The 111,079-nt window shown below is 46.8% G+C and overlaps 10 protein-coding genes across 24 annotated transcripts in view; 4 read left to right on the top strand and 6 right to left on the bottom strand.

The window, feature by feature from the left end:
- LOC118502949 (protein serrate) overlaps positions 1-13,738 on the bottom strand; it is a 99,887-nt gene extending 86,149 nt beyond the window's left edge. Inside the window, exon 1 of the mRNA XM_036035701.1 lies at positions 11,837-13,738. Coding sequence (XP_035891594.1) covers positions 11,837-11,902 — 66 coding nt within the window. The 5' untranslated portion in view covers positions 11,903-13,738. The remainder of the gene's footprint in view (positions 1-11,836) is intronic.
- A 45,771-nt stretch (positions 13,739-59,509) lies between these two features.
- Positions 59,510-61,699, top strand: LOC118502974 (synaptic vesicle glycoprotein 2B-like). The gene is made up of 5 exons (XM_036035746.1): positions 59,510-59,931; positions 60,001-60,285; positions 60,347-60,761; positions 60,831-61,256; positions 61,325-61,699. Exons 1-5 carry the CDS (start codon positions 59,649-59,651, stop codon positions 61,488-61,490), a joined length of 1,575 nt encoding a protein of 524 aa, XP_035891639.1. The 5' UTR covers positions 59,510-59,648; the 3' UTR covers positions 61,491-61,699.
- A 55-nt stretch (positions 61,700-61,754) lies between these two features.
- LOC118502973 (putative transporter svop-1) lies at positions 61,755-64,156 on the top strand. Of its 2 annotated transcripts, XR_004905100.1 has the most exons (6): positions 61,755-62,611; positions 62,670-62,954; positions 63,016-63,430; positions 63,497-63,725; positions 63,808-63,901; positions 63,971-64,109. XR_004905100.1 is itself a non-coding variant. In XM_036035744.1 (5 exons), the coding sequence occupies exons 1-5, from the start codon at positions 62,272-62,274 to the stop codon at positions 64,140-64,142; spliced, it is 1,617 nt and encodes a 538-aa protein (XP_035891637.1). In that variant the 5' UTR covers positions 61,755-62,271; the 3' UTR covers positions 64,143-64,156. The 2 variants fall into 2 exon arrangements, 1 of the variants encoding a protein (XP_035891637.1); XM_036035744.1 differs by having other exon boundaries at positions 63,497-63,901; positions 63,971-64,156.
- Positions 64,157-64,585: 429 nt separating this feature from the next.
- On the top strand, positions 64,586-65,897 carry LOC118502976 (uridine diphosphate glucose pyrophosphatase NUDT14-like). Its single transcript, XM_036035748.1, has 2 exons — positions 64,586-64,899; positions 64,978-65,897. Exons 1-2 carry the CDS (start codon positions 64,599-64,601, stop codon positions 65,418-65,420), a joined length of 744 nt encoding a protein of 247 aa, XP_035891641.1. The 5' UTR covers positions 64,586-64,598; the 3' UTR covers positions 65,421-65,897.
- Positions 65,553-70,645, bottom strand: LOC118502975 (NADP-dependent malic enzyme). 2 transcript variants are annotated; one of them, XR_004905101.1, is made up of 5 exons: positions 70,288-70,639; positions 66,862-68,263; positions 66,500-66,794; positions 66,204-66,426; positions 65,553-66,141 (listed from the first exon to the last, which is right to left on the bottom strand). XR_004905101.1 is itself a non-coding variant. In XM_036035747.1 (4 exons), the coding sequence occupies exons 1-4, from the start codon at positions 70,305-70,307 to the stop codon at positions 66,263-66,265; spliced, it is 1,881 nt and encodes a 626-aa protein (XP_035891640.1). In that variant the 5' UTR covers positions 70,308-70,645; the 3' UTR covers positions 65,553-66,262. The 2 variants fall into 2 exon arrangements, 1 of the variants encoding a protein (XP_035891640.1); XM_036035747.1 differs by having other exon boundaries at positions 65,553-66,426; positions 70,288-70,645.
- A 1,460-nt stretch (positions 70,646-72,105) lies between these two features.
- Positions 72,106-92,867, bottom strand: LOC118502992 (suppressor of lurcher protein 1). 9 transcript variants are annotated; one of them, XM_036035800.1, is made up of 9 exons: positions 92,852-92,867; positions 90,168-90,757; positions 76,592-76,740; positions 76,376-76,447; positions 74,843-75,008; positions 74,546-74,663; positions 74,048-74,137; positions 73,613-73,902; positions 72,106-72,953 (listed from the first exon to the last, which is right to left on the bottom strand). In XM_036035800.1, the coding sequence occupies exons 2-9, from the start codon at positions 90,394-90,396 to the stop codon at positions 72,847-72,849; spliced, it is 1,221 nt and encodes a 406-aa protein (XP_035891693.1). In that variant the 5' UTR covers positions 90,397-90,757; positions 92,852-92,867; the 3' UTR covers positions 72,106-72,846. The 9 variants fall into 9 exon arrangements, with proteins under 9 accessions (XP_035891693.1, XP_035891691.1, XP_035891695.1 ...); XM_036035798.1 differs by lacking the exon at positions 92,852-92,867 and adding an exon at positions 92,554-92,832; XM_036035802.1 differs by lacking the exon at positions 92,852-92,867 and adding an exon at positions 92,446-92,832 and having other exon boundaries at positions 90,168-90,570.
- LOC118503008 lies at positions 78,329-84,499 on the top strand. Of its 4 annotated transcripts, none has more exons than XM_036035819.1 (4): positions 78,329-78,423; positions 82,202-82,326; positions 82,411-82,592; positions 83,298-84,499. In XM_036035819.1, exons 2-4 carry the CDS (start codon positions 82,236-82,238, stop codon positions 83,301-83,303), a joined length of 279 nt encoding a protein of 92 aa, XP_035891712.1. In that variant the 5' UTR covers positions 78,329-78,423; positions 82,202-82,235; the 3' UTR covers positions 83,304-84,499. The 4 variants fall into 4 exon arrangements, with proteins under 4 accessions (XP_035891712.1, XP_035891715.1, XP_035891711.1 ...); XM_036035822.1 differs by having other exon boundaries at positions 78,347-78,365; XM_036035818.1 differs by lacking the exon at positions 78,329-78,423 and adding an exon at positions 78,475-78,608.
- Positions 92,868-99,781: 6,914 nt separating the features above from the next.
- LOC118503007 (myosin regulatory light chain 2, smooth muscle minor isoform) lies at positions 99,782-102,339 on the bottom strand. The gene is made up of 3 exons (XM_036035817.1): positions 102,077-102,339; positions 101,211-101,347; positions 99,782-100,829 (listed from the first exon to the last, which is right to left on the bottom strand). Exons 1-3 carry the CDS (start codon positions 102,245-102,247, stop codon positions 100,646-100,648), a joined length of 492 nt encoding a protein of 163 aa, XP_035891710.1. The 5' UTR covers positions 102,248-102,339; the 3' UTR covers positions 99,782-100,645.
- Positions 102,340-102,542: 203 nt separating this feature from the next.
- On the bottom strand, positions 102,543-103,443 carry LOC118502998. The gene has a single exon (XM_036035806.1). It carries the CDS (start codon positions 103,343-103,345, stop codon positions 102,629-102,631), a length of 717 nt encoding a protein of 238 aa, XP_035891699.1. The 5' UTR covers positions 103,346-103,443; the 3' UTR covers positions 102,543-102,628.
- An 830-nt stretch (positions 103,444-104,273) lies between these two features.
- Positions 104,274-108,282, bottom strand: LOC118503001 (glutathione S-transferase D7). Of its 2 annotated transcripts, XM_036035811.1 has the most exons (4): positions 107,428-108,282; positions 106,893-107,102; positions 104,851-104,992; positions 104,274-104,755 (listed from the first exon to the last, which is right to left on the bottom strand). In XM_036035811.1, exons 2-4 carry the CDS (start codon positions 107,090-107,092, stop codon positions 104,441-104,443), a joined length of 657 nt encoding a protein of 218 aa, XP_035891704.1. In that variant the 5' UTR covers positions 107,093-107,102; positions 107,428-108,282; the 3' UTR covers positions 104,274-104,440. The 2 variants fall into 2 exon arrangements, with proteins under 2 accessions (XP_035891704.1, XP_035891705.1); XM_036035812.1 differs by lacking the exons at positions 106,893-107,102; positions 107,428-108,282 and adding an exon at positions 105,056-106,711.
- Positions 108,283-111,079: the final 2,797 nt, after the last annotated feature.

Consider the following 111,079-nt stretch of genomic DNA (forward strand, 5'->3'; position numbering starts at 1 on the left):
GATCCCCAGAAAAAACCGAACAACACGCACGGTAATTTTGGGCGCTGAGGTCGTGAGCTGACGAGATGCGTGTGGCTTCCTGTACATGTTTGGTTTTCAAGTTTCACTTGTTACGATTCGTTTTCCTCCAGAAATTTCAATATCCAAATGTCACCCTGGAATATCCGAAAAAATGTGCATTTACTGCACGTTCTATAGTCGTGCATTCCAAACAGTTTAGCCTTGAGCAGTGGGTTGGGACCGAAATTCCCATCAGGTTTTTTGGGGGGTAAAACGAATAAGAACATCACCGAATCCTTTAAGCTGCCTAAAGTCATACTGTTGCTTGTGCTGCCTACCGTTTAATGTATGTCGCCGAGGCTTACCGGCAAAGTAAGTAGGGTTCAAGTGCGGCAAGATATAATTTAAATGTAAAACGTCCCGTCAACAAGCGACGTCGAGCTGGGACGTGCATCGAGACTAAGACCCGCGTGTGCTCTTCATTCCTTATGCGGTCGAGCGCACCGCAGAACCGGTGTGGAATGTTGCGTACCGAGGTCCAATGTTTCCGTGCGGGTGTTAAGAACGGTCGGGTTTTCACTGAGTTCCGCACAGAATACTAATTAAGCCGTTTTCGTTGCCGAGTTTCTGCGCGAACAGTCTCACCTGGCAAGATTGTCGTGGAGTGTGCGTGCGTTTCTCATCAAGCCGGCCGTACTTCGTCTCCTGTCCCGGATAATCAAGCCATTAGTGTTTATTTATAATGTTATTACCGGGCGATTCATTTGCAATTTCTATAGCCTGCCGTTCGAAGTGTGAAGTTTGTCTGTTTGTTCGTGGAATTCTCGGTTCGGAGCTGTCGCTTTTTGTTGCTGTTGCTGTTGCTTGACATCCTACGGATTGATCGATAGAAGATCGTGATGATGACTACATTAAGGTGGGATGGGAAAGAATTGCAACCACGCAGAGGTGTTTTTCTTGTGCTTTAAATTTCCGTCCCCACTCGTGAACCCATTCCTTCGTCATTACGCATCGACAAGATGCACTCACCCTGAAGTGCTGTTGACCAGGTTGTTGGCGAATTGCATCCACCGTTTTTGCGTATGGCGAAAAAAAAAACACCCCTTGCTGGTGGTGGACCCAACTCATTACTGCGTGTACCGAACGGGAACGGGAACAGTTAAAATTAATTACCACTTTATTTATCGGAGCAATAAAGGGACGCAGCACTGCCTTTCGCTCTGGGTAGGAACTTTCATTCGTGGAACTGTCTGGAAATCGGAGCGCACTGGTGTAACCCTGGACAAAGGTATAAATTGACCCTCTCGCGACCCACGGAATAGACGATCGCATTTTATAGTTGTCGCCCTGGTGTTCGAATGTCGAATAAATGTCTGTAACGATCGCACGAGGTTTGCGATCAGAAACGAAAACGGGATCGTCGAAAGTGAGCTCCACATGCGTTCGAAAGCGCGCACGGAGTTCTGGTTGAGAGCATTAAATCTCAAACCTTGGACCGTAGATATCACTTAAAATCCGTCCCGGTAATGATCCAAATTTTTGAACCTCAAACATCTTAAAACTTTACTCTCAAACGAGAGGTTCAAAGACACATCCGGGTGAGGTCATGAAATCGAGCACCACACAAATCTTCATCCATCCTCAGTTCAGCCTTTTAAACACAAACAGATAAAACGGCCCCTAATCGACGATGTTATTGATTGGTCTCCCGGCGTGTTTTACACGCAGCTGTCATCCAGACCACTATAGGGCGTATGGCGCTCCGTAGTATCTGTCGCGTATCTGTCACATAGAGGCGGGATGCGGACCGCGATAGTAAAACAGAGAAATTAAAATAACACAGCCGATCGTGCTGGCGAGATCGATCGGGATCGAAACGGTTCCAAGAAGTCCCATCCGATCCTCGTCATGAAGAACAAAAGACACCTTCCTTGATTTCATGAAGAACAAAAAGACACCTTATTAAACCTGTATCTAGAACCTGTTCCTGGTGGTGATCTTTGTCCGCACGATTAGTGCCCCGATCCGTTGATGATCCGGGCATGCCGACCGGGAGTGCAGTGTTTTATTTGTACAACAATTAAACGTCAGCTTGAGATTGAGGAAACTAGAAATGACAAACGCGTCTCACGGGGATGCAACTCCTCCGGGCGTGCTTGGTGCGTGCTGAGACGCACTTTTTGTCTCTCGCTCTGGCTGTCCCATTACTTTGCGGTACATTCCACTTTCTGTTCGATTTGTTTTTTGTTTCCCCTCCCTGGTGGATTGTTGCTTTTCACCGATTCCGGTGACGCTAAAGCGGTCCTTATGTCGCGACAGGGACGATCCACGACAGCAAAAAAATGGGAAAACACGCACACGCATGTCCAAGATGCCAGCGTAATTGTGTGTACTGCGGGGACAAGTGTGTACCGTTTGTTTCTCGGTTGCAAGTTGCACTGCCGAGACGCATCTTGGCCGCGGGCGTGAGTGACTTTTCTCGCCCAGCATAATTATCATCGACATATGGTGCCATCGGTTCCGCTGTCTGAGGCTCTCTACTATGTAAGCCAGACAGTGGTAGTAAGTCACTCGCGATCGAAGGCGTCCTTTCACTTCGCGTCTTCGAGATGTCTGGCCTGCAAGTGTGGTTCATCTCGGTCACAAGATTTATTATGTTTTCATCCATATTTCCCAAACCATATCGGAAAGGAAAAGGTGATGACGTATCCGTTTTTGGGATTGGTTTGAAGCGTTTTTCTCTTCCCGTTTTCTTGATCACCTAGGTCCAATACTTCCAGCGACTAGTACTAGGCTCGTTGGGATGGGTCATATTTTCCCCGCCAGATTTTTGTTCGCTTTACATGAGACACAATCACACAAGAGAAAAGAGAAAGAAGCACGGTCAAACCACGGAAACGCGACTAGGAGTTCCCGTTCCGGCAAGGCGGACTGCGCGATGTTTGATGGGAAGTTGTCAATTAATTCTATTAGCTGCCATTTTCGGACCGGACTGCCGATCGGTTGAACCAGTTTTGGACCATTCGTCGCTTCGTTGGCCGGCGAGGTAAATGGACTGGAAATAGACCCGTCTTCCTCACCCCTCCCACCTCTCACCCTCTATCACAACGCCACCGCACAATGATTGGGTTCCGTTTCGCCGTCACTTCGACATCGTAAATCGCTTCGGGTTCAACATTTAATTAGAGTTATGAATAATTCCGCGGTGTTTAGTTGTGTGTTGTGGTCGTCGAGCCGCGCTCGTCACATCTGCCGACCGTGGGATGAGGCATGATAGTAAAAAACCCGCGAGTTAGCCCAAAACTGCCACAATAAAACCAACACAACAAGACCACTTTATGAAGGCCTGAACGGCATCTCATCTTCAGGTTGCCCGTGGTGAACGTCCCGTGTATCTGCAGCCGCGACTCATCGTAAAGCCTCCACCGAAATACGGTGTCCCCACGCTTTTTCCCATGTTTCGGGAGTTTGGTGAGCGAAGTTTTCGGTTGTTTGTTGAAACAGCATGTTGGCGTAATTTTTCAGCACCTCAGTTTTAGTAGCTGTGAATTTCGACTGATTTATATAAACGAACGGGCCGCGCGAATTGCGCGGGTTCTGCTGCTCATGGAAAGATTTACGATTGCCCGCGTCGGTTTGGCTGGCTGCTCGTTGGAATTCTGTACTCGAACCACCCACCCACAGTCGGATAGGCGCTGCACGTGCTGATAAGCGAAGGCACGCGGCTGCAAAGTGTTCGTAGCTCCCGTTTTCGACCATTCGACCGCAGCCATCGACAGCAGCAGCAGAGTTGCCCTTCAAACTCTCCAGGCTGCATTTATCTCGTTGTGTTGACCCCGAAATGTGAACGCTGCTGTTGATATTGTTCACATTCCTTCCCAGATAGACGACGTGGCCCTCTGCTTGCCCCGTCCGTTAACGCATTGCATTTGATTGTCCGGGTCGGAAAATTAATGTCTGTCACCCGAACGCACCACCGCGATCGGAGGGATAACCCATCTAGCCTCATCAATCCGTCCACGACGAGCTGGGACGCGATTTGTGAAAATCGTCCGGTCAAGATGGCATGATTTATTTCCAGCTTCTCATCCTCCACACTGTCGGATGTTGGAACTCCCGCACCTTTCGGGAGAGATCCGCGGGGTTAATTAATTCGGTTATCTTTTGACTATTTTCAGCCTCATTAGAAACGATAATTAATTGCGTTCGGCGACTTGGGCCGAACCGTTTCGGGGTTGTTGCTTTTAACGGTTGTGGATGAAGGAAAGACAACAGCAAAAGCCTAGGGCCCGTCTCGAATCGAGCAGATTCGACCACAGGCATAAATGGGTGTTCGCGCGCCTCAAGCGATCGATCCCCGTGGTTGGCGGGCCGCGTTGGCCGGCAAAGGTTAACTTTTGCCACGGCCTTTGCCAATCGTATCGGAACACAGTACTGCGGAATGTGACGCTCAATGTTTTTTGAAGAAGGAGAAATAGAAACAAAAAACTTCACTCACACAAACACTGTTGAAACTCTCGAACTGTCGGAAAACGGCACAGATCACCATCAATCGGGGTGAAACCTTCCGACTACAACAAAGCAGGTAGAGGATGAAAATAGTGGGGCCCCCGAATGGGGACGCAGGAGATAAAGTTTAGAATTTTAAAAGTAGATGCAAGAAATAAAAATAAAACAAAGCGTTCTGCTTGAACCTAGTGCTTGGGGACGCCGGTTGGCCGAAAGACCTTTAAACGGTGCTCATCTTCAAAGCATTTGCTTAGGATCGAAACCGTAGTATTTTGTGTGTCCACAGTTGCTTTAGTTAAGCTAACAAATTCGCGATTTATTCTGCAGCTACGCCGAATGACACGCTTTAGCCGGAGAGCGCGTTTAGCCGACGACTCTCCCCAATGTGCAACATATTCTGCTGGCGACAGACATAGTTGAAGGAGGCATCGCCATACCAAATCCCGGAGGTTCGGTTTCGATCGGTTCGAGAAATTAGCGCACAACTACTTTGCATATTGATTCTATCAATATTTTCCCTGCGAGCCGGCGCATGGCGGGACCTGGCATTCGCGGTTGCTATAAAATATTCTGCGCCGTGATGTGATCGCTCGGCTATTTGTAGTTTCGCGTTTTCGACAATTTCATTCCGCCGTTCGGCCTGTGAACGAGGAAAAATTGGCCAGGAAAAAAAAGCAAGCAACACAGCCTTTGCCGAGCAATATCTCGGCCGGGGCAATCAAACTGGAGACATCCGCCGCGAGGCCCCGTACACATCATCGATCAGACTGATATCGCTATCCACCTACCATCGAACGCGAAGAGGTGAACGATGTCTTAGGCTGGGATGCATTTTGCATAGAGAAAAAGAACGAACGAACGAAAAAAAAACCTACGAGGAAGACATGGAGAAGAAAAGCAATAAAAAATAGACATGCACAGTTCGGTTTCAACCTTTTTTCCACAGGTTGGCCGCGAGTTATGTTCATGTTTTGCGCATCCTTTCGCCAATGTGATCGCTCCGGCCCGCGCAGCAAACCGACACGCGGTTCAAAATTGCATCTAATTAAATGAAATTTTATATCTTTACAACGCCTATCGGCATCGAGGACCTAGCCGGCCAAGCCCGCGTTGTTTATGCAGCCATAAAACAGCAAACAAACACATCGCAAAAAAGCGCGCACACACACACACACACACGAAATGCAAAAGGAAAACATCGTGAGTCAAGCGATCCTCGGCGATTGATCGATCGACGGGGACCGAGTTCGATGATCAAAGGCGGGATGAATGATCGGCCGGTTTTGTGTGTGATTTATTTTGATAACTAATCACCGGACCGTGCGTGTGCGTTGAGTCACCCTTGGTAGCTTTGGTAGAATTTCGTCACTGATAGAGGGAGATCACCAGGAGTGCTGCACTTGAAATTCGCAGGCACGTTACAGTCGCGCAAATTGAGCTCGATTGTTGGGTGCTTCAAAATCAACAAACGGTGATGAGTGATTGGCAAAAAGACAGAGTTTTGCCTTGATGATTGCTATTGGTTCCGATCCGTTTGCATTAAACAATCATACTCAAGGTTGCAGTCCCAACTTCCATCTTCTTGCGAAGAACGCTCGATCGATTATGGGCCAGCCATACCTGCAAGTTCTTCCACGATTCCACACGAAGCACACACACACACACACACACACCGAATTGAGAAGATTGAGCAAAAAAGTAGAACGAAGATTCTAATTAAGATAAAATTAAACCCAACGCATACACCGAAACATCGAGCATTGGAAGGTATTCTGTGTGAAAGCGAAACCGGCGAGGAATATCGACCATCCGGCCTTCCGGACGACGACCACGAAGGATCACGCAACGCAACGGTGTATTTCTTCACCCCTTTTTTTCGAGGGGGGTTTTCAATCTGGGGTTGGTTGATGCACACGCCGAAAATATCCAATCCTGTCCCTTTCTGCTTGTTCTGTTTTGCGTTTGTTTCCCGTCTTTCCGACGGAAGATACTATAACAACGCGAACAAATTAAATTCGTGGCGCAAAATTCGACCAAAAGTTTTGCGGAAGAAGAAAAAAACCCACCCTTATCGTGTTTGGTGGTGGTGGAACTTTTGGGAAAGGGGAAATATAAACAAAAATTGGGGTTTCAACTTGTTGGAGCATGCTTTGAGTTTGGTTGTTCATTGATTGCCTGAGCTGTTCAGGAGGAGTGGACGCTGTAATGTTTCGTGAGCATAAAACTTCCTTCAAATTTATTTCACATTCCAGCAACGGTCAGGACAACCCCTCAAAACATACACACACGCACGAGCAAAGCTCACACACACACACTTCTATTCGCATGGAACTAGCTTTACTGGGGTAATGAGTCAACAGTTTCTTTTGGGAGTTATGAGATTTAACACACTCTCGACAGAAGAATCGCCTTGATCGCATCGGCAGCGAACATCAGGCCGAAGAAGGAACGAAACATGCTCCGGATTCATCATTCGTGGTGTACTGTGGCGAGGACTGACGGTGAAGCCCTCCGTGCTGCCCTCCGGTACCGGATCAGCCCTCTGCACCCCTAACCCACATTCGGTCGCACGCTCGCGGCTGTTCTTTTTACCGGCACAAACTCGGGCAAAGATGATAATTCACCAATTCAATTAGTGCCGAATAATGAATCAATGGTGTGCGGTGGAGCATGATCTCATTATAAAATTATAATCTTTACACACCACAAACAGCCACCAGCCGATAGGAAGGAAGGAAGGTGAAATAATCATAATATAGAGAACGGTGAGCATTGGCGATCGCAAGAGTTTGGGGCTGATCTCGATCATGCAGTCGATCCGGGTAGTCCGGGCCAGGCGCGCAGAAGATCGCCACGCCACGAACGTTGCGCCTATTTATTTACTTGCGCCTTTTTTTTTGGGGGTAATGTTGAGTGTTGAGCTATCTGTGTAATCAGATCAGGAGCGCGGAAGTGAAGGATCGTCTCGTTACTTAGCACAAAAGAATTAGACGATGCCGCAAGGGTGATAATATTCATGCTGAGCTCTCTATTTTTTGGGGGGGTTCTTTGGCGGACAAAGGAGAAGAAAATGGGAATGAAAACCAAGCCGGAGGAAAAACATAGAAACAAATTTTTGTTTGTGCCAAAAAAACAAAACCTAAACACAACTGATGGCGCGACGGAAGCCTTGAACCGGGTCGGCTCTAAGCTTTTTGTGGCGCATGATTGAACGGGAAGTGCGTAAAGTAACTTTGGCGATGGCGACACTATATCACCGATCTCTCACCGCCGATCCATCGATCACGGTGGCGTTTCGTTCGATCAGCATCCGCGAGCACTATCGCCTGGCCCGATCGCCTGGCGTCGATTACCATCGCAATCAATATTTTACCACTCAACCGGGCCGAAAATAAAATCGTATAACGAGTTAAATAAAGAAACAAAAGAAAATGGTGAGCTTGAACCATTGGAAAGGCGCACCACGGTGCAGAATGTCTTGAAATAGGGGAATCTGAAGGAAGGAAGACCGAGGCGTGCACGATGCGAAGAAACCACTTTGTCCAACAATGTTTCAACCGGCCCGTAAAGATCGACAAAATTTTCGTTTCATTTTCAAGATCACCGCGCGCTGATAAGATATTTAGTGGCCCCCATTCGGTAAACCCGGGGAAGAATCATCACGGTACGGAAGGAGGAGAACGACCGGTAGGATCTTCCTGATGTTGGTGACACGGTTAAGAGGAGGAAAAAAGGCAACAAACGGCTTCAAACCATCAAACAGATGAATCTCTGTGTCGAAAACCACACACAAAAAGCGAACCTTAAACTCTGTAGAAAAACACACGAATCGCGAGTGAAATCGATATCGTTCATCCCGTGCACCTCCTGCTCCAACCTCCTGCCCCCCATTAACCTCCTCCTCCTTCCTTCCTCCCGTATCGTGATGACGCGGGAAAAGACATTTTCAAACTCTTCTTCTCCCAAACGTCGCCAACCGATAGGACGCTATTAATCAATGCCCTCTCTCAAACGGCCCATCAGGTCGGACGGTTGAACCTCCAACCTGCCCGGTCCCGAGTGGATACGGGGTCTTCTGCCAGACCACCATCTCGTTTTGTTTTAAGTTCGTCGCCTGCCAATGGTTGGGATCGGCAGGTTCTGTCCCACCGTACCGAGTAACAGACCTGGATGACACTCTCGCTCTCTCTCTCTCTCTCCTACTCTCGTTCTCGTGGGACAATTAATAGAGCTATTTTATTATTTTATCCATCGAACTTTAGTGTCCTATCATCGGAGGCTTTTCGGTTTGGTGTTGCGAGGGAACCTGACCAGTTAGGTCTGATGTCATTTTCTAGGAAGAATCTGTCCAACTGCTGCCGAATTGGAGTTGCCGAGAACCGTGCGCCGTAAAAGATGCGTGGCTCAATCGGCTGAGTGCAGGAGACAACAGTTCGATCACACAATGCTTATGCCAGAACAGGAAATCATCATCATCATCTTCTCGATACATCCCGGTGAGGAAGGGTCCCGGTGAGGGCGAAGCGCAGGAACGGGACACACCGATAGCCGCACGGCCGACACGCGGTGGTGGTCTGCTTTTAATTGGAAACCCTTCCTTCAAGAAACAAGCCGCAGTCTCGGCTCGAACCAAACGCTCTACCCAGATATTCTTTGGCGCTCCGGATTCGTCCCGACTCGCTCGCAATCGGTGCGCGAACACGGGGCGAAAGCAAGATACGGACCACTAATTAGGAAATTATTCATTATTTATCTGGGCTTGTTTTCGGGGCGGGGGGGGGGGGGGGTAAGGCTTTTGTTTTTGTGTTGGACCCATCGCGATCCATTCCGATCGCGATTTGATCGCTTCGTTTAAGGTGATCCATATTATAGTCTGCAGCTTCGGATGGGGTACTGTATCGGTGTGTGTGTGTGTGTGTGTGTGTGTGTGAACAGCAGAACACGTCTGAACATGATGGTTTGAAAGCGGCTTGGGATGATTGTGCCGTAAGTCATCCTGGTGACAGATCAAGCAATCGGGAAGATCGCCCCTGAAGCGGACTGCAGTTTTAACCGCGCGAAACGAACGAAGGAAAATAACACAGCCTCATGTATGTGTGCGTGTGTGTGTGAGTGTGAGAGTTGTGTGAAGCTTAAGCTAAATTATGAAGATCCAGTCTCCAGTTGCGATTCGAGCATTGAGCCGGTGTTAATTTGATAATCGCTGCATTAGCGTCACCCGGTATCGGGAGCTAATTAATGGCTTGTTTGATACACCTTTAACGAGGTTAAAGATTTGCCAAGCACATGCCGATGCGATGCGAAATGATTTATGCCATCTTCTAAGCGCTAAGCGTTGATGACGTGAGATTTTGCTAAAGGAGTCGAAACAACACACACAAAAAAACACCATGACAATAAAGCAACAAAAACAGACAGACACACGAAACTTGATCCGAAAGCACTTCCTCCATTCGAAGTTAGATGCTTTCGCATGTACCAATCGTTAAATATACATGGACTAGCCTTCGGCCACTATTCGCTGTCGACCGTCGCCGAAGTCCCATCACGATAAATCACCCGGCCAAAATCGTTTGAATCGTTTGAAACGTTTCCACGCCACGACCGTTCAGATGTCGAAGGCTTATTGTTTCTGTGAGGTGTGTGTGTGTGTGCGCCAGTGGACTCTCTCGTCATCTGGTATTTAAAGCCCTCGTAACCTGGTACGACTCCAGCTGGGATTAATTGACCGTTTCCGCGGGAAGAACCGTCGGCGGGGAGGAGACATTAACGATAGAGAGAAGAAAACCCCCCCTAAAAAAAAACTCCAAACAGCCTCGACAATGTCGATGTCATCACATCGTATCAACAAAATGGTCACACGATTGAGGGAAAATGTGTGCTGATTGAAAGGATGAATGGGTGGACTATAATCGTGCAGTTAGTTTAGTGGCCATTTAGTGGGCTTTGGTGACACGAGAGAGAAGACTTTGGTTTGATGTTTTGCAAGACGAAAGCGAAGATTTTCTTGAACAGGGGAGGCCTTTCTGCAGGCGTTTGGCATTAGTATGCAAAACGAGCCAAAAATCATAAATCTCAAACATGCCCGTAAACGGTTCTGGTTGAGATGAGATTTATGAATCCATTTCGGAACATCGGTAAAATAGCTGCTGTCCTAATTGATACAATCTAAAATTAATCAAATTAATTTGCTTCGCTAGACGGCGTTACACTCGGCTGCACGGATTGATCATTATGCACTGCCTTTGAAGGGCAGTTTTTCTGTCTTCAGCTGTGGCATATGATTATGATTAATTTAATGAAACTACTCCCACATCCCCCAGTCATTCCACATACATGATCGCTGCCAGGCGGCTACACCCTGCAGTCTGATTGAAAATTGTCGAACAGAAGCCACTAATTCCATGTAATAGCTGTACAAGTGTTGCTTAACCGTTGCATGACTTGGCTCTCCTTTCTGGCGTGAGTGTGTGGCCGAGGTGACTCCAAGACCCTCGTACCCATTAGCGCAAGGCAGAAATGCTGGGTACCGAAACACCAGTCACTCGCAGGCAGGAACCAATTTTGCGATTATTCGCTCCAAATCACTCTCTCACACTTCATTAATATTCAAATCCGAGGCTGCCCAGCTGTGCCGTACGTACCGATCATCCACGTACGGGAAACCAGTGAACGGGAAATCGGTTGCTGTATCGGAACGTCACTGTCCAAACGTGCCCGATGCGCATTCATCATCGGTCCCGAACGGGTGAAAGAAGGTGTAATACGGCGGATAAAACCTGAATTAAATATTGATAAGATTGGTGGGCCGAAGATCACCCATCGGTGATGGGTGGGCAAGGGAATGGCAGACGGCAAGCGAGAACGTAACTGTTCAACACACCCGGGTTACACACACACGCACGGGACGACACGGGAGCCGATCAGCAATTCCGAGCGGTGTTTGAAAGATTTTACTTTCTTATCCTCGTACCCGTCTACAAAGGGATGGGAAAGGGGTGTGTGTGTGTGTAAGGGGGGTGAAGGGAAACGTGAAAGGGGATTTGTTTAAAAGTATGCGATCGATGTTTTCATTCCCTGCGAACGCGCGCGTACACACACACACACGGAATGAACGAGGTGAAACAAAACGCTAAACACGAACGATGGCACAAGTGACGAACCTGCCCGGTGAGCCCGCTAAGAGCGACCGTGGGACCGACGTTCCCGGGACGTTCGATCGGATCGAAGCTCTAACGGGATGATCGCCGGACATGGATTCGAGTAAAGAGAGAAAAAAAGGGGGACAAAAGTCTTCATACGGTTGGGATTTGTCTTGTTGGCTTACCATTGAGATCAGGGTGAGAATTACGACGGCGACGCTGGTCCACGAGCGGAGGTCGCCGATTCCCATCTTTTCGCCTTTGCTGCGCGGCTCCGCAGGCTGCCGTATGGTTTTGCGCGTGTTTCCTGCGCCACGCTACGTTCGGCGGCCGCTGCTTATCAGGCGCAACTGCAATGTTCGACCGCCTGTGTCGTGCGTGCCTTCGGATCCCTGTCCAGTGGGCGCGTATCACCGGTCGCTATAGTTACGGCTACGAATATGCTTGCAAGGACATGAAGTGTGGCAAGATATTTCATCACTAGCACCCCTAGACACACACACATACACACGCACACCAAAATGCAGCAGAACCTGAACTTCAATTCAATTCACTTTCACACGCAACGCCTCGAGGGCTTCCCGTCATATTTCGGGGGTTTCTTGTGCGAAAACACGATGCGACACACGCGGGATAAAGCTTATGCACTACACTCACTATTTACGCCACAAGAAAACTTGCCTTTCACAATCGGAGTCGTCGCCGAGTGAAACATTCCGGGTCACCGTTTGCTCACCACTAACGCACTCGTCGTCATCATGAATTATTCCACCAGGTATAAGCACGACTGATGAAGATTCTGCTGTTTGTTAGCGCAACAAGTACGGGCCTAGGTAGCTTCTTGCACGGGACAGCACCACACGCACAGGCACACACTACAACCAACTCCAATTACCCAGACGCCCAATGGGTGTGTGTGTAATGACACAAATTCTCCAGCACACCTGATGACGGCGGGTCGGGAAAAATGAACTCGTCAAATAATTAGTTTTCCTCGTTAGCAGGCACGTGAGTGTTTTGCATTAGTATTGAGGCACGTCTAATCACGCCACAGCGGGAGGAAAATTATAATCAACCCCAAAAAAGGGGGAAGGGACCGTGGAAGCCGAGAAACGAATTACAATAAACCTGATTCACGGAAATCGTCGAGATCGTCTCACAAAACTCGGTGCCGGTACGGTTCGGTATCCCCAATTTGCCGTCGGCAAATCTCGCGATGCCCTGCTTTTATGCGTTATCTTTGCTCAGACTGGCAGACTCGGCCCGTAAAAACCGGCAACCAAACAACACACACACGTACACTAAGGAACAAACACACGTACACACGGTTTGGCAGGCTTTTTCTTCCTTCCTGTACAGCCCTCGGCGAAGGAGCTGAAGTTTTTCTTCCGACTGCCGACTGCAGCCCAGCACCGCTTGCTGCGATCGAAGATGTGCGATCAAGCAATTAATCCACTACTTTATCACCTCTCGCGGCTATCACTGGGATTGTATGATTTTATATGAATGCTTGAATTTATAACTCGGCTCTCTTGCTTCACACCACTCGCCGTGGTGGATTTTTTTCTTGAGAAACACTGAACACAATTAGGAAGAATTTTTAGATCCAATCACCACCGAGCTTCTTACTTAAAACACTTAAACTTCACAACGCACTAAAAAGCACTATTTTCCGTAGAATTCACACATTCGGACGCAAATCTTCCAACGCAAACGAGTAACTTCCGATAACACGCTTATTGTCACACGATTTACCTTCGCGAGTCGTAGCTTTCCCACGCTCAACAAAAAAATGCCGGCTCACTGCTGTTGAACCTACTTCTTCACACAATAGTACGATTATTTGCCTCCGCGGACTGGCTCACCTAGCCGGCTTTGAATCTTGTGCTTTGATAGCTTTTTAACTTCACACCAGGCAAAAACATTACTCCCGAGAGCCCATTCCACGCTTTCTGACAACGCACAACTTCAGGCAAGTTAAGCGAGGATCTAGCCCGATGCGATCTTTTGCCGTTTGCACTTGACGCGATATGTTCGACGGAAACGCAACACGCTGGACGCGGAACGCGCACCCTTCTCTTCGACGGAACAACGACAAATGCGGAGCGAAAAACAACCCGCGGCGAAAACTGAACGCTCGGGGCGGTTAGAGTGAGAAAACACCGTGCTGCTGTGAGCAGCAGGTATGTCAAACGTGTGGGCTCTCCGTCTTGCCTGCAGCGATAAAGCAAGCTGTTGTTGGTTGATTCTACTGGTTTGGAAATATAATAGAGTATTGTACTCGGAAAATAGAATACGAAAAAGAACTTATAAATGTTTTTAACTATTTCATTGGAAATGCAATTATTATTTAAAAGACATGTTTAATTTTTTTCATGAATTAAAAGTAGAATAAATTGATCCATAAATTTGATCCTGGCGTTAACTACATAAAAATTCGCGATACAGGTTATACTATTACATGTGACAATCATTAAAAATAGAGACAATATGTCTAGCTTATACACACCGCCTCACACGTTTTTCTGCATTTTCATGGTTTCATTTAAGTTGTAGTCACTGCTCAGCCATATATGATTTATAAAAAAAAGTTGCATAGGATTTGACGGTTGAGGCCGAGTAATCAAACTGTTATTCTGCTTCATCCCTCAAACCTCATACAAGGTTTGTACTACTAGCCGTACACGACTGAGCATGGACTTCAGTTTTAAAGCCCCAGGCCAAGGCCTGACGTTGTTGAAGTAATGCTCTATAAACATATAAATCGTATGTATGTTGAATGCGAAGAATGAAAGATTATTTTCAACGTTAAATTTTCATATTAAAACTTTAATCAAATAAAAGTTAATGATTTAACTTCAGCTCATGAGGCTACATACTACCAACGTAACCAAAAAAGGCAACAAGAACGAGTTTGACGCGCCTGCCAGAGAGCTACGGCTAAGCTCTCGGCGTGTAAGTGTACGCTTGTCTCGCTCTTTCGCTTGCGTTGTCTCGCGCTCTCTCCCTCGTTCATCCATCGCTCCGGACGTTCTCTCGCTCTAGCAAAATGAAAGGACACATTTCTAGGGGGTTGATTTTTCTTCCCGTTGTTTCAAGCCCAAACGTATGGAGGGATGAATTTTCCTTCCCACCGACAATCACGCGCGCTTCCTTTGCCCTGTGGCTTAAAGGGCGAGTTGCGGGAGATTTGTTTTTCCTGACCTACAAACATAAATATATTCCTTCCCTCTTCCCAGAACTTCCTACTACCTTTCCTACCCCGACCTGTCGCTAGCTTAATCTTTTGAACAACCATTACACCACCCTTCGTGGTGATGGATAAGGTCCCTTTTAATCCCTGTGCCGAAATCAATGGTAACTAGATTCGTCGCGGTGATCGCGCGCGGTCAAATGTGCCGGAACATTTTTATTAGCCGCACGTTCCGTTCGTTGCGATGGTGATGGTGCCACGCACCCTCCGTTCCAAAATAAATCCTCTCGGTTGACAACTATGCCGGATGGAAATTATTAGATCATTCATGCATTCTGGTTCCGGTTGGAATCAAGTGCACCGGGGAAACATTTAAACCCCTGTCGCCCGGAATTAAAGGACACAGAAAAGGGAATGTAAATTAGCGATCAAAAGTGTAACAGATTCTGCTCGCACCATTGCACATGTCGATTGTCCGGTTGACGGAAGTGATCCTTGGTGGTAGCTCGATGCGTTTATGATTGACTGTGACACACTAGTCGCACAGATGTTAAGCTCAAACACTCGCTGCCTGTTCACTTTCCCGCCGGAATTGGAATCGATCCGGTAAGCTGCTAAATAAATCTTTACCTTTGTCTGTCTGTCGAGCTTCTTCTTAATCTCCTTGCAGCTAGAAGAGCTCCTGAAGCAGGACAATCCGTTAGAACCACCAACCGGAAGAGGCCGCTTCATTTATAGGGCTAATTTTCAACAGTCGCTGCCTATTGCCTGGGCACCCAGTAGCACCGGTCACGCTATTGCTCGGATTCATTCATGGGTGCGTTTTGGGACAGACATCGATTTGCATGTAATATGCCTCCAACAATTTTCTTTCCCTGTGTGCGTGCGTGTCTGTCTTCAGGTGCGAATACGATTCATTCAGAAAACGTTGCGGAGTTCGCGTCATGTCTGGTGCATTCGGAGGGGGGGTTTTCGAGCGTTTTAATTTGGCCTTCTTACTTTGTCCATCACGTCCCGCTAGCTGTCTAGAGATAATCTGCGCCCAGGGTGGCTAATAATCCTCCACGGAAGCAGTTCGAATGATTTCGGTAGGTTGAAATTAGTGTTGGCCCGTTGGCGAGGACGTTTCCCCAGTCGAAGATCTTGAGTGCATCACCACCGGACCGGGTTCGGGAGTTGCCTGAAGGCATTCGGAAGGCTCTTATGGCTGTTATTAGGTGAGCATATTGATAGGATAGGAGTAGAGCAGGTCTGGCGAAGCATCACCGGCTGGCTCAAACCCAACTGCAGGAGCTGAAACGATCGTTTGTTTTGTTAGTGAGTTAGGTCCTAAGGAAGATCTTCCCGCAAAAAAAAAACCACATCCAACCAACTTCAAATCGCCCAGATCATCCTTCGACGTGCAGAGGAACAGGTTTTGTTTTTTGTTAGTTTGGCGAAACGAAAAGAAAATTATGATTGCGATACGGCACGAAACGTTCGGAAGCGTAGCGCCTACTGGCCGCTCTGCAAGGAAGGTGAAGGGCAGTTTTTCTTTAAAAAAATGAAAAGTAAAAAGAAAACACGTTTAAAAACATCTTCTCGAAATCAAAACGGTGTTTCAAACGTGCTCTTTCCTCCCAAAAACACCACCATCGTCGGAAATCCAGTTTCGGACGCTTGAAAATCGCTTTAGAACGATTCATCATCTTTGCACAAAACTTCCCCTTCGGCCCCCGATACCCCGACCCCGACCCGATGCACTTTTCAAGGCGAAAGGTAAGCATTTAATAAATCGAATCCCTCCTAACAAAAAAAGGCAGGCAGGAAAAACGAACTGCACGCAAATAAAACAGAAAACAAAATTAAACTGCACGAACTCGCACAACCGGCGCTCGGCGAGCAAGAGCGGGCGATAACGCCAAAGCGCACCAAACCTGGGGAAAAAAGGGCCAACCACCAAGATAAACGGCCACACGAAAAAAAAAACAGCAACAAACGCCCGATAACCCTCCCGAAAGGTTTCGGAACGTTTGAAAGCTCTTCGCCAAAGTTGATGTTTTGCTGCTGCTGCTGCTGCTACGGCTGCTGCTGTCCGTGCGAAGATGATCGGTTTTTAAGGGATCTCGCCAAGACAACGCGGGATTGCTTCCCATCAAACGGCATCATCGGCGTCATCGGCGTCCGTCCGGGCCGTCGTCCCTCGTAAACCGTTCCGTCACGAATCCCCGTCCCAGGTTGTTTGGTAGCATCCTTCTGCAAAAGGCATCATGAATGACGACGATTTCCAGCGAAAAATCCTGACCGAAGCGAAATCCAGTTTGGCAAGATTTTTCAAGCACGCTTCACCCATGATGGTTGTTGGATGGTTGGAGTTATGTTAAGCCTTGATCATTGGAGTGTGTGTGTGTGTGTGTGTGTGTGTATGTGTGTGGATATCTTCTGTCGGCGATTCTACTCACCGCTTGTTGGCTTGGGGCTTGGGAAGTGCTCCAGGAATCGCGCGAAGTCAAAATCACGGCAATTGGTAATCTGTGAGTGTATGTAACGGACTAACTGACTTCCTATCCACATTTTCCCCCCAGTTCTACTCCAGAACACACCCGAAAGGGAGTTCTGAGTAAAACGTGTCCTAAGGGAAGGTTACGACGACGGGCTTTTCCTTCGTCTTCTCCGGGACGTTTTGTCCACCAGAACAACAGGTAGGGAACGTGGGACATATCAGAGTTCCAAATTAACAGGGAGAGAGAGAGAGAGAGAGAGAGAGAGAGAGAGAGTGGGCCAAACAAAAGTATAAACAAAACCACGACAAAAAAATGCAAGCCAAACACCATCACCACGCGACGAAAAAATCGATTACTTCATTTACTCTCATTTCGTGCTTTCTTTCGCAGGACTTCACCCTCGGTAGCTTCGTCGCGGTAGACGTCTTTAATGATTTTGCCGTGTTTGTAAGGCGTACAATTCCTTTCGCTGACCCTCGCCGGAGCTCGGAGCTCGGAGATTTGTTTAACTTCGAGCGTGGTATGCTCTGGGTTATTTAAGTTGTGTTGCTGTTCTTTACGTCTTCTGAATCAAACGAGTGGTAGTGATAAAACATTCCCGAATCTTAACTCCAGCTAAAGGCAACTATCTGTTCCATTAGTCATGCTGCAGTACATTGAGACATTTGCATCTGGATTGTGGGGCTCGGGTGGGGCATCAAAGTGGAGCACCAGCAATTATAGCATTACCCCAAAACTAAGAACCAAAACATAAAGACAACATTTTAATACGACGCATTAGCCGGACCACGTGGATCGTTCGATTGCTTTATTTAAATGACGGTTCCACCCATCCAGGGGAATCGATACTTAAAGCGAAATAATTTCGCTTAAAACATGTCGGTTCGCCGGGGTCTGTCTACTTTAGTCGCGTTTTGGGATAAAATCACAACTACTTTCATTTGTACTGCACTCATGGCGGGGTTTTTATTTTTAAGTCACTCCGGTGGGCACCACCACGAATGCCCACGATGGGTGGCTCGTGATTACGTTCGGTTTAATAAATGGAGCTTTTTTTTTTTGTTTTAGTTTCTCTCTCGTGCCAACCACATGTACTGCAACACTGAAAAATCCGCCTTACCCGCGGTTAAAATGTTTCCTTTCGCTTATTTTCGGCAATGCTGTTCAGTACACAGTAAAGGAAAGGGAAAATGAAGCAACAAAAAAATCGGCGTAAGCAGACTCAGGGCAGCCTGGATGCGGCCCGTACCAGGCGACTCGACTTTATACACTTTGAAACAATTTTACGATTATGATTTTATTATGATCTGTGTGATTTTTATTGCAGCGTGAGTCTCGGTAAAGCGGTTGCGAGTGCCGAGGAAGGATTGGCTTCATGTTAAGCGGGCTTTTTATTTCTTACTCTCTTTCCGCCTGACTCTCAAGCTCCATTACGATGTTTGAGTTCTTTATCGTAATTCTTCCAATGACTCCAGTCACTGCGCGGGGAGAGAAAACGGTACAAACGGTTCAATTTCGATTACCCAAAACGCGCCGGGAGCAGTTCCGAGAGGACTTATCATGGGGGGAGTGGGGGGCTGCAGTTTTGTCTGGCTTTTGTCAATTCGGGACGTACTCGCATGTGTGAATTGTGGTCGTGTAATATTCCTGCTCCAAATCGATATTCACAGCTGCGGCACAATGGGGTGAGAGCCAGAGCGAACAGAAACAGGTTCGACTTTTTAATCTATTTTCCCCAAAACCCTGAATGCATTCTCTTAACGTTTATTGGAGGGAGGGCGAAGCGCCGAAAAGGATCGGGGTGAGATGGGTCGCACCAAATCAACCTTCGAATAATACCGGTGCGATCGATCCACGCCACCCATCAGCGCCACATGATCGTTCGCCCGCTGCTCCTCCTGCTCGAACAGCTCATGCTTGCACATGAAGTTCGAAAATAATTTCACCGCGTGTCCGTTAGCAACATTTTAGTAGGACTGAAAGGGAAGGAAAGTGGAGCCCATATACACTGAGTGCTGTGAGAATAGCACCACCATGTTTCTTGGGAAGTATTTTCCAATACCAAATTCCGATCAAATCCAATAACCGATCAAAATCCATTAAAATACATACCATACTCGAAATCTGGGACCTTACACGACTGGCCATGGTCGAGTAAGACTACTTCTAGCATTGAGATACGCCTTCAACGCCTTGTTTAGATTCATGGGATTGAAAGCCTTCCTTGAAATGAAAGCTCATTTCAAAATCGTGTTCTTCACGCAGTTCTTGCCAAAAGTGTCGCCAATTGTTTTAACCATCCAGGAGGAAAATAATTTCATTCACAACAATTCACAAATTTACATTTATTCGCCGAGGAAATACATTTTTCGCTGATATTGAACCGATTCGAGTAATGAAGGTCTGGGAAGCTGATCTGACTGTGACTCCGAGGACGCTCCAAGTGTTCCTCCGTTGCTTGACAGAATATTTCTGTTGAAGAAATGCCTGATCCGCAGAGCTTAAGAAGCAGCATTCGATAGGACTAAATTGCAGGACTTATATGCAAACAGTTCGTCAAAAAATCCATCGATTCGATCCATTCGACGTTATTGTTTCTATTGATCTGTCTTATTTGACGGTTTGACTTAGACTAATTTATTTCTTACAATTATTCAAATTCTTATTCTAATCTTATTCCATTACAGTCTGGAATCAGAGACTTTTTATTCTACAGGCGTCTGGTCGTGTACTCGATCTAATTCCTAATCTTTAACCGTGTTCCGCTGGTTGCCTTCAGTTAGGCGCAAATAGTAATGATTCAAAAAGGTTACTATACTTTAAATTAAAAGAAAATTTTGAATATTTTGCCAAAAGAAAACCCGGTACTGCTATTCTTATATCACGCAGTGTAGTACTGCGTTGTGCACGCTTTGGACGCAATATATTGCAACGGCATGCATGCATGTGAGTTTGAAGTTATTCGTTTTGAATTTCGTCATGGCTGGCAATTTGTGAAAGGTGATGAAAACCGTAGGTGGTAGGTTTTGTGATAAGCGTTTTATTTTTATTGTCTTGTTTCGAAGCGAAGGCACAGCCAAAAAAAACAGGCACCGATTATCTTTGCTACAGATTAAAGAGTGAACCAGGTACAAAAACCCAGGCCAGAAGTCATATTTCACCTCAACCGGGAGTAGCCCGGGAGGTATTCGCTGTTGCTTGCTCGACAATTACTTTTATTTACATTAATACGGGCGGCTTTATTTTTTGTTCGTGGTGGGAGAATGGATCGGATTTCTGTTCCTTTCCCACAAGGACTTGAGCGAAGGGGTTTTTTTTTTATTTCGGTGTAGGTCTTACCGTAACGGAACGAGCACACCGGTCGTTCATCTCACACGTGGACGTAAATGAACCGCTCTAACCGGTAAGTAACACCCGCTCAGAGGGTTTCGGGCCTGAAACGTTCCTCACGAAAGGGTCATTCGCTTAATACGCACGCACGAGGGAGCTGTTGTACGTGGAGTTCGCTGAACCCACGGGTGAGATGTTCCAATGACCCGGATTTTTTTTCGCACTCGATTTTTTTTTCCTTCTGTACATTTATAGTTTACTTTTGTTTCTGCAACCCACCTAAACGCAAACCCAAAGCTTTGGCGTTCCATCAATTAGCATAAGGGAGCCGGGCTGATGGTAAAGTGAAATCTCGCGTGGTAGACGCCGCTCGAACCGGCACGGAACGCGTAAAATTCCTGCCAAACCGATACGACCCAAACCCTTGGCCGTATCAAGAACGCTAGCATTCGTCGCAGAGCGTCGCAGAATGAGGACACGGACTGGGCATAACGCTAGCGGGTGAGGTAGACGATATATTCTACACGTCTACGGTCAATCCGTATCGTCGTTGTACAGTACAATATCCTACGCAAACAGAACTAGTAATAGGGTGACCCTAGAGTTAAGGGTTCTCTCCTGACGACATTTTCACGCTAAGAAAAGCCCTCCAATGGCTCTACTTATAAACCCCTGGCGAGAACCACTTTGACAGTATCGCTTCAATGGGGCCACAGTTTCGCACCTTTTTGGCGTGTGTTTTGCTCGCCAGGCTTAGGATAAGCGGAAATTGATCCCGATACGGTTCCACGTTCGCGGTTCCGTAAGATCGCGACACCTTGAGCTCGTGATCAGCAGTTGCTGCCTTTTCTTCCTCTGTTGTTTGTTTCGCTCGCCACGGCTTTGTGAGAATCTCCCCAGCTAGCGCATGTTAATGTCTCAAACTAACTCGCACTAATCTCGAAACCCCTGGCTGTGTTCACTTTCACGACCCACAAGACGACGACGACAAAGACGACGAATATCGGCCGGCGGTAATCTTAAACACCGTAATTACATTAGTTTTATTTTCGTGCCCATATCGCAGCGTGCTGGTAGTCAAAAGCGCGCCTCGGCCCACCCACGGACCTCCCGCCGAGCGGGCGCGTTTTCCCCCAACAGCCCATTCATTCTGCACGATGCTGGGAATGAACGTCTGAATGAAGCACTCGGGATGTCTGAAGCCCGATAAAGGCAGCGGACGGCGAGAAAACGAAAACACTCGAACGAAGATCTACTGCCTGCGAGTCCTGGTCCCCGGATTCGCAAGACACGATCCGTCGATCGTGTGTTGATCGTGTGGTGGCATCCTTTATCTATTGTGCCAGTTTACAACTAAATATTTGTTATTAATATTCCGTGCCAGTTTTGTATGATTCCCGAGGTCTCTCTCTTTCTCTCGCTCTCTTAAGCTTGACTGATGATGGGAGGGAATGCATGGACAAGTAACGATATTGAATTGGGGATGGGAAATGGGAAGAATCGTGGTCACCATGCGAGATGTGACACAATCTTGTCGTTCGATAAGGGTTAAGAAGATGAACACTTTTTGCCACGACGATGGCAGGAAGGTTGAACGTTGAGGATGAGCATGTAGACAACGGGGCGGGTAGAATCGAGCAGGAAATGTACTTTTTTTTCCTGTGTGTCCTCCAAACAGGAGAGTGTGGTGGATTTTCGTGAGAATTGCTCATACTTCGATATGATTAACTGCATATGAAGAGCCTTAGCAAGTCTAGCGTTATTTTGGGGAATAATTGTTATGTAGAAGCCACATTATAGTGGTATAACGATAAATAAATTATATTAAAGAAATTATTTTTCTAGTGGAAATTTTATGTTGAGGTGAGAATGGTTCGGTAGAATTGCTTAATTAAATTATTTTATTAAAAGCAATTGAATTAAGAATAGCTCTTAAAAGCTTTATTTTGATGTTAATGCACGGTGGGTATTTCAAAGAAATAACAGAATAAAAAACTTTATTTTTTTGGAAATGTTGTAAAATGTTAGAAAAATACTAAATTGTCTTATTTCAGAGCTTCGATGCCACAGGATTTTTACTTAACTAATTGAGGGATCTTTAGTAAAAATTATCAAATGAAATAATAAGTTTACTATTTGCCTAACCATTTTTAACCATCCCACTGTGCCAGTGAAATGGAGCAGAAGGAAAATGTTCGCCGTGTGTAACACGATTCATATCGGATTTTCATCACGATTCACTTGTGACGTTACATGGGGTGAGTTTTGTTCTGTTTGGTGCTTTTTTCTCATTCGTACGATTGTCCTTATACATTTCCTGCCGCACGTCGGAAGACGATACGGCTCGTAACCCTACTCCCAGCACTGGAGTTTGATCTGACCCGGGCGATTTTGGGATCTTCTGCTGCCCGTGCCGAAATTCCACCAACGAATGGTGAATCGGAGCAATCGGAGGACAGCGCAAGGGGTCTCGCGGGGTGGATGACATCGAGCGACTTGAATGTTTCGTTGCACTTGTCTTTCTTATCTCGTGCAGTACAGCGGGCTCGAACGAGCAACGAGCGATCCGGGGCGGGAAGACTTACGGGAGCAACACGTTCCCGTGCGGAAATATCAACAGGCGCCAATAGGTACCATATGGTTTCCGAAAGGTTGCGCTCATTCGGGCTATCGATGGCGTGTTGTCGCGGCCGCAGAAGAAGTGCAGCACCATTGCAATCGGTTACGGACCCGCGGTCGTGCACACACGACCAGCAACGCGATGGTGTCGTAGATCTGCCCCAGCAACGCCAGGCACTGAGCAAAAACGTGATTGAAGCTGTGGCCGATGTTCCGATGCGACCGATCCGTCGGATGGCGGATACTTACCGCCATCCGATATCTCTCGCCCCGTAAACTCCGCATTGGAGAGCAGTTTTGAAATAGAATTGACCGGATGGGTTCGCTGGCACAAGACAAGTTCGATTCGAACATTCCATCCCTTTCTTCCCCGAGGCTCATTTCGCTACATCTCTACAAGTTGACCCGCTTGAAGTTCAGCTAATCAATGAGTTCAAATAGTATGACCGTTGTAAACTCAATCATACTGCAAGAAATCTAGTTTGCCTTTACGATCGGGCTTTGCAATCAGCGCTGGCCGCGAGTAACCGTGGTCAACACTGTTTAGCTCGTTGCAGCTTTCCAGTGGGAAATGCAACCGTGTCTAAAAACCTCTCAACGCTTTTATTATCCTCGCTAAGCCGTGGTGGCAAAGCCCTCGTATTCCGAGAGTGCATCTCACTCGAGAAAGATCAAAACTCACTCGAGAACCTATCGCCCATGGTGCTGGTTGTATGTTCTCTCCTCAGGGCGATCCCTGCACTCCTACATTACCTCAGTTCCAACTGAAATGACCTAGCAAAACAACGTGCCCGTTTTCTTTCCCACTCCTCCCAGCGTCGGCCCTTTCGCGGTGTGATACGGTATAATCGCAATTTATTTCCAATATTAATTGTTTGACCCGTAACCCGCAATTTTCTACCCGGTCGGTCCGGTCAGTGGCTGAGCGCGTTCGTACGGGGTGTTGCGCGAGACCTCGGGACGTGCTCCTACGTTTCGCACAAGATCGCCGAGTTCTTCGGTGTGCTGGTTGCAGTTAAGTTTTCGGTTATCCCAAACCTCGCGAACACCAAGCTAGAGTTACACTCGATTAGCTGGGAACGAAGTCGCCTGGAACCGCTAGTTCGAATGTAGGAGCATTTGGTCATCGATCAAGGATCATCATCATCGGTGCACGCCGATGGGGAGGTGATTTCGTTCTGGTGAGCCTAAAGCTGGTGGATTCGTGTGGTGGTGAATGGCGCGTAGAAGCACTAAAATTAACACTTGCTGCCGTAGTCGGAGATTTTCCATGCCCTAACGTGGATTTTGAGGATCTGAAACTGCTCTAACGCGAATATCCCCAACTTCATCAAGAACCCACAACCAAAAATAAAAAAATCAACCACAACACAAGGAGAGTGAGTTCGCGCACAAGAAACTCTAACAACACAAAGCTTTGAAAAAGGAAATAACGGCCAGCGTACGTCGATACCGGCGTTCTAATGAAATTAAAACCAATAAAAGCCAGGAATCGAAAGCAAAATCATCAATAAGTATAGATTCTCACTCGCGCAGCACCGGCGGGGAGGTCACGTACAACGGGGGAAGAAGGCTTTTAATTCGTTTATAAACCCCTTAATAACAACCCAAAACCCCCCGCTCGCAAACGATGGTTCGAACGATCGTGGTAGAACGAGCCTGAAAGATCGCGATCGCGGGAGAATGAAGGAAACCAAGGAGAACGGAAAAAAGACTCACCCCGTTGTACGACTGATTTCCACATCGAGCTCTGACGTGCGCGAGAGAGAGAAAATCCTCGATATCGATCATGGAGCTTGAGAGAGTAATCTCGTAGGAGATAGAGAGAGAATTCTTTTTCCTGACAGCTTCTTTCTGTGGATCGGTCCTCTTCGATCGTCGCCGAAGGACTTGCTCTCGATCGATCGATTGTTGAAGTTTGAAGCGAGCGTTTGATCAAGTAGTCATTGGAAAAACGCATCACATCAGGATTAGTGGTTTTAGATCAGAGTTTTGCTAATTTTCCTCGACCAGATTCCAGAATCCACGTTACATCAAGCGAACTCCCGTTTAACTATTGCTTCGTGTGCGTCCCATCCGCTGAGTCGTTTTGTTTCTTCCTTTTTTTTCTTTCCACCATGTGTCTTCGAAGCTCGTCTGGCGGGGAGTTTGCTTTAACTCCCGAACTCCACGATCGCGCTGGCTTGCCGCAGATGATCCTCGGGCAGCAGCAGTAGCAGCAGCTGGATGCTCCAGGGTAGGCTTGACGTGGAGCATCAAGAACGAGACAAAACGGAGAGTGTACAAACCGAGATTGAGCTCCCGAGGAAGCATCGCTGCATCCCGCCAACATCAACAGCCAGCGGAGCGGAATTCTGATTCTTATAAAACGGAACAGGCCCCTTCCCGAGGAGCGCACATATTTATGGCCCCGGTGGAAATAATACACCGGCTGCGGCCATAAATACCGGTGTGTGTTTTGTTCACACGCAGACCACTAGGAGAAAACCCGTTTTCCTTGTGCCACCAGCCAGCCGTCCTATGGCTCTCCGCCAAGAACCGCTGGACGATCAGCTCAGTTCAGTGGTGCTTCTTAACCTCGCACCGTTTCCATGCGGTCACTTTTGGGCGCATCCTGGGCGTTTGTTTTTTCTCTCCTGTTTTTCGCTTCGTTCAGCCGGGCGAAGGGCGAACTCTCCAGTGCGGGGCCAAAGTGCATCGGTGGCGATGGCACCACGGGCACCATCCAACGATTGCAGCAATGCGATGCGACTGCATTTTGCACTGATTCCAATCCGCCGGCGCCGATAACGATTTGATAAAGCGGTATGATAAAGAATTTGGCCCCGAAAAAAAAAATCGGTTTCGGGATTCGGATTCTTGGCGTACGTGCATCCTTTACCTCTCACTGCATCTCATTAATTTTGCTTCCGTTTTTTTGTTGTTATTATTCGTTTTGGGGTGATTTTCGCCGTTCCGTTTTTTTTTTGCACGACTTTTAGGGTGTTTTGGGTGTTTGGTTTATGGATGGGCCGCACAGGTTCGGTTCCCTATTAACACGGCGAGAAGGAGTCAGATCTTGGCCGGATGATAAGGCGAAACAGGATCTCGCGGTGGTTGTCCTCGTCAGCGAAAAAGGGCAGGCTAACGAACGTACGAGGTGGGAGACTGTGTGCAATTATGTGCATTCGCGATTCGCAGTTGCTGACGGGCGTGATCGTGGATTCGCACGATCCTTGGTGGGACATTTATCAAAGCGATTAATTACGAGCCCTGTATCGGTATGGTAGTGGTTTCCCGGTTTATCTGGACATTGAGTGGCAGGTGGGGAAGAGCTGGGGCCGAGGGTCGGGGCAGGTGAGTTGATTGAAATAAATAGTTAACGAGCAATCGATGAGTCGTTCCGATCAAGCCTTCGTAGAGATTAACATGGGGAATTAATTCTTCATGTTTTATTGGAGCATATACTTGAAGTTCATTTGAAGAGTACTGTACAATTATTGACTTCATCTTTTAGAATTTCAACCAAAGAGTCCCTCTCACCAAAGAGTCCCTTCTCCCCTTTTTTTGTCCCTTATCTACCGAAAGGCATTGCGATAAGCTCGATTTCACAGGTTCTTCTGCACAGCTTCAGCAAACCCGATAACACTACTCTCCTAGCCCGATCCACGCCGTAATTAATGTGTTGTCAATATGTTTCTGTGTGTTTTGGGTAACGCTCGGGTGAGATTATTCATGCCGGTGCGTCCACGTTGGGTCCTCATCACCGGGCACCAGGGCACTGCCCGATGCTTCGAATGGAACGACGCAAAACGAAGAGATCGGCACACCACACACCACAGGATATCGAAATGCGCAACTGTAGCCAGACGATCGGGTTTTCCACCAGATCACAATCAGATTGATTGTATGTATATGTTGTTAAACGTTGCCGTACTAGCATCGTGCGGCGACCGACGATCGATTGAACTTGAGAGAATGATAAACGAATCCGAACGATGGCGACGGCAATCGCGCGCGCCATCCGTAGAACCTGCCGATGGTGCAGTTGCATTCGCGGGTTCTCAATGCTGCCTACATATGAATGTAACATGGTGTATGAAAACCAAAGAGGGAGAGAGAGAGAGAGCGAGATACGAAACGCGAAAAAAAGGACTTTATCAGTTAACATTCCAACTGCAAATGCCGCAACCCTTCGCGGGGAAGAAAAAGTGGCCACTGCATCCGGTTTTTCTGCCTGCGACGACGATCAAGGATTTTCTCCAGATGGCTAGAAACCAATCCGTGGTGTGTTGTACGTCAATCGGCCTTTTGCGATATCCGCAGCGCAGCCCTTCAATGAAACGGCGTCCACGGCGTCCATTCAATAATTATGTTTTCAAGGTAATCATCCTGATCGGTTTTGAATGGGGGGTCGAAGCGGGCACATCGCGATGCTGTGTCTAGTTTTATTTTTAAAACCCCGCTTTGCGTCTGTTTGCGACACGAGCGAACTTAATGAAAAGTCAGCTCCGTAAGGGCTGACAGTTCTGCCAGCTTTCTTGCGAAGACTTTAAACTGATGAATGTGTTTATTAGGGATGATTTGTCTTGCCAAACTGCTTCTATTCTTAAAGAAACCCCAGTGAAACGACCGCTACAAACAGTTTAAAAATAACGCTCAATTAATCTTAAAACCAAAAACAACCCATTTGATCGATTGTGAAGGATTGTTTCGGTATTGTTTTATTCCAGAATCCAAAAACGCTACAGTGCTACAATGTTGTTAGAATGGGGTGCACTTACTTTGCAACGTTCCGACATGACTGATGATCGCGTTATTAATTTTCGCCTGTAATCAGTCGAAATTTCTTACTCTACGGCTTGGAGCAGCCTCCGATGAGAAAGGGTTCTGCAACTGCCCACAGTAAATGCACATCCTTCGAATCGTGAGCGTTAACGAATAAAAAAAAGCAGACCAGTTAAATGAAGAAGGTGTAGAACGCGCGCGTTTTTTTTGCCGTCTCTTTTCTGCACTCTGCTTCTACTGTTTTTCGTTTTCGAACCGATCAATGATCCATGATCCTTCGTATCGCACCCTGCCCAAAAACCGAGAGCCAAAGCAAGCGCAGACACTCGCAGCGGTGAGCTGGTTCTAAAATAAATTAAAATCATAAACGCTATAAAAGCTCATCAGAAGCGATGATGATTCTAAAATACGCTCTCGGAACACGGGGAGGAGGTGTCCATCGGAAATGGGATTTTTCTGTACCGTTTCCTTCCTTTTTGGCCATTTTGTTGGTTGCCGGCGATGCAGTTACATTCGGTCGATGCGATGCCGGTACACGTCTCGGCCGAAAACATGCTGCCCGACGCCTCACTCGCTCGGGAAGAAGCCGACGCACAACCGTTGGAAGAAGTGCCGCCGACCACCGGTTATGCTTGAACCCTCGTTCGAGGGGAGGATTATTTCCTCGCCGGGGTGTGTTTTTATGCAATATTTTGATCCGTTTTCTGTGCTGGATGTCGATATTCTCGCGCCCGTTTTTTTTGCGAAACGTTCGGCGAAAGCAATAACATGCAAACAGTGTAAGAGAGTAACCAAACAACATAGTAACTTCATCGCGCCGGTGCCAAGGTGGGCAGAATCATAATTGCGACCGGGAATCGATCGATGCCGCTCGCGCGGTTGATTGTAAAATATTGCTCAACATTTCAGTAATAATCCGCGGGCATGCGGTGCATCATCTTCCTGCGCGGAGGCATCCATCGTTTTGAAGTTATTTATTTAACCCTTCTTTTCCTCGCTTGTTCAGTTAAAGATAAGTCCCTGCACATAGAACTCGAACGAGATAGTTGACCGGTAAGTTCACACGCATCACATGTGACAATCGATCGAGCGATAGCTATTACGCAATAGAGAACATTGTCATTGTGCTAAATTCCACAACCGACCGCAGTGACTGCAGCAGCAACAGCAGCCGCAGCAGCATGAATGGCAGCCAGTGAATTCCTGCATTATATTCATCCGTAAATCCAACCACCTCAACTAGCACTGACCGACGCAGGCAGGCTCCGAGGGTCCGAGCCTGACAGCGGGCAACTTTTTCCTTGCGGCAACGAACGTGCCCCGGTCGCTACACCTTCTACGCGATTCTTGTGAACCAGGCTTCACTGTGGCCACCACCATCTGCGATCGCGATGATTCGTAGCGATGCTGCGTGCGTACGGTGGAAAACTGGCCTACCTTGCCGGCAGCGTTCTTGTTGCGTGTTGTTGATTTTTTTTCTCTCTCTCTCTCTCTCTCTCTCTCTGCGGTTTCCTTTTCTTGCTGTTGTGGCTGTCGGGGGACTGGACCTAACCTGTTGCGAGTATGTGATGCAGTTTTTTTTTTGTGCAGTTGTGCACGATTGCTCTTTTTTTACGCGTTGTGCTGTGTTTTGTTTCGTTGCCGGTTGCTTGGTTGGCTTTGATTTGCGTTGCGGATGTTGCAGTTGCAATCGTTGTCGTCACTGTCTGCGCTGATGCTCGTCTGCACAACTGGTTCAGTTTTGTTACGGCGGCCAGATCGTTTAGCTCAGCTTGAATAGACACCTGTAAAGTGGTTGTTTCTTTGGTGCGGACGTGAGATTTGTTATGCGTGCCTTGTAGGATTGGAAGAGCTGGTTACATATTTTAGTCCTTGTTGGTAAGATATGATACAGAAAATTGAGTGAATCTTTGTTAGGTAAATAGTTTTAAAATTAAAAGGTCATATACCTTTATGCAGGAGTCTCACTATCATTTGAAACGCTTCGTCGCGTTCTTAATGGATGACGCAACCTGATACACAGAACAGGGAACAAATCAGTATTCGCCCGACCAAGCATCCGGTCCTGGCCCTGAACAGGTTCCATCCCGTGCATTCTGCAACGAGGAAGATGCATCCGGAACCTCCATCTTCTCCGTCCCTCCTCTCATTCGCATCTTCCACTGGAGCTTCGTTCTACGCTACCTTCCAAGCACGCAGCAAAACTCGCTTGCAGCAAAACTCGAATCCCGATGCATGATGCTCCAAACGCACGAGACACCCTGATGCAGCTTAGATGCAGCGGACGAGCGTAAACACATCACGCAGAGTGAAAGAGAACATTTGAAAAGGTGCAGTTCATTTTTCGTACCGAAAACCCTTTTATAAAGGCTGTACATTAAAAGGAGGATACATTTACATTCGTGACGCCACGTGACTTGAGCCTTCCCTCAATCCCTGGACGAGTCCTGCCTGGAAGACGGGCGCGCACCACACGCTGCACCAAATTAAACGCGGTGCTATCGGATTGCTATTAAATGATTATTATTAACCATATTAAAGAGACATTAATGATTTTCCTGCAATCGAATTAATTAACATACATTTGCGAGTGTGCGTCTGCCGCCATTTGCTTCCATCCCGGGGACGCCAGGATGCCAGAACCACTGACGGGACGGGAAGCACATGTTCTGCCAGAACACACGGGGAATCGGAATCGAAATGATTGATCGAAGATCGTTATCATCAGCCCTTACCCTCTCGGGCGGTTTGGCAGGTCACATTCGCATTGCAAACGTTGCGAGTTTCGGATTGGCATCTGTGCCGTGATACGGACTTCGATTTTTCTCCTGCTTTGTTTTTTTTTATGCATTCCGTTGCATTTCCGGCTTCGATTGGTGGGGATCGGGAAAAAAAAGGTAAAATCTAGAGAAGAAAACTCCAGCCTTCGAGTGAAAATCGAACACGACAGTTTCGGGAAGGAATGTGTGGCGCGACCGATCGATCCATCGCTGCACCTAATTAGTATTTTGTGTCGATGCCGCCTTATCGCACCGATACCACGAGCGCCGCTTCTAACTGCCACGATGCATCGACCGCGCTTCTTCCGAAGGCGCTGCACCTGACGTACCAGCGCTAAGCAGGCAGCTGGTAGGAAACCTGAAGAGAAGAGATGTTTGCGTCCGCCCGTTACACGGTGCAGCAGGACACGCACGCACGCACACACTCGCGCCCAGACCGGCGCGACAGGATGCCAACTGCATTACATTAATTGTGGAATTAATGAATTTGTTTCTACGCTGGCTGGGCTGGCCATCGCGAGCCGTGGTGCACCGTACGTCACCGTGGTCGTGATCGGTGAATGATAAGCGTGCCGATCACTGCGGGAAACCGGCTCATTACGTGGCGCGGCGTCCAGGGAGGTTCTCCCTCTGCCTTCAACTGGAGCAAATCGAAGGGAAAGGAATTGGTAATAATAATAATACAACGGCTCGTAAGTTGGTCCGAAAACTGAAACCCTATAACAAATGCACCAGGAGGCCCAGAAAGCGAATAAAAAAACGAGCTGCTCTTTCGACTGGTCACCACCACGACCACGGCGATCCACCAGACGATCGGGATTTATAATCCTCATTTGGCCACTGACCTTCCGCATGGTGGCCCATCCACACCTACCCGTGGCCAAACCCGTCCAGCTGCGTGGAAGCAGCCTTTACATGTGTGGGGTCGTTCTGCATCGAGAATCCTTCCCGAGGGTGGGGTTTCTCAGCCGGACTGGCTCAATTTGCATTCGCCGCTAATAACTTTGGTTCTGGTGTACCTCGCTGGCTAGCAGCGGGGGTGAAGGTTTTCAAGTGCACATTAAGCAGCAACAAAAAATGAGGCTTAAACGGCCTGTTTTCCACATTTTAACGACTCCACCAAGCACCCTTGGCGTGGTATTGAGTTTTGAACTTGCAAGGTGACGTGCATACATTTCGGCATCGGTTTTTTCATCGGATGTTTCGGATGGACGTTTTTTTATGGATTTCTGGTTCTCAACTCGAAAGGACCTACGGAGAAGCTTGCAATAAAAACTGGGAACACCCTCTGAGAGCGGGTTTTCTTTCGGTACAATAAAAGTTGCGATTACGATCCGGTATTGCCTGTTTCCGAAAGTAGAAAATCCGGGCCGAACTTTCCGTTTTAATTTTATCGACTTTTTTTGAGGAGGGGATTTGATAGTGTGCGGGTTCGTTGGGCTTTATATCCATGAAGGACTGTCTTATCGGCGAGGTATTATCATGAACGCGGAGAGAGATAGCGCGAGAGAGAGAGAGGGAGGGCCAAACCTCATCCTGACAGAGATGTGTGAAAGTAAAAGCTCCGTGTGTCCTGCAGCTATCATCGTTGAGGCCAACTTTTGGGGTACATTCTGGAGCAGATTTTTTCTGTGTCAATACGCTTGAAAGCTTCAACTCCGTTCGATCTCGTTGAAAGTGAAAGGTCCAAATCTTCGAGCCCAACCCGTGTCAGCGAGAGATTGCAAACAAGGCGTTGGGTTGGGTCTTTTGCTTGTTCATCTCGTTCATCGCATTGCAGGATGTCACTGGCTGGAAGCAGTACGGTTCCAGCACTACAATAAAGACTTCGGCTCGGTACCTTGGTAGTGTGGACGTGAATCGTGCAAACCCATCATCATTGGAGCGGTCCTCCTTCCCCTGCTCGATCTGGTTGACCCAACAGGGGTGAACGTGCTGTGCACGAGAGCGTACACACCCGGCCGAAATTGGCAAACGGGAAAACAGTTCACTTTTTACGTGATATTTCATTAGTTCTGTCTCGCGCGGTTTGAAGAACAAGTCGAGAAGCAGCATGGGAGAGCGAACAACAACAAAAACAAAACCTGGTAGAATTACACTTAGCAAAACGAATGCCAGAGGAAAAAAAAGTGCAGCCACTCTTTGCCCTCGCGCAAAGAGATCATAAATAACAGAACTAGACCTCTTCTCAGCAACAACATCATCAAACCGTGGCACCAGCGGCACCAAACGGCAGCAGGCAACAGCAGCAGCAACAGTGAACAGTAATGGAATCGATCGAACAAGATTCCAATGACTCCGAATGTGTCGGTGCCCGATGCATTTCTAGTAAAGGTCCCGCCGTCCGGTGGTGTGAGCCTGGTGTGCAAGTTGCACCCAGGTGCCGGATTCGAGCCGGAGCAGGGCCGTTGCTCATACACACGTACAACCCAGGGGTAAAAGGCCGAAATGGTATGCCCGGAGCAAAAATAGGATGCTTCCTGCGCACGGTGGGATAGCGCAGCACAGATGATCGGATAATCGTAATTTTTTGTAACAATTTTGGATGTTTGAAAAATAAAATCTAAATAAAAATCGGTCTCCAAATGTACGTAAAATTTTAAACATATTTTCTAAACAGTTAAACAGTAATCAATGTCTCAAAATTCAACACGATACCTCACAAATTAGCAGTGCGCCGTCATAATTCTATATTCTAGAACTTTCAGATTTTTCTATAGAGGGCCCACAAAGCCTCGGGGATGGATGAATGAGGATAAGAAACTCACTGATTCCTTCCTGGCTGTTCTTTACTTTTGCATTCGTGTCCATATTATGATAACAAATTTTATAGTTTGCCTAACAAGAGAAAAAATCAATCTAATGGTTAAAGATGGCGAGGGACCTTCAAATATTTACCCATCATCTTTCTGGGCACTAAAACCACGAAAAGGTTTCGATCTACTATTTCTAGCTTCCTGTGATTTAATTTTACCCATAGCTCGATAGTCAGTCCTGCGTGCGGTCTTCATAGGATTTGATGCCTGACCCAGCTGTGTGAAGATAGACTGAATCACCTGACCGACCTAAAGCCTTTACTTACTTACTTACTTATCAGGCGCTACAACCGCTTTGCGGTCTTGGCCTGCTGCAACAATCCTCGATACCGCTCACGGTTCAGCGCCGTCGTCTGCCAATCCGTTATCCCGGCCGTTCTGGCGGACGCATCAACGCCATCACTCCATCTCAATTTGGGCCTACCACGCCTCCTCTGTCCTTGTGGACGGCCTAAAAGGACTTTACGGGCTGGGTCGTCCAGTGTCATTCTCATGACGTGACCAGCCCACCGGAGCCTGGCGAGTCTAATGCGCTGTACGATAGTGAGATCATCATACAGCTCGTAGAGCTCGTCGTTGTAGCGGCTCCTCCATTGTCCTTCCACACATACGGGGCCAAAAATCCCTCTGAGCATCTTCCTCTCGAACGCGGCTAAGAGGGCTTCGTCAGTTTTGGACAGAGTCCATGTCTCAGAGGCGTATGTGAGTACTGGGACTATAAAAGTTCTGTACAGTCCCAGCTTCGTCCGTCGCGACAGGTATTTAGAGTGGAGAAGTTTCCTCAGGCTGTAGTATGACCGGTTGGCAGCCAGCACCCGTGCGCGTAACTCAACATTAATGTTGTTGTCGGTGCTGACTTTTGACCCCAGATAGGTGAAGTTTTGGACGACTTCGAAGGTGCGGTCACCTATCTGTACATCACCCCTGCGTAAATCAGTGTTTGTTAGCAGGGCCGCTGGTGGTGCCACCATCATTTGCCACCATGCCACCTAAAGCCTTTACCAATACGTAAAATAAATCCTCCCAGACGGAAACTCTCTAACGATGATGATCTCGTAATCATCTTGAATGGTTACCTACAATTTAACATAAAACCCAAATCACGTACCTCGATGGATCGCGGTATTGTCTGAAAAAACGACATATAAACCAGTTGAGTTTAACCATTGGTCTCTTCTTCTAGAAAACGATTAAGCTATTGAAATATATAACTTATTTCATCGTACTAATGCGTCGATGGTTTTTTTCCCTATGTCCACTCTACGTCCCACCGTGCACCGCAGCCGTAAAACCGATGCAGTACAGAGATCCAGAGCGGTCAGTTTACGATCGTTTGGGTGGTGTCAAACGATGTACGGCGAACAACACAACAAAAAACCAACCCCTGGCAGCGGCGGCAGGAAGGCTCCCTGGATCACCCGGTAGATTGTGAGGGTGCAGAACTGCAACCTTTAGCTTGGGGTTGCACGCGAGAAAGCGTGCGGTTGCGAGAATCAGGGTAGAAGCGATCACGAAGCAGCACCGCGTCGAAGTATGATTATTATATTTTAATCGGATTATTGAAAGATTTCATTTGTACCAAGCAGATCCTCGTGCGGGTTGGCTGGCAGGACGGGTAAGAGCATGGGTGTCGCTTCTTGTTTCTCGCTCTTGCCTCTACCATCTTAGAGTTCGGATTGGCGCAAGGAATGAGAGCCTGAATCCAACCAGGAATGGCAGAACGAAAACAAAATAACTCCCTCTTCCGTGAGCCTTCAAACGATCGATCGACTCGCGAGCGTTCATTATGATGCGATCTGGCTGGCCGAGCTGAGAGCCAGAGAGGGTGCAAAACTTCGCGTGCGCCTCACTCTAAAACGAATCGCTGTGGACCCTTCTGCGCTGAAAATGCATCCACTGAACGTATAATTTTAATAATAACTCTACCAGCACACGGGTGAACCTTCCGACTGGCCAGCAGAGGCTCGGTTGGTGCTGAACCCATAAGCTAACCCAACTCGGCCAGCCAGCCAGCCAGCCAGGTCGATCTCGATCTCGGTCGCAATCCAGCAACCTGCACTGCACCGGTGCACTCGCTGCATGTGTGCACAAAAACACGAGCATGGGAGAAACGGCAGAAACGGTAGATAACAAGCAATTACACTTTTCCTTCGGGAGTGTATAAAAATTTGTGTAATAAAGTTTTTACATACATCACTCCCGGCACACATATGTACAAACGTACCCTCGTGAAAGGGTGAAGACGGGAAAGAAGACACGATGACTTCAACAACAACAGTGGTTGGGGTCAGTTCGGTAGGAACGGTGCCGTTTCCGGGACCAAACGAGCTGGACTTCACCTTTGCGTGGCGTCCGTTTCTCATCTACGGTGGCATTGCACCGTATGAGCTTTTCGTGCTCGGCTATCCTGGAATGCACCCAAAAAAGAAATACACTTGAACACGTTAACGTTGGGCTCCAAGAGCACAACGAAACCCCTCGCCGTTGAGCACCTTTGGACCACGGGAGAAACGTGTTTCATTTTCGAGATTAGGATCAAAACAATTGTCAAATTTCACCCGGCCACGGCGGGAAGGAATGGCACAAAATTAACGTCTCCGGCAGGATATCCTACTGCATCTCGTACCGGCTTTGATGAGGAACGCAGTGTTTGTAGAACGAAAATTAATGACCATATCCCAACACGTCACGTACAAACGAACAAAACGATCGGGCGACCGTTCCGGTGGAAAATAATGAGTTGCGGACAAATTTCGTGGAAATCGAGTCCCTTTCCGTGTGTTCGGGTGTGTGTGTCCCTTCGGACGGGGTTGGTGTCGGAGGGACTTCTTCGGGGGTCTGTAACAGTACCCGTTTTTTCGTTGTTGTTGCTGTTTTGGGGTGGTGTTGCTTTTTTTAATGCTGCATCGCCCATGTTGGCGCATTTTGGTCGGTTCTGCTTTGTGCGTTCTGTGCGGTTAAGCACACTAATTAATTGCAGTGCCCGAGTGCAGTTCGCGTAATGCACCACCTATGGGGTGAATTTTGGAGAGCGCGGGATGATGATGATGATGATGTTGATCGCCCGTGCATGGATCAGTGCCACGGAGCCCCGTGGCAGAGGACTGTCAACATTCTTAAGTTCTTTTAGGTATATTTTGTTTCATTAAAAGAATGGTAGAAGGGTTAGGGATTGGTGAAAGGTGTTGGCCAGGATTTATATCAAACGAAGCGAAGATATTTAAGTACAGTGCTCGGATTTCAAAGAGATATTAAGGGATTTTTTTTGTTTTTTGTGTAGCCATGAATGATGATGATCATTTTCTACGTGCTTAAGGTATGTTCAATGAGTCATGAGTCTCGATGCTGGCGATGTTGTGATGAAAAGATGAGTGTTTCATCCACTTTTTTTCTATCCATCAATTTATGGAATTAGTTGGTAATAATTGTTGAACATATAAAATAAATTAGAATAACTAACTCCCATGGCAATTGTCAATCCCTTTGTCTGCCAATCTATTATCTCGATCGCTCTAACGGACGCATCAACACTATCACTCCATCTCAACATGGGCCTACTGCGCCTCTTCTGTCCATGGGGATGGCCAAAAATTACTTTATGGGCTGAGACGTCCGGTGTGATTCTCATGACATGAACAGTACAGCTCGTAGATCTCTTCATTGTAACGGCTTCGCCATTGTTCTCTCATCGCTCCAAAAAACCTTCTGGCCATCTTCTTCTCGAATGCGGCTAAGAGGGTTTTCTCAGTTTTGAAAATAATCATTGTCTCAGAGGCGTATGTGAGTAGTGGGACTATATATGTTCTATCTAGTTAAAGCTTCGTGAAAATGTTTTCTAAGGCTGTAGTTTGACCTGTTACCATCCAGCATCCTAGCGCGTAACTCAACGTCAATGTTATTGTCGGTGTTGAGTTGAGTTTCCCCATATAGGACCATCTGAACATACTTACTGTCTCCCGTATAGCTCTCCTTTGCTGCGAGAAACTACTCATCTACTTCAGTAGAATAATTATAATCCTATCACTATGCCTCTTAGAACAGGACTTGCAAATGCTGACGATGTCTTGTTGGCCATTATCGAAAGAAAATATTATCATGAGCTTTAAAGCGGAGAATAAGGATTAAGGAGAGTAAAGACATGAAGTGTACAATGAACTTTATATTGGGCTAAGATTAAGTCTAGACATGCTATGTTAAGCTTATCATGTCCTGAGAATGGCATCGATCATCTCGTCCGTAAAGTCTATCTGTTGGGCCATCGACACTGACAATAAGTAGGTTGATATCTTAACAGGAATTGAGACACTGCCTAACATGTTGGTGCTTCACATCGTTCTAAAATTGCAACCAAGGTTTCTACTGTCGGCCACAGTTTTCCCAAAGTATCGATCGTTTCCTACACAAAGGACCCACAAAAAGCTCCACCCGTTTGCCAACTGTCGCCCGAAAGCCCCATTGCCTAACCGAATTTAAATCCTACAAATCACTCAACCCACCACCTCTGCAAGACTCACCTCTTGCGACTGTGAACTTTATGCAGCTGTGCCGTGCTTCTAATTATCGCCCGCCAAAGTCGATTACCCACGCCGTTCTAAGCATGGGTCATTGCAGCATCTAACCAGCACAGCATCTCAAAGCAACGCCTGACGGTAATCGAAGCGATCGAAGCACCACCAAAACAGGGCACCAAATGGCAGTACCGGAAACCGGTACGGCTTGATCATACGACCGAATGGCAATCATTACGTCCGCCGCCGTGTTTTTTTTTTTTTTCGGTGGGGTTCGCCATTTCCGAACTCTTAAACCCCACCCCAAACCCCGTTCGGCAATCGATGAGCCGCCCCGGTGGAGGCTCACAATGCCGATTATCTTCCGGCGCAACAAAAGGAGGTCGACCTGTAGTGGCGGGGTGAGGGGGAAGGGGAGAGAAGCACCAAAACACTTGGAAGGGTTGCACTCCGACACGATCCCATCGGAGCATAATTTCTTCTAAACACTCCTGTAGTAGTCGATCGATTAGTTGGTACGTTGGCTACCTTTAATGTTCAATTCGTGATTGAAAGCGATCGGGCCCTGCGAAAAGCCATGGGAAGCCGCACGTTACCATATGTTACTCCCGTTCTCCCCTTTAGCCTCCCCTCCCCCCTGGCGTACCCATTGCATGATGTATGCAAAAATAAGAAATGCACTCAGCGCATTCGATGCACCCACCACCAGCTTCCACGAAGCGGGCGAGACAAGAGAATACAAAAAACAAAAACCCCGCCAAAGGTAACGACGCTGGGGTCGTTTTTCATAATTTCCTTCCACGCTCTCGTGCATTTCCCTACGCCGATGATGACGGCGAGGACGACGACGACGACGATGATGGGTGTAAAGAAACGTGCAATGGACGTGCGAATGCGTTTTGTTTTACAATAAATCTTCAAACGCTCCCAATCGGTGCGAACCGGGCGGGTGAACATGGCCGAATGGCAACTGGCAGCGATCTGGATGGAGCACTGTTGTTGCTTTAACACACAGTCGTGTACCGTGTAGTAGCCGGTCGGTCGTAGTGCAGAAGGATTATTTATTTTGCTCGACAGAGATGGGGCGCCCCCCTTTTTATGCGCTCTTCTTGTCCCATACACCCGGCCCGGGGGACTGTTGATGTTGAGCGGGAAAGGTGCGCATTACACGGATCATAGCTGGTTGTACAATGTTGTTGTAGCCAATCAATCGCAGGCGCGCGCGAGTACGACGGTGTGCCGTTCTTAAGGTTCGGTTTTGTTAGCAGGCCTTCCTCAAACTGAGCAGCCATTTTAAGGTATGCGAAGACCCTCTAACGAACCGTTCCTCATCAAAGTGCGTATAAACTGTAGGGACTGCGAATTGGACAGCGTCATCGTGAGAAGTGTGAAGTTCGCCCTATTCAGGTGGTGCGATGGAAATCAGGATAACCGTTACTTCATAAATGAGCGTGTAATTTTAACTCATTTTTCCGAGATGGCGCAGAACAGTGGAGGATCTGTTTAAGATTGTGGATACACAATATCATCTTCGATATCTAGAAAGTTCTTTTATCCAGATATAAGTTAAGTTGCTTTAAGACTCTTCACAATAAATCGTTCAATCCTTAAACGATCGCGTCCGATTGACCAGGTGCGAACAACTCGATCGTACAGACCCCAGGCTCGTACTCCGCATCAGGCGCCGAAAGGATATTCGATCTGGGGTGCAAAAATTATGGCTTCTCGTACCATACATTGACACACGACAAGTACGCTGGCACAGGTCTGTAAAGGGTCTGTATGTTTTTCCACCGGCTCCCGCAGCCGACCACAAGCCTCCGGTCCGACAGGCACTCCGATCGTTCATAAGGGGTATTTGCTTTCATTTAATTTCTTTCCGATGTTTCCTCCAAAGGCCCGTTTCCTGTTTCTCGCTCCACAGACACACAGAAATCGGATTCCTCCCGGGCTCGAGCACGAAAGCTCGGCCAGTCATTTGGCGGTTGTTGAAAGATTTATCTCCTCAATTTCATCATCACCTCAGCAGCAACGCCAGCGAAGGAAGACGCGTATTCGACCGGACTTGGGCCTCGGAATCGCCTCTTCTGCCGCTTTGCCGCTGATCTGTGTTATTATTTATTAACAACAATCTTTCGTGAACCACCGATCGGCGAGTTATGATTTCATTAACTTTTAATTAGTTCCCCTTCTTGTCCGTGTTGGTCAGCCTCAGCCCGGTACTCGATATGTCCTTTGTTCGGTAGCGCGTTCGGTAGTTTGGTTCGGTCTAATAATTGAGCATTGAGGTAGTCAATCATTTTCGTTCAAGGATTGCTGCACGAAGATCCCTTGAAGATGGGCAACACAAGCCGGTACGGTTCATCGGCATCTCGTTCTTTGACGAATTACGATCAATGACGGTCCTCTTTTCTTTTCGCTTCAAATGACAGTCCCAGCCCTGACTGACAAACCGATGCTTGACGACCAATCATAGAAATTATGCGTCGGCAGCCGCACGGTAGCGATAATTAGCAATTCTCCCAAGCACACCCACTTGAAGCCAAGCGATCCGAGGGTCCAGGGTCCGAGGTTGGGTCGGTTTTCCGTTCCCTTCATTAGGGGCAACGATTGGCACGGATTCACGACTCATCAAATTAAAGTAGAAAGAAAACGAACGAAACGAACGTTACCATCGGTCGACGGGATGGGACAGGATGAGTAGAAACAGAGACCGGTGAATTATCAATAATAACACCTCCTAGAACGCACCACAGTACAAGCGCCGTTGGTGCGTTCCACGCTAATTTCCGATCATGTTGAAGGTGCGCAGGAGGTTTGAAGACCAGAAAGAGGGCGGCTGTCGAACGATGAGCCGTTCACGAGCGAAAGGAATGCGAGAAAAGAAAGGATTTTCCGTATGGGACAGTGACTGAAATTCCAACGCTCATTTGTTCCATATTTTCGGGAAGCTCACATGAGAATCGGGTTCTGGACGCCACAGCCCTCGGAGTGGTGTAATGAGCCGTGTAAGAAAAACCCCTTCAGAATTCAAATCACCGCATACCGAGTGCGCAAGAAACGCGGGCCTAGAACCTAGCAGATCCGGCAGAGGGTTCATGTACCCAGGAAATATGATTGAAGCCTGCTAGAGCACGACCGTACGCTAATAGAACAATGGCGGACGTATTGCGGCTGGTTTCGCCGCGGCAGCTATAAATTATTCCCATAGCCGATTTGGAACCGATTGTTCGACTAATTTTTCCCAATTAAAACATGCGTCTCACCGCCATCGATGGTGTCGGGTGCGCGCGTAACTAGAGGGAAGCCGTGGCAGTGCGCGAGACAAGGGGCCAATCACAATAGATCGGCGGCAGTGACTTGCCCGCTCCGACGATGGGCCGATGGACATCCTCCAAGGTTCTGAAGGAGGAAGAATATTATCCCAAAACCGTGGCACAATACGCTAGCCACTTATTAGACGCGTCTCTCGCTCTCTCTCTCTCTCTCCCTCTCTCTCTCTCTACGCGGTTGCTCTAGGTTCCAAGTTCTGTAACCTCGGGTAGAGACCGTTCGGTTTGGGCATTCGCAACGCTGTCACTCGGCGACGCTGTTGCCTAGGCCCGAAGGCCAGAGGGCAGTGGAGCGCTCTCAGGACACCCTTTTTCCCGCTTCGGTAACCGTGACTGTGCACATTTTGCACATACGCACACACAAAAAAAACCCTTCTTCCAATCTACCGACCGTACCGCATCCTCTGGCCACATATTTATGCACAACGGCAAGGGGGTCAGTTCAATGAGAAGTTCGGGAAGTTCCCGGACGCGCGCGGATGGGGTAACTGTCGCAGGAAGTTGAACAGAAAAGTGAAGTGAAATAAGTCAAATTCGATTGGGATAATTACGCGGTTCAGGAAGAATTCTTCTCATGTTTTCGGTTGGTGCTGTGGTGCTTGCTTGCCGTTGTTATCTGGTGAGGAAAAATTGAAATTTATACGCTTCACCACAGCTCTTGTTGGGTGTAAGTATGCGGCGTGACAGAAGCCGTGATGGGTTCAGTTACCAGTCCAATGACAGGACTGAACGTGCGCACAGTCCACGCGTGTGTGCGAGCATACACGCATCATCATCGTCGTTCTGGTTCTTGGGTCTCGACACAACTGCGCGCGGACACTGGCGAGTCTCGATATCGCTAAACACGATCGGCTGGACCCACTGTCAGATCAATCAATCAAAGCAAAACCAGCAGAACCCGGTGAGTCCTAACCTCACAAAATGCAAATTAATCAATTTGAGACTCGATCGCAGCCGGGCCAACCCGTGTGGCAACATCCACTGCCTAAGACACTCAGAACGAACCACCTGCGCAAAAAAAGAACAGCCGTTAGCCGACGATTCAATGATGGCCCGTGCGAATGTGGAGCATCTCCCAAAACTCCCCAGCTACACACATCAGCCCAATCATCGGAGTCGTTGTCGTCGTCATTGCTCAGCAACCAATCAAACTGACCATAGTAGGAGCCGGTGCGTTTCCGCTTCGTCCACAGCTCGAAGCTCCAGAAGAAGATCCGGGGGCGAGGGGCAGACCGCGAAACGAAATAACAAAAGTGATCCTCGTTGATCAATCGAGCTCTGGCTGTGTGTGTTTGTGTCTGTTTGGGTGTTTTTAATGCATGCCCGGTCAGTGTGGCCAACCTCAGTGCTCATTAACATATAGAGTTGATACATGGTTGTCCACCAGGGATTTCGAGTGATCTTCTCACATCGCGCTGGCCCATTCCAATCGTGGCGGTGTGAGAATTCTTCCCCTAGGAGCGAACACACACACGTTCGAATCCGACGAAGGTTGATCAACTAAAATGTTAATTATTTATTATATTAAAATGATAATAACAGAGCAAGAACCCACAACACGCCTGATGGACACGGCAGCGCATCGAATCATTCCGGACCGACCGAAGTGACAGGTTGCTGTTGTTTTTGGTGGCTCCGCTAAGCATTCTTGTCCGGGCAGTCCGGCCGCTCCGGTCGCGCCGGTGGGCAAGTTCTCGGTGGACCGAGCTTCCGAGGACCGAGTACCGAAAACAAAAAGCGGAGAAAAACAAACAACATTGAGAGGTCGTCCCCGTCGGACTTCGGGATGGATGGGATGCGAGTGCAGAATAAAACGTGGGACTATGATAATGCCGTGTCATCGCTGGTAACAAGTAAAATTGATTTAAATTTACGTCCTGTTTACACAACCACCCAGGCCTTGCTTTGCTGATTGGGCCACGATCAATCTGAAATCCGGCAAACACTTTGCATCGGGGTACACAACCGGGAGACGGTTGCCAACCATTTCGGAAAGGGTAATCTGTGGAATTTGATGTTTTCGGAGTTTGGAGGATGGTTTTGGGAAGCATCGATCCGGTCAGCAGCCCGGGAAGAATGTGCACCCATTTTTCCCAAGTCCCAAGATCATTGCCACCGGCGTGGTGCTCAACGTTGACCGGTGGCACTAATAATAGCAACTAGCAGCGAAGACTCCACACCCGTCCGCGCCGATCGTGTCGTGCACAACGAAAGCACTGTTGTTGTTGTTCCTGCTCCTGAGGTTTTTATTACTTTTATTGATCACTTATTTTCCACGATTCCGCTTTCGGGTCGTCTTCTGGTGGATGGACAGGTCCGGAGCTGCGTCACCCCCTCCGGGTATATGTCCTCGGTTGGTTGCCGAGGAGAGTTCTGGGTCCCCAGCTCGCCCAGAAGCCCACTCAGATGTCCGGGCAGAGGTACCTATTCAAATCAATTTTCATCCCAAAGTCAAGTAGGGAGCTATCCCCGCTACCTCCTCTCCCTACTCGCTCCTCCTCCCCGGGGACAGGGAAATGAGATGGATGGTTGCGTCTTCGCCTCCACAAAACATGACAGAGGGCGCTTGTTCATGCTTCAAATCAACCGATTTGGATTCTTTGCGAAGACATCAGGATGCGTTCGCGATCGCTTGAAAGAACCGTGGAAGTGGGATATCAATAAAATCGCACCGCACCACGATCGCCTTCCGTGACCCGGGAAGAGGCATTTCACACCACAATTCATCGCCCGAAGCGACTCGTCGCACACTCGCGAGGTTAAGGTCGGCGGGCCGGGTCGTTCGCTAGGGTGAAATAAAACGTATATGTGTACAATTAGTCGTCCGCGGGTACGAGTTGAACGGTCGGTCCTGACCGGACACAGTGGCCGTTTATTTTCGCTGGTTGCCGGTGGGATGCTTATAATCCCAACGAACCATGCACCCAGCACGAACCCAGCTTTGTCAATAAACTCATTCACGCCTGCTTACGAAAGTAATCAATAGCGAACGCGGGCGGGTGCAAATTTAGCAATCGAGTCCTAGAGTCCGATACCGCTGGCAGTGGCCCAACAGTTCCAGAAGCATGAGACAGATCGGTTGTATTATTTTTGGGATTTTCCGCCCCAGCTCCCGCTCCAGGTCGCACCCGTATGGGGGAGTAATTCGTATGCATATCAACCCCGCGCTGAGAGGCTGGGGTGGGGGTAAAGATATTAAGAAGACGCAGAAAGAGAGATAAAATAAAACCAATGTCCGAATGCCGCGCTTGATGACAGAGAAAACTTTCTAATTGGCTTCGGCATCAAATATGGCGAATCTTGACAGACAAAAAACCGCTCAGAATGGCCACCCCTTCGGATGGCCACCGAGCTGTCCGGTGGTGTGTGATAAAAATGGATGATTTACGGGCAACGTGCGACAAACTTGACAGCCCGAGATGAGCGGAACTATGTAGTTTTGGTGCAGAGAGAGAGGACACATTGTTAGCCGCCTACATCGCGCTTTTGGGGTGAGTTGGTGAGAAAAACGAAATGCTCGATCGTCCCAACACTGAACGTAGGAGGCGCGACGAGAAGAAAGACTGGGACGCACACCAAAGCAATCATGTTAAATTGCTGATCTATGGTTATTGTGCGTGAATTATTCTGAAGAGAGTTGAGAAATCACGTCACAGAGTTCTTTTAAGTGCAGCCATGTTGGAATATGCCTCGGTTGAGCGACCAGCTTCAAACCGGACCAGAATGTCTCAGTTCACAATTCCTCAAGTCCTCGGGTTTGGTAAGGAATATTATACAAAATTGCCATCTTTTAGTTAAGCAATAGCTAGATCCAACCCGTTTCTAAACTATCTCAAGCACCACTGTTAACCCCTGTTCTCACGTTTCTTATCTTGTCGTTAAATTAAAGCCTTTTTTCCTGCCGAACCCACCATGCCCACCATGCCCACACCATGTTCCACGAACGGGCCCCCTTTTAGCAACATTTTAGCGACCCCCTCAAAGTAGAACAAATTTTCATTCTCGTGGCCGTCGTGTCTCGATAGAGCAGATAAATCTCGCACCCCGAACCTTCCTCAACACACTGCGGCACTGTGCGGGTGTCGAAAACGTGAACCGAATGCGCAACAGCACCGCACCGTACTGCAACACTGCAACTTACAAGCGACTGCAACCGATGCAACCGACTTCGTTCCTTCGCTCCTTGCCAAGCTCAAGCTGCGAGCCGGTACGGTCGAGCGAAGCGAAGCGGGCACGCGACGACGGAAACAGGGTGATGCCAGAATGTTCATAGTTTTACGAGCAGCGAATTAGTGAGGGATGGAATTTGCTGCTAGGAAATTGATTTTCACAACCGTGGCATGGCATGGGTATCGTCATCTTCGTCGCCGCTCGACCGTTGATGTGCAACGACGAGAAAATTAATCGTCCCGCGGGACGGCACCAAACAAAACAAGGGAAATCACATTGCGCAGAGCGGAGGGGGGGGGGATTTTGGGGTGGGTCCTAGGGGGTTGGAAGACAGCATAACGCTAGAGACCGCTTTCTCGTGATCTTTCGGCGTAACCTCTGAGGCAGCGGTTCGTGCGTTCGCAACGGCAGGCCGATGGTGAGCAATTCCGGAGAATGATCCTTTACCTTATCTAGATTAAATCGTTATGCGGACATAATACCGATGTAACCGTCAGAATGTACCGAACAACAGAAGCGGCCAGCGGATGATGAAATGATGAGAAAATGAAACAGAAAAAAAGGTAACACTATGGAAAATGGGGAAGCAATATGCAATTACACCGGGCTCGTGTTCGGATTGAATATGTGTTGGTGTGTGTCCGCTCAGTGTGGGTCTAATACCCGCGGTGGCGATTACTTTGCCGTGTGCGGTAAAATCTGTTAGATGGGGTGTATGGTCTTAAAAGCTACCTATTGCGCAATACAGAGCGTTTATAGGATTGTGTTTAGTAAAGCTCCTAAATTACCTAGTGTTTACGAAAATGCCCAAAACTTGCACTTAATCTTAAGACAAGATCTCCGATTTTTAACAGACAAATTTATCACTCAGCAAACTCCTGAGTGCTAATCCTTCCTTTTTTCAACTCAACTGAGAGTATTTGAGGTCTAGTCTTGGCCTCCCAATATGTGAATTCCTTGACTTGAGTTTTGACCCAAAGCTGGATATTCAATCTCCCGTTTTATGAGGATGTTTCAGATGCATTTCCATACCAGATCCTGTCGGGTGAAAGGATAGCACTCCTACTACTAGTGCTCCTATGTCTATGTGCATGAGACTCTTCCCTGAGAAAAAATAATATTTATTTCCATAAAATCGTTTGGAATTTGTATTCGACTAGTAAGAATCATCTTTTTCTAAGAATAACCTCCTCTGTCCATGTAAGCGGCCTAAAAGGAATGACAAGCCCAGCTCAATGTGACTTTAACAAAAATACATTACATATTTTTCATAGTTAGGAGAGAATTACAAATCTAAAAATATTTGATTTTAATTGGAAGCTCCCGTAACCCCTTCTGCTTCCATAGCCCCATTAATAAATCAGCCCCTACGCTAGACTTCCACCGATCCGAGTGTTCACACGTCAACAAACTCAGAACGTGTCAATCGTCAAGCTTGTTGCGATTATCCACTTAACCGTTTTGTTCCTCGCCGAAGCGCTTACCTTAGAACCTGACCCGCCCTAAGACGACAATACGTATACCCCCGTCTCAAAACGTTTCACAGTGATCCTTAACATGCGAACCGTGCGGTGTGAGCATAATTCTAAATCAAACGCATCGCGCTGCATACAGATGAGTGCTCACTCTCCTGCCGTCTAGAAAAAGAAGTATTTGCAGTACGCGACAATGAGGCAATACGCGCGAAGCCAAAAAGGGATGGCAAGGAGTGAATCTTCTTTGAAGAATGTGCGTCCACAAGCGGCATCTATGTAGCATGAAAAGGGGCTGTTTTTACTCCCAATGAACGCAATCATCCGTTGGAAGGAGGCAAGCGTTCGTTTTTCCTTCTCATTCCAATGACGGTACGCTATGGCGGGACCATGTGAACTTCTACCCCGGGCAAGGAACCAAATCATTCAAATTAATCATAATAAGCGTTTCGAATTTTAATTTCTTCCTCCATGCCACGGTCGGGGTTCGAAAGGGGTTCCACAAGTGGCAGTGACTTTCAGTGATCAGTACCGGCCGTCATCTTCCGGCCGACCGTTTCTGTACCGCGTCACGGAATCGAAGAAAAAAAGGGAGAGGTTGGGAACAAAACACAGAATCAGCCTAGACACGTTCCGGTGCACACGGAGCTGCTTCAGCTTCCAGATTGAAAGGAACAACACTGGAATGGCTACTCAATTTCACCTGATGCGTGTTCCACATTACCAGCAATCGAATATTGCCTCACTCGGTTGATCGTTACCGGGCGATAGTGGCGGAGTGTATGATGGGAAGCATCTTCATTATGCTTCCGTGACGCAGAATCCGGAGGGACTGAAGAATTTGAAAGAAAGAAAAAAGGATAATGATCTGCGACGCCTTTTTGAGGGCTTTCGGTGTTCCTTGGTCGATGGTGACTTTTCATTTCATTTCTCTCTGGTCTCTGCTTCAAGCTTCTATATGAGAGCTTAAGAATTTCTGGTTCTCTACTCGCACCATAGAAACTCGCTTACCAGCATAATAGCGGGCGTGTAATTGGTACCCACCCATCACCTCGGTTTCCTCCGCCCTTTCCCACATTTAGTTAGATGTAGTTATTATGATAACGTAAAGGTTTCTGGAGAATCGTTGGTGAATCACGTTTCATCGATCATTGATCGTCAAAAAGCCCTTCCTGGGTGAAGCAATGCTTTCATCCCAGACTGTCTAGCACTGCGGATCGCGATCGAAGCCGGATCGATCGAAACCGATCGGATGTGGAGATTTATGGGAAAATTAAGATCAGCAGGTCGCTCGATTGCTCCAGTTTTTCCAGACCCGGTTTGCGGTGCCTTTACGCTTTTCCCCGCCTAGTTGCGCCCTTTTTTCCCAGCCTCCGGAACCCGGAACGTCGGGCGGGCTTGGGGCGTGGGTCTAGGCAATTAGTGTGCGGGCACCCCGGATTTGCATCTAACCTCCGCTCCCTTTCCCCCAGCCACCCACCGCCTAATCCCACCCCAGCCACCTTCAATTCATTTGCCTGGATTTTGCGTGTTAGTTTCTCTTTTCATTTCAATCAGACTGATCTTCTTGTGTGTATTTTCGTTTTATTCCAAAAGTCGGATTTTATTTTCGGGCGTTTCGTTTGGCTAGATCTACCCCACGCGTACCAGGGAAGGCAAGCGGGGAGGCTTCTGTAGTTAGCTTTGCGGCGAAAGAAAACGATTCCTTTCCGCTTTCGTTGGTTTCGGATTTTTGCCGTTCGGTATTTGCTGCTTTTAACGGTCTGCGGATTTGCTTTCCTGTCTTTCCTGGCCAGCAGTAGTAGCAGCCCGCTCATCCACCACTTGAAACTGGACCACTTATTTCCTCGTTCGGGTTGGTCTAAGGTCTAAGAACCAGCTCACCCGAAATAAATAAAGCACGTAACCTGATGTACGCAGCAGAAGACTTCCCGTGGCACCCGAGCGAAACGGATTCGGCTACTCAAATTACCGTTTAATCTGCCTTCCGAAATAAAGGGAAAAAAAGAAATATATATACATGCGCGTACCGTTTAATCGATCCTCCTAACCTATATTACATAAATCACCCCAAGAAAAAAAAAAGAACGGAAAGCTTACCGGAGGCGGCGTCAGCGATTCGCGCAGCTAAAGGCGCAGCTAATCGAAAACTAATTCCCCGTTTGCGATGCGTTCACTCATCGCGCGGCACCAAACCGGCCAAAAACCACACGAAAACTCCGCACGTGGCTGCAAGATGAGATTTCCCTGCACCATCGTCGGTTGAGATGTGGCCCGTAGCTCGACGGTAGCGCCCAACACTATCGAAATCGAACCAAACAAAATCCGATCAATCAATCCATCAATCAAATGGCCGCACGGTTTGCGTAAAGATGACGGCCAACTATCCACACACACACACACGCGCGCGGAATCGCGCAATGGAAATGAAAAGTGGCTCGTCCCTATCAAAACCTATCGTGGTGCGAGTTGATGAGATTTTACGCGCCCATTCGCATCTCATCACGCGCCCTGGGCTGAAGCGGATTTCAAGCGAAATGATTTTCGGCTGATGCGCGAATGATCTAGATTTCATATTTCACTGGAAAACAGTGGTCAGGTTTCGGCGCAGCTGGGGTGCAACATCAAGGGTGTGCGCATCTGATCCGAAAGTGAGTGTGATGGCTTACGCCACCGATTTTTTTTTGCTAGCTTGATGATTATTTAAAAACCACCCCTTTTCTCGAGGCTTGACAGAGAATCCGGGGGAAATAGAATGCGGGTCCAGATTTTTTTTTCTAGCCCAAGGGAAAGTTCAGTTTCACTTTTTCGGACAGGTTGGTCGAGACTGATCTAGCCGGATCCAGCCGGTGTGAAGATGAACAAGTGCATTCGCGCGACCCACTCGAGTGGGCACATGGCCGGATTTCTGCCGAAGGGTCCGGGGAACAACAATAGGGATTAATTTAGGGGTTTCTCGGTCGGCGAAGGGTCATATGTGCGGTTTTTCGGTGCACTTCCTGTGGGTGCTCTTTTGTTTGTGAAAGCATTTTCCTATGTGCTTATGTGGACATGATAACAATTATGCGTGCTTGCACCCTCTGCACGGGTGTGTATGTGTTTGCCTTGCCTGGCTACGACACACGGATTAATGACGATCAAACGGATACCACTTCCGCCTTCCCGAAAATAAGGAAGAACAGAATACGGAGGGGTGATTTTATGGGGTGAATTTTCCTTTTTAATGTGCGTATCATTACCTCTCTCTCTCTCTCTCTCTCTCTCTCTCTCTCGGTTTGGTTGTAATTTAATCATACGATTTTCCTGCTTTAAAATGTAACAGTTTTTAATGGGACGATATACACAATGGTGCGGGAAAAGCCAACCGGACGAGCGCCCTCGCCATTTAACCTGCCGCAACCGGATGGATCGGATAACACTGGCCGGAAAATTTGATACAAAGCTTCTTGATAGTCGTATTTGCTTTGTAATGAAAGGTTTTGGAGTTTTTTTTTTGTATTTCGTTTCGATTGAAATCATACGAGCCTTTGAATGCTAACATAATGGAGCAAGTGTCCTAGTGCGCTTGATTGCATGTCATGTAGGTTCTTTTATGTTCTATTTGGAACAGTTTTTCGACAGTTTTTTTTAGATTTAATCAAAAGGAACAGCATTTTTTAAAGAAACCTACACTAGATTTTTTTAAAGAATATTTTTGTAAACTGTTTGAATCGTGTGAATTGTCAGGTGTGTATAAGGCTCTATAGATTTTTAACCATCTCTTCTTCTTCTTTGGCATAATGACCTCTTCAGGTCATGCTTGCTATTTCTGGCTTACTCGACTTAAAGCGACCCCGTTGTTGGATAGTTAGTCCTCACTACAGGGGAACGGTCCGGCTGGGGTTTGAACCCCGATCCTGCCCAGTGGTGGCCGGCACCGTAGTCGCATCTTCTATCGGGCCGCCCCGACTTAGAGCTATCCTAATGTTAAAAGACGATGAACTGGTCAATTTGTAAAGACCTAGGACCTAGTCCGATGTCCGAAGTGATAGCGGCTCCAGTCTTCTCATGGACCGGATTTTAAATCCCCTTTAAACCGCCCCAAAATTAAGTCAAGAAATGCCAAAAATAGCAAGCCGATAGTTATTTTTTTATATTGTGGTGATAAAGAGAAATGAGAATAAGTACTCAACGAACGAATGCTAATAAAAATATAACCAGCAGCCACACATCGCATTGAATTCACGACACTTGGTAAGCAACGGATCAGAGGAACCGAAACGAGAACTGCATCCTTCTCTCAAAGTTGTTAAATGTAAAAGTCTGCACTAGAAACTGGGGGAAATGAGACTTTTTTTTGGTTATCAAGCTTGACTGTCAAAATCCTATAATCAGTATCAGTATCAGTATCAGTATCAGCAATATAAGCGTGGCACTATAGAAGCTCGTGTAATTTTCATTAGCTCTTGTAATTGCCTCAAAATACACAATTTGATTGTTTATTTAATTAACATCGAATGACACACTTCTGTCGTTTGTGGATATATTGCAGATACATTAACGAACAATATCACATCTGTAACGTTTACGTTTGTTTCAATAAATTTAACAACTTAATTGCCTTCAGCCACACCGTGCGACCACAATCCGAAGGAAGCTAAAAAAATCGAAACCAAATTATAAACTGCAAAATAAATGACACAAAGATGATTTCCCCACGATCGTACAATCGAATTTAAATCGTACCGAAAACAGAGCACATTAAGCCTCCAATAATGATCACCTTCCTCGTTTACCCATACGACGTGTTAATGTCTCCCCGCGAGCGGTCTGCAATCAGCCAAAACCGACGCATGCAGATGACGACCGTGATAACATCATCAGTAAACAAAAAAGGAAGCAAGCTAAAGTGCGACACCCATTATGCCGCCCCATGATTGCCCTTTCTAATGAACACATCGGAGGACGACGACGACGACGACGAATCTTTCCCGTTGGTCGCTTCTGGCCCGGCTTTGATTAGCGGGTATCGGCGGCGTTGGTTGTCCATCCCCAGGCCGGGCTTAATTGAACGTCACCCGAGGACGAGATTGCATTTTAATTGAATTACCCACAAATTATCAATTTAACAGCCGTCCCACCGTTCGGCCACCTGGTCCCCGATGCACATGCGAAATCACAACGCATGGAAAAATGCCAACCCGATCGGGTTCCCATTTTTCCCAAGCTCCCCTTCATCCTTCATTAAGTGAGACCCGCCGGGCGAACAAATTGCTGTCAAAAATGGACAACCTATGCGACACACACACACGCACATGGACGGAGGAGAGTAAAAATCAAAGCGCAAACGCGGAACGTACGAGCACCCAGGGACCGGATGGTGCATCAATAATTGAGCCCGCAACTACCGTGCGGGCCCTGATGCCCACGGGGCAAAAACCGTCGCCAGCTTCGCGAAACGATCGTGGGCCGGCCGGGATCGTTTCGCACACCTAAACGAGGGTGTCAATTTAGCGTCCACCGCCCCAGTTTCTCCCATCGTCCACTCCAGCACTTCGTCGATGGACCACGGAACGCCGAGAGCTACGAAGCACCCGGGACAGAAAGGGGTCCGGAGCGCGAAAAGTGATAGCAAAGGGGAAGGAAAATACGGTGAAAAAAAGCGTGAATCATTTAATAAGACATTTTACCTTTTATTGACCGATTGCCCCGTGTTGGTTGGGTGCCATGGGTGGCACCACCGGTGGACAGACAGGTGCGCACGCAAAAGGTAAGCCCAAGCGCTCTCGATTTTTTCCCCCTTTTCGTTTTTCTCTCCACAGTCCACAGTGGTCAATTGTGGCCGTTTCTGTGGTCGGTGCTGTGACCGCAGGCTCAAACACGACCCGTGTGTGTGGCTTCCGAGGGTTTTCCGTACCCTTTTGCGTACGGCTTGTCCCAAGCGACAGCATAAAGAGGAACGCTAAGGTTCGGTCCAGTGCTACGGTACGCTTCTTACGCGTGAAGGCGCGTCTCAGTTCGTGCGAGTGCACAAACAAATTGCCACTCGCGCAAATTTGGCCCTCCAGGGCTCGGATGCAGCTCGTGGAAGTTGAGCGCGAAAATGTGCAGGGAACGACTAAGTAATTTGCTCCGTATGCCGATCTTCGGGCCCCTCAGCACGAGCTTAATCGATTATCATCTAAAGTCGATAGTTAACATGTAAATTCTGCACATGTCAAGCGAACGGGATGGCTACTACTACTGCTGCTGCTGCTGCTACTACCTGTCCGCTATGATTGCTCCGGTGCCCTATGTGCACCGTAGGACGACAGGTCCTATGTTGGGGCGCCGATGAGTAGGCAGATTTTAGACACGAACCGGGCTCACATGGTGCTGCAAATGTGTCAGGATGATTCGGCAAATAGTTCACGACCACTGCCAATTAATTTGAACGAGCGACAGTACGAATAGAATGCTGCCACTTTGAGCGCTACGTTTGGCGCTTTGATTGGCGCATCACCCGTTAATGGGCGAAGGAAGAAACTAATTAAGGGCGCGAGATGAAATGTGTTAGAAAATATAGAAGAAACCAGCTTTAGTGATCGGTTTTCTGCTAGAGAGATCAGTTTAATTTCAGTGTAACTATTTTAGATTACCATCTTTCAAGGATGTTTGTAATTTGATTTTGTTATATGCAATAGTTGGCTATTGAATCTTAGAAACAAACTAGAGATAATTTTTTTGTATCAAGCCCAAGCCAAGTTAAGGAAATATCTTCAAAGAGTTGTTCAAATTGTCTTACCTATCACTGAGTTGGTATCTATAAGCTGTTGGAGATCATATGGAACTTGATGATCGCTGGTTGGTATCGTTTCCAGCTTTCCAAGATTCTTTAGGGTCTTTCTAGATGGGCTAGATATCGCACTCCCGGCAATATGTACGATCATGGATCGAGAGGCTTTACAGTCCCGCTATAAAGGTCGAAAGACCTTAGAAATCATCTGAACTGCTTGGCATCTGCTTGGCACTGCATGGAAACGATTATAAAGTGATCGCTGTAAAGTTTCTGAGCAGAGGTCCACTGTGCTCTAGTTTCCTCTAGAGTCTTATTTTTTTTTTCTTGGCCTGGCTGCAGGACATGGTCAGGTCGCCAATTCGTGTTCCAAGAAACTCGGTTCAGGGCTGTATTCCTCCAACCACGGCTCAGCAGTTCACCGACCGATTAGACTCCACCTGATACAGTCAAAGGGCTCGCTCGCGCTTTTCTAAGCCTAGTGCCGAACGCCGGGTCGCTGACGATCAGCTTTCTGAGGGAGTCATGAGTCCGGCCTCCTCATCATGTGCCCCAGACTTCGACTTTGGCCACCGTCAGGATATCAGCTTCACATACTCGTGCCCGTGAAAGACTACCGGACGTATCAGAGTGCGATACATTTGTTGCATTTGTTGTGTTGTTGTAGTCTTCCGGATCGCAGGAGATTTTTAGCTCACAATAGGCTCGATTCAAGGAACATGCCGAGTAAGAATTAACTGCCGTATGTATTTGCTACTATTAATTAGATTTATTATATGAAGGAGATGATCTTATGGCAGGATGTAGGCTTATTAAATTGTGCCTCAAACATTACTGAACAAATTTCTGTTTTGTAAACTCCAATCGAGGAGCCTTCTTCACTCTTTTTGCTAATTATTTTTTAATAATCATATAATTAATCCCCTCATAATCGTTTTCTCCACAGACAAACAAATGTAATCCAGTGCAATTAGTGCGGAAATCGAATGAAAAACTCATTACTATGCGCATGCGCAAAACCCGCTGTACATAAATCCATCACGTACAATAATCGGTTCGAGTTTAAAATGATATCAACGCATCATCCGCATTGCGGTTTAAAAGGTTAATCGCATACCAAAACCGGCTTAGAAACCAGATCACCAACAACTGCTGGGAAAAAAGGGGGGGAGTTGGTTATCCGGACATCATGACTGTGTTTCCCGACCGGCACGATAACATCTTGCCGTAGCTTCTGGCCGTCCCATCGCCGTCGTGCGATGAGTTTGCAGTTCCAAAAACCGTCAATCGATCGTACCCGATCCTGTCACACGTACGTCACCGTACTACCGCCGGTTCGATCGAGGCTGGATCGTTTGGGGGCTGGATCGAACGGGCAAACAAGTGCAACGTGCATGCGGCAGCAGTAGCCTTCTTCCTAAATGACAACCCCACAAGACACGTAGTGATAATAACGTACTCGCTGCACAGTGCCGTACGTCGAGCAGCTCGGATCGAACGGTCGGATCGAAGTGAAAGAAGCGGTTGGAAAGCAAAACCAGCACGAAGAGAAAAGTGCATCATTTCGTGAAATGAATAAATGAATATTTGATTAAATATGCGTTTTTCGCTTCAAGTTCAGCGTTTGTGTGCTGTGAAGGGCAAAAGGCGAGCAAAAAGCATGCTGGGCAAATACGATCGAGCGAGTTTGTTTCTGTGTGTGTGTGTTGTTGCCGTTTGGGCAAGGTTGAGGCTAAAGCCGAGGATGAGCAGACGCACGGACACATCCAGGTCTTGCAACTGCAACTTTAGGGAGCTGCCTTCAAAAAAAGTAAAGGGAAAGATAATAAATACACATCCGAAACGTTTTTCTCGGGTAGCAGCCACAACGCCACCAGGAGCGAGCTGATCCTTCAAAACCCTCTGTCTGTGTGTGAGTGTTGTTGGTTCGTGTGGGGACGCACATTGACGGATGAGGATCCATCACCGTCCATTTTCGCTCCCTTTTTTATTTTTTGTTCGGTTGGTGGCCTCGGCCCAGGAGTCATTGCCAAAAACGTTCCCTGGCCCCGACGGGGCATTGAACTTGAGGCCGCTTTTGTGCAACTGCAACCGTCCGTAGTGAGTTGTATTTTCGGTGGTGGCGGCTGGTGATGATCGGTCGATGAGAAATTGGCACATTGGGGTGCACCGGCAGCATGATTATGCATGATGAAAATTTTTGAAACCCCAAGCGAAAGCACCAATTAATGAACCTCACGAAGGGAAGTTCTGACGTTTGGTATTGAAATTGATACGTTTGCTGGTGTGTGTGTGTGTAGCACACATTATGCACAACTCGTTCGTATTATGAGTGTGAAGTTAAAAATTATTTGTTGAACCCGGCTGCAGACATCTCCGCAGCCCCTCGGAGCGGGCTAATCATTCGCATTGATCGTGCAAACCAATCATCGATGCCGGCGATGGCTCGGTCTCCTAGGGCGCCTGTGTTAAGTTATCCTTGCCCGTGGCCGGATGGGATCCCTAGTCGCCGCTAGCGGGTTTGGTCGATTGTTCGCTGTCGTGTTTCTTATTTGTTACATTTAATTTTCATATCTCTTTCCACGGCGAATGGGTTGCTCCCAGCGCTCCCAACGAGCCGTTCCACGGGCTCTTTCGTTTTCTCTCCCACCTAGATCCGGCGGCGCGTTCGCCTGGGTTCTTGTAAGGATTTAGATAAATTACCCACTATTTATGAAGTTTTCATTATTTTATTATTGCAAACAGCCTTTCCCAGCCAGCCAGCCACAGTCCGGTGGACCTCAGGAGTGGTTGGACCGCGAGAATAAGGGACCCAGAAGAGCGTGCCCACGGACAGACGACGACGACGACGACAACGATGACGACGATTGCATTTCGTTCGCGCTCGCTTTGATTGGTTGTGAGTAAATATTTGCTTCCCATCGTTTCCATCGACGTTCGTCGTTCGTTTTCTTTGCATCACTGTTGCTTGCGATGTTTCGCGATTTATCTACCGAGTTGTTGTCGCTGTTGTTGTCTCCGTTGTCCGCTGTGATGTGCGGACGAGATCATCAGCAATATCGGTTCTGTCATCTAGCTAGAGCTAGCTAGGTCGTCCTCCGAACCGGATAGATCGATTGCTTTGGGAACAAAGTTGCGCAGTTGTGGCTCAAAACGGTCCCGAATACTAACGTTTCCGGCCGTGTTTAGCCACGGAATAAGGGCTTTACCAACGGTCTACGATACGATTTCTGACCTCCTCCTCACGTAGCGTTATTAAATGCAACACGAGTGATAATCACGATTATGAACTGCTAACCGGTCTCGTTTACCGACGATGGGCGGAAAAGCTCCGTCTTTAATCGTAGCGTATGCACGTGTAAACTATTGCACTTATCACGCGATCGCTGCAACCTGGAGCAGCTCAGTGGAGAGAGTAAGGAGGGCTAAACAAATCGCTTTGTGAAGTGTAATTAAAATAGTTGCTCCTCCTTACTGCAGTAATGGTAGACCAATTCCGAGAAGTTGAAGAAGAGATAAAATAATATACGAGCATATCCGCTACTAATGTTCCAACTGCAGCTCAGGAAGCAGCAGTATATCCTTGATCAAGTTATTAAATCAACCTCGTCCATCAATTCCCCGACAGCGTGTTCCTTAGTTGTGGAGATTCTCACGATCTTCCCCGTTGTCCGAAAGCCAACCACACACATGCCTTCCCATTCCCGTTTGACCAAATTCACTTCTACGCAACCATTTTTGTTTCTGCTTACCGTTTACACAGGCGTTCTCAGACGTTCTTGACCGAGCCCGATTCTTGCCCGCTTCCGTAAGGTTCCAACCGGGGAGCCATTGTTTTGAGCGACAAAAACGCGACCTGGCAGGTGTTGTACGAGGTGTCCTTACCATATAAGTCCCCGGGTGGGACCGTTTAACGTGTCGCCATCCGCGTCGCCAGCCCAGCCTGGCAGGGGCTGGAGCTTTAGCAAACGGTAACCCCGGTAAGGCCGAGAACGAACGACAAAGAACGAAGGACAATGAAAAACGGGGTAGCGTAAGAGCGCAAGGACATCGGGAAAAAGGGACAGCTCAAAACTAACGGGGTTTCGAAATTTGTTTGGAGTCCATTTTATATGTCCATTTTTGTGAATGAACTCCATAAAAGGCTTGGGAGCATTGCGTTTGGTGACGGTGCATCGCGGAACTGTTTGGTGACAACATAAATCTCACACAACCTGTTCCACGCGCAGTTGACGAGTACTTCACCGGGAAAGATCACGCTCAACTTCCACTGCTCATCAGATGTTATCTCATCTTATCGAACGCTAAAGAGTCCAGGGTAACGGCTAGCCGTGATGGGTAGCATGATTTAGGTCATCAACACATGGTCAAGTGTTTGGCATAAGCACCCCTCGAGTACTGACACCGTTGCACTCGGAAATCCGACCCTCTATGCTTCAATATGCTGTAGATTAGGGTGCGTCCCCGGAGCAAACGGGCCGGATAGGAACGCACTTCCGACTGTCACAGATTGCGGAACAATAATTCAATTATGAGTCGTTCCCACCGCACGGAAGTACGTTAATCATTATCGAATATTCTCCAGGGACTGCAAACGGAAGATCCGCAACAGCTGTGCGAAGTGGTGCATCTTTCGCAGCTTTTCACCGTGGAAAACTGTGGCCCTCTGTGGTCTGTGTTCTCTCATTCTCCGCCCACTTAATGCGGCGGGTTTTGGAACACTGGCAACACTTTTAAGCGCGTTGTAAACACCGTCATCACCACGACCACCACCACGGCCAATATGAACGTGCTGCGAGTCGTCGTGGAATGGCACATGACATTAATCGACTCGATCTGTGCAGCATACTGAGCCCGCCGTCTCCGGGCATCCAGGGCGTTATGATCGTGAATCGGTGCGGTAGCACAGTTTCTTCTATTTGTGTACCGTGTTCTCATCGAAAGGGCACGATCGAGGGATGTTCCTTGCTCCGGCTCGTCCCTCCAAACCTTCTATGCAAACCACGCGATTTCTACCATTTCGCCTAACGATCTTGCAGCTCGGAATGCATTCGCGCTGCACGGGTTTCGGTGGCCAATAATCGTCCACCGAATGGAAGGTACCACCGTCGTTCACACCGAGCAGCAAATTGTGATCGCCAATGCTGCGGCCGGAGCATAAAGGGAGTCTGTGTTAGGGTTGTGTTTTGAACCTTTCCCTGGTTTAATGGAGAGGGAAAGAAAGGGACTGTTTGGCCTGTCATCTCGTTCCCGACACGCCTATTACAGAAGTCGCAACAAACTGGGTCGATTTGGACAGTGAATTGTAAACCATGCTCTGGGACAATGGTTGAAATGATGCAAACACCCTTTACCCTGAGCTCACATTTGGGAAACGTGAACGTCTTTCAACCCACATTCGACAGGGAACCGAGCCCGCGAATAAACCGTTCCGGGAAGGTTGTAATGCTTATCTCGCAGCACGTTGATCGTCATCGTATTTGCCGTACCGTCATTCATCTGCTCATCACGGGCCGGTACGCCTGAACGGTGCAAATCGTGTGGCCATATACGAGAGCGTGCGCGCGCCCGCACTGATAAGCCTCTTTTTTCCGCCGTCCAAAGGCATCAACCACCATTATTTACCCTCGCGACTTTAAATAATCGCAGTCCCAGCTGCGTAGTGCCATCGGACAGTAGACGATAGACGGACGAACACACACTTAGTTCCACCTTAACATCGCACCTAGACGGTTCGTCCACGCAGTGACAGTGACCCGACCGACGCAAGCAGATGGCCCCATCAGCAGTCAGCATGGTGTTTACGGTGGAGAACGCTAAATCGCCTGGTGCGCTGGAAAAGGGTCAAAAGCCACAGGATGGACACAGCTTTGATGAGGCGCTTGAGCTGGCCGGTTTCGGCAAGGTGCAGATCGTCCTTTCGATTTTGGCTGGGCTCGGGATGATGGCATCGATCAACGAAGCGATGGGTATGAGCATCATCTTGCCCGCGTCACAGTGTGATCTTGATCTGGACGCCGGCGAGAAGGGAATCGTTGGGGGAGCTGTGTTTCTTGGTGAGAATTTGAGCGTCAGCCGGAGTGAGTGAGTGAGTGTAATATGGCTCTGTTTAACGCTTGCAACAGGTACAATGTTCTCGTCCTACTTCTGGGGCTATCTGGCTGATACGCGCGGCCGTCAGCTGATCCTGAAGTACGCACTGTTTGCGACCTCATTCTTTGGTGCGATCTCTTGCCTAGCGACTGGGTTCGTGTCGCTGCTGGTGCTACGCTTCCTCACGGGGGTTTGTGTGGCCGCACCGGCCTCTACGGTGTATGCGTACCTCGGGGAGTTTACCACACCGAGCAGACGGAGTCAAATGCTGTCGTTCGCTTCCGTTTGGGGTGGTGTCGGTATAGTTTATGTGTCATGTGAGTTCCCAGAGCTCTCTTTGCTGGCTATGAAGAGATCGTTAACGATCATTCCTTTCAGTGGTTGGATGGTGGATACTCTCGTACGATTGGGTATTCGTCATCAGCGATTCCTTCGAGTTCAAACCATGGAGGCTGCTGTTCATCGTCAATACGCTGCCGGCATTCTTGAACGGAATCGCGTTCTGCTTTTGTCCCGAGAGTCCCAAGTTCCTGGTATCGCGGGGCCGCAACGAGGAAGCTCTGGAAGTATTGAGGAAGGTTTACAGACTCAACAAGGGCGCCGACACCACGGATGGATATGAGGTGACGTCACTGCGACTGGATCCGGAAGATGAGATCGCTCGCGAACAGAATGGAGACAGCTCTGTCGGACTGTTCCGATCGATGGTACAGCAGACCTTACCGATTGTGAAGCTTCCCTACCTCGTGTACTTCATCATTTGCTGTGTCCACAACATTGGTGCCTTTGCTATGTAAGCGTGTAGTGATGCCGTGATCGGAGTGTGATCGATTCCTAAACAACTTCATCTTACCCTCTACAGCTACGGTGGACTCGGCCTCTGGTTCCCCGAAATTATGAACCAAGTGTTCTCGCAACAGTCACCGGTCCACGAGGACCGGAAGGTGTGCTCGATACTGCAACAGAACGAAACGCTTCCGGTGACCGTTGTGACGGAGTTCGAGCTGTGCGACGATGAGGTGAAGATCGAAACGTTCCTCTACACACTGCTGCTGGGCGTGATCGGGTGCGTGTACGCGCTGATCACCTCGGCCGTGCTGGGCAAAATCGATCAGAAAGTGATGATGGTGTTTAACTGCATCGTGGCCGGTGTGTCCGGTATTGCGCTCCAGTTCATCGCCAACTCGTACGCGGTCGCGATACTATTCTGTCTCGAGATAGTGTTCGCCGGTTACTGTGTCCTGCTGGTGAACGCTAACGTGGTGGCCATCTTTCCCACCAATGTCCGGTAAGTGATAGCCTCCGAATTGTGTACTTTAGGAAGCAGGGAAAACAATTCCTTTCCTACCATTCCAGAGCGATGGCTGTGGCCCTAACGAACATGATTGGGCGGTTAAGCTGTTTCGTGGCGAGTGCCGTGATAGGGTTGCTGATCCTCCGAAACTGTCCAGTCACGTTTTACATGCTGTCCGGTTTGCTGTTTCTATGCGCGGGTCTTACCTTTTTGCTGCCAAAAAAGTGACACCCCAACGCATGCAGAGACGCATAAAAGCGGGGACTATTTTAAGGTGCAAAGTACTTAATCATATTATCATTATGTAAATAAAACTTCCACACATTCCAAAGTTCACGGTGAGCGAGCACGTTTTTGTGTTGTTAATCTTGCGTGATGGTGCGATGTGGTGAACTAATTGAAGGTGTAAAGCAATAAAGATTTCAATTATTTTCGTACTGAATTGTTATCTAATTTGTTTAAAAATCTACTGCGAAGAATATTTTTAGAAGAATTAATTGGACCACTAAAATATTCAAAAATGAATTCTACAAATTGATCGACACGCCTGGTATGGGTACTCTAGGCTTAACTGTAATCGATCGTTTTCGACTTAAATTGTTTCCAATAACTAGTTCTTACAATCGCTTTGTTTTTTTTCTAATAACTAACTCTGATCAACTTTAACCGTTCAACGAATGCTTAGGAACTAACTCCGGTCGAACATTACCTCACTGAAAACCCCACAAATGTAGCGATATATTTAAAAGTAATTTGTGCCTCTGTACCGACGTAAATTGATTACACGAATCGATAAGAAAGAACAAGAGCGATGTGGGCAGCCAAGCCTCAATAGCATTCCGTGATGCAAGTTGTAGTTGAGGCTCTGTCGGATTGTGGTTCAGACATTGGGCATTGTGGAGTGTAATCGTGGGAAGTTCTTTTAAGAAGGCAACGTTGGATCGATCGTTTGAAGAAGGGTCTAGAGAAGAGTGCTCTTTGGGCAATAGGCATCAGAAACAAAACTAGAATGGAAGAAGCAATTCCTCACTCGGGTTTGCCTGGTACCATCACAACTGTGCCCAAATCCGAAGAAGAACACAGTACGGACACCACTGTGCCCAAACCTTTAGAAGGACTCAGTATGGACCCAACTGTTCCCACACCTCAAGAAGGACACAGCATAGATGAAGCACTCGAACTGCTAGGATTCGGTAAGGTACAGATCGTCCTATCGATCCTGTCCGGAGTCAGCATGATGACGGTGGTGAATGAAGCGGTTGGCATGAGCATCGTTCTACCTGTGGCACAGTGTGATTTACATTTCAGTGCCTGGGAAAAAGGTATCCTCGGTGGATCGATGCTTCTTGGTGAGTATCCATTGACTTGGCAAAGTAAGTGTTCTATGACCTCTTTACCTTCTTCAAGGAATTATGGCTTCATCCTTCTGTTGGGGCTATCTGTCTGATACGCGAGGTCGCCAGCTGATCTTGAAGTATACCCTATTTGCGACCTCGTTCTTTGGAGCGATCTCCTCACTAGCGACAGGGTTCGTGTCACTGTTGGCGCTACGCTTCCTTACAGGATTTTTTGTGGCCGCACCGGCCTCTACGGTGTACGCGTACTTGGGCGAGTTTACCACACCGAGCAGACGGAGTCAGACACTATCGTTTGCCTCCGTTTGGGGTGGCGTCGGAATAGTTTATGTGTCATGTGAGTTCCCAGAGCTCTCTTTGCTAGCTATGGAAAGATCGCTAACGATCGTTTGTTTCAGTGATTGATTGGTGGATACTCTCGTACGATTGGATGTTCGTCATCAGCGATTCCTTCGAGTTCAAACCATGGCGACTACTGTTCATCATCAACACGTTGCCGGCCTTCCTGAACGGAATCGCCTTCTGCTTTTGTCCCGAGAGTCCCAAGTACCTGGTGTCAAGGGGTCGAAGCGAAGAAGCTCTGGAAGTACTTAAGAAAGCATACATGCTAAACAAGGGTACCGAAAATGCGGATGGATATGAAGTAACGTCACTGCGACTAGATCCGGAAGATGCGATCGCTCACGATCAGAATGGAAACACTTGTTTAGGTCCTATCAAGTCAACAATAAAAGAGATACTACCAATTCTGAAGCTTCCGTTTCTCGGATACCTTATCATCTGCTGTATCCACAACATTGGAGCTTTCGCAATGTAAGGATAGCGAAAATATGATCTTTCCCTCAATATTGTACCTAAAAAATCTTCTTTCTTTTCCAGATACGGTGGGCTTGGCTTGTGGTTTCCTGACATTATGAACCACCTGTTTTCTGCTGCCGAAACCGTTGAAGGTAAGACGGTTTGTGGAGTACTTCAACGCAACGGAACGCAAGGAATCGAAGTCGAACTATGCAACGACCAGAAGGAAACATTTCTATACACAATGATGTCGGGCATTATGAGTGTCGTGCAAGCACTGGTCGTTACGCTGCTGCTGGGGAAAATTGATGTAAGAATAATGACAATTCTCAATTTTACCATCGCTGCAATCTGGGGCGGTGCACTACAGCATGTCTCGAACTCGTACGCAGAGGCATTATTTTTTTGTCTGATGATAGTTTTTGCCGGGTACTGTGTCGTGCTGGTAAATGCAAATATGGTAGACATATTTCCAACAAACGTAAGGTATGTTTTCGTCCGCCTGTTTTTATGTTTATGAAATGGAGCTTTGTAAGCTTTCTATTGATATTTCAGAGCGATGGCTTTAGGGATGGCAAACATATTCGGCCGGTTGAGCGGTTTCGTAGCGAGTACTTTGCTGGGGCACCTGATGATTGAAAATTGTGAAATAACGCTGATTATGCTGGCACTGTTGATGGGCCTGTGCTCTGCTTTGACTATCTTTTTACCCAAAAAGCATCAATAAACAATAAAATGAAATCACTTTGTTTGTATAATTAATTTTCTTAAATGATATGATGTAACTGATGTAATAATTAACGGTAATCTTCTTTTCAAAATACAAATTACATTTATTTAGATGTCGGGTTGTCGGAAGGTGAATACCACTGTGCATTTAAGCGTTTGACAGTTGTTTGTCGTCGAACGTTTGAAGCGTTTCATACCAAGGTTAATAAATAATGATGTCCATTTTACGAAAAATATTTAAATATTACTGTAAACTGCTTATTTTGAGATACAAATCGTACTGTTTTATATATAGTGCAAATTCCTTGAGTTTTAAATGCTATTATATCACACATTAGTCTTACAAGACGTAAAATAAAATGTAAAATTGTTTGACTATGTTCATATATCTACCTTGTCCGCTTGTTGTGTTGACTTTTGTTTTTTTCTGGTTTTCTTTTTTATTTTCGTTGTTATGTCAATAATATTTACTTTTCGTTATTTTTTCAAGGGCGATCTAGCATGTTTCCGGAGTAGCGCTGGAAGAAATCGGTGCTATCTGCAAGTGTTGAAACGATTCGCCATGAACAATATTACCAACATACACTACGGTCCACTGCCGGCCGATTCTCCGTACGTGAAACCATTCCGCTTCCATTACACCCAGAACGGGAAGCAAAAATCGTGGGATCTGTTGAAGGTGCACGATTCGGTTTCGATCGTGATTTTCAACGTTACGCGAAAGAAGCTAGTTTTCGTGAAGCAATTCCGACCAGGTGAGTTTTTTTTTTACCCACTAAGGCAATGGGTGAATTGTCCCGGAGAGCTACATCTCACCATACGCTTCATTACAGCCGTCTACCATGGTATCATCAGCAGCGATGGAGTACAGCCGGGTGACATTGATATGGTCAAGTATCCGCCGAAAATTGCCGTCACAATGGAGCTGTGTGCGGGCATCATCGACAAACCCATCTCCATCGTGGAAATTGCTCGGGAAGAAATCTTAGAAGAGTGCGGCTATGATATACCGGCCGATCGGATCGAAGAAATCATCCGCTACCGTTCCGGTGTCGGCACTTCCGGTGCGGAGCAAACGCTGTTCTACGCCGAGGTTACCGATGCGGATAAGGTCCCATCGGCCGGAGGTGGCGTGGACGATGAGATTATCGACGTTGTGGAGTACGATGTAGAGGAAGCGCGAAAGCTGACGGAAAAAGGCACGGTCGTATCGAGCCCACCGTCCTTTCTGTTCGGATTGCTCTGGTTTCTCGTGAACCGTGCACCAAAGATCTAAACTACTGTGATAGTGGCACTGCAGAGAGAGAAAGAGAGAAAGAGAGAAAGAGAGAGAGAGAGAGAGAGCGCGCGTGATACATCCTTAGGGTGTAATGGTTTTGCGAAAGCAAATAAAACTCAACGATTCACATTCTCCTTCCAGAGCATTTATCGTGTCTGATAAAACGGTTCATTTTATTGCAAGTATCTCGAATACCGACTCGCTTCAGCTCGGTAAGTATTTTTTTAATCATCTTTTTGTTTGTAATAGTTTTATTTTACTTTGACAACAATCGAGTGTGTGGCAGCGCGGTCGGTTAAACTTTAGCCCAAAGCCCAGACGAACGCAATCAAACAAACATTCCGCTAGTCGCTGTCACGGCCATTCCAAAATTTTGTTTCTAGTTTTGAAATTTGTTTTAGAGATTTTTTTTTATCTATCGATCGGACCTCGTTTAACCTCGTTTCCGAGTCCGGGAGCACTGTGGTGAGATAATGTTCCAACCAATCATCATATTAATCTGCCTTTTTTTTAATGCTAATCGTAAAGGGAGTGGTTACTTTAGGGTTATTACGATAAAAAAGGAACATCGTTACGATTTTCCACTCTCTCTCTCCCTCTCTGTTTATCTCTCGCCCTCTATTTTCGGCGCCGTGGGTATCCAAATTCCCGTTTTCAACGAGGTCACGCCTGCAGGATGATGGTAGAAGTAAAAGGACTTGTTCCGGGCCCAGCATCTCTAAATAGAGCAATGGTGGTTAAAATAAATAAATGACCTAATAACGTTGTCAACATAAATACTGGTGGAAACTGATGCCGATGGAAATAAAACTCCCCAATGCGGTTGGTTCCGGGGCAGCTTATGCCTGCAGCTGGGTGGGCTTAATCTCCCGCGTTTTCGCCGGTTCCTCCTGCTTCGGCCACGGCCAGGTAACCGGCATGGCGCTTTGGTAATTGTAGTTGTACAGGTGCGACTCGATGTACGACTTCTTATCCTCGGGTTCCGGATAGGTGGAGGCGAGACCTGTAGAAATTCGAAACACGGAAGGTGAGTAACATCCATCATGCAAGACGTTACTAATCGCCCGCTCTCTTACCCTTCTGATATGCGTAGTTCGTAACGCCGACCGCAATATCCATCGAGCATTCCTTAATGGCACTGAGCGGTGGGTAGAGCGAGCCCTTCTCCAGATCCGCATCGCACACGTGATCGGCGACGACTTGTGCAGCAATGAGGAACATGTCCTCGGGGATGTGATGCGTGCCGGTAACGATGACACCCAATGCCACACCCGGGAAGATGTACGCATTGTTGCCCTGGCCCGTAATGTATGTCTTTCCGCCATACTTTACCGGGGCGAACGGAGATCCAGAGGCAAAAATACAGCGACCCTGCAATGGAAAGAACAATTCGCAATCAACCCGGCTGTGGCAAAATCAATATCGTGTAAACACTTACCTCAGTATTATCATACGCCGCCTGTGCCGTGCACTCCGCCTTCGAGGTGGGATTCGACAGTGCGAAAATGATCGGACGCTCATTGAACTGGCCCATGGCTTGCAGAATTTCCGGCGTAAACGCACCACCCGCAGCCGACGCACCGATCAACACCGACGGCTTCACCTCCTTCACCACGTCGGCAAAGTTCTTCATCACAGCGTGGTCTTTGGCATAGTAAGCTTTGTGTCCACCGAGCCGACCCTCCGGACGGCCCTTCGCCAGCAGCCCATCAATGTCGAACATCCAAATCTTGTCGCGAGCCTCCTGCAAGCCGACGCCTTCCGCCTGCATCGCCTTCACCACCAGATCCGCAATACCGACGGCAGCTTCACCCGCCCCGAGAAACAGGAACGTGTTCTCCGAGATGCGCTTGTTGGTAATGCGCTTCGAGGCCAACAGTCCAGCCACCGCCACCGAAGCCGTACCCTGAATGTCGTCATTGAACGTGCAGTACGTGTTGCGGTACTTGTCCAGAAAGCGGAACGCATTGTGGTTGCCAAAGTCCTCGAACTGGATGAGCGTGTTCTGCCCGTACCGCTTCACGACCGCCTGCATAAACTCGTCGATGAAATCATCGTACTCCTTGCCCTGCACACGCTTATGCCGCAGCCCAATGTACAGCGGATCCTCCAGCAGATCCTTGTTGTTCGTGCCCACATCGATCACGATCGGCAAACACTGGTGCGGTGGAATACCGGCCAGCGCCGTATACAGCGCCAACTTACCGACCGGAATGCCCATACCGCAAGCACCCAAATCACCCAAACCCAGGATGCGCTCCCCGTCCGTAACGACAATCGCACGCACGTCCGGTTCCGGCCAGTTGCGCAGCACATCGAACACATGGCCCCGATCGTTAATCGTCACGAACAGCCCACGCGGTCGGCGATAGATCAAACCGAACTTTTGACACGCCAACCCAACCGTGGGCGTGTACACGATCGGCATCATCTTCTCCACGTCCTCCGAGATCAGGCGGAAGAATAACCGCTCGTTACGGTCTTGCAGATCCACCAGGTACAGGTACTTGTTAAGATCTTCCTGGTAGCGCGAGATCGAAATCCGGCACAGTTCCAGCTGTTCCTCCTGCGACTTAAACCGGGCCGGCTGCAGCCCATGGATGCCCAGAATTTGACGCTCTTCCAGCGTAAATGCGAGACCCTTGTTGAGGCGCGGATCGCGCAAATGGTCAATGCCCTGCACCATCGACGGTACGATGATGTCGCCCGTCACCTCATGGTAATCGCGCGTCTGGATCGCTTGCACGGCGGCCGACGTTGCCGCTTTGGTGATCGATTTCTTCGGCGATGCGGTCACGACCAGCGTCCGCAACGCATCGACGGTCTGTTTGGCGTTCAGGCTAAAACGATAAGAGAAAGCGAGAGAGAGAGAGATGGTGAACCCTTTGGACATTAAATAATCCGACAAGAACGTCGTATAAAAATAAAGCAACCCCTTTTGTTGTGCCCTTGCCGTGGATGTGTTCTAACAGGGCAACACCTTGAAGCGAGCAAAGGGCCTGACCCACACCCGAAGCAGAAAACCTTGCGGACACGGATACACGGGGGGAACAATTTTCCGCCCATCGTCTTTGTGTTGTCAGCGATCTGATCTGCCTCGAACATTTGTCTAAGGTCGAGGTTTTCGAAGCGCGAACTCGGAGACATCACGTCCCGTTTCGAGCCGTTCCCGCTTGCTGCTCTATTTATAGTCAACCACGGTTGTGTTGCGGTGGTTGACAAAAGTACAAACACTCGCGGCTAATCGAAGTAGGTCCCTGAAAATAGATTCCTTTGGCGATGGACGATGGGTAAAACAGCGATGGAGGTGCCCGTAATGTGTGCGGTAACGCGATATTGCCATTTCAACTAAATTGTTTGCATAATCCACCGATTGGAAACGGGTGCCCGAATCTCGCTAAATCCGGTCAGGCGACAACGCGGTCATACTTTATAGCGAAACGGTCGTGTGGATGGATCGTCTCCGCAAAGTGTTAACATCATTTATCGACGATTCGCACAATCGCCTTATCACCCCACTTGACGAGACGTCCGGGTGGGTAAGTGACCTTTCTTTTTTTTTTCGCTGTGTAAATTATCGATCGAGGCCGTGTTATTAATGCCCAGAGCGCGGTGGTGGTTGGTTTGTTTACTACCGAATATCGAACGTGGGGTGGTTGATTTTTCACCTCTCGTACGCATGTGCGTTGCGTGGGGAACTGGATCGAAGCAGCTGTGGGTATACAGATAATGTCGTGCTAAGGTTAATGTTAACTGCTACTGCTACTGCTGCTCTCTGTGCGATGATGTCTTCCCTTCTTTCAAGGTCATGTGACTGTTGTCCGGGGGTAGGAAATACTGTGTGGCGCACACTGGAGAACCGCGGAAGATTAAAGATGCACGCGCCATCCAATTTGGAGCAAGCAATTTTCCCATTGCGTTGCATTACAGCTGAGGCCACCCTATCTTTATCAGCAGTAACAACTGGAGGACGGAAGTTGGAAGGTGTTTTTTTCTGCTCACATGACAAACACGTACTGAGGTCGCCTCGCCATTACTCATCCATCGCGCTCGCTTTAACGAGAACTTTATCTAACTCGCGCGCTCGGTCCGCCGTTTATCACACTGCTTAGGTTTGCCGATTTGCATCGTTTTTTTTTTCTCTTCCACTCGCGCTGTCGAACGGTATCACGTTGCAGTATCAATTAATTCAATTGTATACAAACATTACCGGCCGCTTGCTATGTGCCACCCCAATTCCCCCACCTCGGCTCAGTCGCTGTACACCATACCGCACGTTCTTGGGTAAAAATAAGTTCGACACAATTTGTTCTTTTTGGTGCTGCCCTGTGCAACAACGCATCTGGCAGCTCCCTCTGGTTTGTGCCATTTGTGCTGCTGCATTTCCTAAACCGGGTGCCAACTCGGACTGCACCGTCGGGTGTCAGCGGCGAGGTGGTGCGGAAGGTGCAGGGGGGTTTGGTGGGCACGTTTAGGTCACTTGCGAGGGGGAAAATTGGATACACTTCAAACAGTTACGTCATCCTATTTTCTCGCGCACCGGATACACACACATGCACATACACACACGAACTCGCACACACACGCTCTGGGAAAGGGCACGAAATTCGCGAACAACGCGTTTCTTCCATCACCTGGTTTTCCGCTTTCGGGTGTTATTCTTCTTCCACCAGTCCAGCTCGCGTTTGCACGCGTTTCTGACACACGCTTACGCGTCTTTTCCTTCCCATCCGGATCGCTGAGCGAGGCACCGGGTGCGATGCTATGGAACAATCCCTTCGATCTATGGATTTGGTCCCCGTTTTGTCGAGCTACGATTACAAAACACTGTCAACGTAATGTGGGCAAACGCTGCCGTACTTACATAACGCTTCGAGCCTGCATTTTTCGTCCTGTTTCTTCTTTTCAACGTACGCAGCGAGCACAGGAAGCGGTGACAAAGCTTGAGCTTGGACGGGGCGCAACTGTCCCGTGAAAATGAGCGACCGACGGGCAAAGGACGACGAGCTCGGGAATCGCGTGACAGATGACTCCGGGCGACGGATCCTTCCACCGGGCGGGTTATCCTGCGACGACACAAACCAGACCAGACGACCTACGACACACACCAGAAGAATGGGCTGTGAACCACTCCGACTTGGCACCTTGCTTCAGACAACGCGTTTGCTGCCTGCACGAGCGGCTCTACCGTTTTCTCAATGCTTGCTGCGAAGGGTCGCGGAATCGCGAGATTCTCGACCGTACGGCTCGCGAATATCGTACAGCGGCAGGAGAAAATAGAGAGCCGTGGTGGTTGCAAAATGAGCAGATAAATGATTTGCCCAGAGAGCCGATTCTCTCTCCGCGTTCGGATATACGCACAGCCTCGGTGTGGAATGTGAGCGAATGTGGAACGGTCGGGTGGACAGATATATAAATTTTACTTTGTGCGGTTTTTGGGTTGTTTTTCCGCAAGGGTTGTTTTATTTGGGAATCGAAAGGTTTTAAGCAATGTTCGAAACCGAATTTAAAATTTAAAAAGTTATTATTTGTTTTATTCATAAAGAACGATCTGGCCGTATTGCTATATCCGTTGTACTTACAGCAATTACATTTCTACGAGCTTTTATTTTTTTATTATATTTTTTATTGTAGAAAAACAATTGTTTTTTAAAACGGCTGCAAGCCTCCCTTCTAGCCCCTCTGGGGTAGAAACATTTTTGTTTCATATCACAATTAACTTAAGATCAATTAATAGATCGGAACAAATCAAAAACGAAATTAAGTATCGTTTACTGAAGCGTATTACTACGCTAATACTTTGTTTACTATTATTAAGATGCCATCGGTAGTGATTTTTTTGTTGTGAAGCGTTGGAGTGGTCCAACACAAAAATAACAAACAACCCCACCCTGTTTCCCTCCTCTCCATTCTTCGCTTACAATTACACCTGATTTTAATTGCAGCAAGATATGTCCGTATCAATAACAAAAAACGGTATTTTATTTAAGAATATTAATTAATAAAAGTGTTAAATACATAAACAAAGGATGAATATGGGATCTTGATTGTACCAAATTTCAATCGAATTTCTGAAGGACGATGAGCTATTCAGCCATGAGTAAGCTAAGCCAAAAAAGCCAGAAACAGTATTACAAACCACTCTAAGGTTTAAGTAACACAGATCAAAAGGAAGATATAAAAAAGACTGATACTAGCATAATCATTAGTTACATCAATTGTTTCAAGGTGATTCTACTAATACAGATATATGTTAATCGGAATTGCTCTCATATCAGCTACCGATTCGTTATTTGCAATGGTTATCTTTGGCGACACGACCATACTGTCCACGATGAGACGCTAAGGCCGTATGATAAAATACTGTTCCATGTGGGTATGCAACAAAGTTATTGGAGACAGGGAACGGTCGTTTGATTTGATTTGTTTACAGTTGCTCTTACGCATTCGGCACATGAGAGCACAAAACATTCCATGCTCCACAGAGCGGGCAACAAGCTAGTCACGAAACTGCGTGCTGGCATTCTTCCTTATTATCGTCGTGCGATGTTTTCAGCTGTAGGCGAACTGTTGTTTTGACTGAGATGATAAAACAGGCTCAGGTACGCACAACAGTAATACCGGTGACCGGCATGCACCTTGTAGTGTGGTGTAGGCGGTGATAAAAATAAATGAACTGCCGACGTAATAACCTGTGGCATTGTGGTGTAAAATATTGATAGCATTAAATCGTTCCTATCGGCAACACGCGTATTGGGGCTTCCGTTGGACAGAAGGATCTGATTTTTTGGCTCGACTCGTATTATCAGGGCGAAAAAGGTTTAAGTACAACGGTTGTTTGATTGATTGTTTCTCGTGGGAAAACTGCAAATGGCTTGCTAATCAAGAATGACAGCAGCATGATATGTGGCTGATTAAAACAATGAATTAGAACCATCAACCACCGTACAAAACTAGATATTGAAGAGAACTGTATAAATTTTGACTTCTCCAGCGCTTCCGCACAGATTTATGCCCCAAATGATGGGTGAGCTAAATCCTATTAAGAAGACCTTAGCAACAAATACAGCTTCATCCACAGGAATTATTTTCTTATTATTATTTTTTTAATACTTACTGTCTTCCCTACGCCGTCTTTCTCCTTGGCACCTTGCTATTATTCACAAGAGATTCACAGTTTGTATTGATATAAAATGATTTATTTACATTATTTTTGTTTTCTTTCCTTCAATTTCAATCTTTAGTAAAACTCATTAAAATCTTTCGTGAAGAGTGTTGCTGTGCGAATCATTCGGGTTTCTCGAAGCATGAGGATCCGAATGACAAGCTTTGCATCTCATCATTCATCGCAATCGGATAACGTTGTTCCGAATTGTTTTTGTTTTTTTTTGTGTTTCACCGTATTTTGTTGGAATGTTGAACATCAGACTTGATGAAATTTTATTAACTCCAAACCAACGATGCTAATGATGATGGCAATGCTGACCCAGAGGCTGGAAGCAACAGCTCCTGTGACCGGGCCCAGAAGACCTGGAATGTTTACGTAAACGATAAAAAAAAGCACAAACAAACGAATTAGGCTATGTGACTCACGTATTTGTTTGTTGGGCGTACCGGGCAAATGGTACGAAAGAGAATAAATATATTTGTTTGCCAGGTATGGTAGCGGTTAGGAATGCATAAGGATGTTGATTTTATCCATATGTAGGATGTTGTATATTTTAAAATGATCTACTTAAAAGATTTGTTTTTAAAATTGAAAATGAAGTTTTTATAACAATATTTACACTAAAATAATGTAACAAGCAATAATGCAGCACAAAACCGTCGAGAGTAACTGTTTCGCGCAAAATTCAAACTATGTTTGTCGCTTAATTTGAAAAAGCGCCCTAAGGTATGCAAAAAAAGTACATGCCCACGTGCAATTGTATCGAACGAGAAATCATAAATGCGCCTAAAGTTATGCAATTATTGAACACGGGCAGTAGCAGATCGTTTAACGGTTGAGTGTGCAGTGCAAACGACCGTAGTTTCAATATTTGGTAAACAGTGGACGAGGAAAACTATGTTTACATGTTAAATCATATAAATTGAAACAAATTCATAAAGCATCCAAAACATTTCGGTAAATAATGAATGCGAAGCTCAATACAAAACGATAAAGTGCGAGCAATTCGAACAGTACAAACCACACATCCGGCTGGTGGTACTGGTCGCTGTCGTCGTCGTCGTCGTGACCTTGCCAATCGACGCTACCTCGGTCCGCTCTGTCGGCTCGTTCGGCACCGTTTCGAACGTGTAGATTGCCCGAAAGCCGGTCCCATCCAGACGATCGTTCGATGTCATCGTAATGCGAAAGAAGCGACCATCCGAGCGAACCACAAGCTCCCGCCATTTACCACAGTATATATCGTACTTGCGATCGCGCGTGACAAAATTAGAAAACTCCACGTAATCGCTGGCTGTGTCCTCGTCGCAGCTGAAAGAGAAAGCGTACCGCAGGGCAAGGAATCAGGTTGAACGACTCGCCTCGGGAGGATGCCACCGCTGCACGACGTTTTCCTTTCTTTCGCCGTACAGCCGCGTGCGAGTGGCAATGCAAAGATGCGAATACTAAAACTTACGGTCGTATTCCTTCGATATCGAAGTACGTGAAACGCAACCGGACGAAATCTTTCGGTCCACCGTGAAAGAAATAGTTACAGATGATGTTTCTATCGATGCAAACAGACGGAAGATAGAATTATAGAGAGATATAATAGAGACTGTTTAAAAAAATTGTCATTTGATAACGGCTTTCTGGCATGTCGGAAAGAATTATTTCATCACTCGAAGTCATCGCTAATGCGCAATTGCAATGTTGTCACACAAAATTACGCATCCGTTCATTCCAAATCCGAATAAGGTTAAGCCCTGTACGCTGTACGCTGACAACCGTAGTGATGGAATTTGCTGGTACAGTTGACAGGTGCCATCAACTCTACCAAAACAATACGACCATGAATGACAGCGTATTCACTACTTCGCATAGCTCATCACTTAGTGATCGGTTTTCAAAAATAGACGTTGCTTGCTACAATTTTCGTTCAACAACACCATAAACGGAGCGACACACCACTTACCTTGGATAGGCACCGGGGAAGTTCGGTGACTGGATCCATCCGCTGTTGGTTACGTTTCGGAAGTAGTGAAAGGTGCATTCGGACTGGTTTGGCTGATATCCGGTAGTAATGCCAAAATCTGTTACCAATTTTTTCGTTCCCCCCGAACCAAGCCGTCAGTATGAAGATCGATAAGAAACGAGGCATCGAAAAATAAATGTGAATGGAAATTGAATGTTTTTTTTTCTTCTCCCAGGCTCAAAACGCTATCATTAATCATGTTCCGCCGGACGTTCGTGGCGGGCAGGAGTTACGCACTGGTTAGGAAGAAAAAGTCTCCCGTAAATCCCTTGTTTTCCGTGTTGTTGTAGCTGCTGCGTAGCTCCAGCAGTAACCGCGGCCCGTCGGATAGGATCGGCTTAGGCAGTGTGTCACCGCAAAGTGTCTCGACGAGCTCCTCGCGCTCGTTAACGATGTAGTAAACCTGAAAAATAGATTGACATCGTTTTATCAAAAGGGGGCCGTGTGGTTTGGAAAATAAAAATTGATCCAATTTCGTGGTTTTTTTTTTTTTCGAGAGGATGTGGCTCTCAGTGAGTATCACGGGAATGTCAATTCTGACCACGAAGAACACGACGGAACGCAAAATTGAATGGGAATGGTAAATGGGGTAAATTAAAATTCATACAGGCATGTCCAGCTGGAGCTCGATTGTAAAGGATCATGAATGATGCTGATTGTATCGTTTCCATCTGGTTTCAATTTGTGTGTTTTTTGTCTTGAATGTTCCCTTCTTTTTGTACATTTGTACTCTGCACGTGAGAATTCGGAGAATAATGCGACGCGCTATGCTAGGTACGCCTTTGAGTGTAATGAAAGAACATACGCTGATTGAATTCGGACAAATAAATTGTGTCGGTCAGACAATTTACATTAAACATCATTTTTCGCTTTGATTGTGTGATTAATTCATTGCGGTTTACTTGAATAATGAATGAAACTTATGAAATTCCAACGAGTTTAGCGCATGAGTTAGTTGGCAATGTTGCCTAATCTACAGCTTATTGGAAAATTCCAAAGACGCATTAGCAAAGTTTTCTGTTTGCACGATTCCACTATATGATTGCAAGGTTCCACTGTAGAGATCTTAACCAAGTATTTTTATTGTATTTTATCAATACTTTTATAATTTTGTTTATAAGAAAGTCTTTCTTAAAATATATATTGTATTAGAGCAGGAATCCTTGTCATACTCACAAAACAATCCCATTCACCTGAAGTTAAATAATCTAAAGGGATTAAAGCTTGCTCTACGCATACACTCGGTGTCATTGATTACACTCGTTTGAAAGTGATGGGGACTAGAATACAAATAACCTGCTCTAAATAAGCACCCGTGTCAACATCGATGCACGAAGCCAGTAACGCGCGCCACCTGAACGCCTGGAACGCAATGAATTATACAGTAAACTTTTCCCACCGCCACACATTATGGGCAAGTGTGCCGTAAATAATGGATGCTAAAATCACTCGGCAGTCTTCGGCGCAACCGGTTACGCCGCGACCGCCGGCGGCACGTATATCTGCCAGTCCAGACCAACCGGAGCTGGTAGATGCTGCCAACGAGCAGCGGGATTTTATCATCGAAAGCCACAGAAAATTGGGGTTTCTTTTCAAACCTTAACCTCAAATCCACTGCACGTTTTCCCCCAGGTCCTCTACCCCCCCTCCGATGTGTCACGCCTTATGAAATTTAATGAAATAGACTGAGCCTGCCGAGAGAAAACCTCCCGATGCCGATCAGTGGATCGGAGCGAGCGAACGAAGCGAACGTAAGTGAAAATTAATTACCATTAGGATATCCGTGTCACCGCATTCGGTTGGCCCAAGCTGGGACGGAAGACGAAACTCGGAAAAGATGATCTGTTGGAAGCGAGCAAAAAACGATCCGGTTAGAAAGAGAGAGAGAGAGAGACAAATGGGACAATAAAAAACGGTCTCAAACACGCACACGCTCACACTCTCGTTGGTGGTTGGAAAAGGATTGTCAAAGGACCTGCGGCTTACCTGAACACGTTCCGCACCATCGCCCACGAACTCGTACAGCTGACATAGGCTCGACGGAAACAGGCCGGAATGTTTCGAATGGGACGGTGCGATGCTGCCGTTCCGGATGCGATTCGAGCTAAACACCACTCGGTTACAGCCGCCAGCTCCTGCAACGGAAACACCGATCCGAGCCGATGTAAGAGATGCGAAGGGATCCAACAAACAATTAAACGTCCAAAATCCTTGTGCCTACACCGATTTTTCGGATGTGAGCTGAAAGGGTTTTACTAATTGTATCATTTGGGACTTGTGTGTCTTGCCAAACCAGGGGTTTCTTTGCCGAGTAGAAAATTGATTTGCTCCCATAGATACTGCCGTCACGCATCAGGCACCAGGCGCCTCCATGGCTGTAAAACACATGGCACCCCGATTCTAAACCGGCTGCCCGGTATCAAAATCTTACTGCCCGTCAGATTTTCGATAACCCTGGCAACATAAATTGTACGTGAAGGATTTCCTCAAGGATGCCTCGTTTTCTGGGCCACGGCAACCTGACAAAAGCTCTCCCCGCTACAAGGTAACCTATTTTGTGCTAGGATAATCATCGGATTAAAATGGAACTCAAACGAATAAAGACGATCAAATGGTGCGATGTTTTTGTCGGTACAATGTTACGGGAAACCAGAACAGAACCTAACTACGATCATATAACACACGGGAGGGGATGGGATGCGATGGGATTGGATGGGAGTGTTTTGGCTAAAAATAAGTGATCGCTTTGTGGCCTGCTACTAGCGCTTCCTCCCGAACCCCCCTTGCTTGTGTTGATGTATCGTGAGTTTGTTTTGCCGTTTGTGAACTAATCGTTGTTATCGTCGTTACAAAGCAGAGAAAGAAAAAAAAGTCGGCGAGATAAGGTGTGAAGGAAGCTAACATACTAAGGGGAAAACGAAACATCCTGCCCTCGTGGAACGTGCTCACACGGTGGCAGTTGTGGATGACGGATGACAAAGAAATAAACAAAAGAGCCTATTTTTAGCGACCGCACGATACGGCGATAATGGTTCGACCGTGTCCGCAAACCGTTGGTAGTGATCGCTTTTGCGTCACCGATCCATACATCGCGACCGTGAACCATAAATAGAAAACTCATTCACCTAAGTGAGTTTCGGCGGTTTTTAATTATATGTAGCATCGATGTGTCATAATGTTGTATCGCTCTTCGGCCAAATATCTTATTGGAAGACAAAGGTAGCGAATAGGTACAGATCAAGGGCGAGGACTTATCGGACGGTTCTAGAAGTACTTTGAACTTCACATTGGATCATGGTCGATCGATACCGATCAAAACAAACGCCGTGGATCGAGGGAGGGGCGCGCAAGCAGGGAGCTCAGTCACTTCCCAGAGGATCATCGTTCCTTGATCGGTGAAGCCACGTGCGATATTTTTAAATGTGCATTCGATTTCGATTCCCTCGTTTCAATGTCGTCCCTTCCCCCGAAAACCCCCATATGGATCGGTCGGTGGCAGCATTCCATTGGAGGTTCCCGCGACCACTAATGCCAGCCAGCTTGCTCTCCTGGCTCGTCCTGTCGATCGATCGACGATGACGTTCGCGCGTAACTGCGCCATCAGAGGCGAAACACACGACAAGCAACCTGAGCGGTGGATTTCGGTTCGAGTTCGGGTCTTTCTTGCTGGCGTTCGGGTGTTTTGCAGGCACCGGCGATCTTCGGATTCGGGTCTGGCAGTGATCATTGTTACGCTTTCGGACGAACATTAAGCGTGTTGGTAAGAGCGAGAGCACCTCACTACGGTACACAAAGAGAGTCGTCGGAATCGCTGGCAGGTAAAGAGGGAAAGCGAATGGACTACCTCCAACTCCCCAACCCAACCAGTTTTTCTTCCCTTGGCTTAGGGTTTGTCTACCAGTGGCGCTGGTTATTAAACCCTCACCAGTATCAGTCTAATCAGTCTTGAGTTATCTCGCACCACGAACAGTTCGCTCGCAGCTGCTACTGAGTACTGAAATCTGTAAGCCTGAGTTTTTTGAGGATTCATCTACTACCGATCATCGCCGATCCGTTTCCCCACCCCAAAGGGGGTTTTTCACGCTACATCGTGCTCCAGCTTTTTCCACAGCCCAGAGCGGCGAGGTTTGGTGTGCTTGTTCTGACTTTTTTGAGTGTCTGATTTTTGTGAGCAATCGTTGGTTCGAAAGTGTGCGAGAGGAGAATTGTGATAAGAGGGACTTGTATTTGTGCGTCGCACAGGACGAACAGGTGGTGATGAATAATGCAACCAGCAGTGATAAGGTTTTTTTTTTCGGTGGGCAGAAAGTGAATGTGCCTCCTTTTTTGTTACACGGAACTGCGGCCATCGGAAAATGGGCCTACGTGTTTTAATCCGATTCTGTCATACCGCTTTTAGTGAGTGACTGGCTGACTGAGCCTCGCCTTGTGTTGACATTTGAAGGGACATAAAAAATCAAGCAATGGAAGTAAAATGTTGGTTTCAGTTTTTTTAGTGTAACTAACATCATGCGAACAGATGCATGGTGTGGCCGTTTGATGACGGAAGGCATGTGAAGATTTAAATAATGTATAAAGCTGTTTTCATACAAGATCCGTGTTAGTTCTTGTGATGCACTGGGTGGTTGGAAAACTTCCGGGCTTTATCTGCTCTTCAAAATTCTGTACAACGAAGGCTAATAATTAGCTAATAGTCCTGAAGCAAAATGACTGATTTTCATATAAAAATGTCCAGAATTGAAGTGGTGCACATCGAGCGTAAACCACCCAAAGAGTAAAGTCCAGAGTACACGCAACGGTGGTGATTAACGCCTAAAATGAATCTAATCGATTATCAATGCGTTTGTGTCCTCACCCGCAGCGGAAGAATCCAATGTCTAACGACCCTTTGCGAGCATCTAGCTTCACCAGCAATTGTGCTGCCAGACGCAGATTTGAGCCATTTGGATGGTGCTAAAAATAATTACCCTGTCTCGCAGGGGGTTGCGTTTGGCTACACGTATTTGCGCTGCACGCTCTTGCGTAAAGCACCGCATCCCCGACCGGACTTCCCGTCTGGACCTTCATCCCCAAGAAAGCCTTCTGCCTGTAGTTGCGCACCGAACGATCGTGCGAAGGGTGGGAAAATCCGGCGGGAGAAGGATTATCTTTCGATCTTGACTTACCGCTCGCGAAGTATCCACCGTACTTCGGTGAGCGCGCGAGATGGCACGGGAGACGATTTATGAGAATGGCACCAGCATTTAAGCCGGGGCACAACCACTTGTACTTGTACGCTGTTAGCTTGCAAGTGTTGATACTTTGGTGCTCGGTCTCGCCGGCCCGTTTTATGTCTGGTACATGTTCAGCACAATTTTTCGTCCACCGCTTCTCGGCTCGCTTTTCGCTCCCCTCCAGCCCCCCCCCCCCTCAGGTTGTCCTCACCACAATCTGCCCCCTGCGGAGTGACACTTGAAATTCAGCGGCACACATTCAAAAGGTGTGGCATAAAAATAATTCCTTCAGCATTGGCCAAAAGCCGGTTCGGCAAGCGTTTGTGTGTGTGTCCCGCTGAGGTCCCATCGAATCGATTCGTCTCCTGTGTCCCTAGCTGGCTGGCTGAGCGAAAGGTGGACAAGGTGTATGTAGGGGAGGTGTGCCATTGCATATGGCTGCGTTTGCGATTCTCTGGCCACGGGTTTTTTTATGTTACCGAAGGATGGCAGCCCAGAGTCCTTGTGGGAGGACAAAGCCGGGGTTGGAAGAATATGTTTATTTTTGCTCGCTGCGCCTCGTTATTTCTACACTTCATACACTGGGACAGACACCAAAGAGAGAGAACGAGAGAGAGGGAGAGGCTTCCTCGCCCTCAAATATGTTTTTGTAGCCTGGGGGACAGAAGTCGTTTAAGCGAATTTGCCAATCTTTCAACCAGATGGCTGGCTGGCTGGCTGACTGCCTTTGGTCCTTCCCCATAGCCTAGTGGAGACCGTTTGAAGAGGAGCGAAAGCTCATTTGAAAATGTAATAACGGTTTTCTGTTCAATTTTCACGCCATTTTGCTCGGGTCCTTGCTCGGGATTGACATAAAGTCAAATGAAACGGCGTTTCTATTTTTTTTGGTAAACGCCCTGTAAACTGTGTCCAGTGTGGCTAGCTTTTATTGCATTTTTTTATTGCCCAAAGTTGTTAGAGTAAACGATGCTGCCGGTTGTGAAGCCCTAGGAAGCGTCAAGGTGCCTAGCGAAAGAAGGGAAATTCTGCAAGTGATTCATCACCCTTACTCACACTCGGTGCTAGTGCAAAACGGCTCTCGCATTTACGAGCATACGAGTCGGTCAAGCGCGCCACGGTGAAGCATATTTTTAAAAATAGTTTTCCCTCTTTCAACCACTTGTCTCCTTTATCTTCTTCCCTACCCCCTCCACCAACCAAACAAATCGTCCACCAACGAGTGAAGCCACCGCGCGACAGTAATTGGCCGACTAGTGAGACCTTTTCGCAGCAAGCCGACCTGGGCCGGGCTGGGGCTGGGCTGGGTTTGGGGCCAAATTGTGCAATGCGAAAAATGTAACTTTCGGCCCCGGTAACGCCAGTTGCACCATGATGCGTTTGTTTTTTTTTTCTTAATGCGAAAGTACGATCAAATAGCTCAGGTCAGACAAGTTGCGTGCGCCAACAGAGGGTCCCGACATCGGTACATTCTTCGGGTTTTTCCTTCGTTTTTTTTTTCGGCTGCTTTGTGCATTCCACCGGTCTGCCAAAGGTCGAACCGTGGGCCAGGATGCTGGGTGCTTCGGGATCAATTACTGCACCCTCCCAAAAAGGGCCAACGATGCCGGTGTGGGTGAAATATTTTGCTCGGAAAAAAGCAAAATAAAAGCACCAATTTATGGCGCCGAACCATTCCGGTTCGGTTGTAAATATTGCAATGCGGGGCATATGTTCATGTATCACAGTTGTTTGGCTGTTCTGCTTCTGGTAAATCATTCCATTCGTTGGCAAAAATTTTGCTCCGAACAGTCTAGCCCCCTGCCGGAAAATGGGCGAAACGGTCCCGGAAAACGAGCTCTTTGTGGCATAATTATCGTGCGCCATGCTGGACCACGATCCCGAGGACCGGTCCTCGAAGCGTGCGGAAGTTTACACAGTTCGGTAAACAGTTGGACGTAAATATGCGGCATTAAAAAGCTACAATTACAATCCACACCAATGTTTACCCCGACCGATGGCCGCTGGACCGTTCGTCGAGCCGCCGAGTCCCCGAGATTCGTAATTTATTTCGCCAAATTTACACGGTGAAGTTGTGGAATTATGCTGCCCGCTTTCTCGGGCACTGTTACAATTGGTTCCGTGTGAACGAAATAAAGGGTATGGCATGGTTTACGGCACCTTTGTCCAAACCCGGCTGGCCAACCGAACGGGGTGGTATTGGACACATAGATCATATGTAAATGATGAAATTACTGGCGGTGTTTTGGGTCCAATTAGTGGCCCTTTTTGGGGATTTTCCGACCGCAAAAAAGGGCTGCTGGAACAATGTGGAAACGGAAGCGAAGAATTGGTTTTCATTTAAACCTTTATCACACTTTACTTATTTGCCTTTTTCTTTTCGCAGTACCACCCGTAACCAAAAACCAACTCAACCGAAAATGTTCAAGTCGCATCTGGAAATGATCGGAAGCTACGAGCCCATCAGCAAGAAGGCTCGCTTCTTCAACACCTACCTTAAGTCGCTGAAGGGTAAGCCAAAAAGATCGCAGCTTGGAGCCCAATAAATTCCAACTAACAATTCGATTTCCTTCAAAAATTTTCCTAATCCCCAAGGATCCCAAGACATCATGGCCAAGGAGAAGCGCAGCTACAGCTCGACCTTCGAATCGCAGAGCATCTACAGTGACTCGAAATTCGCCTGCGAAAGAGTCAAGTCGCCCGGCTACCACTACAACCCGGTCAGCAAGGACACCTATGGCGTTACGCCGAGAAAGATCAACGCGCGCGATTTTACCGTAAGTACCGTAGCGGGCTATTTGTTCGGTCCGTTATCATTTTGGGGTCACATTCGCGTCCATCGCCATGAAAACTGAGTAGAAGCGATGTCGACGGTCGTCATTAAAAATAGACGGGCTTCTTCTGCTGTACGCTTGGATAACACTTTTACCCTGTGTGGTGAAGTTATCCGTTTCGGGCTAACGAGACAGTCGTTAGGCCAGGAATGCGTTCAAGGTGATAAAAATAAGCTAAAACACACGTACGCACGAGTGGGAGTTTATTTTTATCAAACAACAAACATAGAATCAAATCGCGGATTCGCTGGTTAAGCAGCTCGCTAAAGATTTGCAGAATAATTGTCGACGGCTCAGCGAACGGATCTAGACGCACGTGGCCTCATTCGAGTTGTCATTCAAAATTGTGATTAATGAGCTTCGGTAAAGTTTGCTTTCCCAAGCCAAGATCAATTTCGCGATACATGAGAATATACTCTCGCGCGCTCGCTCGAAGCGTAGCCCTCTGGGGATGTTAGAAAGATCGTAATGAAACATGATAGTATCGCTGCTTGTGGGAGCGAGTTCTATTATTTATGTCCACACATACGCGCTGTCAAGTTCATTCAACAAACTTTTGCGACCAGATAATAGCATCAATTAATTTCTGTGTGTTCTTTCTCTCTCTTTCCCTTTTTTCCCCATGTTTGACCTTCGATGATGGAGCAGCGCTAAACGATCGTGTGTGTAGCAGTAATATCTTTTTGTCTTAATGTGTCCCTAAGTTCTTGAGCAACTACTACACCAAGAAGAAGAGAAAAAAAAACATCTACCACTGTAATGATATAGATTTTAACCTTCGAATGACAGAAAAAAAACTACAGACACACACCGATACACACCGACCTACAGAACGACAGCGCTAGGCATGATAATTAGCAGTGAACAGTGAGCATGGTTTTTGCTGAGCTCGTCAGGGAGTCGACGGTTCCCGTGTCCGCATATATATGACGCAAAACGTGACCATTTCCCGGCCGGCTAAGGGCGTGAAGATCAGCAGCCATACGTCGACACGATAAGAGCAGTGATGGCGGCGGCGAATTTCTATTTATGTTCCTCGAGAAAGTTGCAGAACTTAGACCGGGAGGCGAAAAGAAAACATACATACGGTACATACACACAAGTACGGGACGGAAACAGACACACACGCACACACTTCCAAACGAATTCGAACACTGTTGAACAGCAGCATGCACGATTTGGTTTTTGATGAAATGACGACAACAATGCACTGGGGACTCAACAACTATTTTCGAACGGCAGCATGAAACGACAGAACAATTTAACACCGATCCGAAGAACGATCCTGATCGAAGGGTTTGGAAATTATTCTGACAACCAACAACAACAAAATGCCTTCGAGGGATATGGCATGGAAATTCGTGTGGAAAAAAACCACCGTTGCCTAACTGGGAATGCGGATATGCGGAGACTGGGAACTAGGAAGCAACCGAGGTAGTGGGCCACCAACGCGAGAGTTTCGAGATAACTGACAACAAGACATACGTAGTTGTGTAACCGATCAAACGAGCCTGAACGGAGCTTCATTTAAGCCAAACCTACAGCAGACATCCGTTCGACCGGCGGGATGAAGCCGACCGGGGTAATTGCGCGAAACAGCACGGCGTGTTGCAATCCTGCGGCAAAGGATGTGCTCTCCCAAACAAAACAAAACACACACAACAAACAATACAAACACACACACACAAACACACACAGCGACACACAAACAAAACACTATATTTTTCTTTTCATTTACCATTATGTGTAAAATATTTTTCTTTTATTCGTAAAGTCAAGGCTGTATAAGTTATGAGAGCGAAATGTATAACAAACAAAAAAAGAAATAAAATCGTCGAAACGAAACCAAACTCTGCCTGGCGTGATACAAATTTTACTTAGAGATGAGAAAGTGCATGAGCGTGAGTTGGGTGGTGGTGGTAAGCGTACCAATTTCTGCTTCTCACAGCTAGGTGTCCGAATGACAGAATGGTCCGGATGGGATTTGAACCACGCTCCTGCCGTATGAAGTCCGGCGCCGTTATCGCCCTGTGCCAACGGACCGAACCAAAGGTCAGCATTAGTCATGGGTTTTCAGAGCTGCATCCACAGCTTAAGACCGCTTTGGGGGCCCCTACGATGTCAACTGCTGATTAGCGGCTCTGGGCAGTTCTTAATATCTCCGTCTGGCTTCAAAGCAGTCTTAACCTTCAGGAGCCACTTCCGGTTTTCGTATGGCATATACAAGTCTTTCCGATTTTTTTAAACTTACCTATCACATGCCGAAAGATTGCCTAGGTCGTTACGCCAACAAGAGACTTATATCACAGTAACCAAAATTGTGTGATAGTTACGCCAATGCTAAACCTTCTGACGACCACGTTGAAATGGTTCCTTCAATAATTTATTTTCTTTTCCTTGGTGGAACTTTAATTTTAACAGAAAAATCAATTGTTAAAAATATTGTCAGCATATAGAAAGAAAAAATAATAAGAATATAATATTAAAAGAAGAAAAGTAAAGAAAAGACCATGTTTTTCATCTAAGGAAGATAAAGGGAATACATGTTCATCTTCGTCCTGTAGATTAAATTTATATAAGAAAATTTTAAACGGGGTTGAAAAAAAGATAAATGCATATTCTATATCGTATTTGAAGAACAAACATTGATGTTTTGCAATAAAAGTAGTTGAAAGGACATTTCTCTTACGATTTTTTTTTCCATATTTTTGCTGTTTCTGATTACTTGCCGAAAATAGGTACACTGTCGCAAACAGTTACGTTATACTAATATAAAATTAAGCGAAAGCTTTCTTTACCCTATTAAATTTTACCATATGACAGGACAACATAATTACAATTTTTGGTCGCATATGAACGTGAGTCATCAGCTACCCATGCTCGTGATATGTGAGCAAAATAATCACCTTCTAAGGCTTTATCACCCTCCATATGCACATTGCACCAACATGCGCTCCTTACGGCGTGTGGTGTGTGCCCTTTGGCCTCATTAATGGTGCTCTTACGAAAAAAAAAAGGTTAAGCACTACGGTGGAAGTATTTGCCCGTTACTGCCTTCGTAACTTCGTTCCTCCGGATGAATGTCGTCTAACGAAGAAGATAGCATTTTGTTTTTTGCTCTTCACATGCTGTAAAGAGCAATTATTTTCTCTAGTACGTATTAATGATCCTAGAAGCTTTAGGGTAGGACCGTTAGCGCTTAAGCATCCGGAAGATGCCGTATGAAAGCTTCGATGCATTTCTTGTACTATTTTTGATATAAAATTAAATCTCAGTAAAAAGTGAATTTCCTATGGAAAATATGCAATGGACATTAAAACATCCCCTAGCTGTGAAAAGCAGCAACATATCGAAGCGTGTGTGTTAAGAGGTAATCACTTTACAAAACACACCGTATGTCTACTCACATTTCACTCACCGGCGCAAGTTTAAAGCTAAGCCTGTTGCTGTTCCTGATGCTGCTGCTGCTGCTCTCTAACGTTACGAAAAGCACTTTGCAGCATCAAATATTCATAATGTCAATGTTTGTAGGCGAGCAGAAAGAAATGATGGAAAGAAAACTTCGGTCGGTTCATGTTTGACTGTTACTGTACACAGTTTTGTTGTCCTTTGCTTGCTTGCCTGCCTGCTTGCCGTTACAGTTGATCGATTGCACGTCGAAACGTTCACCTGATAATGGAAAAGTTTTCGTCTTTTTTTTGCTTAGTTGGGTTTACGTGGAAAATTGGAAGTTCTGAACCGAAGAGTGGGACTTTTAGATGGAATTATATTTTTAAAGGATTATATTGCGGTGGGTAACATTTCAAGAAAAAGAAAAAACATGCCACTTCCTATAAAGCATTAAAAATAATTGCTTTTTGTGTGTGACAGAAACCACAGTAGTAAAATTATAATTTGACTAGTGCAATCGACTATTACAACTCGAAACACAGGCTCATAATAAAAGCATCCGCACGTGGCACATTCATTCCGTTCACTGGACGAGAATGGAGTTCGCACGTACGACACGGGTCACCTGAACCGATTAACCATTTTACACTCCGCTATAGCATCCGTACCAGAATCGGTACTGTGAAACGGCTAACCCACCATCGGGAAACACCCCCAGCACAGCACCACACGGTGACAGAACATGAAACGATTACGGGCAATAAGGCGTCAGCCCGGCAGGATATTGGAGCTGGATTGTAAAGGCGTGCGAAAGCTTTCCCGGCAGTTCCGGCAAAATGGCGTACAGGAAGCGGAAATTTGATAGCGCCCGCGAGGTGGCCACGGTGGCTGTGTGAGGCTCTGTGTGCTGAAATGCCGGATGGAAGGTTTTATTGAATTGCAGCGCTGCTACTAACAGCATTACTATTGCGTGGTAATAGGGTTTTGCTAGCCCAACCGATCGCAGTGCAGTGCAGATAGTAGGATAGGAAATAAATGAAAGTACAATTGCTTAACGTGTTGTGGGCCCCCGAGGCCGCCACGCGGAAGAAGCTTTTATTTGCTTGATAGAACTGTAAGTAGTTTGGCTATGCTGAGCGATAAATATCCTTCGAACTTAGCATTGGGAGTGAGTCATCCAAATGGGGTTCGGGAAATAAAACTTGAACTTGTGGGAATTGGATAGGAAAAGTATCCGTTTAAATTCCAAATAATGGACGGCTGTCAAGAACAGTCGAGCTTGCTTCGTGCAGGAAGATCAAACTTTAAATTGATTCATGTCTCGACAATGCTCAACATTCTGTTGGACATCATTATTGGAAAACAAACTCTTAAGTCCTTGACAACTTTTCAAAGAATTATAATTAGGGTCATGTTCTAAACCTCATTAGAAGAAAATTTGCTACTGTTTGAAGTTGCTACTCAATATATTCTCATCCTAATAATAATGAATATTTAAAACAAACGTTTAATATCCACAATGCATCCCAGGAAAGCCATCCACATTAACGATGATTCGAATGATGGTAGATAAAACATTCATCCAACGATACATGATTGATACGGAAGGTTCGTAGCTACGCATACAAGCCCGCCCAACTTTCGAAAGGACACCTAATGAAATCGTAATTACTTGCCATTTCTGTGGCGTGCTTTGATCGTTTCCCGGGTCCCGGTCCCGAGAAAGACACTGCTTCATCTGTCAACTGATGTTACTGAAGCACATTCGCTCAGGAGACGGTCCGTTCGAAACGAGCGCTTAATCGAAGGTTGGTGACAAATGGCATCGAACCGTTTTTTCCGTCGATGGGCACCATGTTCGGAAGCAGAAGACGCAGCAGCAGGCCCACCCATCTCAACTCCAGTTGGGCAACACGATACACCCATCTGCGGCAGACTGTGGCCCGGGGCAGGTCATTTCGATAAGTGATGCCAAAGAGCATCGGAAAATGATGGGAAACAAAACCACGGACGCCTCGGAGGTTCGTGATGCCGCTGGTAAATCGATTATTTTCCAATCGTTGTCCGAGTGGGACGCTGGCCTCGACTAGTAGCAATCATTTGCCCAAATCGACCTTCGGGTGGAAGTTCGGCGGAAAGTTAGGTTATACGATTAGATTCTATCGCTGAAATCAATTCCAACTCGGAGTCGGAATGATTACCATCCTCTATGGAGGGAACGCACCGAAGGGCCTTTTCGGAAAATCCAGGAACGTGCCATGGTGAATCGTAATCGAGGGAGATGGTTTTTTCTTTTGGTCTAGAGAGAATTCTAAGGACATTTGGCTTTGGTAAACAGACCGCAAGGCGAGTTGAAGCTAATTATTGTTCCACAAAGGATAATGCCGGCGAATAAGATCCGAAGCAATAAGATCGTTTGATGTATGAACCGGTTATTCAGCTTTATTATTCTCGAAGGCTTAAACAATAGTTCGACGGGAAGGATGGTCGGTGTGTTCTGACTGAACCGTGTGCCCGGTTGTTCTTAAGCTGCCGGTACCACGCGGGGACAGGTTAATTTCTCGCAAAACACCATGACAGCACCAATTAATCTTTGGCTCGATGCTGAAAATTATGCAGCATTATCAATGCTGCATTGCTTGTGGTCGTTTTACCCGGGCACGGGCTGAGAAGGAATGCTGCTATTGACGTTTGCCATTCAGCGCGCGTGGGCCTTCGATTCCTCGGATCTCTTGTTCGGCGTACAGGGATTTATGGGAATTAGCCAGCGGGCAAGCAATGTCTTACGGGTTTTGCTGTCTTTGGACAATTGCTTGTCGAGAAGGGAGGTAATCCTAATTTTGGGATATGTTCTCGGTAGCTTAAGAAATTCTTATGAAATGACAGCCACAATTCACCTGCCACACAAGTAGCTACATTAACTATTTAAATATTCGATTAAGAAAGACTAAATGGGACACAATAAAGCCACAGGCATAAAGGACGAAAAACCTCCAACCCCACCAACCTTAGCTCAACAATCCCGACCCCCTTCTTTCACACCGATCCAGCATAATCTTTTGTGACACCTGTTAGCAGAGACAAGTGTAATGAACTTTCGCCCGGTGAAAACTTTACAATGGCGACCGCACGGAAACGGGAAACGGCGAAAGTTTTTCCCCAGTCCCTGGCCGAAAAGGTGGTGAGGCGTTGGTGTCTGACAAACTTTTCCAACGATCCTCATTTCCGGCCCGGTTCCTGGTGAGTGTGTGTGTAGCATTTTCCACCCCATTCCAGGCCATTCCTTTCCGTACGGCCGTGTGTAAGAGCGTGTGTTAAAAGTCAACAAATTATAACATTCTCCATCGCACCGGGCACTGGGAAACTGGAGCAGCCGGGCATAAACGGATACTTTCCGGCCGCTTGGAGGGAAGGCAAGATTGGAAATGGAGTTGGATGGTTGTAAAATACGTACTCCCCGGTTAAGATAATTAAGTGCGATAAAATAAATGAAATGCTGGAGGCTTGCATATATTTTCCCTGCCCGCTCGAGTGATACATTGTCTGGCTGCAGGGGCTTCATATGAGTGATATGAGACAAAGAGGGAGATTTGCTGGTTGGAATTGTTGGAGGGTTTTTTAAAGAATGTAAGTACAAACCCAGCTTGGGGAAACTGAAACTAATAAAAAGTATTTAAAATAAACCAATATTTGCAGAATTAACCGAGCACTTGAGTTTTACTTGTAAAGGATGAATCTATTACTTTACTTCACCCCCAAAAGAAGAAACACTTAAATCAAACAAAGAGCCGCTTTCTTTACCAATCGCAGTACCCAAAACCCCTAACTGAGCGGGCGACATTAAAATTGGCAGTAGTAGATTTTCAGGCGCGCAAACTTTTCCGCCATTTTACGATCCCTATCATCGTATCCTAACATCCCAAGAAAGCTGAAAAGCAATAAAATACAGACGAGTCGGTGCGAGCCTGAGGGTATTTTCTTGCACCAAACAGCGTAAGTCTTGTGAAACTCAGCCCCCCTCCCTTGTGGGGAGAGCTCGCGTAAGCCCACCAGCAATAGTGCACGAACGGGTTTTGCAACTAATCCCTATCTCGGTCGTAAACGGCACGAACTACGCATAAGGCTTACCTTTTAAGTGTGACCTTTCGCGCCCGCTGCTCGCGATCGTAGCGCCACCGATGATCGGGCCAACGGCATCGGGGCCAGATTTTCCCGCACCAAGCCCGGCGCCGTTCGCCGGAGAATTTCCACCAGTCGCGGTGGCGCTGCTCGGCGTCGTCGTGTGCAGCGGTAGCAGCAGCAGAAACAAGTGTAGCATGAGATTCGTCACCTTTACTAATTGATGAGTGTGTTCCATTATCACGCGGTGGATTTTCACGCGGGCGCTTGATTACAGACGCTGGTGAGGGTCCCGGACGCGCCAATCAGGCCCAGAAGCTCGAGGGCTGCTCATTCGTTTCGACCACTAACAAACCTTCGGGACACCGGGTGGGTGTAGTACACTTTATAGAAGGGGCGTATTTGCTGCTGGCTGTCGAGCACTTGTTTGTATTACACTCGTGTCGAAACAATTCCGACCATTGCGGTGTCGGTGGATAATTTCATTCACTTCAGGGGAGGGTTAGCTAGAATTTTCGAACAACGGTTAAGCTCTCTTTCATCCGTTTTAGCTCGATTGTCTGGTGTGATGCTGGTGCGGGAATTCGAACGCTTTCCAGCTAGCGGTTGAATGTTGGTTACAGCGAAAGGAGTAAATGTAGAGGGAAAATTGTTTTTATTGATTCATAATTGCATCAAGCATGAGAAAACAGGATGGTCTTGAGGGTTTGGTCGTAAAATAAAGGATAGATACTGTGTTCTTCGATCTGCTGATCTGCTAGATTGAAGTATTTTTTACTCATAAGGTAGGACTCCTATGTATAGAATAGATTAGATTGAATTGCACATTGCGTAGTTTCTAAAAAAATACGTTGCACTAGAGAATACTGACGGAAAGATTTAAAAGATGTCGTTCTTTCGTACATTTTTGTTCTAAATTAAAGTACTGATTACGGTTCTTTAACAGACAAACTTTCAATCAACTCTTAGTGCCGATTACGGTTTTCTAACAGACAAACTCTCACATCTCATAATATATAGAGAAGATCGGTATTATGGTTTCGAGTTAGAGTCAAGAAGTCAAGCTTCCGTTCAGCTTTTATTTTCGTTAAGTTGGGGCAACCCAGGCTGTCACAGTGGTGATTTCGATCCGGTGGTGTAAAAAAAAAGTAAACAAAACAATTGCAGCTTCAAACAACTTCATTAAACAACCGAGCAGGGCAATAAGGACTAAAACATGTTACCGTGTTTTCCAGTCTATGTTCACTTCAACAAATTAATGTCTATATGTTTGTTAAAAACCACCGACATTAGATATAGCACACAAACTATGCAATCTAAATCATATTGTTATTTATGGCCTGTTGTATGGTCTGAGAAACACTGTAAATGCTTGATCGTAGGCTATCGTTGTTAATTATCGTTTTAATTGCATGATTCTATCAATTGATGTATCGCTAATGAAATATCCTTAAATCTACCTCTAATAATAGCAATAATTCATAAGAAATTTGAATGATTAATTAACAGTATTATCGATGATTCGTTATCAAGTGCTTCATCATCGGCAACGGAAATTGTTTAACAAGATTTACAAAACACAATCCAATCGGGGTTTTTTTTTGTATCGCATTATCGTGTAGCTTGCTTTTGATGTTAGCTTTATGAAAATGAAGCTATTTTTTACGCTTCAAAACAAACACAGCTTTCGTTCACCGCTAAACCAAATGTTTGTGTTTTCCACCCGGGCTTTTGCATTCCTATTCCAGTTCCGTTCTGGTGTTTTTGTTTAACGTTTCAATTGATTTTTTTTCGCTCATGAGTTCCGATTTCACTCGTTCAAATCCGGCACCGGCTTTCGATCCATTAATCATATTACGATTTATGCTAATTAAACATATCCGTCACACCACATCAATAGCGGCCACGATACACCGGCCGCTAATAAGCTTTTAATTTTCACCTCACTCACTGTGCACTTCCTGCACTACTGCACTTGTTCTGCACTGATGCAATTTGTTTATCATCAACGCCGCATGATGATGAATGGTACTTTGGCAGTTGGTTAGAAGCTCGTGAAATTTAATTAACATTTTACACCCAACAGTAACCCAGTCACGATGATGGTGCGCCAAAAGGCCCACAGTTAGTACACAAGTGACCGATTGATCTAATTTGCATCTCATAAAACAAGTTCCGATGGGAACGACCGAATGGAAGGGTTGGTTAGGTTTCCGCAGTACAATTTTCATAACTGGCACACCAAAGCCCCCTCTCACTGGCTGCCGAAAAAGCTGTGCATCGTTACTTTGATCGTAGCCGAATGCTTCGATGCCGCTGGTTTGTGTACGAAATTACAACACATCCGGTACCGCACACGAACCGAACGCTACGTCACGCGGTCGACGGAACGAACCGGAAACAGGGCACAGAGCGACCGTACCGCGCTGCAGTGTAAATGTAAACTAAGCTACCGGAGCGCTGGGCAGGACTCTGGCAGCATCCAGCAAACACGGCCACGCGCTCCAGCTGTGCGAAGCTGTGTCGGATCCAAGCGCTTCGGTCCTCGTTCGGGTGGAGTTCGCGTGCTCGAGAGCTTGCAAAAGAACAAACACTCCGGTCGGTTCATGCGCTGGGCAAACAAGAGCAGGGAGTTAAACACAGAAGCGGAACCGAATTCCGAGCACCGAAAACTCCCCAATAAAACGACACACCGAAAATGGAATCTGAATCCTGATGCGATGGAACGATGATGCGATACTCCGGAGCCGGGCATAGATTCGCGTGCGCTCACACACTGGATAGAGTTTTAATCTGCCCAGTTTGCAATCGCGCCCTGCCAAGTTTGCACGACGACCCACCTCGACGGGGGCCGTCGAATCTGGGGTGCAATTTTTCAAATTACTTGTGCGGCTACGAAACGGGCGAATGGCATGTGAGCATTGCTAATGCAGCTTAGAGGCTTGCTATCCAATCGGATGGAACAATGCATACCGATGGGGATGCACACAGATGGGGTTTTTGCAAAGTGCTGCCTACTCCGGAAGGAGATAAGTTCCGAGCGCCGAGCCCGAGCGAGGAATATTGTTGGCACTTGTTTTGTGTTTGCTTTGCAGATTGGTTGGTTGGTAAGGGGGCAAGATATGTGATATGATGACGGTGATCTGGAAACTATGAGCCTTTTATTTGTGCTGAAGAAGGTTAATTGAAGAAAGTCAACTTTCCAATGAGTGCATAAATGTTTGCTCATAGAAACTAATCTTTAGTACTACACATGTAAGATTCTTCAAATTTGATTTTATTTTCGTTCGAATTGCAATATTTTTATGCATCCGGTATGACCGTTTTGCGGAGCTATTGATGAATTATTTTGAAAGGTGTTTGAGGCATTATTCAATAACTTCATAAATTATACCAAAAAAGGGTGTCGCTGATAGTCTCACGCCGTCGTCCACCTGCCCAATAACGTGGACTTGCTGTCGGACTCATCAACGCCATTACTTCATCTCAATTTGACTGGATTGCGCGGTATCGTTCTCATGACATGACCAGTTCACCGGAGCCTGACAATCACTTGTCCTTGTCGTTGTTGTCCTTCTAAGCATTTTATTCTGGAACGCTAATAAGTAGAATTCATCCACTTTGAACAGCGCTTATACCTCAGAGGAATAATTGAGTATTGTGACTACACATACTCTATTAATTCTCAGCTTCGCCTGTTTGAACAGGTGTTTTTAGTAGAAAAGAGAAGTGAAGTGAAGGATCTATACTTGAAAGAATGAAATCAATTGAATGAAAATGGACAGCACTCTAGATTAAGCTTGTAATTAACTAATAGAAACGAAATATTAATTTAAGAGCTAGGTACGGTTAATTCCATAATGTTATACTCTAAAACTTCATCAAGAACTGTAGAATAAAGAAGGGTTTACAAGCTGTAAAGTGACTGATCCTGATGATCGTATGGTAGAAGAAATCTCTTGTTCCTGTCCAACGCCTTCGAAAGAGTCTAGATTGATTGCTCGTGTAATTAATTAATTCTGAAGTCTATTTTTTCAACTTATTAGGGACGACTTGGCCATAAAGCTGAAAACTAAGCTACAAAATAGTGTACAATTCATATTGTTTTGAACACATTCCTTCACCGAACCGTGAAAAGCCACCTTATCCCGGGAGAGGTCAGACAATCCGTGGACTGCAATTCCGTCATCGAACATCGTAGTTCTGTTTTTGTCGAGGGTTTGAATCGTGAGTGGAAATCACATTCCGCCAGTTCTTATGTTCCTCCAAGCGTTTCTAGCGATAGTGTTTCTCCATCCCTCCACATTGACTTTGTTGTGGTTTATCTAGGAAATTTTGCATATGCCATACCAAACCTAAGTCTCCTAAAGTTCTACATAAATTATATTCGTAACGATCGGCCTGGCTTTATTGCTTATAAGCGCTATTTATAAACAGCTATTTTTTCATTTACATTATTTTACCAATGATGATACGAAATTAGATATCTTATTTCATGACAGGTACAGAACGACATGGAAACGAGTTTATTCCGATATTCGATCCACAAAGCCCACTGCGTGTGTGGTAATGATAGATAATTCTGGCGTAAAAACCATGATGCAGCTTTATGGCACAAAAACAATGTTTGTTTCAAGCTTCGTTCGTAAAATTCGGCATTGGTTAATTAAAAGTTGCTAAACATTATCGGCGGAACACATCCATCGTGCCCCTGGTCGTAGCTAGTAGATCAAATTATTTTTGGAATGAAATTTGAAACTGCTCAGATTTTTACGTTGTAGCTGTACTGCCTGCAGCTATGAACATTTTCCCCACTTAGGGGATACTTTAAAAATTGGAAAGCATTAGGAAAATTCTAATTCAGCTGTGGGAATAAGCTCCAATGGCAGCAAACGAATACTGCAAATGAAAACTCGGTCTATGAAGATGAGCTTCCGTTCTTTCTCCTGTAGCGAGCATATTAGTCGCTAATGACAGTTTGTTTTTGGTTTGCTTTAATCCGTACCGTAGCTCCAGCTAATTCCACACGGGCTGCATGGCTTAAGCAAACACGGGGCGTTATTATCTTTTCGTACATTAGCGGCTCGAAACTGGGGCCTCGAATAAAAAAAAACAGGAGTCAACACACCACGTTGAATTCATTTCCAAATGAAAAACAAGAAAAACCAGCTCCCATTTCCCGTATATGGCCTTTTGGTGCGTTATGACGGTTCTACCTGGTGCTGCTGCTACTCTCCCAGGAATTCTGCTACCCAAACCGTTAAAGAATATCTTCCAGCCCGGCCGTGGATGGCGCAAAAGGTAGCGCAAAGATATATTTCCCCATCCCTTAAGCCAAGCACCGGGGGATGGATGCACGGGCATTGAGCGAACGATTCAATTTTCCGCGTATTTCAATTGTGCTCGCATGAGCAATAAAGTAAACTTTTACGGCACCACTCAAGAGTTGCTCGCGGAGGGCGTTGTTTTTAAGTTTCGAACCATTTTCATGCTCCCGCCAACCCCGGGGGGAATTTATGGGGGATGGGGAGGTTTACGAAAAAGTCAACCAAATGTGTAACACAGTCAAGATGCTCACTCACACATGTTTCCATGCATGGTGTTGCGTGGAAGTTAAAGAAAATTTTGTTATGTTTGCTTTCCGGTTGTGAAAAAAATTGGCTTTCCAATTTGGGTTTGCTTTCAATTTTCTTGCTCCGTTAAAAGAAAAACAAAAACCGAGCTTAGTACGCTCAAAATATGTCTCCGTAGCGATTAAGCCCTTCAGCAGCGGGTTTTTGCATCCTGCATTTTGCCTCATTTCCGATTGGCCTACATTTGCTGGGCCGGGCTGGCAAGTTCACGAGCTCACGAAAGGAAATTACAGCCAGCATCCGGTTTCCCCCTCCTTGTTCGCGTGATGCAACTTCATTTTCCCATTCCTCTGCACCGCATTCTAATGTAGAACTGTTAGAACTCTTCCGGTAAGCAGACGCCGAAACACAACTTTTCTATCGGCAAATAGGCACTGGGTAGTGAATTTAAAGGCTAGTCATCCGTGCAAACCCGTGCCGGATAAGTGGATGGTCAGCAAAGCTCCAGCGGTTCTTGTGTAATTTGATGCACTGGACCCCGATAGCGTTGGGGCTAGAGATCATCCGATATCTGTGCGTTGCGCCTCGGCTGTGCTAGAATCGTGGCACTAGGGCCACATCGAGTGTGCCTGTGTGTGCCAACTAGTCAGCGATCAGTGGCGCACTTTTTTGGCATCCGTTATCGATTCGAACCCGAAACCTGGCCAAATGTCGGTTCGGGTTCTGAAGCGCTCGCACAAGAAACTCCGCCGGCTCCGGTTAGCGTCGCGTGAAATGACTCGAAACGAAATGCCAAACGGGCGGCGACCGACTGCGAACACTCGCCATCGGCATCGACTTGCTCGCCGGTTTTGATGTTCCTTGTGTGCAGCCATGTGTAAATGTTACTTTTTCATGGCCGACGACAATGGGCTTACAGTGTTCTGGGGTAAAAACACAGGATTTCCCGAGCAGGAAGAGATATTTCGGGTAGAATCCAGAAGCGCCCTCGATATCTGGCGCTCGTACCAGTCTTCCCAGGAGTGTTGAACGTTGCTCTGTGCAAAGAGGTGCGTGTTTGAAATCGGTTGAAAAAAAAAGCCCCATTTCTGTGTCCTCCCGGAAGGACTTTCAAGATGTCTGCTTAGGTTGGGCGTATGTGATTTGCCTACCGGTGCACTCTCCAGATCCCTCTTTTTCTTTGTGCGCTCGTGACAAAGCTCACGACAAAGCTCTGTCAGCAAAATGGACACGTTGAGACAGCAAAACCAAGATCGTATCATCATACGGCGAAACCAGCCGGAAGGTGCAAAGCGTCTGCAATTCATATGTACGGCCAGTGTGTTCGTTAGTGTACCGTCCCGGGCACGGTGCGTGTGCCCGCGTTCAAACGTAACGTCCTGAACGTGCTCGACGTGAATCTACCCAACCCAGCGCAGCCACCGGTGGTGGTTACAGATTCTTTTCCGTTTCTCAAGCGAAACATATTTACCTTGCCCGAAGGCGCCATCCACATCCACGCCGAGGACGTGAAGTTGAATTTTTTAGTTGTTCCTAGCGGTACGCCGTGTTGCTGTGTTCCTTGGGGGCGCAAGATTTTGAGGCAAAAAGGATACAGCACATGGGTTTGTTAAGTCCCCGGGACACCTTCTAATGGGGAGAGTCGATGCGTTTTGTTTTCTTTTTCTCTCGGTGAAGGCACGTGTTGCTGCTAACGGAAATCAACGAGTCAACGCAAGGCAACAACACGCTGGACGTGGAACAAATCAAAGGTTTCGCCGATGGTGACTGGTGAACTACATGGAGGGATTTTTGTTCTTCTGTTTTAGTCATTGCTGGTCGTAATGCCATGGGAAGCTTAGCTTTAAATCCAACTACAAACACACAATCGGACGCTCGAGTATGTCCGAAGCACCACTAATGTTGGGCTTGCTAAATTAAAAACCCTCCGAGCGATCATCAAATGAATTGTGAACTGATTCTCCCATATCTCTTGCTGCACCAAAAATTCACACACAAAAGCATTACAAAATGCTACGGTTCTTTGTGTTTCTTGGAACTCGTAAAACTCCGCATCTCCTGTCGGAGAAATATTGTCAAATTCCTTTTGGCCAGCCGAGCGTGTACCCCATAAATTGAATCGACCATTCTGATTTAGAAAATGGAAGCCACTTTCCATCCGATTGCTTCCCAATGCTCACCGGTTTCTTAGTACATCCAGTGCCAGCACCGTCCGTCCGATATTTTATCCTTTGGTTGGATTTGTGTAATGAATTATGAGACAACGCGTTGACTGCGGGAAACGAGGAAAAAGCTTTCCAAGCCTTTTTACCTGCCAGAAGGGTTGGTACGAACCCGGTGGGACAAAGCAACACGGTTTTGTATCATTTGGCTCAAGCGAGCCCTTATCATCACCAGAAGCATGATAAACTTTTCTCCAACGAACACCGAAACACACAGGTGGTTTTCAAAGGTAGGTCCTTGTTCCTGTGATGGTCATGGTTGTGGACGATACGGAACAGACGTAAAGTTTAATGAACCAGTATTTGTAGCTAGTTAGTTTGTGTTGTGTGACTGTGTATTTTTATTCAATTTAGCTCAATTAGAATGTATTGTAATGGAGCTGGCTTCACAACAACTCACGCAAAAGCTAGAAGAACTAGACCGGGAGAGTGCATTAAAGTGAAATGTTTCCTCCCGGTCGTATTCCGATAATGCTCCTGCCAACTTCAACTTCAACAAACGAACGCATTAAATCCAACCAGTCCGTTGAATGGCAGCTTTGATTTGCTTTCCGAAATCATCTATACAAATGCTTAATTTCATGATAAACTGACTTAGCCCCCACCCAAAGCAAAGAAACTTCTACCAACAGCCCTTTTAACTCCTTAGTTCCTGCCACAAAGTCCACTGTCCATGTCTAGCGTTTGCAAAACCCGAGAGTGCACATCACCTCCCATCGGCAAGCTCCGGGGAGCCAAACATCTTAATGGATGATTTCTGCCGGTTAACAACATTTCACCAGCGTCTTAAAAGTATTTTGCCCAGATCTTCTTACATCTTCGCGTGGCAATTCGTGCTCGTTGGAACCCGAGCGCACCAACTCCCGGAATCTCTGACAGAAGCGGTTGATTAATGAACTTCGCGTCATACCGGATCGTACGCTATCCCTGCCCCTACCGTGAGCTACCAGCAAATCCAGCATCCAGGCGAGATATAAATGCCGAGGTTAAAGAAAAATATTTTCCTCAGAAAGAAAATTACCATCCGGTACGGTTTTGAGCGCAGCCAGCCAGCCAGCCAGCTAGCCGTTTGCTTCTGGGACGATGTCCCTTCTACCCGCGATGGTATGACGTTTAGGGGCCAATTAAAGTTTCGCTCGCTGAAAGCATTTCACTGTTTTCCTTCCACTAGCGATGCAAGTGAGTGAAGTATTCGTTTCCAAGCGGTTTTTTTTTTATTGTTCTCGTTTCGTTGCTCATAAAGTCTGTGTGGTCTTTTGGTGCATCCCGCGAATCGTGCCACCCGGTTACGGTTAAATGGTTGATGTGAAATCTGTGCATTTAATGTGTGTCTGACACAAGCGTACAATATTGCGCGAGTTTATGGTGTTGTGACCCCTGCTGCTGCGAGTCGGCTAATAAATGAAACGGAATTTATTGTGGATGTTTTGTGACATGTGCAGCACTTTAAGATGAATCAATTAGTGAAATTAATATGGTATTTGCGAAGCGATTCTGAAGAATAAGGGTTAGAATGGTGGACCGGGAAAAACAATTTGAATGGATTTTAATTAACAGTACCGATAGCTCGTACGGCAGGCCTTTTCCCGGTAATAATCACAAAACCCGTACTGTTTCGGTCGTTTCTCAGTAAATAATTCTAGTTGCTGGTAGGCGCTTATGGCCTAGTGGGAAGCTGGGTCATTGTAAAATTGTTATTCAATAGAGCATACATTCAAATGCCTTTTGGGGACGGATTCAAATTCAAAGCAATGAGGGACGATGAGCTCAAATAGCCCTAAACTATGTTGTTTGATTGAGTGAGTAACTTGAACATTGTACTTCAAAATACTGAAATATTGCTCAATTTATTGAAATACAAAGCTCTTTTCAATTTCTACTATTTTTTAGCCTTTTCAAGCTCGTCTTAGACATAATTCCTATAGATTCGTAATCGAATCACAATCGAATCCTAATCGAATTTTAATCGAATGGCAATCGAATTCCTGTTGGAACACAATTGTATTCGGATGGGGTTCGGACCGGATTCGAATCGGATTCGGATCAGAATCGGACCGGATTCGAATCGGATTCGGATTCGAACCCTTTTCGAGTCCCAACCGTTTTCAGATCCATCATTTAGGATCCAATCTAATCCGAGACTTTGCAGTAATTAGATCTTTGCTTCTTCCAAATTCCGAATCTCACATGAATACTTCAAAGGCAGATATTAAGATAAAAGGTTGCACCTTACCAAGAACATCCCGAAAGGTTCTATTAAGGAGTGGCTTTTATTAAGATTTCCACATAAAATATGCACGCGAAAGGACAGCTGCAATTTACTTAATTGCATTGAAAATTATTTACGGCACAACAGCAAACCTTTAAGCTTTCCTTTCCAAATGACTGTCTGCATCCAAAAGATGGAACCGTTTCTATGCAGTCCGGGCTGTGGAACCATAATTGTGGCTGACCTTTCTCGCTCGTTGGACTGCACTGGCAATGCAGTATATCTTCGCTGTAAGTTGGCACAGTCACCCAGATTATGAGCGTTCGCTGTCGCATGTTTATTGAAATTTCTACTGACGATAGCTGCATCGGGAGATGACTTGCCGAAGTCGAACATTCCTTTGGTGTTGCTGCACATTACTTTCGGCATCTTTCGTACGATGGTTCTCTTGGTGCACCCCCCCTTCGGCTAGAATGCGGAGCGTTACTTGTGATCTGTCCGCTGGAACCCGGATATGCTCTCTGCGAAATCCAGATAGTCTAGCTTTTCCAGCAGCTGCCCTTCGCTGTTGAGCTGTGGTCCGCGTGTGATTGCAGCATCGGCCACTGCTTCCTTCGCTTCGGTCTGGGTGAATCGATCACCGTACGTAGTTATATCGTGAATAAAGCTACCGAGCAAGGGAAGAAAAACAATAAATCGAACCGGAAGAGCGAAAACAAAAGCCGCGAAATAACATCAACTAAACATGTACGAAGCAAAGCAGCGGCACAAAATTGTGAAGCCCGGAAAAATCGAAGTTTTTGTTTGGTCGGCAGCCCTTGAATCGGTTCTGGCCGGTTAGCCTCGGGGCGGCGGCTGCCTTTTCGGTGGCCACCAGTATCACATTTCCAGCCCAGAAGTCAGACATCGGAGAAGTTTTTTAATTAAACCCGTACGCTTTCTGTACCGCTTTTGGCAAACGGTTTCGCGCTCGACCTAATTCGCTGGCCGTACGGTTGAACTGCTTCCGCTTTACTCAACACAACTCCCGCCACTCCGTCCCACTTACCGGTTCTTGTCGATGAAGCCCGTGTTGGCCTTGTCCCACATTCGGAATGCACCGACCATAACGTCTTGCGGTGCTAGCCCGTTGGCACGTTGCAGCATCAGCAGCAGGAACACATCCAAATTGAGGGGTTGCACTACCTGAAAGAAATGTCCGAGCCAAGCCACGGAACACGGGATATAATAGAGGGCGATTTTTCGGGTTGGGGTGTGCATGCTGGAAAATTTACAGATTTTAATTGAGTTCATGTAATGGGCAGTGGGAGAGTCTTAACCGACCCGGTGGACAAACACAGTGTGGCAGCAGGCGAACGCAAGCCAAGCTCACAATTTACACTATCTGGCATGGCAGTTGCTTTCGGGCGTGCAGAAACCATCGGGTCTGAAGATTATTTGAATTTCAAATGGATTCATTTTCCACACGGCTTTACGGGCGAGCTGAACCCAGGCGCCACCAGGAAAAGCGTGAGTTGTAAATGGCCCTAAAACGGAAACTTCTTTCGGACTATGCTAATGACGGTAATTTTTGCTCATTTGTTTCCCTATCCTCGGGATTCGGGTAGGTGAAAATCAGATTATAAGAAGCTCGGGCCTTTTGTGCACCAATGTAGTAGACGGTTGTTGAACAACTTCGGTGGTTCGGTCGTTTAGATAGTGTCTTCGTTAGCAGTTTCTTGTTAGTTGTTGGATAAAAAGTTGGACATTTCTTTGCGTTACATCGGAAAACGTTGTGTAGATTATTGGAGAGAAGCTTCGAAGAAGTTTAGAAAATATTACTTCAAGAAGATAGTGAGTGAAAATTTCGTATAAAAATTACAGCTCTAAGTTAAATGATGTCTCTAAGTTAAATGAATGAGGGAACAAACTTACTCCATCGAACATCTGATCAATGTCGTACTCGGATTTGTCCACACCGAGCGTTAAGAATGTATTCTTCAGATCTTGCTCACTAATCACACCGTCACCATCAAGATCGAACAGACAAAACGCTTTCTTCAGCTCGTACACCTTCGGTTGGTTAAGATCCTTCAGGAAATCCATCACTTCGCCGAATCGATACTCGCGATCGTTCACACACTTTTGATGCCTCACATGTTCAGGGGTTGGTGTTTTTATAGCTTTTCCCCATTTTGCAAGAAATGATCGTAAAAGATCGGTAATGCACCTGCGCCGAAAAGTCCCAACCCATCTTTCTTATCATGATCGCCAACTGCTACTAAATGATGTCATCGATGGCCAGCATTTACGCAATTAAGATGTTTCTCCTGGGACGATTTAATTAGCACACATTCCACGTGCGACAGTTGTCAAGCGGAATAAATCAACCACCGATGGATTTAGAATATGGGTAAGATGTAGTTTATTGAGAGTAATGACACAATCGTACGGTGACTTAGTTCGTAAGGTAATCTGCCGGGTGAATCAGCTCCTAGCGGCGGCGTTCGCTTTCCGTTCGGTCGCCTCCTTTACCACGTTGTTTAATCGCTGGAAACGATCGATCGCGGTGTACAGGAATTCGGCCGCCCGTTTAACCCGCTCCGGTGTGACCTGATCGCCCACCGTCTGCACGATCTCCTGGGCCGTCTCCTGAGCTCCGGTAAGAAACTTTGCGTTGCGGAACGATAGGGTACAGAACGGGGTGAAGAAACAGGTGAGCGAAGTGAGAATCGTGCCGAAGAACAGCACACCGACCGATCCGACCAACACCGACACTAGTCGACCGACGAACGTGACGAGTGAACGAGCGCTTGGGAGCAGTGTGCGCATCGAGCTGAGCAGTGACGGTGAATCCTTCTCCACCGGGGCTGGGATGAGAAAGCCTTCGAATCCTCCGGTCGGGATGGCAGCGAAAGCGGTGGCCGCATCGAACGGTGCACCGCCGAAGTACGGTGTCGCTGGGTAGGGATGTCCGGTGTACGAGTGTACGTACTGCTGGACGGCATCCTGGGGCAGGAACTTCTGGTACAGGGATGGATCGTAGGCAGGATTTTCCAGCTGCAGCGTTGGTTTGTCTACCGTTCCGAGTGGCTTCAGTACTTGCTGTTGGGATTGCTGCTGTGGTTGTAGCTGTTGGCCCGATTGGTCTGACTGGGCCAGCGTAGTCCCGAGCAGGAAGAGAAGCACAGTGTACGACTTCATTTTTCACGACACAGCAAACTTTTTCTAGGCAAACAATTCACGAACGTTACTCTGCACTCGACCAAGGTCTGTTTTCTACTAACGCGTGAGCCCAGCTTATCCTGGACGTCTTATATAGATGTGCAGCATCTCATCCGGAGGCCATTCGGAGAAGGAAAAAAAAAACCTTCCACGACACAAGGATTCCAGGAAGAGCAAGTGAGATAAGCTTTCCGAAATGAATGATTTACATTGGTTTGCAATTAGCTCACACAGTGCCAAAGAGGCTTTAGACAGTTAGAGCAGGACACAGGAGCAAAAAGGTGCGTTACTATCATCCTAACATCCTGCCCATCCACAACACTGATAATGTGTCTAAATGGACTTTCCGAAATCCGTCATTTGCACCGATCCTCCAGGTGCAGGTGCAGAGGATCCTCAGAAATTGTGGACAGCAAAAAACAAAAGGAATGTGCGATAACACCTCGCCAGGTAAGGACTCGGGATCCTTTCCGTCCGTTAAAACATGTCCTTTTCCGACCCGATTGTCACGGTGTCCTTTTCCATTCGGTTGTCCATTTCTCTCTGTCGTTGCCATTTCCTGTGTCCTGCCGAGCGTCAAGTGTCAAAAGCATAATCGGGGGTGCAATATTGAGTGTGTTGACCATAAACTCGCCTCTAACCCACTCGCTCGGTGAATTGTTGGGTGTGTGTGTGTTTCTTGTCGACCAGTTCCAGCCAACTTCTCAACTACCTGGTTCGATTTCGTTCGAACGTTTGTATCATTCTGACCTTCGGTAATGCGAGCAAAGTGGATTATCTTGTAGGGTTTGAAGTTTGTTCGATTTTTTAGGACCTTTCTGTATTTTGTGTATCCTTTTTCGAAATGAGTCGAGCTTCGAACAACTCAGGATAAACTTAAAAAGCCTTCCCAAAGTCACCGTTTCAATCACTTTGTTTGATATGATTTATTCAACAAAATACAGCCCTTCATAAACAAATTGCCTACAAACTAGCGTATAAAGACGGTTTGTTTGGATTTCGTTTTGCGAGTACTTGATTCATTGCTTATAGAAAAAAAAAACGTATTTCAATTCTATTGTCCACCATTCCTTCCTACTGCTTCAGTTTCGATCGAAACAGTCCCGCCAGCGTTTCGGCTCCGGTTTCATTAATTTCCTTGTAACCGTGCCCCTGCAGCTCATCCTTGCACTTCTGCAGCCAGGCCCGTACCTTCGGGTACGGATGGAGGTCGAACTGGAATGCTTCGATCTGTGACACGGTCACGCACAGCGCAATGTCCGCTATCGTGAAGTGGTTCGCGGCCGACCATTGGTACTGTTTCAGCATGGCCTCGAACCAGCCGAGCGCTTCCGCCAGCTTTGCCTTCTTCGTTTGGTCTAGGTGCGCACCAAGCTGGATGGTTGGAAACTGTTGCGGGTGGAGATGGAAGAGAAGCAAGTACAAATTAGGTAGGTTCCAATATCAAACCGGCTGGATGGAGCTGAGGGAGGGTATAGGCTTACATAGTAATCGACGACCCGTTGGTAGAGTGTGCCGAGATCGAAGTGTAAGCGCTGATCGACGATGGCCCGGGAGCGGAAATCCTTCGGATAGAGATTTTCGTCCTTGCCGTAAGCGGACACCAGGTACGACAGAATCACGCGACTGGAATGGACGTTAAGAAGGTGAGATTGTTTGAAGTACTGGTTGGTGTAGCATTTTTTTTACTGAGTGTTTGCATGTTCTATTCCACGAAGAAGAGCCCCAATAGTTGTATTTACGGTTCTAATTTTTCTGCCGGTATCACATATTAATAAATTTCGTAAATTGCATAATTTATTAGGAACTCCCCTATCTTTTTCTTTCATATCGAAAGTGTCCCCTCATCTGTAATTTCAGGTTTCTCTTTACTTGTTAGATGGGCAACATTAGTTAAAAAAAAACGGTACTAGATCTAGACAATTTAAAAAAAATCGGAACTAGTTCCGGAAGGTACCGCAAGAACTGCCGGAACTGCTGGAACCGTTGTAAGCGGAATCGGGCAGAATTGTTTGAACTGCCGAAACCGTTGGAACTGTCGAAATAATCGGAACCATCTGGATTCATAGTCGGAAAGCATGAGTGAGTTTGAGCCCACCTTTAGTAAACGGGTTTTACGGTTTTAAACCTTTGTATGGGTCGTTGAGTGTCAAGAGTCATACAAATTGTCGACCCGTTCATCAAAGGGCTCATACTCACTTATACGAGTCGACTACGATTCCAGACGGTTCCGACAGTTCCGACGGTACTGACGGTTCCTACGATTCCCACGGCTCCGGACGATACCAAACGGTTTCGGGTTGTATGGCCGATTCCATTTCTTGGCTATTCCAATCCGAGCCGGAATCACTCCGGCCGGATCCACAGTGAAATCGTGGATGCATTGCAAAGAACCCATCACCAGTGTCAGGTTCTGTGGAGGAATAGTCCACATGTGAAGTTCAGTTTTATTTCGAGGAATCCTTCTCTAGATTTACAATTCAGTTCATGCCTTTTCATTTTAATTTTGAACCCTAGAGATCCTTTCATGCTTTCTTAACTTATACTAAAAAAAAAATTATGTCGAAATAGACGAAAGGAATCATTTCGCTTTCATAGAACTAATAAAGTACTGAAGTAATTCCCCGTACTCAGTTTCAGCCTTGCAATAAGCTTGAAATGGTAAACATCAATCAAATATAAGTTGTTTTTTCCCATTGTTGTGTGCCCTCCCGAAGTCAATCAATAAATTATGACGGTGCAATTTTAGTAGCAGCACGTTAACATGCTCAGCTAAGCTTAAAGCCCGTACCCCACCACGACACGATGATGCGATTGTAAAGAAATTGTTTGAAACACGCACTTCACACTGTTATCAGCCGAAGGAATCGTCCATAATCGTCACGTGACACGTTTGACATTTTCAACTGTTCGATAATGCATGAAGGTTTTCCTTCTTGATTTCCACGGCCACCACCATCTCCCTCCCCCCTAGGTAGAAGACACAAACATCAACCTAATACCGACACTTCGTCTTCATTGTGGCACCGGACGGCAACGCTAAGGATAACGAATGAGCATTCCATTAATAATCATTTACTGCCTCGGGGACGGGGCTCGATTCGCTGCTGGCCCCGTGGAAAACGTGAGCCTATTTTTTTCCCGAATTATGTGCCATTGATTTTCACCGATGTGTCACTTTCCCACGGTTTCCCAACATCCGTCGTCGCACTCGAAATAGATCGTAATGCGTACCACCGCGTAGGTGAAAATCCAATAAACACACACACGCGCGTGCGAGCACTGGAAAACTGGGACCATCCTCCGAATGGGCGAGCCAACATTCTCGATACGCAACAATCGAAAATAGATAAGAAAAACACATCACGCACTACCTTCGACAAGGTGGGACCAAGGTTTAAGTTTAAGCTCGCCCTGGCCGTTTTTTTTCCCTTTCGAGTGGTTCGAACCCTGTTCCCGGTATGGTACTCTGCAGCGGGGAAAATCGATACTCTTCGCCGTGTGCTGTGAGTGTGTGGTGGCTTACCTTTCCCATAGCACCAGCCCATGATCGTCCAGCGTCGGTATGCAGTGCTGTGGGTTCAGCTCTACAAAGTCTGGTTTCAGCTGTTCGCCTTCCATCACGTTCAGCGCCTTCAGCTCCAGCTCCACACCGATCATCTTGGCGAGCAGCAGCACCGATCGGCACGGTGGCGATGGGGGCAGATAGTACAGCACCGGCGTCATTGGACCGCGCCTACAATCCAGAATCGAGATGCGAAATCAAAACACGTGGCGCGTACTATAATTACACTTCATAATCCTGTCTGCTTGGGTAAAGCGGAAAGAAACAACAGACGACCTAGCCCGATCAAAACACAAAAGCCCAACCGCTTGACCCCCCCCCCCCCCCCGCCCCGCAGGACAGGAGCATCATGCTAAAGGATTAAATTAATGACCAGAACAATAGCAACGACAGACGACCCCGAAAGCATAACGAGAATTGTCGTTCGGTTCGGCTAGCACGCACCCGGCTAATCACCCAATTAACGTTTTCCGATTACCGCTTCCGGCACACTTACTTGACAAATTTGGATTGGATCACGGCAACACTTTCGATGCAGTTACCCAGCTTGACGGTGGTTGGAGTTGTATCCTTTCAACGGTTCGAAACCAGCTGCCTACCATCCGTTGGTCGTTGGATGCTCGTACTCGGACGATTGCTATCGGTAGCGGGACTGGGCACCTTCACTATCGGTACTCCACCAGCACCAGCGTTACGCATCGAACGTGACACCGTGTGCCTCGTCGTGTGGCGGCGTGAATCAGCACCCGAAGAAGCCGAACAAATACGCGGAACGGAACGGCGCCGGTAGCCACGGGCGGCGTGCCTCGCAGGCAGAAAACGGTTCCCAGGAAATTTACCAAACCGGACCGAGGCCACGACGAGGACCCACGGTGACAGTGCTGCAGCCGAGCTTTGGTGGAGATGTTTCGCTTGAGCTCCTGGGACGCTAGACGCTAGTGCCGGTTCGTCGTCGTTGCTCCCGTAATGACTTTGTCCAAAGCATAGAATTCCTGGTTGCGGTCCTTTTTGAGGTTCTTCCGCACTAGCCGTGTAACGGATCCACGGGTCCACCTTGCCCGTTCTAGAATGCGCTGAATGCCGCAAATAGTTGTGGTGATATCCGCATGCACACCGCACCGTGTGGATATAACAACACTCTCGCCAGCCGATAGTTCCGAACTGAACCAAGGGGAACGTGGACACGTCGACTTTAGCGCATCTTGGGCCGTCCCACGTCCCACGACGCGATTGCAGCAAAGCAAACACTGGGGTGTTCCCGGGTTCTGTTGAAACCGAAAAGGAATCGGGCGCTCGCTGTGCACGTGCATGCAATGTATGTAGGCGCCCGCTTTTCGAGTCCATCCCCTTTCCGGTGTTCGTCCCGGTCCGGTGGGCTGAATAGGTCGAGCCCTTGCGGGAAATCAGTGCCATTGATCGGGCAGGTGGGTGGGTGGGTGGGTAAGGGGGCCAGGGGAAGGGAGACCTGTTACTATGGTACGGTGTTTTGTTATGGTACCTCAAGGTTTTGCTCCGGTTGCCTAGGCGAGGGCAGCGAAACTACGTTCGCAAACTGTTCGTCATCGTGCGAACTTGCCCGTTTCAGAAATTCCGTGTGTCGTCACTAGTTTGGCTGCCACGGCGAACCGTTTACACGGAGCTGATGATGGTGGATGGATAGATAGGTGTAAATATTGTATTTCCTGTTGAAGTTTACCTCCGGATTTCGGATCATATTTAAATGGCATTTAGAAACACCGGTCAATTGGTTCAATTTACTTTTGTATCTTTAAATATATCAAATCAAAGGATTATGGAACAGCATGTAGTGTAAACAGTCTGGAATGGTCTGTGGAGACATGCAACACGAAAAATCTAACCTCAGAATACCTCAGCTCCACACTACGTCACGAATTTCTCTTCCTGCCCTTGTATGCCCTGATTCCGGTATATTGTACCGCACGTTCGAGTATGAGTGCGAAATGGCGATAATTATACTGTTGGCCGCAGCAGTAGCAATATCTCGTGTACCAGTACGGTATCGTGGTTAGGTGTTTTGTATGGCGTTTGTTTCGGAAATTGAAGCTTATCAGCAGTAACCGACCCATAATTACTTGCGGTCCCGGAATGTTGCATTCATGTTTTACGAAACCTGAATGCACTCGACTCGCTACAGTGAACGGTCGAGAATGGTCGTTAGGGCAAAAAAGATGAAGCGAATAGAATTTTAGATAGTGTTCATATTTTTGTTTTGCATGCACGAATCTGCTTCGTCATGTCGTGAGTGAGTCAGCAGAAAACGGAATTGTTAGACGTGTTTGATGAAGCTCTGATGAACTATTAATTCTTTGCGAACATACGCGGGAAGAATTCGCAATAGAATAGATAATGATGTTACATGTTTTGTTTTTTTCTTGGCGCTATTATATAAGGGTCGAGGCGGATGAATCATGGAATGTTGGGCAGACGTCACATTCTGTGTTAACAACATGTATCCGTAACCTTCAAATTTATAAGTGTGCGCTGTTTGTCGTTACTGGAGCATTTTCTGTTTTTGATAGTATTTTAATTACTATAATAAAGAAGGTAGCTTTGTCTATTTATTTCTGGTTTGAAAATTCGTTTGATACACCTGTATAAAAGTATTAGATTTTTTTATTAAAAGTATATTAAAATTACAGATGATTGTCATCCCATTTAATTCCTTTTTATATACCCTTTCATGGTAAAATAATTTGTTTATCGAACTATTGCGTGACTTTAACACCACACCGTACGTTCCTCGAGTCGTTGGTCAACGGTACAATTAGTGTAACGTATTTTTGTTCGTTTCGTGCTCTGTTTAACACCATCATGAACTTTCCATTTTACTTGCACTTTGAACGCCTACGTGAGGTCAGGTGCAAAAGTTTCTAACCAAGTGCCCGGCCAAGTTGTGAACTCGAGGGGTACTCGTGTTGCCTTTTTTAAACAAATCAATGGCCCATCCGAGAAAATCTCGACTGTAGCTGATTACAAGTGATTTTATTTATCTTTAATCGTTATTGATTATGTGATTCTGCTTGCTGGAATACGAAGATATTCAGTAAAAGCTAATATGAACGCAGAAGAAATGACCGTTGGAACAGCGCCATCTGTTGGAGAGTAGCAATACTGCAGATGGAAACGGAAGACGAAAGAGATGTAGAATATTTTTAGCAACGATTAATAAACAGTAACTGATGTAAAAAAGACTTTTCTTATCCTAATTTGACAGTATTTTTCAACTTTTTTATTCTTACTTTAAAATATTCTCTCCATTTTTTAAATTACAAAATCTTATCATTAATGCGCAATCCAATCCAAAATGGGCTGTAAATGATCAGTTTTCTCGAATCACTTTTAAAATACCTTTGTGGCTAACAATTGCACAAAAATGCATAAAACCACTGAAAGCTCCACTTTTATCTCACCAAACAAACGCTTTTATCACCAACACCCGCAAACGCTTCAGCCATCAGCATCCGCCGGTAAAGCCGGTGAGCTCACATGCCGGCAATGACTTTCAATTTTTCTAGCTGCTCCATCCATGTCGAGGCCGTTTGTAGTTGTTACCACCAGGTCGATAGTTTCGAGGGAGCGACAGAGAGCGAGCACGAACAGTGCAACCGTGGATGGCTCCATCAGAGGAGATACGCATGTTGTTTGAACCGTTCGCGCGAAACGCCAATGTCATCGTCCCCCACGCGATGTTTCGTCTGTGTGAGCATGATGTAGACGCACACGCAAGAGATGATGGCAATATGGTGAGCCAAAGCGACCGTCCCCCCCGTACAAAAATCTTCTGGATGTTTCGTGTGTCTCGAATTATTATGGGACTCACACACTGTTGCATCAAGCTGTGGGGACGCATTTGGGGGATTTTTGTGGGAAGTTTTTGGGATGTGAGTGTATGTATAGCGAATTTTACGACCCTAAATACAGTGTTAACAATTGGCAGAACGCACTTGCACAGTTCGCTGCACTGTACCCTCGGCGTTGGAGCTATTTTTCTGTTTGGTTGATTATTTTTTCCTGCACCGAAGCACAAATTTGCTACGGGTCAATATTTGAAAGCCATCAAGCGTTTGCTCGAGTGGTTGGGGGTCGGCGGTGAGGCCGCACACAAACCGGCCGGCAAAATGTTTGCA

Source organism: Anopheles stephensi, chromosome 2 (genome assembly GCF_013141755.1).
Source record: "Anopheles stephensi strain Indian chromosome 2, UCI_ANSTEP_V1.0, whole genome shotgun sequence".
Classification (NCBI taxonomy): Eukaryota; Metazoa; Arthropoda; class Insecta; order Diptera; family Culicidae; genus Anopheles; species Anopheles stephensi.

Coding starts and splice junctions, on each gene's coding strand:
- LOC118502974 (XM_036035746.1), top strand. CDS start 59,649: ATGGCCCCATCAGCAGTCAGCATGGTGTTTACGGTGGAGAACGCTAAA. Junction 60,762..60,830: donor AACATTGGTGCCTTTGCTAT/GTAAGCGTGTAG, acceptor TACCCTCTACAG/CTACGGTGGACTCGGCCTCT. Junction 61,257..61,324: donor ATCTTTCCCACCAATGTCCG/GTAAGTGATAGC, acceptor CTACCATTCCAG/AGCGATGGCTGTGGCCCTAA.
- LOC118502973 (XM_036035744.1), top strand. CDS start 62,272: ATGGAAGAAGCAATTCCTCACTCGGGTTTGCCTGGTACCATCACAACT. Junction 62,955..63,015: donor CGGAATAGTTTATGTGTCAT/GTGAGTTCCCAG, acceptor CGTTTGTTTCAG/TGATTGATTGGTGGATACTC. Junction 63,431..63,496: donor AACATTGGAGCTTTCGCAAT/GTAAGGATAGCG, acceptor TTTCTTTTCCAG/ATACGGTGGGCTTGGCTTGT.
- LOC118502976 (XM_036035748.1), top strand. CDS start 64,599: ATGTCAATAATATTTACTTTTCGTTATTTTTTCAAGGGCGATCTAGCA. Junction 64,900..64,977: donor CGTGAAGCAATTCCGACCAG/GTGAGTTTTTTT, acceptor GCTTCATTACAG/CCGTCTACCATGGTATCATC.
- LOC118502975 (XM_036035747.1), bottom strand. CDS start 70,307: ATGCAGGCTCGAAGCGTTAT. Junction 68,264..70,287: donor ATGCAGGCTCGAAGCGTTAT/GTAAGTACGGCA, acceptor TTATCGTTTTAG/CCTGAACGCCAAACAGACCG. Junction 66,427..66,499: donor GAACTACGCATATCAGAAGG/GTAAGAGAGCGG, acceptor GAATTTCTACAG/GTCTCGCCTCCACCTATCCG.
- LOC118503008 (XM_036035819.1), top strand. CDS start 82,236: ATGTTCAAGTCGCATCTGGAAATGATCGGAAGCTACGAGCCCATCAGC. Junction 82,327..82,410: donor CTACCTTAAGTCGCTGAAGG/GTAAGCCAAAAA, acceptor CTAATCCCCAAG/GATCCCAAGACATCATGGCC.
- LOC118502992 (XM_036035800.1), bottom strand. CDS start 90,396: ATGGAACACACTCATCAATTAGTAAAGGTGACGAATCTCATGCTACAC. Junction 73,903..74,047: donor GATATCGAAGGAATACGACC/GTAAGTTTTAGT, acceptor TTTCTCTTTCAG/CTGCGACGAGGACACAGCCA. Junction 72,954..73,612: donor TACCACCAGCCGGATGTGTG/GTTTGTACTGTT, acceptor TAAACATTCCAG/GTCTTCTGGGCCCGGTCACA.
- LOC118503007 (XM_036035817.1), bottom strand. CDS start 102,247: ATGGATTTCCTGAAGGATCTTAACCAACCGAAGGTGTACGAGCTGAAG. Junction 101,348..102,076: donor TTGATCAGATGTTCGATGGA/GTAAGTTTGTTC, acceptor CATTTCTTTCAG/GTAGTGCAACCCCTCAATTT. Junction 100,830..101,210: donor GGCTTCATCGACAAGAACCG/GTAAGTGGGACG, acceptor CTTGCTCGGTAG/CTTTATTCACGATATAACTA.
- LOC118502998 (XM_036035806.1), bottom strand. CDS start 103,345: ATGAAGTCGTACACTGTGCTTCTCTTCCTGCTCGGGACTACGCTGGCC.
- LOC118503001 (XM_036035811.1), bottom strand. CDS start 107,092: ATGACGCCGGTGCTGTACTATCTGCCCCCATCGCCACCGTGCCGATCG. Junction 104,993..106,892: donor GGGCTGGTGCTATGGGAAAG/GTAAGCCACCAC, acceptor CGTCCATTCCAG/TCGCGTGATTCTGTCGTACC. Junction 104,756..104,850: donor AACGGGTCGTCGATTACTAT/GTAAGCCTATAC, acceptor CACCCGCAACAG/TTTCCAACCATCCAGCTTGG.